The 142,012-nt window shown below is 47.1% G+C and overlaps 1 protein-coding gene and 1 long non-coding RNA gene across 4 annotated transcripts; one reads left to right on the plus strand and one right to left on the minus strand.

The window, feature by feature from the left end:
• Window positions 1-15,424: 15,424 nt before the first annotated feature.
• Window positions 15,425-20,780, minus strand: LOC136359706 (uncharacterized). The gene is made up of 3 exons (XR_010743321.1): window positions 20,586-20,780; window positions 18,766-18,868; window positions 15,425-15,514 (listed from the first exon to the last, which is right to left on the minus strand). It is a non-coding gene; the product is annotated as an uncharacterized lncRNA (long non-coding RNA).
• A 4-nt stretch (window positions 20,781-20,784) lies between these two features.
• On the plus strand, window positions 20,785-92,690 carry BCL11A (BCL11 transcription factor A). 3 transcript variants are annotated; one of them, XM_066316578.1, is made up of 4 exons: window positions 20,785-21,526; window positions 27,165-27,494; window positions 82,379-84,258; window positions 91,674-92,690. In XM_066316578.1, the coding sequence occupies exons 1-4, from the start codon at window positions 21,472-21,474 to the stop codon at window positions 91,773-91,775; spliced, it is 2,367 nt and encodes a 788-aa protein (XP_066172675.1). In that variant the 5' UTR covers window positions 20,785-21,471; the 3' UTR covers window positions 91,776-92,690. The 3 variants fall into 3 exon arrangements, with proteins under 3 accessions (XP_066172675.1, XP_066172674.1, XP_066172673.1); XM_066316577.1 differs by having other exon boundaries at window positions 82,379-84,106; XM_066316576.1 differs by lacking the exon at window positions 91,674-92,690 and having other exon boundaries at window positions 82,379-85,152.
• Window positions 92,691-142,012: the final 49,322 nt, after the last annotated feature.

Below are 142,012 nucleotides of genomic sequence, written 5' to 3' on the forward strand. Positions count from 1 at the left end.
ACTCTGTCAGGCATGTACCGACAAGCAGATGTCGATTGGAGCTGAAAACCAGCAGGTTCTACTACAGTGTAACCTGTAAATCCACATCTTGACAGGCATGTTGTGGTACGCAGAGCTGTAGTCTCTGAGAAATAAGGTAACACAGGAATCAGATAATGAAATCAAATAGAGTGATTATCACTGCGTTTTTTGCTTTGTATAGACAAAGCAAGTAGGTAGTAGTTTGTACTCATTATATTCTGTATGACTGTTTAGATCACACTTGATTTTTTGGAGTTTGTAGCCTTGGAGGTTTAAATGATTTTGAAGACACAGGCCTTTTTTCTTGTCTGTTTCTCCCTTATGTCCATTCCATCCTGTGATTGCCTCTTCCATGGCTGGACAAACACAGATAGGCATATATAACTCCTAGAGGCTCTGTTCCTTGCTCCACACACCTTGTAGGTAACCACAAGGGAACCACATACAAGAGGAAGAAGAACTAAGAGTACTGGGGTCAGAGCTGGAGCAAGACTTCTCAGCAGGGCTGGCAAGGCTGAATTTTGCTGCCTCAGCTGTGAGAGCTTGGGATCAGACTCGGTCACCTTGGAACTGTCAGAGTTTAAAAGGTGGGGAAAGACTGCAGCTGCCAGAAGGGAGCTGCTTTTCCAACCTGGGCTGCAGCAGTAACCCTGGCTTCGGGGGACTTGACAGACCCTGACTGGTTGTTGTTGTAGTCAGCTGCTGCTCCTGTCCCTTGAAACACAGGAATCTTTATTTCTCTGGAATACCCTTAAAATATCAGGCACAATCTGCAGCAGTACGGTCGAGCCCGGTGCTTGTGCTCTGCTGTGTGCTTTTGGCAATGTGAAACTTCAATTTTCAGGGACTTCTAGCATGTTTATAGGCAGAAAATATCAACAGCCCAGCTCTGTGGGCTGCACTGACCTCTGCTTGTCAGATAGATTATTCCTACGTGGTTCTCAGTAGCACCTGTGGACTTGTGAGCCAAAGAAACCCAATTAAAATAACACCACATAGTTTGCATTGCATGCAGCTGTGGCTCTTCCTGTGCCCAGGGCTGGTGCTTGTGACCAACAGTTGTTCCTTTCTGTGGACAGGTTTCACTCAGCACAGGCAGAGCACTCAGGGGTGGGTACTGGCTGCATCGGCACTGTGGGATCTGCAGCATGATGAGTGCCTGCCTTGATCCCAAAGCTCGCTTTTGGGATAAGGAACGAGCTTCTCCAGGAGGTAATAGTGGGCAGTTTGGGATGGAAAGTGCCCTGCTTTATCTGTTTCGAAAATGAACAGTCTAATCTCACAGGGAATAGGTGAAGTATTAATTTTCATTTCAGCATGAAAAAACTGCTCACACCAGTGTATCTGAGGAGCGCTATCGTTGTAACCCACCCTGGAGGATGGTTCTTAAGTGATGCAAATGGAGTTCTGATGATTTGGGCTTTTCTCAGTGTAAGGAATAAAGCTGGGAGCAAGCACCGTCTTACAGCATTTCAGCTGCTTCGGTGCCAAGGATTAGACCAAACTTAACCTTCATCAGCAGTTTAATCTAATGGTGTGGTTGTGCAGCTGATTTAAATCAGCGCTGCACTGGGTTGCTCTTCTCCGCCCTGCAGCTGCGTGCTCTGTTCTGCTGCTGCTGCTCCTCTCCCCTAGCTCGTTCCATGCACTTTGCTAAACCAGCAAAAACCCTCTCGGCAAAAGGGAGCAAATATTTTTGTGTCGGCTTAGAGAGCTGGATGATGAGGTCAGCAAGGTGACAGGACCAGCCCTGGAGTGCTTCCATAAATTGGGTGAGGCACCCTGATAGCTCACTGCTGCTGGGAAGAGTGTTCCTGCACACAAGTGGTGGGGTGCCAATCCTGTGCATGGTCCACCTCACCAGCCTGTGGAGTCTCAGCTTTCCGGGTGAGGATTCCCTGTGACAGGCCCCGGTGACTTGCCCAAATTACAAAGACAGCCGGTGAGAGAGCCAAGATCCCAAACTAACAGCAGAGGAACAAAACCTCGTTCCTTTTGTAGTTTAAATCAGAGTTTTATTTTGGTTAATGGAAGCTAAAAGGGAACTCGATGCACTTTAGAATAATGATGCTTGGAAAGCAACATCCTGGACTGAGATTGTTTTTTTTTTTTCCGAAGCACCTTTTTTTCGGGTTAAGGTACAAGAGAAAACCACAAAACGGAGCCTTTTAGGCAGTGGGAAAGGATGCAGTTCTCCTCAACTTCCACTGGGCTTCTCTGCTGTTACAGTCAACAGAAGCATCAATTAAATGCTTCCTAGTCTGAACCGAGCTGGTTTCCAGTCGAGATTCCAGCCTATGGACTCGGTATTGTTTCTGTCCAGAGGTCTGTATTACCAAAACTGACAGGTGTCACAGAGGTTATTCTGTTCTTAGCACTATTTTGAATATTTAAAAAATCCTGAAATATTAAAAATATCTGAGAAGAAAAGGTGTTTGTAAGATACTGGAAATCCTATTACGTGGCACCGTTCTGTTTTCCAGGCTGTCCAGATGATAGGTTATGGATGATATTGAAGCTCAGAATCATACAATGACTATTGTGTTAGACTTATACAATGAATACAACGCCCCACAGTTGAACCAGGTTTCTTTTCCTATTAAGGTTCATTTTATGTTAAAGTGAAACGAGACCTCTGTTTTGTGTTTTCTCTCTATATAAATATTTCTCTACTTTTTTCAAGTGCTCATGAAAAATGTGACAAGATGTCCACCGAGGTCACAAATGTAAGCATAAATAGCTGCAATTTAACATCAGTAGTTAGCAAACAAGATACCCTCGAGGTAAAGAGGCTGATAAAAAGAGGGCAGCGATGCATTAAAGATGCATTATTTGGGGGGCTATGGATATAATTTAGGCTTCACAACAAGGTCAGACTGATTTAATTCTCTCTGCAAAGGTCAGTCCAAGGCCTGGCTGTACTAACCCCCGTGCTCTCCATCTGTCTGCACTCCAAGCCAGACACTTTCAATAGGTGATTGTGTGCTCATGACTGGATGAGAACACATTGAAATTACCTCCAGGTCCAGGCTTCCAAACGCGTTTACTCGGAGCCACCGCTGACCCTGGAGTAGCTGGTACCTCTGGAACTTTGCACTCGGCTGCAGCTTTGAAGTGTTGAGGAGAACATCTGATATTGGTGTTTTCCTAATGTTGTAAGTGCCCGTGAGTATTGGCCTTCATAAATGCGTTACCGCAGTGTCATAAATGCTTTATGCAGGTTTATTATGTGACCCTTGAAACGTGAGTTCTTTTCAGCACCGGCAAAAGTATAATATTATAAAGTGAAAAGCCCCAAACTATTCCAGTAGTCACTTTCTGAAAAATGAGGAAAAATGAAGAAACTGGTGTTTGTGGACATCTTTATTTAATAGTCCAGGTTTTTAAAAAATCTTCTTCCATAAGCAAGGGATTCTTTAAAAGTAATTGACAGGACAAAATAAATATGCAACGTTCTGGTATCTGTTAGTCATTTTCTTGCTGCTTTTTTCACTTGATGCTAAACGTTTCTGAATTCTCTTTTCATTTTAAGTACGAAACAGGTTTATTAATCTGAATGCAGCAACTAGAGAAAATGAGGCCAGTGAATGATTTGAGTTTTCAATAGATATTTAGCTTACTGAAATAGTCATGCACAGCAAACAGCACTTGCTTTTATGAAAGAAAAAAAGACACAAGATTAGTAGAAGGTATACTTAATTTTAAAAATGTAAGAGACCTTATTTTTACCTGCAAGGATATAAGAATATGAACAGTTATTCCTTTTATTGTCGGCCAAATCATAAAGGTAAAATTATGTAAAATCGCATGAAATAATTCGTGTACTGTGCTAACAACCAAACCAAACCAAAACACCCTTCCACACAGTGCTCTTTCTCAGGTGCTGTAAGTATTCCTTAGGTACAATACTTATGTACATCTGGTTTCAGTGCTTATTTTATATTTGTAAAGTAAACAGTTTCAAAAGGAAAAATATGGGTGAACTTGGTTGGGAACCAACAGAATTAAAATCAAGAATTCAGACCTTAGGATTAAACTCTCCACAAAGTAGCTCCTCCTGTGTTGCTAAAGCCTGCCTACTGTAAAGTCACCTAAAAAGAGAATGCAAGAACAATAATACAGATCATAACAGAGTAAATTAAAGGCAGTTTTTCAGATTTCTGCCTGTCTTCCTTAGGTTAAATAATGTCCCTGGTAAACAAATTCTGATCTTAAATGATAAAGACTTTTTGTTCCAGGTATCTTACGAAATCACCTCTTGCTCTTGTGCACGAGGTGTGCTGATGGATCAGAGATAGTATTTGGCTCTTGAGGCTGTTTCAGTGGCCCTGCTTTTCTAAGTTTGAAGAAGGCAGAGAGAATCTGTGCAGAGATTACAAAGAAAAAAAAAAGTGGTAAACTGTAGAATCCTTTTTTTTTTTTGTTAAACGATCATGTGGTTCTAAAAAAAAGGGTTCTGACCCCATGGCCCCCATGCACATGCTCCCATTTCTGGTGGCCAGCTCACCTTTTCACTTGGTCCAAGGGTTGCTGGAACACCTCTTCTGCTGGAAGGTGTGCAGGTGTGCTTGAATTAGCCACGGGGAATCATTGGAGAGTGAGTGGCAAGAGGAAATCACCCTCCTGTGATACAAACTCACAGCCCCTGTGGGTTCTGTCTCCTGCTCTCTGAAGGAGCTGGGCTGTGAACTGGGGCTCTTTTCACTGAGTGGGTATTTTTATAGTAGTTACTATTTGTGGTATTGTATTAGGAGTATTAAGGTATTCATTACACCAACTGTTTGCTTTCAGATATTTTGTGGGTGAGCTTTTATTGCTCAGGAATGGCGCCAGATGGACAGTCCTGAGGAGCAAAGTCCTCATGCTATCTGCAGATCATGGCACAAGCAGTGGCACATAAAGTTCTTCCTCTTCTGTCTTCCTCCGCCACCAGCCTGACAATTCAGGAGGAAAAGGGCACTCCAGAGCCTGTGGTGCCTCTCCAGAGAAACCAACATCAGGGGTCACCTGTTGAGGTGACAGATTTGTGACACATTTGTTTTAACTCGGTGGGGCTTTTCCCAGAGGCTGCCTGGGATTTGGCTGTTTACAGCCTCTCAAAGCATTCTGCCTGGAAGTTGGGATAATTTTCAAAGCAGTTGCTGTCTGTTGCATGAATCCACACTGAACAGGCTTTACAATATTTCTCTCTCTAGCACCTGGAGCTGTGGTTTACCTTTTTGAATTGGTTTTATCCCGTCGCGTAGGGAAGGGACACAATTTCCAATTGGGCTTGAAGTGGTAATGTCCGTCCTTGTGTCAATAATGAAAGCCATTCACACAGAACAAAATAACCCGTTGTGCCTAGAAGTCCCTATCCTTGGTTTGTGTCTCATTTGGAGCACTGCTTGTCGCTTTCCACCCTAAACGCCTGGCTTCTTGCTTTCCTGAAAAGCTGAGCCCAGGGTGGGCTGAAAAAGCTGCCAGCTCCCTGGAAATGTGTTCATCTACCTGACTGACACTGTTTTCCAGAAGGCCTTTGTGGGATCTGGATCTTGGGCTAGGATGGCTTAGACTAACAGTGGAAACCCTGGCAAACCCTTAACGTGACAGTATTGACAACTTCCACCGTAGGGTAGTTTTGTGCTCTAGCAGCTTCTTTGCTGGGGAAGGACCAGTCAAAGTACAGCACTGCTTCTCGTGCTTTGCTGATGTTCTGCACACTCTAAAAGGAAAGCAAAAAGCAGATCTGGAAGTCTCATAAAAACATACGATTTTCCTCCTTATAGCAGTGAGTGCTGATCTGACCTCACACTGCACTCTCAGGGGCTGCAGGAGTTTAAGGGTTCAGGCTCTCCTGGTCTCCAAGCACACATTTTCCTCTCTGGAACAGGAAAATCCTATACCACGAAAATGGGAGCTGGTTTTTGATTGTGCGCTTGCCGCATTTTTTCACATGTGAGACACGACATGCTCTATCAAGCCACCGTATTCCAACTTCCCTTCATATATTTCATTTTTATTAGCGACAGAGGACAGGTGATTTGAATCTTAATCCTAGGGGGTGATGTGTGTGTGAGGTGTAGAACACCTAGGCGTGCGCTGTGGTGCAGCTATTGCAACCAGCTCACATGCTTTGCATATCAATCTCAAGGCTTTTGCTGTGTCCAGCTTTTCTAGGGGCATTTGGTGGAAATTAAAATATGAGGGGTGCAGGCCACTTTACACCATTGCATTTCCCTTTCCTATTTTTAAGGTTTTGATTCCTCTTTTTCCCTTACTGCGGATTTATACTCCTGCCAAGTTCCAAGGGAGCAGAAAAGCTGCTCCTCGTATTATAATTAAGTGATGCTTTCGACAAGTCAGGCTTTCAGAGAGGAGAAAGCATCAGGCAGGCAGGTGAAGACAATTTCTGCATTGCAGAGTTACTGTCTTACATGTGTTTGTCCTGTGGGATGGAACTTAACAATTCACAGCTCTCTTGTCCTCATGCTCCTTGCGAAACTCACTCCAAGCCAAGATCTTTCAGTTTGCCTCCATTTGGCTTGAATGGCTTCCTGACTCCAGGAACTCTCTCCTCTCCAATCCACAGGTTGTAGGAGTATTTGGGGCAGGACAGCTGAGCTGCTGTTAGACAAGAAACGGGATCAACAGGTTAAAAAAACTCCGCATTCCCAGGTGGATAGAGCTGAAGGAGAGCAAAGAAATCCCCCTGGCGAAGCAGAAAACAAAAATATGTTATTTGGTCCTTTCTGTTGTAGCCTTTGTGCGGAGAAGCAGCCGCCAGCAGGGATGGTTTCCCGAAGTGCTCCCAGGGAGTCCTGCTCCTGGCAGAGACCGGGGCAGGCATTGCCCTTCCTCCTGGGCCAGGCAGAGGCCTCCCGTGCTCTGAGCCGAGTTCACGGCCTTGCCCCCACAGCTCTGGGGAAGGTCACTGTGTTTGCAGGCGCCGCAGGAATGTGCTTTTGGCGCTGGTGAAGCTCAACACCAGGGGAAGCAGTTCCAAGTGCTTCCTCAGGTTTTCCCTGCAAAAAGGGGGCTGGGGGAGGAGAGAGGACAAAGACAGATTTCTCTTGTGATAGACACGAGTGGTGCAAAGCTCTGCATAAAGCTGGGTAAGATAAACCCTTCCCTCTTCCCCTCCCACACAGGGAACCAGAACGAGTTTTGTATGCTGCTTTACCTGTATTTTGATGTCTCAAGGCACGCACAGACCTCAGGCTAGCCCTGTATCAGGGCAGCAACATCAAACTTTTAATCCCTGAAATTAAAAAGGCTATCTTACCTAATAGGGGGGAAAAATACCTTGAGATATTTGCACAGAGTTAAAAGAAACAGCGGGTAACAGTGTGGACGAAGTCCTGACCTGAAGCGCAGTGAACTGCACCAACACCTTTGGTACAGCTACAAGTTTATAGTGTTCTGGAGTGTTGTTTATGTTACTATTAAAAAAGGTGAGAAAATATATTCAGTTACTTTCTGTTTCTCCCCATTGAGCAGATGGCAATTCATAGCTCAAACTGTTTTTTAAGACATTTCACATTTTACTAATAAGTACAATATGCTTTTCAACAACAAGCCATGCTCAGGCACTTCTGCAGAGGTTATGTGGTTGCTCAGGTAGCTCAGAAATCAGAAACTTTAGGAATCCTGTTGCACTGCAGTGGCAAAGATTTTCCAGTTATGTCTCACGTGGTAGAAAACACAAGCTGAAACCGCTCCCACTTCTTGTTTCAAATTATTTCTAATTTTGCAGGCCACAAATAATAGTGCGCTTACCTTAACCACCTCGGTCTGAGATTGTTTCTACCAACTATGTTCTTGGTGGAACAAACCACACTTTTTAAGGAGCTGAATATTCTTTGCATTTTAAGTGCATAATTATAGGTGGAGATGGCCATTGGGAAAAGCGAGAAAACATTGAGCAGTTCTTTTCCAGGAAGTTTTGGTGCTTTAGAATGAAAGCTGTTAATATTGCACACATTGGAAAATTCTCACCATTAGATCCGTGGTTTTCTCAAAACCTGTTAAATTATATGAGTGCAGAAATAAGGAAGAGTGGTTTTTATTATTAATTGACACTTATTTTTAGCTGGCATGTGGTGGCAGGTCCTCCAGACAAACTCAAGGCACAGATTAGAGCTGAAAGTTTTGGAAATGTTCTAAATCTTTGTAGTATTGCAGAGAGGAAGTGTAATATTAAACTGACAAATTGAATATATCTATTTTTTTTCAATGTAATTCACAGTTTCTTCCTATTATTTTTTACTACCCATGGAGATAAAGCAAAACAAATGCCTCAAAACAGAGAGGAATATATTTCCAGATACCTTTTCCTATTAAGTAATATATCTCTCTCATACATATATACTGTCAAATATCTATCCATTCCTTTTCCACACCACGTCTCCAGCCAGAAGTGTTGGCTATGCAAATATTGCAGAACCGACTCTTAACATATGTGCTGTGTGCCTGGTTACAGCTACACGGGAAACTCTAGGTAATAATTAGAGTCTGCATATATTAGCTTGCAATTATAATTTTACATAATCGGTTATGTAATCTCGAGGCTGGTATGCGGTGAGAAACTGTGGTTACGTCAGAATTCTTCGGAAGAAAAATAAAATTATGGATCGTAAGTGCACGTCCTAGCGAGGACGGGGAGCAGCGGGATGGTGCACACGGAGTATGTCGGCGGTGAAAGGCACGCTGGCCCTGGCTAAGGGGGAACTCTCCCCCCAGGAGCCAGCAGGGGCATCCCGGCTGCTCCGGAGGGGGAAACGGGGCAGAAGTAGGAAGGTGACAAAGTGGCGCGGCTGATTTATTGTAGGAGCCCGCGCTCGTTCCCAGCTACTGAAAGGCTCCCGCAGAGGAGCGGGATGCGGAGCTGGGGCAGAGTCCGCTGCCAGCCGCGGAGCGAGCCGAGCCCATCCGCCCCTTCCCTCGGGGGCTGCGGCAGCGGCATCCAACAGCCCCTGTTGTTGGATAAGAAAAATTAAGGGGAAAAACAACGGAGTGATAAATAAACCGCAAAGTGAATCAGATGAAATTGCCAGGCGTTCGCTCCCGATAAACAGCGAGCTTTAGAATATCCAGGTGTTGGGGAAAGCTGTTGTCTTATAGTTTATAAATCCCTGCTGGTGGGAGGGAGGGTGAGAATCTTCGGAGGTGAATGAAATATCAAATCACGAGGCTTTATGTAGATTTATGATTGCATAAGAGGCTCAATCATTTCCATATATTGAAATGTGCTGTCCTTTCCACAACTGCCCAGCCCTTGGAGGGAGAGAGACGCTCGATTCCGCCTTGATCAATGCTGACTATGAAGCAAGGAGGAGGAGAAGGGGGGGACCAGGCTGGCACCAGATGGAGCAGGGTCTAGGGAAAGGTCAAGGTTAGCTCAGGCTGCTATTGAATCGGTTGCAGCCTCACAGATAGATCTCTGCCTCCGAGGCACCCACTGGGGCTTCTCAGAATCAAATCTAATAGAAAAGGCAGTCACAGAATGAAATCGCTTCATCTGAATGCTAAAATTGTTATTAGGCTACATTAGAGAGATACCGGGCACATGATTACCAAAAAAGGAAGCATGCCTAGCAGTTTGTGACTGAAATAAAAGCTGCGAATATGTTGATACCATCGGCAATGTGCAAAGATAATAGATAACAGGCGAGAGGGGCAGGGAGAGACGCGTGTGTGTAACGAACAGATTAACATATTGATGCGGATGTATGTATCCATATGAGATTGTCTGTGCGGGTCGCTGCGGCTGCGCCGGGATGTGTTTGTACGTACGCACAGAGGAACACTTGGATTCCTGCGTCTCCTGCGGTGGCCGTGCTCCTCAGCACTCCCAGGACATTTGTTAATTGATTGGGACTACAGTTATGGACCGAGAAGCAGCAGCCCGCCCGGAGGAGAGGTTTGGTGGTGGCTCCTTGCAGGACCCCACCTGGAGCCACCCTCAGCTCCTGTTGTGGTGGTTGCTGTCACTTTGATTTTTGATTTTAAGTCCTCCTGGAGGCACAGGGCTCAGCATTGTTCCAAGCCGCTTGTTTTCTGGCTCATCTCAGGCAAAACTCCAAAGCAGTGTCATTAGGTCCACACACATGTGCAGCCACTCCACATCCCGGAGCCAGGAGCACGATGTGAGCACGCACATACGTGTTTGGAGCAGCGGTGCTGTCAGCTGGTTTACAGAGATCAAAGTGAGGCTCTTCCTAGTTATCATCTCCTCTACGTTACCAGTTCCGTAACCTGCAGCACAGCTATGTCTTAAAGAAGAATTTAGTCTTATAAAATAAATGCTGGCTACACTAGATTAAACATGATGACTGCACTCTAAGGGTTAATAAATTTAGAATTAACAGATCATCCCAGCTTGATACAGCTACTATAGATGATTTAATATGCAGCCTAAGCAGGTTGACAGTCAGCTCACAGATGCAGATAAGATCAAACAGTGTCTTGATTCAATAGATTGAATGGTTGTACTGAGTGTCTGGAAGGTGAGTGACAGTATGTATATGGCAGGGGTTCTGGTAAAGAAGGGCTGCGATTCCCCACTGCTGTGCACTGCACTGGTTTTCCTTTTCTAGCAGTCAACCTTTTTCAGCAATCAAACCCGGAGTTAACATGAAAAAAATCCATCTCAAATATAGTTCAGGAGAGTTATTTGAAGTTTTCAGTAATGAAAAGCTTCATGCTTTAATGGCAATCACCATTACTATCGCTAGTCTGCACTTCAGATTCCTTTTCCATGGACACGGACATTGCCACCCACTCCCATCCCACAGGGAGTCTCAGCTGTCCACAGGCTCCGTTTGCCTGTCCACACCAGACCCCTTCCCTGGCAGACCTAAATCCACAGGAAGGAGCTATTTTGGAGGCCAGACAAGGACACCTTGCCCCAGACAGCCCCTGGGACGTAGTGAGTGCAGCCTTATCCTAATGTGACTCGCTGTCCAGAGGCTTTGGCTGCGGGGGAAACCTCAATGGATGCAGAGTGACAAAGACAATTCCCCCGGAATGGAGCTTCTTTCTCAGCTCTTTTGCTTTTCTGGCTTAAAAGTTAATGTCTGTAGTAACTCTTCTGTGGTTTATGTTTTCCTTTTTTGCTCTCCTGTCCTATTTAAACGGGAATGTAAAACAGTCCTCGTGGAGGCTGGTGAGCAATGGGATGACAGAATGGTCTCTAACAATTTTATTATTTGATCAAGAGTAAAAGCTCCACCTGAACTATTAGATTTTACAATATGAATATGTTTCCAGGCAATTTTAAAAACGCATATTATGCATTCAATAGAGCGTCACAGGTCTGAATTGTGTCTTATTGTATTATATGGGGCCACCACCATACTGATAGGAATATTTGTGCTAGAGTTACTGCACCTCTGAATGCTTATAAATTAGCTGTATGGTTTACTTTGGTGGGGTTTTAAAAATACTCCCATGGTTTTGACGAATGCCCTGCAGAAGTCTGGTGTGATGAGCAGTGCTGCTTTGAATCTGCCAGCAGAGCAAACCCAGAACACGCCTGAGATCTGTTTCTTTGTGATTTTTAAAAACGGGCTCATGTACTTTTACCTGTGAATTATAGTTTCATTTTAATTTGGAAGCTAGTGGCTCCTTTTCCATCCCTCAAATGCTGACTTAGAAAAGAGAGGGCCTGGATGTGTGCTTTGGATCCAGATCCACATGGGAGTGTCCACAGATTTTCCTGAGCAGGTCTTCGATGCCACCACTCAGGGATGAGCCTTTTTCGTACTCCATGCCTAGGAGCACCTCTCAGGTGAGCTGATGGAGGCAAGAAAATCTTCATCTTCTGTCCTCACGGGGCCAGAGGGACTCGGGTGTCCCCGCGGCGGCGGTGCCGCTTCCCAAGGCGGAACCAGCGAAACCAGTTATCTGGCAGCAATTAGCATATTGATGGTGCCTCCTGCCGTTCTCCCTGATTGCTTTACAGGAAGGAAAGGTAACAGGAAAAGACGGAAACCCCTTCTCAAAAATGGCAAATAGGTTTCTACGTGCGCGGGGGCTCTGATGGAAGAGTAAAGCCCGGTAAAGCCCATGGCAGGGAATTTGTTTGCCAAACTGATTTTTGTCTTAGGATTTGAAAGCAGTTGTGCGTTTCTTTTGTTGCGGTGGTTTTTATTTTTTAATTTTTTTTTTTTAAATTATTTTTATTTTTCAAGTTCTGAGGCTGAAAATGTGAGGTCCCTGCTAGAGGCGAGCACTGATCACTTCAGGGAAAAATAATTAGCCTCGTCATTTTCCCTGAATGTGTAAGTGTATGGAGGAGGCAATCCTCGAAGACTGGGAAAGGCATTTAATAGACACTTAAAAAGTACCGTGTCATGGTACAGGTAGTTTTCAGTCCTCCTCATAAGCAATGTACAGATGTGCAGCGTGGCATTGAATTTAAGAGCTAATAGAGAACAGTTTCACTTTTATCGGCTCTGAGTACAGTGCCTGCCTAAGACACACCTATTGTGAGGCACTTTTGGCTTTCCCCATAGGAATGGCCACGGCTGTGTCCTTGAACATCCCCAAGTGTTCAGATCCCTTCATTGCTGGGCAGCACCAGCTAGGATGCCAGGAGCCTGTAGCTCATCTCACCCTCGTGCTGAGAGGCTGCTCAGCACTCTTAGGAGATGGCAGTGGATCCCATTGCTCCAGCCACATCCAGACCAAACTCCTCCCTGCTGCCTGTGGGGGATAGCACTTCCAGGCTGGCGCTCTGTATGGCCTGGATTTACCCTGTGGATATCTACAGCACCCTGAGATGTGCTATAGATACGTCTGAGGGAGGTGTGTGTCAGCACAGACAGTGCATGGAGCTCTCTCGCCATGTGTTTACATCTATCTCTCTCTCTCTCCAGGCTCTCAGGTGCTGTGAAACTAAATATGATAGGGCAAATTACAGTCCAAATTGTGAATACATTAATTTCAGTATGGTAATATCAAACATTGTACTTATTTCTGATTTCTGTATTTAATTTCCCTTGCTTTTTTAAATGCTGGGGAATAGTTGCTCAGTGAACAATAGCATTAGTACAATAACTCCCCCCCCAACCCCACCATTCATACTTAATGCACATCAGCTCTCTATGTAATGCCATACAATATACTTGCATGTTATTTTAATTGACTGAAATCTTATTCATACTGGTGGGAGAAGGCATTCTTTTCACTCCAGCCAGGATTCATACTGCACTGACAGAATTATGTGTGCTGACAATAACAAATGGTGGCAAAACTATCCATACTGCTCAAAGAAGTGGGCTCTTATCACAGGTTATTCACCACCAGTCCTGCTCCCTCTCAGTGCTGTGTCTTTCTCTGCAGCTTTGGGCTATATAATAATTTATTCTTCCAACTACAGAGAGTTGCATTAAAATATTATTGTAAGCATTTTAACAATTAAGCGGAAATTTTGCGTAGAATAAATATGGCAAAGGAGAAAACCCACAGTAAAGCTGTCCTTATTTTTAAGCACAGAGAAAGGACTCTACTCTCTCAACTATTAATTATTTTTCATCTAGATCCTCGCACAAACTATGTCATGTTCTGCAAAGCAGGCACTTTTCTTCTTGGCTGAAGCTAAAAGCTGAACCTAAATGTCACCTGAAATAGTAATATAAAATGAATATAGAGAATGATGATTGTGTATGTTAAATTTCAGTTCAATGCATTCGAAGTGACTAAAAGTTGAAGCTCTAAAAAGCAATATGAGTTATTTACAGAAGATGTTAAGGTACCTTTCTAACAGCACGCTTGAGTACATGCTTACTTTGAGCATGTAAGTACAGCTGATGTGCCCAAAGATAAATATGTGCTTAAGAATTTTGCAGTACCCAAGGCCAAGTAGATTCCTCTGGCAGGAGTTATATCAAGCAGAGTTGGAGGAGGAAAATTCTTTTTTATTGCACTGTCCTTTCCACTGTCCCTCACACCATGTGTACTAGGAAGGAGAGACTGTGTTCAGTAGCAGATAAGTAAACGACTAAATCTTTCTTCATTTTGTGTAGCAAAACTAATTTCTTAATAGAAGTAACTTCTTTTTGATTGTTGGGTTTCTCAGATTAGTTAGTTATTTTTGTTACTCTCCTTTTTAAAATTGACTTGAGGTATAGCTGGATTTATTTATCAAGACAAAATGTTTGCCTTTCCCTGCCTACGACATCCAGAGTAGAGCTTTCCAGATTTCCTCACTGGGAGAGTTTGATCACCTTGCACAGAAGTGGGCTTACCAGATCAAGTCAGAACAAGAATTTAGGAAGCTGTTTGTGTCAATGATCTGTCTTCCTACTGGTCATAGGCTTGGACACAGTGACCTGCTCAGATGCATGGCTTGGGATCTCAGCAGTGTCTCAAAAGCACCAGCTTGTGCCATCATGGGATCCTGTGAGGCAAGACAGATGGGGGGATTTGGATGTGTGGAACATATTGCTGAGGAGCACCTTGACGCTGTTGTACGCTACAATGACACAAAGACTCCGATTTCAGAAGGTTGAAAACGACTTTTTTATTTTTGGGATGTGTTTCTCTTATATACTATTTTACACAGGCTAATTTGATTGGTGGAACAAAGACAAACTTCTTCAATTACAATGGTCAGACTAGAGGGACATCAAGAAGAAGTCCTTCCTAGAAAAAAAGATGTAAACAGATATGCAGTTACAAAAACATGTCTCTTGTTTACAGAAAATTCCCAGGGAAAGGAATTTCAGAAAATGAAAACATTTCAGGCATGAACCAGGACTACAGCACCTGGCTTCTCATAATGCTTTGTTTTGGAATGGCTCACACAGGACACAGCCCTGCAGTGTGAGAGTCCCAGGCTGCAGCCAGGCTTGGTCAAAACTCTTCCTGAAACAGATGGAGATGCTGCTCTTGAGTTCAAGTGTCCCTGCTCCTGTGTGGGGAGGTGGGCATGGAAACTGTGGAATCCAGCTCTGTGAGTGCAATCCATTCACAGCTCATGGCTCATCTTTCTGGCCCTGGGCTGGGCTTTGTTTGCTGTAGGGTCAAGGCAAATCTCAAGTCTGCATCTAAACTAAACATGCTTTCTTTGTCTTAGTGTGATTTGAGGTGATAAAAACTGACTTTTGGAAGCTTAAAGCTAGAAAAAAATAGGAAGCATTTATCAGCAAAATCCTTTGTAACAGAAACCAATATTTAAACTCAGGCTCAATAGTCAAAGTTGAGTGGCTCATCCCTTTGTAAGTGATGCCAGCACACAAGTAGGACTCATTTCCACACATTTCTGGGGGAAGATAAAGCCGAAGAAGATGAAAAGATTCTGAAAAACTGTTAGCAAAGATATTTATTTATGTTCTCTTTATCTTACACATTTAGGACCCTCTTTGGAGATAACTAAACTGTTCCTGGCCTCTTCTCAGTGTATAGGAACAGGCAGGTGGCAGGTGTGGCCCATGAAATCCTCAGGGTATCTATACATATTCCATTGAGTGTGGAGCTTCAGAAGAGCTAGAAGTACCAAATTCATACCCTAGATGTCAGTAAAAGAAAAAAACATTAAAACCCATTAAAATAATTTTATAAGTCTGTGAATCAAGCAATGGGTGAGCCAGTTATTCATCAGATAATTCCCTGTATGGACTGACAGTTGGAGTCCCAAGTTTCAGTTCAATCAAATTTACACAGCCCAAGTGATAACCTCTTCAAGGTGGGGATTGTAACAGGAGCACTGACAGACCATAACTACTGTGCCTCTTTAGTAACAAAACCTCAGCTACCTCACTCGTGCCGTGGCTGCTGGTGCAGCCAATAATTAAGACTGTATGGATTTGCATTCTAGGTCAGGTTCTGGGAGATTTTAAATGCACATAGTTCAGATCATGTTGGCTTGAAGTGTAGCCTAGAAATGCTCAGGGGCAGGTTACATGTTTACTTATAAAAATACGTATAAATATTAAACTTACAATATGACAACTAAGCAAGTAGTGCAAACGAAACCCAGTTTGGCTGAAATGAACATTTGATTAAAAATGAGATTTTTAGTAATGCCTTCCTCTGCCTGCCCACACACAAGCAAAACTCTTTGTGTGCTTCAAGGGAGGGTTTTGTCTCTTCAAAGTCTGTTCCCTGAGCACTTTGTGCCATTTATTTTATAGTCACCCCCAGAAAGCCCAGTCAAGGTTCAGGGCTCCATCATGATAGGTGCTGTGCAAGCAGAGACAGGCTGAAATCCCAGGCCTTGCTGAAACCCATGGAAAAAAGTCTCCCCAAGTTCAGGGTTTTATTCCAGGTCCTGCCTAGGGCGAGCCGATAACGAAATCTGTCACCTGGTGCTCAGATGTCTGTGATCCTGCACGGACTCGCTGCTGTGTGCGCTGTGCTTGCTAGTAAGAGCTTGCAAAATCTGAGTTTATTTTGAGTCTTTATTAAAAAGGGAAAAAAAAAAAAGAAAAAAAAAAGGAGAAGAAGCAAAGCAGCGCGCCCAAGTTTCTCCTGCGGGAATACTAACTAATGCACATGCTATTTCTAGAACGTGCAAGTCCTCTGCTCATTCACGGGAGTCAGCCTGGTGTGATAAGAGTTCCACCCACGTTGCCTCTGCCTGATTGAGACTATCAAGATGGTGTCGGAAAGCACCCCGTGCGATCTGCCCTTACATAATGCAGCCCAGCTCCGGGGAACTGGCGGAGTTTTGGAATTTGTGTTTGGTCCTAATGTTCTGTACTGCTGGCAAGTGAGATTCCTGCTCTGAGTGAGTGACAATTCGAGCTTTGAAGCAGGAACATTTGCCCACCAGAGTTGCTGAACTCCCCCACTGCCAAGTCTGTCACTAAATTAGCAGATAGGCAGGGACAGCAGTACATGGCATGAACTGTGGCATGCTCCTTTGTACCTTCAGGTCCCAGTCCTGGGTGCCTGCCTGAGATGGGAGGAAGGCCACACTTCTCAGTGTTAGTTTTATGTCCCTTTCTACAGCAACCTCTAAGAATCTCAGGTGCTTGAATGTACGGAGGGCCACGCTGTTTCTCAGGCAGAGCTGAGGTATGAGGAAAGGGACAGATCCATTTTGGCAGATTTAAATCTTAGGCTAATTTTCATGGCATGAATGTTCTCACCTGGGCACGCTGTCCTGCTGCTGCAGTTTAGTGCCATTGCTGTGGGACAAGGATGGGTGCCCACCTCTGCTCTCAGCTGGTGTCTCAGGGTTCTGGTTCTCGTGGGACAGCCTGAGGCAGGATGGGCACTCAGCTAATGAGACAGACCTTTCTCTGAGGTTAGCTTCCCCTTGGAGGCAGCCTGAAACCCACCATGGCTCTGATTTCAGCGTGTACCTCAGAATTTGCTGAGGTGTAGGGCCACATTTCCTCCAGCTGACTGCTCTGGGGCTAGGAGTCCGTAGCCAAAGAGCAGCTGATAACATGGCCAGGGTGACAGCAGCTTCCAATGCTGCAGCACAACTGGGAGCCATCCCCTGCACCTTGGGCTAAGAACGGCTGTGGAGGAGCAGCAGGAGACACAAGTTTGTGTCAATGCACAGAACACGATCGCTGACTGGATCATCTCCTGTGCTGGCCGGGGTTTGTTTTCACCTGCCCTTCCAATCTGCCAGGGTTTTGGGGCGTTAGCCAGTCAGCCTTTGGGCATTTCACGCTGCGTTCGCCTGCCACTCGCCCTGGGTTTGTTAGTACAAGCCAGCCAGGGACAGCAGCGTGCAGGGGACGCTCGGCGCGTCCCGCAGGTGCTGTGAGGTCGGAAGCAGAGATGCAGGAGATGCAGGCTGTGGGGTGCAGCGATGAGGTGCGTCGCCCCCGGGGCGCTCCCAGCCGCAGCTGTGCCCTCTGGCCCCGTGTTTGCCGCCGGTGCCGGGGCCAGGGAGGCGGCTCAGCCCCCTGCCCTCGGACGCGCCGGGCTGACCCTGCCATCAGCCTCTCCGGCAGCGCCGGGGGCCGTCCGACGCCCCTTTCCTGGAGGCTGTCGGAGCCCAGAACGCTGGCGGGGACTCTGGGCACGGAGTGCCGTGTCTCTGGGGGGGCTCAGCCCGCTCCTGCGGCCGGAGGCGGCCCCGCATCGCTCCCCGCATCGCCCGGCGCTGGGCTGAGGCTGGAGCAAACTCCCTCGCAAGAGCTGTTTGTTGACCACATTCACGTTCAGAGCCCTGAAGCTAAAAGCACTTTACACCATAAAATAAAAGCACTGTCTTTTTTTCTAAAAGGTTACGTCTGGAGGCCACGCTTCTCATACTTCATACAGAAAACTACTGAAAAGGCTATGAAATCCTCTATGATTTACACTCCCTCTCAGTGCATTAGGATATAGATCTACTCGACTCTAAAAACACTGTGGAGTTTCTAACCGACGTGAATATATGTGCATTATTTCAGAAAGTCTGTTAGAAAACTTGTCAACACATTATAAAGCATAAACCAGGACTTGGCCATTAAATACAGAGATCAGAGACAAAATGTATACCGCAGGAAGTACCGAGAAAAGTCCTTCCATTCAAAAAAAAGTCTATTAACTAAAAGTTTACACACAATATACACCAAAAGGTTTAGAGCGAGCCCGTGGACCGCAATTACAAGGCATAAATGGAATCAGTAGGGGCTTTACAGTCCCCAGCGCAGTTAACTGGGCTGCCAGAAAATAATTTTAATATTGTCATAATTTATTACCCACCGAAAGCCACATCAAGGATTGTAAATACAGTCACTTTGTGTCCACGACTGCTCGTTAAACAGCCTCGTTCCCTTCCCCTAAAAATACAATGAAATAAAAACCCACCTGCATTATTAATCTGTGGTCATGCCGTGTTAAAAATGTCTTCTCACTCCTTTTCTTTCTTGAGGTTTGTTATCTCCCTCCAATCACATGACAATGCGAAGCGCTGTGGGGTGGGGGGGCTACAGGAACAAGGGGGAGCCAGCACTAGTGCGATCAAATGCTAATATTAATAATTATCCAGCCAGGATGAAATATTATTTTTAAGGCAGTGAGTTTCCATTTAAATCGAAGCATTTTTACGGCGCTGGAATTAAGGGCATGCTGATGGTAAGAACATCCTCGCTGCCATTCATGAAAGCATCTGTAAAATTAGCTCCTGAGTGTAGGTTTTGAGATGCGGTCTGGGAAGTCACCTCTGGAATCTCAAACACGGCACGATAATGAAACAGATTTAGTTGTCACCAAGCGCTTAATTTGCTATGATTTTAAAAAAAGAAAATCAATGAAACTATGCCTGTGATTGGGAATAAGGACAGGTAGGTGTTCTGATGCAGGTTGGCTTTAGAGAGTGTAATGAATTGTAATTCAGAGGACTGTTAACTGCGAACCGCAGAACCTTTCAGGGGTAATAAAGTCATTACTTTTTACATTGCAGCCACCTTCAAAAGCTTTATACGTGCCATTAGATATAAATCAAGCCCCGTGTATATATATATATCTATCTACAATTCCGGCACAGACACACACGCCCGTGTTTCGCGCAGGGACATGTGCACGCCTGGCACAGCCAGCCCTGCGAGCGGCGGTAGCCCAGGAGCCGCCGCTGTTGTCACCTGCGGCTGCGTCCCCCCGCCACGTCCCGCAGCCTGCCCCGGCAGCGGCGGGGCGCATCCCCGCGCCGCCGGATACGGGAGGGGAGCGGGGCCGAGGGAGGGGGCTGAGCGGCGGCGGGCGGAGCCGGAGGGCGGCTGGCGGGAAGCTGAAACCATCCGGCGGCGGAGCGGCTCGGCCCCGGCTGCTGACAGCTCCCGGCTCCGCGCTCGGGCTCGCCCCGCCAACAGGTCCCCGCCGGCCCCTCGCTGCCCCGCCTCCGCCCGGCAGTCTCCCTTACGGCGGCGGGCAGCTCCTCGTCCCCCCGGGCTCTCGCCCGGCGCCCTGCTCCGCCCGTCCGCCGCCGTCCCGGGCACGGCGATCCCCTCGCGCTCCGTTCGCAGCCGCACTTTGCTCCGCACGCCCGTTCGCCTTCGGAGCTTATTTCTGCCGCAACCTGATCCCTCCCGGCGCCGGCGGCGTCCGCCTCGCTCCGGGTGCTTTCGACGAAGTTGCAGCCGCCGCCGCATCCTCCCAACTCCAGCCACTTCTCGGTGCCTCCTGCCGCCTCGCCCGTCCCCCCCCTCCCGCCCTCCTCCGGTGCCAGCCCGCTGCCCGCGCCGCCCCGCCGCCGGCAACTCCGCGTTTCGCTTTCGTTCGGAGCCCGTTGCTGCGGGCAGGGCTCGGGGCGCCGCCGGGGGAGGAAGGGGGGCTCCGGGGCTGGCGGGCTCGAGCACCCGCGGGGAAAGCCCCGAGCTCCCGCCGCCCTCCGCGCCCAGCTCCCGTGGCTTCTCCTCCCGTGCCTGCCGCTTCCTCGCCCGCCAAACTCCGCTCGCTGTTCCCCCGCCCGCCCCGGGGCAAGGGCCGAAGTTTCCCGCGGCCCGGCCCGAGCCCCCGCCGCCCTCCGGCTCCCCGCAGGGCCGCCGCCGCCGTCCCCCGGGGACGGGCCGCAGCTCCCTGGAGGAGGGGACTCGGCGGCTTCGAGGAGGATGGCGGGGTGGGGGGGAGCGAGCGGGGAAGCCGGGAGCCGGATGCCCCCCCCTTGCTTTTTGGGTGGTCTCCGGTCCTACCTGGCTTCCCCCAGCTCCCCCACCTCCTCGGCACAGCCCGCGGCCAGCCTGCCCCGCAGCCCTGTCTGCCCAGCTCTGGCTTCACCGATGCCTTTGCTTTTCCAGCGGGGGTGTGCGTGCGAGAGCTGCCGCTGCCTGCCTGTCTGCTCGCTTTCTCCCGCTCCTTTGCCTCCCTTCTGTCTCCCCGTGTGCGCGTTTAATTTCCCCCCCTCGCCCCTCTCCCGGGTCCCCTCTTGCACCCGCTCCTGCGCGGCCACTCGCGGCTCCGGCCGCCGCCCCCTCCGCCCCCGGCCCCCGGCTCCATTCGGCAGCGTGCGCCGGGCGGCCGGTGCCCCCCCCCCGCCGCGCCCCCTCCCCTCTCCCCCCTGCGATCACTGTCCATTGGCTTGTCCTGCTCTCTTTTTCATGTCCAGCCCCTGATGAGTGTCCATTGGTGTTGCCTTCGCCTTCCCTCCTCCCCTCTCCCCGGCTTGCCCTGCCCATGTTTTGTATGTCTCTGTCCATCCAGGCTCCTGACGTTCAAGTTCGCAGGGACGTCACGTCCGCACTTGAACTTGCAGCTCAGGGGGGCTTTTGCCATTTTTTTCATCTCTCTCTCTCCTTCTCTCTCTCCCTCTCTCTCTCTCCCTCTCTCTCTTTTTTTTTTTTCCCTTGCACAAAAAAAAAAAAAAAAAAAAAAAAAAAAAAAAAAAAAAAAAAGAAAAAAAAGCCATGACTGCTATCCCACAATTCATCTTCCCTGCGCCATCTTTGTATTATTTCTAATTTATTTTGGATGTCAAAAGACATTGATGAAGATATTTTCTCTGGAGTCTCCTTCCTCTCTAACCCGTCTCTCCCGATGTGAACCGAGCGACTCACAAGCCACCGAAGCCACCAACCCACCATGTCGCGCCGCAAGCAAGGCAAACCCCAGCACTTAAGCAAACGGGAATTTTCACGTAAGTAACCCGGAGAGCAATTTATTTGATTTCCCTTTCACGGATTTAATTTTTAATTCGAGCGAGAGTAGGGGGAAAAAAAATTAAAAAGTGAGAGCGAGTGAGCGAGTCGGGGAAAAAATTAACTCAGCGCCGGCTTGGGATTCTCAGCATTCCGGTTCATTTCTCCCTCTCTAATTTAATCACCTTGATGACTTTTCTTCTCTTTCTGCCCGTGTCCCTCGCCCGCCGGCGCGCACTCCGCTGCCCCGCTCCGCGCTCTTCTCTCGCCTCCCGCTCTCCGCGCTCTTTGGCGGCAAGAGCCGCAGCTCTCGCCCGGCACCGGGAGAGGCGCGGGCGAGGTGCGGGGCTGCCGGGGGCACAACCCGCCGAAAGTGGGAAGAAATTCCTGCGGGAGCGGCGGGCCGGCCGCCGGACACCGCGGTAGCCGGGCGGGCGGGATGTGCGGGCGAGCGGAGCGCGGAGAAAGTCCGGCGGCCGGAGCCCCGCGGACTGCCGGCGGGCTCGCCCCCTCGCCCCGCGACGCCCTCCCGGGGGGGGCGGCACAGCCGAGCCGTGCCGAGCCGAGCCGGGCCGCCTCCCTTTTGTTTCCGCCGCGGGGTGCGGGGTGACCGTCCCGCCGCTCCCCGCCGCCCCGGGCCGGCGCCGTGCGGGGCTCCGCCGCCCCGACCTCGCCCCGCGCCCGCCCCGCCGCCGCTCCGGCTGGGGCTGGGGCGGGGGATGCCACCGGGCGGCCGGGGAGCCGAGCCGAGCCGCGGCGCGCCGGCTGGGATTCCCTCTTCGCCTCGCGTTCTCCCGCTCGCTTACTATTTTTTGGAAGATTTTCAAAAAAAAAAAAAAAAAAAAAAGTGGAAGTGGATTTTGATTGGGAAAAATCTCGTGTCTGAATGTTTACAAGCACCGCGTGTGCGGGGAGCCTCCTGCCAACAAACACAGGCGAGAGCGAGCCCGGGCTGAGCACACACGCGCGCACACACACACGCACACACACACTCGCACCCTCACACCCGCGAACGGCCCCTTTCTCGCCGCCGCATTTCAACCCCAAACCAAATCCGCTCTCCCCGGGAGAGAAAAAACAAACCCCGGGCCCCACCACACCGTTCGCAACAAAAACTCTCCGGCTCCCTCCGTCCCTCCCTCCAGCCGCCACCACACACACCAGGGCTAGATGCAAGATAAGCGGGAGCGCTCTTTGCACAACAAAAGGCAACTCGAGCTGGAAAGGTTTGGGGCGAGGGGGGTGGGAAGGAAGGGAGAAAAAAAAAAAAAATCCCTTTTTCCTCGGGGTGAGCCTGGGGGAAGGGGAAATGCCGCATGCTTTTCCTCACTCCTTTTCCACCGTTTTCTTTATTTCTTCCTCTCTCTCCCATTACTCCCGGCGGGTTTTGTTTCCTCCTAGGGATGGCAGAAAACCCAGGGCCATTTCTTCCTGCCAACCATCCCCGGCTCCCTCGGCCCTTCGCAAAAGCCCCAAACTTTCCGCTGCGATTTCTCTTCCCCCACGGCCGCCCAGACACTGCAGCCAGGCTCGCACATGGAGCGAAGGAAGCAGCGATGGCTCTTTGCAGGCGGCCGCGGGCAGGGCCGGCCGGGGGCTCTGAATGCCCAAAGTTTGCCCTAAAACCCGGGGGGTATCGGGGCCTCAGCCCCTCCTCCCGCCCCCAGCCGTTTTTCCGCTCTTTTCCCCGCTACTTTTTAGGGAGCCTTTTTTTTAAAAAAAAATTTTTTTTTATTGCCTAGCTAGGGATGGGGTGCAGCATCACTGGATTACAGGGATGGGGGCCCCCTTGGAAATGGGGTACGGGGGCTGCTCTTCTTGGGAAGCCGTGGAAGTGTGGTGCGAGGAACGGGGATCACGGCGGAATGGGAGGAGGGGCTGGCGGCCTCCGACACGGCCCCCGGCGCAGCGGCGGCGGGCGGGATCCCCGCGGCTGCTGCCCGCCGAGAAAGCCGCGGGCCGGCGGCAGTGCCCGCACGTGCGGGGCGGCCGGGACGGGCCCGGGGGTCCCTGCGGCGACAGCCGCCCCCCGGCCGCGGGGAGAGGGGGGTGTGGGTGGGCCGGGGGCTGGGGGGGGAGAGGGAGGCCGGGCCGGGGGAGCGGCGCGCCGGGGATGCGGCGGCGGGGCCAGGGCCGGGGCGGCGGAGGCGGCGGGCGGGCTCCGTGCCCGCTTCGGTCGCTAGGAGGCACAGCGAGATCAAGCAAGCGGGCAGCCCCGCGAACTTGAACCTGGCCGGCTCCTCGGCTGCCTCCCGGCCGGCGGGAGGGGGAGGGCGCCCAGCTCCCTCCCCTCCACCCCCCCACGCCCCCCCCTCCCTCTTCTTCTTTGTTCTTAATTTTGCGCGGAGTTTGCTTGCTCCGGGAGGCAGCGGGGGATGCTCGCCTTCCCCCTCCGCGGGTTTCCCCTCCCTCCCTGCCTGTAACGTGTCGGCGGCTCCCATTGTACCCCCAAGTCTCCCTTTCCTTGCGCCGCACGAGCCGAAGACACAAACTTGGGATTAAACGACCCTTCTATATCCTTCCCACGCTGCGGTGCGGGGAAATGCCCCGGCAGCGCATCCGCATTGCCCCGCGGGCATTTCTCCTCACCGGACTGTGGTACCCCCCTTCCCTCCCCATCACCCCCGGTACCTCCTTCCTCCCGGCACTCCAAAATCCATCCCGCTTTTGCCGGTGGGGTTGTTTTGGTGGTTGGGAAGAAGGGGGGAGTAGGAGGGCGAAGGGGGAAAGCTGAAAAGACATGTTGGTGGAAGGGCAATTTGCATGAAAAATAGAGACGGATGATTAGGGACCCAGGCAGGGAATTTTGATTGCCCCAGAATTAAAAGATTCATCCTGCAAATCGGAGGCAAGACCAGGTGAATTGTATTCTGCTGTTTTCTTTGTAATCCCGGTATTTTATATTATGTTCTAAAAGTAGCAGTAATAATAAAAAACATGTTTGGTTTTTTTTTTTTTTTTTTTTGCTGGCTCTGCCTCCATGAGGAGCCAAATGTTTTGCAGCGAACATAGCGCCAGCCGTATTTCATACATTAGTATATAATTCTTGTTAATTAGCAATAATTTACGTTAAGAGCATAGAAAATGTTGAGGTTACAGGTTTTATATCTGTACATTTGATCGTCTTGTTATTTTCAAGAACTTTGCCTCCTATAAAATTAATTAGGTGAAATGTGGAGGTGTAATCAGCAACCTCTGAATTACCACTTCATTTCCTGGTTTTGATTGTAAATCAGCCTAGTCCGTACAGACTTTTAGCAAAGTCTATTTTTCGTTCCGTGCCACTTTTAACTGTCTGCTGTCGAAGCAGCGGGTTACCTTCCCCTGCTAAATAATAGTGACAGCGTCAGAAAGGAATCAGGCCGCGGGAAAACATTATAATTGACTAATGATTATGCAGAGCTCCTCGATAAGCCAGTTGTAAGGGGAACACGGGTGGTTTTGTGTCTTTTTTTTGCTGCGGAGAGTCGGTGAGCTCAAAGTTAGATCCACAAAATACCTTTGTCTGTGGCATGCAGCGAGCTACCGGTGGAATTAGTCCTGCAATAATTTTACTCCCTCGGTCCGAAGGCGAGGAACGGCTTGGGGAGAAAATGGCCATGCCCGGCAATCCCGCAGAAACCCTCTGCTCCTCTGCCGCCTTCCCGAGGAGCGGGAGATGCACGGTGTGCCTCCTCTCCTGTCGGTCTGCAAGTTTAGAAGAAAGCCCCAGCGATTAAGACATTGTTTTTATTAATACGAATGTAACCTTCATATTCCTGTGGTTGACCTTACATTAAATTAGAAGTAGTACTAGAGGCAAGAAATGATGGACTGGATCCCTGTGTCCTAGTTGGAGCTGAGGTACGGCGAGGTAGTGTGCTCTTTCAATATTATTTTACGCAGCACAACTGGGAGCTACTCCAGATCTTCCTCCTCAATATTCAGCCTAGGTAGGGTTGAAATAAATTTAACCTGAGTTCACTGGATTTTTGCACTTTATCAAAATCAGTTCCAATATTGTGCAGTCAAATTAAAATCTATTTTTTGATTCTCTGTGGCTTTAAGTTCATTAAATGTGAAATTGGCAGCCAGCTAAAGAAGGTCAGGCTGATTAACTGTTTAGGACTTGTATTCTGTCTCTTTTGCGTTACCTGGCAATGTTTTGAGGTGGGTTGTATTTGTAGTACCTTCTCCTCCTACTCGCTGCTGTTAGTGTTCGTGTTGTGTTGCACAGACAGAGGAACACCAACATTGTGCTGGTATTTATTTTTTTTTCCCCTCGTGAAAGGCAGTGGTGATAGAGACTGCACAGAGATTGCCAAGGTATTTCTTTGCAAATCTAACATAAAAAAAAAAAAAAAAAAAAAAAAAAGGCAACAGAAAAGAGAGCCGAGTCTGCCTCGTTAAAGCATTCACTGATGATTCTGTGAGCAGAAATAGCCTCATAATGAAGCTTTTTGGAGCTCATTCAGAAAATTTGTCAACTTTGACAACATTAAGCAAGGTATTTTGAGTTTAAAGAAGGTGCTTCTCACTGTTGCGAGGAAATGTGGTAGTTGCTTGGCCAGGCTGATTTTTAGATGCTGAAGGCCACCAGTGCTAACATGTTCAAGATAATTTAGGCATTCCCTTATTTCAGGATTAAAAAATGCAAAATGACTGATTGCCTTATTTCCTTAGAGTGCTAAAAAATTTCCCGTCCAGCTAATATCTCTGAATAGACTTGGTGATGAAAAATTTGCTGTTTATTTGGATTCTGAGGAGTAGCTCAAAAGTGAGAGGTGCCTCCCCCTGCCCCACAGGCATTTCTGCTGCACTTGCTTTTTATCATTTTGTTTTTCTGCCTTATTTATTTATTTATTTATTTGCCTCATACTCTCCCCCTTCCCTTCCCCTCCCCGTGTATAACTACTGCCTTTAGGGTTTTTTTTTTTAAATTGGAAGCCACAAACTGGCCGATGGTGGGGACAGTGACACAAATCCATGCGTTTACGTCTGCACGTGCATTCTGAGGGCTGGATGTGCTCTGGGTGTGTGTGCCCATGCAGGCTGGCTCTCCTCTCCTCTTTTACACACATGCACATGTTACCTGCACGGCCTGTACAGGGAATGCACAGTGTCTGTGTGTGTTGAAACACCTTCTATCTACACTGTATTTCTGGATTTTAGAAAGTGGGTCTGGCTGCTGGAAGATACACACCCATGTGTGCGAGAGTGTGTGTGCTGTGGATTTAGCCTTGAATTCATGTACATAAATAATACATTCAGCAATAAAACACCATATTCCCTTCTTGTCGTAGTACCACAAGAGTTTCACAGTGTATTCTTTCAGCCTGTCCATTTAATTTTAGCACCGAATCGTTCAAGGAGTCAGAAATGTGCCCTCGTGTAGGAACACAGAGACAGTTGTGGTGCTCGCCCTCTGAGTTCTGCATGCTACAGCTGCTCCTGCAAAATCTCTTCCCTGTAACTGATGAATCCTGTCTCCTGTGCCGTGCTGACAGCCGTGTTGCATGGGTTTGGTTGGGGGGAGCAGGCGGACTCCAGAACGGGGTGTAATATTTATGCAGAAGGGGCTCGGCGTGTTCCTCCCCCCACGCCTGGTGCCTTTCCCCGAGAGCTCTAACCATTCTCCTTTTGTTTCTCAAACTGCAGCCGAACCTCTTGAAGCCATTCTCACTGATGACGAACCTGAACATGGCACATTGGGAGCTCCGGAAGGGGACCACGACCTCCTCACTTGTGGCCAGTGTCAGATGAACTTTCCGTTGGGGGACATTCTTATTTTTATTGAGCACAAACGGAAACAATGCAATGGCAGTCTCTGCCTAGAGAAGGCTGTGGATAAGCCACCTTCACCCTCACCAAGTGAGCTGAAAAAAGCATCCAATCCTGTGGAGGTTGGCATCCAGGTTACGCCAGAGGATGACGATTGTTTATCAACGTCATCTAGAGGAATTTGCCCTAAACAGGAACATATAGCAGGTAAATTAAAGCAAGGAGAAGTGTGTGTGAGTTTATTTCTGTTTCAGTCGCAACGTAGCATGTTGGCAGTTGTGCACTGCCGTGTCTGTGTGTTCTGCTTGCTGTGACGGCCGGGGTGTCCATGCCCTCCCTGCCTCGGGTTAGCGGTGTTTCCTGGTGCCTGTGCAGCAGCAGGAGCAACAGGCATGTGCCGTGCCAGCCGGTGTTTCTGGCTGTATTGTTTAAAGCCACTCTCGTGATTTGCCTGCATTGTAGTCACCATCTCCTGGTGTCTCGCCTGCCGGAGTGCTGTGGGAGGAGGGTTCCAAGGCTGCCGCGAGAGAAAGCAAGGAGCTTTTGAGTCTTTGGCAAAGTCAGGAGTGAAAGAGTTAACCGAGCATCCGCTAGCCTTGGTTCCATATTGGCTGTCAGCGTATGGACTGTAATTAAACACAGCCCCATGGCAAAGTGACACCACCGACCTTGACTTTAAGATGCCATTTTCGACTGGCCAGGCCAGAGTAGAGAGGGCAGTTGCTGAAGCGCACAGACATGCTTATTCGAAAAGTTTAAGGGCATGTTGGAAATTTCAAAAGGTTGGTTTGACAGGAAAGGCTGCTCTCTGCAGCCTGCCTCCTCAGCCAAATGATAAATGCTTCGCTGTGCTCTCTCTTGTCTCTGATGTGGTTTTGACAGATGTATCTTGATTTTGTTTGCGGTTTACACAACCACATGTCAGCCGTACAAATGTCCAAGGCAGAGTTCTGTTTTGTGCAACAAACAATATGAAATGTAATTTAAAAAAAGAAAAAAGGGTAAATAATTCCATTTCGTAGCATTTTTTTAAAATCAGAAAGTCATTGGCCATGCAGATATTCTCACAAAGGAAGTTAAAAAAATAAAAGCGTACCATGCAAAAGAAAATCCCAGAGCCCTGGGAGTGTAACGAGGTTCAATCTGCTTTTAAAGCCTTATTAGTAAACAAAAGTACTGCCCATTTGCAACAAGCATTTCAGTTCACTTCAAACCACGCCATACTGCCAGTTGAAAAAGGCGACACTGCAGCCTATCAACCCCAACAGATGCCTGAGCCAGTTTCAAACTCCCCCTCCAGTGATGTTGGGGATGTGGCGCTGCTGGTACCTCTCTTTGGGGAGCCTACAGGACCGCTCGGGGTTGTCAGAGACACGTGATGTGCAGGAGCTCGTCTTGGGCTTGCTTTGGCCACAAAGTTAAACCATAATAAGGGCAGCAGGCGCTGGGAGGTTCAGCGGGACCTACCCACAGCTTTCCCTGGCCTCCAAGCCGGCCGCTAAACTGTGCTGGAGAGCTGCAGTTTTGGAGGTTTTGTGGTGGCAGCAGATCAGTATCGGTGCATGGGTGTCTGCCTGCGCACGTGTCTGTGCAGAGCCATGTGCGTGCACACGCAGACATCATGTGAACAAGTATGTGCTGTTTCTGCAGAGTAATCGGTCTTTCCTTGAAACGCAAATATCTCTACATTTCAGAGGAAACACGGGCTCAGCTACTGCTAAGCTACATTTTGAATGAGACTTAAACCCCCCCAAGTAATTCCCCATATTGCACTTCCCAGACATGGATGTTGAAGGTGAGGTTTCTTTCTCAGAGTGATAGAGGGCAGTGCCCATTTCCATGTGCTGTGTGTGATCTGACGGAAAGCAAGCAGGAGTGTAGGGCATGATTAATGAAGCAGGAGCCTGGCGGAAGGGATTTGTAGTCTTCCAAGCTCTGGAGCCATACTAAATCACCAAATATGGAGGAGCTGCGGTATGATGTAACACTGTATTTACGTACTGGCTGCTCCGCTCAAGAGACAAAACACAGTATCTGTCAAGCAAGAACTAAACATGCTGTCGTCCCCGTGGTCCCAGATAGGTCCCTGGGCTGGAGAGATGGCCATGCCGAGGAGTTCTGCACGAGGGGAGCCTCGTCTGCTGAGGGTTTTTGCTCTGGCACTCATTTGGGGCAGGAGGCTCAGCGAGCCAAGTCTTGCTGTCGTGTGGCGCAGGTGACGCGAAGCGAGGAGGATTTGGGCTCGTGCGCCGTCATAGGGTCGTTAACTCAGAAAGGTTTTCACAGACTGTAAATGCTTCGCTGAGCGGAGGCGTTGGCCGAGGACAGAGGCACAGTGGCAGGCCCTGATCCTGCTCGCTTGTACGCATAGGTGGGCTCGACTGGGAGCAGGCTTGGTGCCGTGCACGAGGGTCCACAGAGCAAGCTCTGAGTGTGTCCTGAGTAGAGATGTAGTTGTGATTTTCAGGACTCTGTTGCCCCAGGGTTTCTGCCTGTGGTACCCAGCCGTGCCTATATGGATGGGAGGTCCAAGAATGCAGGTTCTCTGCTCCTCCCTAGCTGGGCTGTAGCCGAGCATCACTGGTGTCTCTTGGTTCTTCCTGTTGGTTGGAAATGCAGCCTGGCTTTGGGAAAGGGAGGAGGTGCACCAGGAGTTATGGGGTCTTGCACTGTTCCTCCCCTTTGTGTTTTCATCTCCCTTTTCTGTTGGAAGAGTTCAGCTCCCTCGTGTCACAAAGAAGTGTGGTGATAGTTGGAGTGACCCGTTACTGGTAGCCTGTAGTTTGAGGAGTCTGGCAGTAAAATTTCCAGTGAAGGTCTTGGAGCCTGAACTGTGAAATTCAGGCTTCAGGAAGGCCCCTGCAAAGAACCTCAAACTATTCCAATTCAGCTATTTATATCTGATTTCTGTGCAAAAATGCAAGATTGGAGTGTGTAATTAAGGGAGAAAAAAAAAAAGATAGAGGCTGCCTTTGGAAAAATACACAGAAGTTGGGGAAGTGATTCTTTCTGCTAAGAGACCAAAAAATTCATATTTTGTAGCAATATAAAAATGTTCTAAATTAATTGTGAGGCCGGAAGAGGTGTTCCAGGTTAGCCCTGGATACAGAGGTGCTGTGGGGGAGCTTCGGGTGCAGTTTTTTCCCTGCCTGCAGTTTTGTAGTCAGTAAGTTCGGGTGTTACAGCAAAAGAGAATCTTAAGTAATAGTTAAAGATCTACAGACAAGGAAGGAAGCATTGACTCATTCAAATGCAGGGAGAAATTATGTCTGTTTTAACTGTCCTTAAGCTGCTCTTTATCTTGACGTTTTCCAGAGACAGGGATGAGGAACAGGAGCTTATATGTTTGTGTGCAACCTGTGCAGCAGATCCATATAGGTGCAGGCATGTGTCCATACCTGCTCTTCCATGTGGGTGTCTGCCTGTGCGCAGCTCTGCCTTGCTGTAAAATTTTGAGTGATGCTGATCCAGCACTAGAGCTGAAATGCCATAAATTTAGCTGAAAATTAATAGGATATGTTGTGTGGGTCCAACGAGGCAGCTTTCATCAATATGTATGTCAAAGGCTCACCACCAGATACCGGCAGCCCGTGATTTGCAGTGAGGGCGACGGCAGGGCTTTAGTTATCCGCTCTCGTATTTTACAATAGGGGGAAATATTAACTGAAGTATCTGGAGATCAGTGAATGTAAAATCGCTGTTCACTTATTGAAAAGGCTGAGGAAATATTTATCGCCTGCCTGTGTCAGGTTTTGGTGGTTTGTTTGTTGCGTGTATAAATCGTAGGGAATTAATGAAAGGTTGGGGTTTGGGTGAAGAAGGATCTGAAGTGTTACTTGGATGCAGTTGGGGGAACACTTAGGAGGGCTACTGCCAGTTCCACTGTATAATGCCAAGTGTGGATCCGCGGATGCTCTATTTACTGTACAAAGAGGGGAGGAGGAGGGGAGGTCATTTTTACTCATCCTATATTCTCAAGCTGCTTGTGACATTCAAATAAAGCACGTGGGAAAATAATGTAAGAAATCCTTCCGTCTGCTGCAGTTGGGGGAAGGTGAACGTCATTTGGTACTAAATTCCAGACCGAGTATATTTGATTATTACAGTTCTCGGGAGGTAATGTCTTTAAACAGAAAATTTCTTGGGCTGTTACTAGTAGTTGCCATTATAATTCTGTAGGTTGTGATTGTCAATTCCTTGTTTCGTTTTGTTCTGGAGACAGAAAAATACTGCTGTCTGCACTGAATAGTTAGTATTGCATCTGGACAATATGATGAAAGCTTAAAGATAGAGGAAGAAATGATATGGGAAGATTTTGAAGTCAAATTCTGTCTGCTTTTCCCATACAAAGAACCAGAGAGAGCAGGCTGGGTAAAATATTGCAGGCGGGAAAAATAGTGAGGGTGCTACCCAAAGGCTCCCGCTGCCGAGGTTTGGAGCGCTGCGTACAAGCTGTATTTGTAAATAAGACAGAGAAAGGTTGTGAACCGGCAGCTTGGCTGTTTTGTCAAAGTACAATGTCAGAGAAACTCTTTCTAAGACAAATTGTAAATAGAAGTGTCACGATGATTGCATGATTGAGCTCTAGAAGTGTCTTGCAATTGTTGGCATTGTCAGAAGACTTTTGAAAGCTTAATTAAAGGCGGTGGCCTGTGCGGCTGTGAAATTTACTTCTTGGGGGGGGAATGTAAAAAATGTAGGGGATCAAAAAGTTGCTGTAATGCTGCTCGTGCAGGGATACAGAGAAGAGTCAATAGTTTCCCTGCTTTCCCTGTTGCCTTTATAAATAACGTTTTTTGAAGAGGCAAGCACGTGACACCAATATCATCCTTTGTACGAGGTAAAGATTGTGTTAGTTTTCCTATTCCCTGCTGTTCCAGACAGTTAATGTAAAAATGGCTTTTTATTGGAAACACAAATACGAGTTCACTTGAAGCACAGATGCAGAGTAGAAAGTTTTCCTCTGCCTCTGCCTTCCAGGGGGGCATCGCAGTGTTCTGGTGCCCTGAATATTTCTGGTGGGTTTTTTTTGTTTCCTGGCAAATCAGCTCTTCTGAAAGGATGAGAAACATAATTTGTGTTCTTTTTCCTATTGCATGGGACACTGAATTGTGGAGCTGTCCACAAGCAGAAGCATCCCTGCATCCAGAATGCTGGTGGTTCAGTTCAAGAGGCAGCATGGCACAACGTAAAGCTCCATATAGATCTTGAAAGGTGCATGTTGGCATAAGGTGTGGAAAGCTTTGAAAATCACGCGCGCGATAAACGCGAGGCTCTGCGTGGAGAGTCTCAGCAACGAATGCTGGGTGACGGAAACTGAGGCAGAGAGTAAATTAAACACCTTCTAATTAGCCCGGTGGGAGAAGTAAAGTCTTCCCTAAACATGCCCATAATTTGGTAATGCCTCTTTTAAAAGAGGAGAAGGCCTATTAGCATCACCCCGTTTTGTATATGCAACCCTCAGCCCACGAGCTCTTTCTTGTTTCATTCAAATAATAAAGACGATTAAAGAGGCTTGTGAGGCACCGTCAGGCAAGGAGAGCAGAGCCTCCAGTTGTTTGCCTGCACCCATCCTCATTACGGAATTTTTTTCGGACAAAATGACAAAATTCCCTTCAAGCCTCGATCTGTTTTTATATCCACTAGTACCAGCTTTGCACAATAAAAGGCATTTAGCATCAAGCTGGACATAGCCTGGCATAGTGCCACTTGTGTTTTGTTGTGTTGGCTTTTTTTTATTTTGTTTTTTTTTTTAGCTAATCGCTGAGGATCTCTTCTTACCTTTCTACTTGTTGTGATTTTGTTCGGGTCATGATGCTGCCAGCGATGTCACGAGTCCAAGGAAGTTGTCTTCTCCCAGTGGCAGGCATTTGAACACAGCTTCCGTCTGGGAACGCTTGGTTTTATGTGTCAGCTACTGGGGTACTGCACAAGTCCATAAAGCACGTAAAGTTCATCTATACATTAGGACATACACACATATATCTGTGTGTGTGCATATATATAAATATATATATGTGTGTGTTCATACTGGTAGCATGGCCCTAAAATTAACCATTGGGTGGATTTTTGTTTTTCCCTTGGGCTAATGAACAAAATTTTGTCTCGCTGTGTACATGGGCAGTAGCTTCAGCCTGACTCCTGGTGACATTGGGTAAAGCAGGTTTGGGCCCATGTAGGTAGACACCAGTCCTTGGATTGCTGTGATTTATGGCAGACTTTTAAGAATAACGGGCATATTAATGGACCCAAAAAACACCCAAGCAGTTGGGATGATCTGATAATGAATTTCCGTGAAATGCAGTTCACTCTGGAGGGCCCCCATTTGGGTGTGCTTTGCTCTGCCAGATGTGGATCAAACTCTTGCAGGAACTGGACCAGGGCTGTGGACCCCTATGGATGAGCAGACCAAGTGCTCACATTATTCAGACCTTCCTGTGTTAATGCCAAACGCATTTTAAAGCCCATAAACAGCCTCCCCTTCTCTCTAATCAGGTTTAGTATGCAACGCATCCCGCACGGGGTTCAGCCGGTTTGTTTTCCAACCTTTATTGGCCAGCTGCACTTGCTGTGCATCTTAAAAATATTTTTCTGAGGCTTTTTTTCCTCTTCTATCACCAAGGCTGGTAACTTGGTGGCTCATTCTTCATTCGGAGGTGGCATTGCCTGGGGTTGGCAAGGGAAAGGTTTGCGGTGTGGGGTGTGGTGAGGTCAGCCCCAATCCCAGCAGGGAATTTGTGTTCTTCATTTGCCTTTACAATCGGAGCACAGCTACTGTACCTTGGAGCAGCTCTCAGGTGTGAGCTCAGATGGGTGCATGTAAATGTCCTGTCAGATGCAACACACAGGAATATTAATGTTTCCTCAGCACCACGCTATAATAAAGCTGTACACAGCCAGCTTAATATGCAGCTGGGCTGGGGAATTGTATAAAACTTCGATAGCCCAGTGTGAATGACAGCGGTGGAAAAAAATATTCAATATGCCACAGTTTGCATTCTTGTTTGCCTTTGATCTAAAGCAAAACGAAAACATCCTCTTCTTTCCCTCCTCGTTCTGAATAGGTGTCCTTCCTCTGCAAAATTGAATAGTAAGTAATAAAAAAAGACAAAGTACGGGGTACGGTGCAGAATTATTTGAAGCACATTAACTTCAGCCTGCTGGGGGATGTAATTTTTTCAAGTATTAGCAAACATGTATTTTTTATACTTGATTTCTTGATTGGGATTGTTGGCATTGCTTTTCATTCTTTTTTTAGCATTTGGGTCTGGTTGGAAAAAGGAAAACAGAGCCACCACAAACAGGGTCTGGAGCCCCTTTTGCCCCCTGGCTTGGGCATGGCCCAGGCTGTACATCCTCCTCGCAGAGGTTTCATTTGCATCTCCTTGTGTGTTCGAATCTTCAGCTCCATCCAAAGGTGTCTGCATTTCAGTGTGGTTGTGTTCGAGGATTTTTAATAATGTGCTCATTTAACTGAATCAACAGCTGTCAGGAGCCATTCTAGTAAATCCACAAAATGCACAAAGAAAAATACATACGTTCCCTGAAACAAAACACTTGAAACAAATTGGCTGCCAAAAAAAGCTGCTGAATTCTGGGTTTGCAGACAGTGCAGCAAAGTGTTTCTTCTCTCTGCTTTCCCCGGAGACCTCTCCCCGCTTGCCTGCTGCAATTCTACTGGAACTTTTTACCTGAACAGGTTGCTGTTAAAAAAAAAATCCCATCACTTCCCCATCTGGTGGGTACAGAGCTCAGCTACCGCTCGGATTTTTGCGTTTTACACTAAATGGCTGAGACACCAAGAGTGGGGCAAGAGGAAAACTCAAATAACTGCGTTGCCGGCAAGGCAAGGGAGGCTCAGTGTCTGTGGGAAATAGCTGTCAGGAGAAGCAGTGCTTCCTCTCTGCCCTTCCAGGTAGGCGTTGGCAGGGTGCTTCAGAGGGTGCAGGATTCCCACTGGAGTGGGTGTGCTGGTGGAGGGAGATGTGGGGAGCTTTGGTCAGTCAGAACCAAGGACTTTCTGCTTCCACCCTCCCCTGTTTTGCCTGAACGCTTAACAATTACACCTACAATTTGATCTTAGCTGCAGATAGAAAAACCTCTGCCTAAATAAACAATGGAATTACTGCTGAACAACCAAGGCTCAAAGAAGAGCCCTGCCTTTAGTGGTGTTATTATTGTTGTTGTGGATAATAATATTATTATTACTATTGTTATTATTACTGCTATTACTACAGCTATTACCTTTTTGAAATTATGCATCACAGTTCCTCATTCCTTTAGGAAGTAAGGAGTTTAATTTTGCATTAATTGCTTGCTTAATTGATTTATCAGGTAGGGAAATATAAAATGCAAAAATAAAAATGTGCTGTGTTGCGTCCCCCCCTCCCCAACATTCACAACAATTGATTTGTCACCCAGCATAACTTTGCTTCAGCATCACAGCTGGGTTTTTTTTTCAGACATTAAATGGATCATCTGGGTTTTGTTGCATTTTACTGAGTTTATTCTTTGTGGAGTAAGAGAATAGATCAGCAAAACTGTCATTCTTCAGCCAGGGCATCGCAAATGTGCGGAGCATTTACTGTGTGAGGGTGGCCAGGGGGTTTTCCCCGTGTTTCTCTCTCACCAATGCTGATTTTCATGTTTAGGGAAGAGTTGTTGTGCAATGAGAAACAGTAGTCCGGGAGCCTTTTTCTCTTTGAGGAGCTAGAACACAGTGGGATGCATTTGGAAAAAGAGATAGAGGCTGTATTATTTTGTAATAAACTATAAACTGTCCTATGTTAAATTTGTGTTACGTTAGAAAAAATCAATAAGGAAAAATTAAATTCTGATAAAGATACTCTTGGATCTTAGAAAATAACTGCTGTCCTTTTAACTAAAACATTTGAGGAGCTTCAAAGAGTATGTATTTCTTCTGATCTTAGAGCTGTGTGACTGGTAGCAGGGAAAAAAAAATCTTATTCTACATACAAGTGGATTGCTTAACAAGTCAGCACAGACACATACTTGTTTGTACCATAGAGATAAAAATTCCTGTATAAAAATAATTCAGTTGCTGACAGCAGGCATTGTGCTGGGGCTGCCTCTTTTGTGTTGGCCGGGGGTCAGGGACCACGGCTCCCACTTTCTGCGGTGGGGGGAGGCTGTCACGATCGCTTGCTGGAGCCTGGAAATAAGTTAATTGCTTTATTTTAGGGAATGCTCAGAGCCCAATAGTGTGGTTTTTATGTTTCTGGAAATAGAGAAAGAAGTGGGGGGGAAGAAAATCTCCTGATACGGGGGACATGACTTGAAGGCGGTTTGGGAGACGTGGCCTTCCAGCAGCTCGGCGGCCGGCAGTAGTTTGCAAACTTTTGTTTTGACTCTAATTCTGATCTGTGCTGTCACATCCCCTACTGCCTTCCCTAGACTCTTGTTGTGTGAAGTACTGTTGGTGTTGGGGGGAATTGTTTAAAATCAGACACTGGTGGCCAATCCAGGTGTTTGCTGTTGCGGTTGTTGCAAGGCACCGGGTCCTATTGTGCCCACGAGATGTTAAAAAAGCGGGGCATTAGTACAGCTCCAGGCATCATCTGTTTTGCTCTGCAGGGGTGCAGGTAGGATGAGCCATGAGATTGGAGGAGGCTGATGAAATGGGAATAGGAATTACTTTAACATTCATCTATCCTCCCAAATCGGGGTGCCAGCGAGGCAGACAGCGCTTTCCCCCCAACCTCTTGCTGGGATCGCTGGCAGAAGTGTCTCCCCTGCTCTGCACCCTCTGGGATGGCTGGATCGGGCCCCAGCGGGGCTGGCCGAGAGCGGAGGGAAGTTTGGGAGCAGGCGGCGGTGCCGAGCGGTGCCCCCGCAAACTCGGCTGGCTCCTGCGGCCGCAGCTCCGCTCTCGGGAGCACAGCGACTTTCTCCAGTGGCACGCTCCGGTGCCGAGATCTTTTCATCCCTCCCTTTTTAAATGCGGCGAGTCCCGAAAATTAATGCTGCTGCACTTTGATGAAAATAATGTTTTTATAATACGTTTGCTGTTTACATGGAAGATGTGACTTGAGGGGAAAAAGGCTTTTTTGGAGGGTGGTGGAAATCTTGTTAATCTGCTCTCGGAGAGCGGCACACAATACTGCCTATGAGCAAGTCTGTGCTGCTTTTGATAAATTACCATGTTTAGAGATAGGTTTGGCTCTTAAGGGCTTAGTTTTCTGAACAAAGTCCATAACAATGTTTTCTGCCTCTGTTTGTCTCCAGCCCCTTTGGCTTGACTCGGAGCCCTGTGTTTAGTTGAAGCTCCGTCTGGAAGATATAACAATTTTGCATTAAAAAAATAAGGAAATCACAGGAAGAAAAACCCTTTTGCTTTTTGGATGAATCTTACTGATAATTTGCTAAAGCTCATTTGAATTTTAAGCACTTCTTTAATCTTCAAAGGCTAAATTGCTTTATGAATATGCATGGTGTGGGCAGACTTTAGTTCATTACCTAGTTGTAAATTCTAATGACCATTAGGTCCTTGCAGTAATTGCGAATTGTTTTGCATTTTTGATTGGCCTATTAACATGTGCATTCGGCACACATCAGGCCAGCCTGTCAGGCTGCTGAAGGAGAAAAAAAAGGTGAAAATTGTTTTATAGCACCAAGATTCTTAGATTTTCAATCTTGGAAAATTGATGATGTAAAAAAATTAAAGCGGTGTTTTTTCTTCTCAAGATTGAAAGTTCACCAAGAGATTTGACATATTTAATTTACATGATGACTTTGCACTCCTTCATTAATGCAATTTGCATATGAAGCTGTTGTTAATCACTTTTGATCATGTTTTGTGTATTAGCTGCCTCAGTGGCTCTTCTCCCTCAGATGCTCCAGTAGAAAGCAGCAAAATGATGCATCTTCTTGCCAAGTTTCCTTTAGTGAATTGAGGAATTAGGAGTCTAACCTTGAGTAATTAAATATGTTCTATCAGTTCTCTTTTAATGTTAAGTACACTTGGTTGGAAGTGTAGAAGGAAATTGTTCCCATTTGGGGGAGACATTCCTTTAAAAAATAATTCTACATGTGTAGATAGAAAAGAATTATTTTCTTTGCTCTGGAGGTGCCAGGGCCAGAGTGAGAGGTGACAGCAGGGCAGGATGTGGCGGTGCCTGGACCCTTCTCTGCATGACCAGTGTTGAAAGCAGGTGCCCCAGGCCCCATCCTGTGCTGCCCCTGGGTGCAGAGCTGCTGCTGGCGTTGGGGTGGTGGCCCTGCCTTAGGGGGACGCTGCACAAAGGGCAGTGAGTGCCCTGTTTGTAGGAACAAGCCGTGCTGGTGGCGCTGCTCCTCTTCCACTCCAGTCTCTCAGTTGCCTCATGGCAAGGAAGGGTCTTTTTCTCCTGCCTGTCCGGGCAAAGGCGTTCATCACCCAGCCCTGGGAGGGGAAACTGGGAGCAGCCTGCCTGGAAGCCTGCCCAGCTCTCTTAACCTGCCCGGGCATCCGCACCTGGCCAGTGCTGGAGGCTGCCTGCCACCCCTCCTGCCTGCCTGGGCCTTGGACTGGTTGCTGTCCCTGTCCCTCACGCTGGCAGCACCACAATTCCTGGCTGTGGGATCAGGCCCTTGCCCGTTGCTTCATCCCGTCGGTTGTCCAGCCTTGGTAATTGATGCTCAGCTTTGGTTGGAGAGTTTTATCACTGGGTGAGAGGATGAATCGGAGGGGTGAAACGGATACCCTGATTAAAGGAGCTCCTTAATGAAGGAAAATAAACGGAGAGGGAAAAGGACTGTTCTGGAAGGAACAGAAGTATAATTTTAACCTTGGAGGAGACCCGCTGCTGCCCTTCCATGACTTCCACCCATACCACGCTAAAAGCGTGGTGCAGTTCAAAGTTGTTAATATTCAGCTGGGAAACAGTATCCAGAACACAAATAAATTATTAAGTGCATGAACTTTTTCAGCAGTAAGATGAACTGATGGGGTCCATCTGCGAGATCCAGGGGCTTTTTATTTGTGTGTGTCGAACGATTCTGCCCTCTCCGACTTCATAGCCTTTGGTCCCTGGCCAAGTGCATGCATAATTGATTCCACACGCGCTATCATTTTCTTGATGTAATTGCTTTAGTAAGATATGTTGAAATCTAATGGATAATTTACTATATGAAAATGGCAAAAAAGTAAACGTTCGTATTTTGCACTGGGCGCGGAGAGGAGAGTGTCCAGGTGACCTGTGTGGTGAGGGGAAACCCACATGGACCATCTCCCACGAGCAAAGATGGAGGTAAATCACTGGAGAAGTTCAGAGCAAATGCTGGAGTTAATTGGAGTTTTACAATACAGGTGAAAGCAAAACAATGGCATTGTTTGGAAACTTTTTTTTTTTTCTGGAGTGATGACTTTACTTGCTTTTCTAATTGCTAGAATGTGAACTGAGAAAAAAGTTCTCTGCAGAAGGCAAGAGGGGGAGTATTTTTAGAAATCAGTGTGTCCTGGACTTGCTGCCCTGTGCTACAGAAGGTCGTGACACTGGTGCCTTGCCTGGTAAAAAGATCTTCTCTTCTGGCTGCTTAAATAATGCACCAAATTAAAATCAATGCATCAGGTTGGGCTGGATGTATTTTTAGAGATTTCAGAAGTGTATAAATATAAAATCCACCTATAATTCTATCCCCATCCAAAGGAAAATATTCCACTTGAAAATTTGACATCACATTGGTCTTTAAGAAATGATTTGTTAATCTCGTTTCCTTTCCCCCTTTTTTACCCAGTCCTGGAATATTTTGTATTCCTTTCCGTAATTTTTTAAAATAGACTTTTGAGGTGGTGTAGACACAAAAACATTTTCTCATTTGCTTTCCCCCCCCTGCCATGATGTTTTCAATGTACTGAAAGAGGAAAAAAATATCCAAGGCAAACCCACATAACTGTAGCAAAACTGTTTCTGAGCAAGTCATAATAATGAACAACACATGATCTGAAATGTGATCAGCAAACATATTCTTATGCCAAGGAATTTTTGCCATTCACATACCAAGGTTCTGTAAATCAGTAAACCGCGGCAGAGGAGCCCCCAGCACGGCAAGGGGAGGAGCAGGAGCAGGATGGGCTGCCCAGCAGAACGGGCTTTTCACAGAGCACAGGATGGGAGCAAGCTTTCTCTCTTTCACCTTCCTCATCTCCCTCTTCATCCCCACACCAGCCTTTAAAGAGGGAAAGTGCAGCCTGAGCTATCCTCAAAAGTAAAAGGCAAATTAGTAGCAAAGGAATGAAATTTCCTAACAACGTGTTTTATGGGATTTTTTTTTTTTTTTTTTTGCCTTCCACTACCTCCCCATCTTACACAGAACCAAAATGTAAATTACTTTCTGGTCCTAATTGGATTTAATTATTTCTTTAGGAGAGGATGGGTGGGAGGGGGTGGGAATGGCACACAGCTGTCCTAACAAAACAAAGGAGCCAGAAAAGCCTCACTTTCCCCCATGTTGACTAATAAACAGTGCAGAGGATCTTAGTGCTGGCAAGCAAATGGAGCGCTCTGTAGACCTGGAGAAAAGGGGTAAGCGCTGTTGGCAGCCAGGAGCATTAGGAAAAGGCCAGGCTAGCTGTTAGGAAGTGCCTTTAAATGGCGATTAGTGGTTGCTATTAATTTCTGTAACGTCCCTGTGTTTTAGAGCACCCAGCATTGCCCTTCCCTTTGCCTAAACCATGAGATGCCTCAGCCCCGTGGTGAGACCCACGCTCAGTGCTGGGCTGTGAATCCCTCCAGCGCCGCTCACCTGGGAAGCACCAGCTCCCTGTGGCAGTGCTGGGAGGGACTGGGAGTGTATTAGGGTGCCCTGCACTTGGTGGGCTGTTCTCTGTGCCCCCCAGCTGGGGTCTGGGGCACTTGGTTGCCAGCAGTGGGCTCCAGGCGAGCTGATGCTGCTCTGTGGGTCGGTGGCACATCGCGCCCGTGGATCTCCAAGAGCTTTACAAGCTTTAATGAATGTGACCACTAACGTGATTTATAGTGCGATTCATTATTGGTATTGGAGGGACTGTATTCTTATTTTGTCATTTGCTGTTAAAATTAATACACTCCATGCTGGCTATAAAAGTGTATTTGCATTTAATTGCAAGTCAGAATGAATTAGTGGATATGATTTAAACCTGAACTCGCTCCTTAAGAAGAAATCTTCAGTGGGGAAGGAAAAAATCAAGCTCTGTGCTGGATTTCTTTGGTGGACATAGAGATGGAGACAGGAACTGGGGAGAGGAGGGGGCAGGCGGGGGCTTGGCTCTTTTTTTTTTTTAATTCTTGAGGCGGCTTTCAGCAAAAAATGCCTTTGCCAGGAGGGGCTTAGGCAAAGTGGTCAAGCACATCTGCTCCTGGGAAGGTAAGGAAGAAAAGAGGTTACTAGTAATAGGGCAGCAGCACAAAGGGAAAATTGTACACTGGAAGCATTAGTCTCCTCGGCGGTGGTGTGGCCAGACTGGTTTAGCAGACAGGATGATAGATTGCTTTGTCAAGGGTCCCAGGGTGTGCCCTGAACTTGAAGCACTTTGTTTATCTTGAATAGAAAGGGAAAAGCACAGACATAATCGATGTCTAGTTTTTTAGGAGGGAGGAAGAGGTAGAGGAGGGAGCGAGGGGGTGGCGGCGGGGGGAGGCCCTGGCTGTGGCTCTCCATTAACAGATGAACTTGGCTCAAGTCCAGAGTTTGATGAGAGAGTGTCACAGCTCCAGAGCCGGCCAGCCTTTTCAATAATTTTTTTTTTTTTTTTTTTAAATACCTGCTGACTGTACATCAAATGCTCCCAGGTCTTTTGGCTAAGGGCAAGAAGGGGGGTGAGGGGGAAAGACACAGCTCCATTTTTTTCCCTCTGAACCAGTTGAGACCAGTCCCTTGGCCACGCACGCAGGTTCTATCATCTTTCCTGGCTCACTGTTGGGAAAAAAAAAAGAGTTGTCGCCGTGCCAGTAACCTGAGGGCCCAGGACAGGAAAAAAAAAAAAAAGGGGGTTGCTCTTCTGAGAGGCAAACTAAACTCAGGTGTGTGGGAGCAGGAGGGTCGTGCTTGTGCCTAGGAGGTTTTAGAGATAGCAGGGGTTAAACTGGGGGGTGAAAAGCATCTGCAAGGCAGTGCCTGCCTGGCTGGAGAGGGCAAAACCTGGGGGCACATGCAGTGCAGGTCCGCAGCTTGTGCACACAACACCTTTTCCTGGTGTGTGCACAAGCTCCCACCCATTCAAATGACTTTATGAGAAACAAAATCAAATCGATCTCCTAGTGCAGACCTGCACTGGGTGTGAAGGTAGCTGCACTTCCAGCCTTTTTGCAGCCCTTAGAACATTGCTGGGCCATGCCCAACGTTGAGGTGCTTAGTGGAGTGGTGAGAATAAAGACAAATTCAGAGATCTTTGCTGGGTTACTGTTGTTTTTACTTAAAGTTCTTTCCTTTTCAAGAGGTGGATGTGGTGGGTGTGTAGTAAATGAGGCTTCAGGGATGCTCTGGGCTGGAGCTTCTCCAGAGTGCCTGGCTGGGGGTGTGGGTGGACCCCGAGTGCCTGTGACTTGGAGACACAGTCTGACAGTGGAGACACAATCTGTGTTCGTGGTGGTTTTGGGTATTTTTATTTTTTTGTTGTTTCCGATTATGCCGTTTCTGACAGTTGTTCAGCTACTTACCAGTCTTGGCAGGCGGCTGAGCCTGTAACATCCTGACATTTTTGCTTTTTAACAGGCCAGTCTCATCGTGCTGGAACAAACAGCAGCTTAACTGTGTTTCACTCTGGCTGATTTGAATAACGTGTACTCTGGTCAAACAAGAAACTCCTCAAAGGAAGAGCTCGACGCCTTGTTTCCCGTCATGCTGATGGACAGTGGATTTCAAAATGCTTAGAAAGGGCATAGCTGGGAAAACACTGGCTCCCCCCACTGCCAAGGGCAGCATTTTTAGAGGTGTGAAGGGTAGATTAGAGTGGGTTGGGTCACCTGCCTGTCCTCTGTCCCTTCAGTGTGTTCCCTGCATCATGCCTTGCTGGAAATTACGAGGTTTGCTTAGCTACTAGAGGCTTTATGTCACGTAGCTTGGAAGGTAGGCACATGTAGGGATGGACTTTGCTAGTTTAAGCTTTGCCTGAGCACCTTGCTCCATGTGGGCATCCAGGTCTGCAAGTCCTAACTTTTGAGGAGGCTGGGAATATCACATGCTGCCATGGTTTGAGAATCCCAGCCTTGTCTCCTCTTGTTCCCCTTCACGTTCTGTGCTAGCAGCTGGTGATGTGCCGTGCGCTGAGCTCTGCTCTGTGGGAGGAAGTACAAGGGCTGGGAAGAGGCTGTGGAATATGACTCCATAAGCTGAGTGCCAGGGCTCTCAGAAATCTCCTTCCTTACACTGGTTCTTCCCTTGCTCCTCATCTTTTGTGTCAGACTGTAGCTGGTTTGATGGCGAGCTTCCTGATAACTTGGTACCCCTGTATTTTGTCCCAGGCGTTTGCCTATGCATGTGTGCAGCTCCCGTGTGTGCAATTCCTGCACAGGACTCCCTGTTACCTGCTGATAGAGGTGTTAACCTCTGCAGCAGCCATTAAGGGAGGACCTGAGTTCCTCAGGGATGTTAATGAACACACTGCCAGGGCGAGAGAGGCGCAGGTGAGGTGGCTCACCCTGGGTAAGGCCCAAGAGCTGCAGCAGAGCAGGAGTGAGAGCACAGCCTCACTGCTCTTCCTCCCTACTGGTGGCTGGCAAAGCTGGGGAGAGAGCAAAGATGTGATTGCATCTCCAAACCAACCTGCTCTTTATCTTGCTAAGGAATCCACCTCGCTTTAGCTCTGATCCCAGGGACATGCAGCACCATGGTCTGGGGGGCACGTCCTTGGCTGTGGCCGTGCCATGCCACGTCCCCTGGGTGAGATTCACCTGTACATCTGTGGGGAGGCAGTGGGCTCTGCAGGGGCTCGCTGTGTTTGGGCAAAAGGCACTGGTAGCAAAGGTGGGTTGTATGTCCAGGAGACAAGGCGGTGACCTTTGGGTCAAGTACCTGTGTCTGGAGAGCCCACGATAAATACTGTACCGTAGGAACAATGGGGCTGTAACAAATGGAGCACCCAAAGAGGCTCCGTCAGAGCAGCCTGCTGGCTGAGAGGCTGCTGGGGGAGCGGTGTAGTATTTCTACTTCAAACTGATTGAAATGTCGACTAAAAATCAATGTTGTTGACTAGGGATAATTTACAGCTTTCTCGGCGCTAAGTAGCCGCGTGCGTAAGGATGTGCTCCGGGATGAGCGCCGAGTGGTCCGGGCACGGTGCTGAATCAGATACATTATAGGTCAGCTCTTTATTTGTTTCATCACGACTTTTACACAGTTGTCATGTAATTTATGGCTGCTTTCACGTTGTCAAACATTTTCATTGTGGCTGCTTCTTAACACACTCCTGACACAACCACGGCTGCTTTAAAGCCACTGTATTGTTTCATAATCTGAGAGGAGGACTGTAAAACATCAAATTACACTATCTTCAGGCTAATCTAAATGCACTACAGATTGAAATCAGAGCTCATTTGTCCCTGATGCAAATTATTAAGTTCTAATTATAAATATCCATTTAATTACCCCATACATTTTTATTCTGCAGACCTTCTCAGCAATTCTGTCTGAGATACAGTAGATGTATAGGAGAAAATCTGCAGTAATTAATGTGCATTTCCTAAATAATAAAGAACAAACATGAGCCACTTTGTTCATGGATGACATATCCGCACACACATTTTTAGCTATCCATGTCACGGCGGCAGACACTGAATGCTAATTTCAAAATAAATGGAAAAGACAAAAATTAAAAGTTTGGGGGTTTATTTTCCTCTTTTCCATGCCTGTTGTGGAAAAAGCTGGGTATTTCAGTGCCTTGTTCCCCCTCTCCATTCCCGGAGAGGAATGAGAGTGGCTCTTGGAATCACAGGATGATATCCCTGGCCCCTGTCTCATGGAGGTGCTGATCCTGAAGCTGCCTTGTACTGGAAGCCCCACAAATCTGGATGCATCTTGCAGTTAAACAAGCTGAGGGAGCAGCCACTCTCCAACTTCTCAGTTTCATGCCCAACAGCAGCTGGGCAGGTTACAAAAGCTCCTCTCGGGGAGCAGTAGGGAATGTTTGTGATCCCTTCCCTGCTTTTGTGCTCATGCAGAACCCAAGGGCAGAGACAGACACAGAGAAAGTGTTTGTGGGGGCAGATCCTGCTCAGAGTTAGCCCAGGCTTAATCCCAAGAGGTTTCCCTGCAGCTAGGAGAATCTCCTGGTAGGCACAGCAGTGTGAAAGAGCTTGGGCACTCAACCCGTTATGGTTATTTATGTTCAGATTAACACAGGGCTTTGTCCACCAGCCAGTGGAGTCAAGGAAAAAAACTTGGAGAAGGTGGCAGAGTTGAGCCTGGATACAAGTGATGCCTGTCAAAAATCACCAGAGGAGCACGTGTGAGTGTGTGTACCCACACACATCTATGGGGTGGAGGTCTGGCAGTTAATGTGAGCATTGCACAGGCTTCATTGCACTCCCTATTTGTACCCCTATTTGCATCTGCTTTCTGGGTGATGGAGTAGGCTTTCTGGAAGGGATACTCGTGTGCTATCAGTAATTACAAACAGAAATTCGCTTTGAATTTTCTCAGACATATATTCCACTAAAGCTCCATTCATTTAATCAGTTAAGAAGATGAGGGGCTGCAGCAGTGTCCTTAATTCCCGAATAACTATGTCCTTATTTATTATAATCGTTTTATCTCAAACTTTGTCCTAGAGTCACAGAGCACTAAGAAGTGTTGGTAGGAGCCTAAGGACCTTTATATAAAGAAACGTAACAAAACCCCAGCCTGATTTCCTAAATAGAAAAATAATTACCTTGGCTTTTCTGGTGACAGTATGTTTTTTGGAAAGATCAGCTTGTCTTTTTTTGTTGTTGTTTTCTATTTTTTTCCCCAGAATGACAATTATTGTGCTGCTTTGAAACATATTTTTATTATGATTCCTCTGCAGCACAGTCACTGTACAAATAATATTGCTTGAGATTTTGCGTGTTGCCATCTCTATTATTCAGAAACTTAAACTGCAGCCTAACCTGGCAGTTTGATGGTGAGTGAGCCACGCTGCAGGCTTGTGAGTCCTTTCATTCCCACATGATCTGCTTTTGCCTGAGCAGCTGAATCTATATCTCTGCTCATGTTGTCTGGAGCAGAAAGTCAACTATGTATCCCACCACCCACACTAGATTTCACAGCTTTATAGCATTTACCTGTAGTTATTATTATTATTATTATTATTATTATTATTATTATTATTATTATATCATCCTCCTGGCTGGGACTCGCTAATGGGGTCACCCATGTCGGGGTGTGCTGTATGGATTATGTTTACTGTGGCATGCTTTTTTTGTGAGTGAGGCTGTGGCAGTGGGGCAGGTGATAAATGAAGATCCTTCATGGGTTTGTGCTCATCCCTGTGGTTCCAAGTCTCCCATACAATAAAGATCCTCTCTTGTGATACCCAGGGATTTATGTGCCTGTAGTGGACTTTAAGCTGAACTTGAAGGTGTGAGAGTCCAGTGCTTTGGGGTATTTTTGGTAAAATTTTGGCTTATCTGTGACCTGGATAAACACTTATTTGTTGTGAAAACCTTGGAGATGCATGAACCATCCAGTTAAATAATTTGCCTGGCTGAAATACTGGTCTGTTCCTCATCTTTGGGCCTCCATGAGAATTTCATGAGCTGGGTGAAATTCATCACCAAAACACAAATGGCCAAAGAGAGTCACAGGATGGTTTGGGTGGGAAGGGACTCATAAGGTTGCAGTTTTTCTGCCACTGGCAGGGTCACTTTCCAGTAGACCAGGTTGCTCAGAGCTTGATTCAGCCTGGCCTTGAACACTTCCAGGGATGGTGAATGTGCATGTGCTCTCAGGGACCTCAGTGATCAATGCCTTCAGAGGCTTCCTTACCTTCCAAGATGCTAGTAAAGCATTCATTCTCTCAGAAGTCAGGTTTGCTGTAGTGCCTTTACAGCTGGGCTGTGGAGATTGGAGTCAGGGCATGGTAAGGATGGCCTTCACGCTCGGGGCAGCTGGCTTGTCACTATGGCAGAGGAATGCTCCAAGCTTCCCACTCTTCTCTCCCATAGGTCTCACTTCCCCTTTTTTCTGCCCTGTGCATCCACTTAAATGGACAACTGTGGTCTGTACGCAGGTTCTTCTTACTTATTTTATCTCCTGAAAGACTCCAACAAGCTTTTACCCACCGAGTCTATAGAGAAAACGGGCAGGCAATTTTTGTTTCAATTTAGGTGTCTCTCCGGAGCGCTAGTTCCAGAGACTGATCAATAGGTTTTATTGTAGACCTCACTGTCTCTAAAAGCACCGTGACCTTATCCTGTCTAAAAATAGCATTTGCTCTTGCTGCCTGCAGAACCTTGACCTGTGACAACCCATTTGGAGCATAACTGACACGTGCAGTCAGCTGTGCATCCAAGACCCTTGCACGCCCCGGGAGAAAGCTCCCCGTGCTCCTTGTAGCCCTTGTTGAGAAGAAGGAGAGAGGGAGGGGTGTGGGGGTGGATGAGGTGTCCTACTCCCTCAGGAATCCCAAAATGGATGAGGGTTGGTCTTTTCCAGGTCCTGAGCAAGCCCTGCTCCAGCCCATGGGCAGTGGGAAGCAAGCACCTCTGAGCATCCATCCTCTTCTTTTGGGAAGAGCCTTGCATGCAAACACAAGTACACATTCACACCTTGTGCCACATCCCTGGGTGAGTTCCTGAGCTTTGCCAAGTGCTGCTCTGGAAAACATACTCTCCTTTGTCACTCAGCTGCTTCTTAATTTGGACAAAAGGAGGTCACCTAAGTTACACCATTTCCTGGTCAATGGGTGTCTTTAGGGCAGTTCTCAAGGGCAGAGTCAGGGGGCAGAGCTCAGCGTGGATTTTGGTGACCTCTTGATGCAGCTCAGGGGCTTGAAGTGGCCTTCAGGTGCTTCTGCCTGTAGCAGTGTCAGGCAGAGAAGAGCCCTGTTGCACACCCTTTACCAGAGAAGGCTTGTTTGGTGTTTTCTGTGCAGATGAAGGGATGTGGGAGAAGATGAGTCTGCAGGGACCCTGACACCCCTCCCTCCTGCTGTGGCTGGCTGCCCAGAAAGGGTTAACCATCCTCCCCGGTGAGCAAGGTCTGGTGCAGAGCCTCTGGGAGATGAAAAGGGAAGCAGCTATGATTGCAGAGCTGTAAAAGGTGGCATTTTGTTCTCCCCGCTAACAAAAGCCAGGACTATTGTTGCCTCCGAGCTTGAAAGAAGGGTCAGCGGTGGTATTAGAGCAGCTAATCACAGGAGAGGCCGGGTGGGCTCGGGGGCTGCTGGTGGGGTTGGGACTGGCCAACACAGGCTGTTCCCAGGCACGGGTTCCTCTTTGGTTACACAAAATGTCTGCTCCTGCTCCCCTCGTGTGCAGGCTATTATTAGCCAGTGTCACTCGGTTATCTGAGAGTGGCGCTTTTAGCTGCCATCTAAGTGCTTGACACTTGGGTTTACAGCAGATTAAATTAATTTTTAGGCTGGTTTGGGTGTAGACAAAGGGAGCAGCTGCCGTGGAAATGTAATCTGGCGCTGGTGAGGGTGGGCAGCCCTTAGCTGGTCTTCCCTTCTGCCTGTGCTTGCAGGTTCTCAATATGCAGGGGACGCTTTTGGTACCTAAAACACCATCCCTTAGAGCATGGGCACCTGCATCCCCAGCTCAGTGCCGGGCCATGTCCCTGTTAGTCAGAGCATGTTGAGATGGAGAGCGTTTGGAGTGACCAGCTGGCAAGCACAGGCACCAAACTGGTGCTTATCTTGTGTCTGTCCAAATGCTGTAGTGCAGAGCTCATGATAAATATTATTTACTTATTGATAGGTCTGTTGGTGCAATCCATTCCTTTTGCTCCTGGCCATGTTTTTGTCTTGCTCATTTTTGGCAAAAAAGCAGCAGGCCTCCAAGAAGATTCTGTACAAGTTTTTCTGCCCTAAAAGCAGTTCAAGTCAAGAAATTAGTCAGAGATGGAACTGACTTAATTGCCAGTTGTTGCTGTAGGTGACTGGCACAAGGGATGGTCATTTCAAGTGGAGGTGGTGAGGGAAGGGAAAGGAATTTAAAACAGGGTCAGTGTCAGAGACTGATTTTTTTTTGAGTCAGCTTTGGATGGAAAAGTCTGGTTGAAGACCTCTCCCCGAGGTCTTCAACTGCTGCTTGAAGGGCATTCTTAGGCATGGGATCTAGTATCACTCTATCTTTAAAGTTAGATTGAGAGGGATCAAAGATGCCTCTCGAGATCAAGACACTGCTGGCCCTGCTCCAAAACTGCTTCCTCAATAACCTTCCTCAAGAAGAGAAGGGTAGCGGCAGGCCAGGAGCTGGCAAGGTTGTTTGTGTCAGGAGATATTTTTCTCTTTAGCTGGCTGATGAGGTTCCAGGATGGCTGGTGCCTTGTGCTCCTGATGTGAGGAATCAGACCAGTCATCACCCCAAAAACCTGAGGGTGTGGGATTTGTGGGGCAGGGGGACAAGCTTAGCCCTTTGGAGTTGGGGTGAGCAGCCACTTCACACAGAAATAGCAGATGTTAAAAAAACGAATGGCTGGATTAAAACTCAGCCTCTTTCTTAAATTCGTTGCTGTCTTTTTCTTTTTTGTGGCTTTAGGGTCAACGACTGGCATAAGCAAGTTCCATGTTCACTGTGGTAGCTCAGCATTGACTGGTGTGCAGCTCTGGCGGGCTGGCCTGCTTTCCCTTGAATCCTCATCACTGTTCTTCCCACTTATTTGCCTGCTGGCATGGGAGAGTCTCTGTGGCTGTGGTTTGTGTGCATTTCAGGGGAGCATGCACAGGTGCTGTATAGGGCGTCTCTAAGGAAGGAGGCGTGAGCTCAGAGGCTCCAGAGCTGAGGTTTTCATGGGTAAGAGGCAAAGCAGAAGCACCTCTGGAGTTTCTCTGCCCAGCCCGGCTTTTGGCTTTGATCCACAGGAGACTGATAATCGCGTTAAATTGGCCACCTTTCAGAACAGAGTCAGGGCAGTGGTGGGAGAAGGTGCAGAGCCATGGTGAGGCTGTTGTGCAAGCCTTGGCGTGGGAGGCTGGTTGCCTGCCCCTTGCAGCCCTTGGCATGTTGGAGACCTCCCTGAGCAGCCTGGAGGCACATACAGTGACTCTGGCCAGGTGGCCAAGGTTTGGTCCTGGCGTTTCCTCTCATTCCCTGGGGAACTTCGGGGGGAAAGTCACAAATTATTCAACTTGGTGTGTTGAAGGGGAGGATTCGGTCTTGATTTCAGCATGTAGAGGTGTGCTCACCTGAAAAATAACCTCTTTTGGGTGGGTAAAATATTTGCTGGAAAGTGTGACTGGGTGAATTTAAGTACTGCTTTGGCTGGCAAATAAAAGGAGAAATAAAAAAAAATTGGAGAACTTTTGGTCATTGAACCAAATCTAAAAGATTTTTATTTTTATTTTCTTTCGTTTCATTTCCATTCTGTTTTTCCCTCTGAATTTTCTGTTTGGAAATCAAATGGAAAATCTGGTTTACGTCCTGCACTAATTAGGAAAATGGAGCTCCTTTGAAAGGGATTAAGTTTAACCTATTAATGACTGCATGACAATTTGACAGCCTCCATTGAAAGACAGTTACTTGCTCATCTTGTCTTTAGAGTTTTGTTCAGTGTTGTGGCAAGGTGGAGGTTTCATACGGATTTCTGGGCACATCTATAGGTACACCTCACCTATGTGCCTTGCCAGTAAAAGTTTTGCAACGAGTGGATAATGTGTTTTAATCATACCAACAGACTGGCCAGCGGTAGCATTGCTTTGAAATGTGTGTTGTTGGGATGAAAAGCCCTCCTTGCCCGTGGTATTTTGGGAGTTAGGAGATGGATTTTACGGAGTGCTGACTGTGCTGCTTTCCATCTTGTTGTCCATCCTGCTGGGTGTTGGCCTGGCCTTGGGGAAGGTGGTGGCTGCTGCTCTTGCTAAGAAGCTCTTGGAAACCTGGTTTTCCATTCCATAACTCCCAAATTTAAATTTGTTGTTGGGGCTGTAGTATGTCAACCCAGTCAAATTCAAATCGTGTTTGCATAATTCACACCTCACGTCTGATGGGAGAAAAAGTGTTTCCTTAAATTAACAAAAGCCTGTAATTATTACCTTCTACATGTTGAACTCTGAGAGAAAGTCATCTCCTTGAATTTTATTCTTTCTAGAATTTGTTTTTGCTGTTGTTTCAGAATAATTTAGTGATGTATTTATTAGGAACTGGCAGCATCTGCTAATTTTCGGAGCCATCACAATGATAGCAACATAAAATCTTGAGGCCAGAAGTGGGGCCAACACCTTATTTGCAAGTAGTCACATTTATTTTGGTGCTAAGGCTGCTCTGTTAGTAGAGGAATATGGTGTTCAGCATAATAAAGAGTATGAAAATTTGGCCCTGAGCAATCACTTCTGCTGCGCTGGGGTCAGATTGTGGAGCCTTTACTCATCATGGCAAGTATTTATTAACCTTCAGAGAACAATGGCTGTAATGAGATTACCTGGGTAAGTGCTTATCCAGTCGGGAAGGAAGTTTTGGAGCCTGGGCCCAATGGTATTTTAAGAGAGATAAGGATAAGGATAAGGAGGGCTCTTAGCTCTGCAGGTTGCTTTCCTACCTGTGCCTGGCAGGGCTGGAGGGCAGCCCAGACTGGCCAGGAGTTAATGCCTTTTGAACTGGTAGTTTCACTCTGTGTTGTCTTTCCCGGATTAGCTGTGCTCAGAGGGAGAAAAAGCAGGAAAAAAGTCAGTGTTTGAGTGACGTGGACAAAGTAATTGACTATCAGTATCAAGAATTACTGCACAGCCATGCAGGGGACAAGTCAGAACATACCTTGACAAAACCCTGCAACAAAGGGCTGCTCAAACACACCCTTTCGGGAGCTGTAAATTGAGCTGAAATTCCAGGCAAATACTTTTAGGTTTTGTGTACGTTTTTGTATCTGCTTGCAGTGCGTCAGTGCCACTCAGGAGGTGACTGAAGTCCCCAAAAAGAAGGAGCAAGCACTGTGCTCAGTCAAGCACCAAGATCAGTTGTTCATGTTGGTTCATGGCAAAGTGGCTGTAGTCTTCACAAATGACATGGGATTTCTCTGATCCCCACCTCATTTTTCCATCTAGCTCTGTGTACTTCTCAAAAAAACTTAAGAGAGGTGAAACAGCTCCTCAGTCATATTTTAGTTGCTGTTTTTCTTACAAGGCAGAAACAAAGAGGGGGACCTTGTACCCTGCTGTGTTAGTGCAATGATTGTTCCATGAGCGATCCACACCCATTTCTTCCTACAGGTTAGAGACACATTTTTGGCACTGGACACGGTAAGAGTTCCAACATGTTTTTAATCTGCGGCTCTCACATCTTTAAAGGTCTGGTGTCGTGGCTCTGGTTGCGTGCACGTATTTCAAGGTACCTGGGTAATACAAAACGTGGGTAAAATACTGTGACATGAATTTAATCTGTTGGTAGGAGTTTGCTCTGTGTTTGTTCTGCCTGTCCTTTGGTTGTGACACTTGCTGTGTCCTCAGCTTTTTGCCTGTGACATTAGATGACTCTTCTGGATTTCCTGGTGTCTGGCAAAAGGCTAGTGACAATACAGTGTTGCTGCTTGCCACATTTATTCCTAAAGGCTGAACCCTGTCAACTGCTTTTGCTGGGCATGCAAAGTGAAAAGACCTGGATTGTTCATTTTCTCCCCAGCGTTTACCCAGGTGTTGAAATACAGTGCCAAAATCAAGGAATTTTGTTGAATTGGGTTTTTGATCAGACTCCAGATTCTGATTTAATTTCTTCCCCCATTTGCCCAAAATGGAGACTGTGCCAGTTGATTTTTCCCCTTCTTCTCTGAATGGCATTGCCACAGTCTGAACGCGACCAGCCTTGTGATTTCTCAGATGCTTTTTCTTAGAGGCAGAGCCGTAGGAGCAAATGTCTGGGGAGGACCTTCCAGGTCACTGGCTACAGTCTGTGGCCTTCGACATCCAGAGGTGCTGAAATGGCTTCATGTGGCCTCGTTTTTTGTTTTACTGAAACATGCTGAGATGAGAACAGTGCCTGGGGTGGAGGTGGCGGGTGAGGAGGAGGGAAGAGGAGATGGATGATCCCTCTCTTGTTGTGGGAAGATTCAGCAGTTGCCCTTGGTCCTTTCACCTCTGCGGGGCCATGTGAGGGTTACAGCATTTGAGACGTTTCCCGAAGTGTCAGTGTTCAGAGCACCATTAGGAAAAGATGAGATGAATGACCAAAATGTAGGGGCAAAACAAATTAGGCAGTTCAAAAGCTGCAAACAAGTCATTTGTGGGGAATAACGAAGGCTTGCGGTTGTGAGGCCGTCCCTTCTCCAGCCCATTGCCACTGCTTTTATAAATTAGGAACAAAACAAGAGCCCTTGTTAGGCCTGGGTGACACTGAGGGTGCATTTAGCTACAGAGTGTAACACTGGCTGCTGGAAAATCAGATGGATGCTTGAGCTATGCTGCAGCTTGCGTGGAGATGACAGCAAGGCTGTGACTTTGGGGCTGGGTCAGACCTTGCTCGAGTATTGCATTTCTTGCACAGCTCCAGAGGTCCAAGCCAGGTTTTTCCCCATTTGAAGCTCTCTAGTTCTGTCTCTTGAGACATTGCTTCAGCCTAATATCCCCTGACCTCTTGCTCCCTCAGGGGCAAGACCTGACACATCCCCTTGAGGCACTGGTGCCTCCTGTCCCCTATAACTCCATCTGTAGAGCCTCTGGATGTGAGGAAAACCTCCTGGTTATCCTTGCCCACCAGAAAACCTAACTGGCTGGTGTAGGTGCTCCTAAGTGAGCAGTATTATATTACCCCACATAAATGTCACATTAATGGAGCATTATAACTAAAAGATGCTCGTAGATCACTCTAAACCATTTTAGGCATCTGTTATGCTTCCGTCATCTGCTCTTCACCCATTTGTTTGTGTTTGGGATGCGAAGGACACTGCCAGGAGAGCCTGGAGAGGACCCTGGGGGAAGTGAGAGTGGGCTGGAATGACGAGCAGCCCACCTTATGTCTGGAAGCTGTGCTGGGGCGAAGCCCAGCTCCACCAGACTGTTGGCCATGCTGGAAGAGGCGTCACAAGCTGTGGCTTGGCTTTGGAAGGGGCGTTGATAGAAAGTGCTGACTTATCTGAGCTGGCTCAACGCCTCCTAAAAGTCCAGTGTAGGCACGGGGGGAGCCCGAGCATCAGTGCAGCTGAAAGCCCACGGTGCCTCGTCTGTGACGGCTTTCTAGATCACACCATGTAACACAGCCCGACAAAGGGCTTTTAAATCCTAGTCAAGAAGACAGACAATAGAAGGTCAGAGTTTAAAAGAGAAAGTGTGCCTCAGACTGATGTAATTCCCCTTCTCCCCCCTTTTCTTAGTGTGAATCCTTTGATATTTGAGCAGGGAAATCCTCTTTATCGGGAAACTCCACCTCCTCTTATCTCATACTCCCTCGAAAATACTATCTGCTCCCCTGCCTTTCAGCCTCCCAACCCAGTTTGTGGTGGAAGCCTCCCGGCGTGGGCAATGCTGCCCTCCCATCCCTCTCGCCAGGTGTGACAGCAAGGCTTGGGGCTTCACACAGGGATTTGCTGTATGTGAACACCCTCTGGCTAATGATTCCTGTGGGGATCCATGCGTGCCTGTCCTGGTCAGGATCCTGGGAGCGTGTGGGATCTGCAGAGGAGGCAACCTCAACCTGTTGTGACACTGGGGTTGCAGCAGTCGGCTGGCAAGGTGGTGAAGCCTGCAAATAAAGGTCTTTCAGCACTGCAAATAAAGGTCTCCCTCGCCTCCTTGTACTGTGGAACAATCTTTTTCATAAAAGATTGAAAACTGGCCGTGTCGAGTCAGGTCAGTAATCCCGTGTCCTCTTTCTGGCCTGTACAGACTGAGGGCCCTTGGAAGCAGCAGACAGGGAATTTATTCCCTGCTGTCCTTTCTTGTCTTTTCTCTCTGGAATTGTGGGTTGGGCTGGAGCATCTGCAACTTTTCCCTCAAGGTTGTGCCATCCCTTCTGGTTACTTGCATGTGCTTTGCCTGAACTGGGGCTTGGGAGGTTGCATTACATTGCTGATTGCATCAGATAAGTCACGTTTCTTAACCTCCTTGCAATGGGCCCCAGTAACTCTTGTTAGGACTCCTAATTTGCTCTGACAAACCATTGCAAAGCTGGGGAAAGGAAGCATCCCTGTATGTGCACTCAAAACCACTGGGGATCTTGGCAGGGCTGCCACAGCTCTGGAGACCAAAGAGCTTCTGTCCTTCTCCTGCCCTGTGGAAAAATCAGATTGTGGCTGTGACCTGAGCTGTTGGTAATCAGAGGACCAGGCTCTTCTTTCACTCAAGCAGATGTTCACCTGCTGTAACTCTGTGGACATCAGTAGGTGTATTCTCCACGTGTGCTCACGTGAGGCAGGCAAAGGTGCCCAGCACATCTTTTTCTGTGGAGGAGACTAGGTACCTGTCCTGATGTCTAGCTGGTGTCAGTGACTGCTGGGGTGATACCTGAGGAGTTTTGTTCTTTCCACATCTGGAAGAGTCAGTGAATCACCTGTAGTCACACCTGGGGCAACCCTTCAGGTGTAAAGCAGATTGGGACTTGCCAGGCCAATTTGCATCAGCAGCTGTTCTAATCCTGAAGACTCATCCCTGAAGTCATACAGGATTGGCCACTTAATTTTTTTCTCCTTAAGACATTAAAAGGGACTTCCAGTACATTGAATTTTGGTAATTCACATTGCTCTTTCCCCTCCCATTTGCCCTAAACCACACAGGGCTGGGGGCAGAATTCACAGGACCTCTCAGCAACATTTTACAATCTTACCAGTCAACTGAGCTCCTGCATTTCCAACTTCTTACAGTCTGGAAAAGAGCTTGGCTGCAAGAAAACTGTGTCCATGAAATGGTGCAGACTGGAAGGAAATGATGTCAGTAACTGTACAGTTGATGTAGATTGTAATTCTTGCAGCCTTCAGTTCCAGCCCAGATTAACACTCCCTTAGCTTAAAATAACAAAAAGGGAACTGTCAAAATCAGAGCAAAAATGTTGGCGTGATGAAACATGTTAACAGGTAGCCATTAGCATTTTATGTCTGCATGAATAGTGGCTGTGTTTTTTTATTGGTAACAAAGCAGGGAGGATGGGCAGAAAATGGTATTTGTTTTCAAACTGGATTGTTGCTTTGATTGCAGATTTTTATTGTCATTATTGTGTGGTCATGGTATGCTCTGGATTGGGGAGGTGGCCTTGGGACACAGCTAGGTTTCAAATTTTTTTGCCAGAGAAGAAAGAAAGGACAGGACTTTTTGTTATTCTTGTTTTGTTCTCACAATGTGTTTGAGATACCCCGCTCTGGAAGAAGACTGAGGGGATAGCTGTGGTGTGGGCTGAAGCAGCAGTGTAACATCCAGGACTGGTTGGTCCAGGTGTGAGATGATCCTGGTGCTGAACCACAGAAAAGTCACCACGCTGAGAGCAGCTCTGGGTTGTGCTGGGGCTTTTGCTGGTTGACATTTGGACTGATCATTCACAGCCATTCCCGGACTTCAGAATCCAGTTGCTTAAGGGAATGGTATACATTTATTGGAAGGACTAAAACAACAACAACAAAAAACCCAAGAAAACAATAGGAAAGAAAAATCAAAGGAGGAGGGTCTGTGTAGATGCCAAAAATATTTGCCCCAGAAATTAAGGTAAATATTTTTGGTTTTTTGATGGTGTTGAGCACGGTGGAGGAGTGGACATTGCCTCCATCCCACAGCAGCAGCATGTGCCAACTCCAATGGCTGGAAGTGACTTTCTTCTGAGCTGGAAGAAGCTGTGCGTTCTTCCTGGCTCACCCTTGAGTCCCATCACAGCCCTGCTTTGTCTCTGTTTCCACCCCCTTTGACCATCCAGTTGGTGTTTCCTCCACTGTGTGGTGCTCTCTGGCATCCAGCTTCTGCCAATGTCCTCGGGGGGCAGGGGTGTGGGGAAAAAAAACCCCAACAAATGTGTGATCCTGCTGTCTCCTATGGACCCTTCCTGTTGCATCCCTTGAGAAGCGTGCCTTGTGAATGTTTTGTTTGTGTCTCAGAAACTGGCAGCCCGTGTTGTTAGTAGAAATGTCAGCCCCTGGCTCACTGCTGACTGTGTCTCACTGCTGTCAAGGAGGTGGCCTGGGGCAAAGCCTCTCTTCCACCCACCTCTCTCTGCCTGCTCTTGGGCCCATGTCCTAATAAATATGCGTTGCTTCCTATTGCTTATTTATACAAGATTTTTGGGGACACGGCCTGACGACAGTGGATGTCTTAGGTTGGTTCTCCATGGATGAGCTTGGTAGTTGCTCAACTGCTTTTGCTGTTGATTTTGGGTTTGTTTGAAGGTTTTGCTCATGGGTGTGTATTTGGGCTTGGGTTCTGCTGTGGGGAGAGACATTGGTGCCCCCTGTGTAGCCTGAAAACCTTGAAAAATCTCAGCCCTGGGTGCAAAATGTGCCATTTGAGTATCAACACTTCCTTCCTTCCTTCCCAGAGAAAACAGAATAGTGCTGGCAGTTGTAGCACTGTGCCTTGTTCTTTTCTTACGGGAGCTCCGGATTAATGGCAAAAACATGGTCTGGATGCTGCTCTACAGCCTTCAAAAAATCTGTTTGTTTGTTTTTCCCCCTCAGCGAGAGCGAGGACACTTCCCACCTTTCTGCCATATGTTCTTGGATTCTTGCAAGACAGTAGCAGGGTTTGCACCTGGACAGCTGAAGGCCATGGGTGGCTCTGTGGGACCCACTCTGCTCTCCCTCCCTCCCACGCAAGCTAAAATGATATTTGCCTCCTGCTGAACCTTACGAGGCTTTCCTCCATATGCACTTCAGTGGGTTTTAACTTTTTTGTCTTGAATCCAAGCAGCTTTAATCAACATAAATGCTTGCGGTGGGTATAGGTTGCCGCATTTAATAAAGGGTGAGCTTCCCCCCACCCCCCTTTCTCTTTCTTCTCTTCTTTCTTTTCATCCGTTATTTTGCATTCTGCCGCGTGCGATGAGCGTTTAATCCCTGCCCTTCTGTCTGTTGAGATATTATGTTTTTTTAATAGTGCTTGTTTATGACTAAGGTCAAAGACAGTATTTCAGAACAAAAATTAGAGTTAGTTCATAATTGAGTACATATGTATGTTACTGTTTATTTTTATAGTTTGCTAATTTATTTTTAAACAGATCGGCTGAGCCAACATGTTTATAGGTCTGTTTATCACATGTCTTGCCAGTCGGAGTGCTAAAAGACACATGCTTTTCAATAGCACAGATCCGAAGTGAAATTAGATAATACCGCCAGGTAGCAATTTAATTACATTAATTGAATGTTTAGGTTGAAATGTAGTTTTGTAAAGGCTATAATGGAATACATTTATAAGTGTCTGCATATAAATCTTGGCATTTAAAATGTTATTCAAGCCTGCTGGCAGGGAAATGAAACTCAGTTGAGTGTTTTTGAGGGAGAAATGGGGTTCACAATACTCATTTCCTATGGGTTCTGTGCCTGCCATCGCTTGGGGTTTGGGCCCTGTCCCAGCTGTTGGGAACCTCTGCGGGTGGCCATTTCCTTGGAGAATTACCTGTTTAGGAGGATGCTTGGCCTGATCCAGAATGATAGGATGAGGAAACCCTTTGAGTCCTGATGGGGAGATAAAGGAGTGAGTCCAAATGGAGAGATAAGGAGTGAGCAGGAGAATCCTGTGTTAGCCAACGTGGCGAATGTGTCCAGCTGAAACCAAGTCCTTGTGGTCATGCACTGAGTAATTTCCCAAGTTTGCCAGCTGCTGTATTGGATTGTACCTGTGGGTTCTGGCCATGGGCTGCCTTCCCTGTCCAGGGAGTTGCTAAACAGCCCGGGAAAAGCAGCTCAGGAAGCTCCACTGAAGAGCAGAAGCAGTGAATGAGCAACGCTCTCCAGCCGGATGAGGATTTAATCCTCAGCATAAACATGTACAAATAACGTATTGTCAGGAGAGGGAAAGGGAAAATTCCTTTGGTTTGACGGTGCCCAAGAATAGCAGGCTTGGTTGGGAGAGGATGGGAGAAACGGCTCTGTCACTCTTTGGTTTTCCTTACACCATTGCCTTTTGTATACAGCTGTTTCCAAGCAAAAAGCTAAAACCATGGCATTTCTATTGGGAGTGGGGCTGGCTTTTTTGCAGAGCTCTTCTAGGCTCCCGAGAGCTGAGCGAGGTTCCAAAAGCAAAAAGTAATACAAATAAAAAGGAGCAGGAGGTCATAGGTGGATTTTTATCAGGGCTCAGGGATAGATAAGGAGTAACCAGAGGAGAGTGACAGCTTGTGCAACATTCTTGTGCCATGATGGGCGATCTCCTTTTGGGTGTCTGCATGATGGGGAGGGATGAAGGAAGAGTAGGGGGATATGCAAGACCCAGGCAGTGGGAAGTGTTTGGAACTACACGAGCAGGCCCCGGGCATTTCTCAGACTTTTGTATTGCAAACAAACCAGGAAAAATGCTTCAGGCTCAGCACAGGGATCTTTCCGTTTGGTTTGTGCACACACTTGTGTGTGGGAACTTGAAGTTTCTCCTCCCTGGTGTTTATCTGGGTTGGGATAGTCAACTGAGGTGTGGGTTTTTGGTCTTGAAGGGTTAACATGTGCTTTCAGCCCCTTGCCCAAAACACAAGTAACATTGAAATGTTGGTTCTCAAGTTGAGGTGCCTCCAGTGAATCTGGCATTTTTGGCAAAAGCTCCAGTTTCTACTCTATTTTTCAGATCAAAGGAGGATACTCTGTGTGTCTTAAAGGACCCTCATGGTGGGGTTTAGCCTTATGGGTCAGGTTCTGCTGGAAAAAAACAGCACAAATTTGGACTGTCTATTGCTGGACAGACTTCGATGCACATACTAAAATATTTACCTGTGTTAATAGCAATTGCTTTTTTTCCCCTCTTACTTTCCCCACCAGTCTATAAAGGGATGATTCTTTAAGGGCCTGATATGCATTTGAACATAAGGTGTCTATTTGCCCCCTCCTTTGGTAGCTTGTGACTGTCTTTAAAAGCTCCTTATCAGTGGAGTTTTCTCATCTCCTCTCCTTTTACCTGAAAATAAGTGACTGATTTTTTTTGGTTTTACAAAGGCTCACCTCTGGCTTAAGACCAACTAGGGAGAGTTTGTGCTGGGGGGTAAAAAAAAATCAAAATTAGAGGACTTTCAATGAAAGTCACAGCATCAAACTGAAGTTAGAGTGGTCTCCACCAGGTGATTACTGTAATGCCGAGTGCTTATTGCTGGCCTCAAGGTTTCTAAATGCTTGGGAATGATTCCAGCTTGTTTGGGCTTGGGAACAAAACCTCTCAGTGATGCTGCAGCCAGGGTGGAAGGGATCCAGGGAGCGTTGGGAAGCTACACAACACCATCCCCGTGCTGAAGGCTTGTTTTAATGACTAAAGCTAACAGAGCATCCCATGGCATTGCAGTAGGAGTGTTTGCAGGCTCAGATCAAAATGCTTATTTAAAAATTATCAGTCATGGCCTAAAAGCTGCCTTATTTTAGGAAGGAGACTGAGATGTCGGACTGCTGTATTAAGGATGCTGAAGTGGTGCCTGTTTTAGGATCAGATTGCATTCTTTTGGGGTTGGAGGGTATGTTCTTCAGCCTCAATTCTGCTGCTATCCTTGCAAACAAAACCCAAGTTGGCTTTGTCTCAGGTTTTGTTTCAGGTGGCAGAGTTGATGTGGTAGAGACCAGCTGCAAACACTCTTTTTTTGGAGTTATGAGGCCTAGGCCTTGAGAGTTGAGTGCAGGAGTCCATAAACAAGCTCTGCTGATGGTCTTCTGTTACATTTGCAGTGGGATCTGTGTTTTTTAATAGCTTTTTTCCCCCAAGTCTTTGAGGGTAGGCCACTTAAAGGACTCGCAGAGCTGTATTTTCTTTACAGTAATGAGGCATCATGACATATCAGTTGTGAGAAATCTGATAGACTTGGGAGACCCTAGGAGGGTAGAAAATTACTTCATTTACTTTGTGTGCAATAGTCTTAATTTTCAACTATTTGAACAACTGATTGCTGGGGCAATCATCAGATCTTCAGAGTTAAGATATTTCCTGCTGGAACTGAGCATTAGCTAAATCAGTGATGGCAAAACGGAGCAGTTGCACGCCTCCATCTGACAGTAAAGAGGAGAAATTAAATCCCTGAATGTGAGCTCGAACACTTTCTTCTTTTGTGGGAAGGGTGTGAGGCAGGTGAGGCTCACCTGGTCTGGTGGTTAGTTACCCAGGTGGGGAGCTGGGACTGTGTGGCTTTGGCGGCGGCTCCGGCAGGAAGGAGCTGGTTCTGGTTTCCTTCTGAGCTCTCTGCTCAGTGATTCCCTTGGTGTTTGCTCATTGTGAGGAAGAGTGATAAAATCTAGTGGTGGAATTACATTATGTCTTGGGCGCTTTCTTTCCAAGTTAGTAGTAATCCTACGTCTTTGACCCATTTCATTGAGACAGAGGGCGGGATTCTGCTGCCTGTTTTCCGTGAGCAGCTGGCTGAAGCAAATAGACCTTGAGTAAAGGCATTAGAAACCAGCCCTTAGCTTGGGTGAGGTGTTGCAATCCTTGTGCTGTGGAGAGTCCTTTCCTGAACGAGTTTTCCCCACAAGCCTTGCAGAGGTACCTGCTCATAAAGAGGCAGGTGGTTTAGCTCACGGAGATGGAAATAGCAGCAGCGGAAGCGCAGAGCGAGGCACCCACAGTGATGGGACCCATTTTATTCACCAAGATTGAGCTTACACTGGAGCAAAAAGGACAGAGGACTTCTCATTTTGAAAACTCTGCGCCTCTGAGAAAAAGTATTTGAAATCGTTCAGAAAGGCAAATGGGCATGGATGTTCAGAGACCTTCTTCTGCCTTTCTGTGCCAGCAGAAAATGAACAATTTAGTGTGAAAGTATTTTCTAATTAAAAGAACCCTGAACTGGACTATAAAATGCAATACTAATTTCTGAAGGCTGAGAGCTGGATGAGTGAGAATACTTAATTTCAGTGGCAAAGTACAAACATTTCCTAGCGAGCATTCACTGTATTAATAATAATTAATTAATTCTTTGGCTAAAACATATATCCCGCTCCTGTTCTTTTTTAGTGGGCTGGGAATCTGATCCCACTTCTTTACTTTGCTGCAAACTGCCCAGCAAAGAGGGAGGATAGAGGCTGGAGACTATTTACATAAACAGAGGCTTTATGTTTCGCTGTGGGGATGGTGATGCTGGAGTTGCACAGTTTTGGTTTCGCAGAGGAGGCGAGGACTTTAAGCCGATCAGCTGATGCAGGGGGCCCGAGTATCTGACTGCTCCAGCGATAAGTGTCTGTACAAATATTTATACAATCCCGATAGTCTTTTGAATTGCATTATTACAGCACAAAAAGCTGTCAGATTTCCAGGCTTTCTGAGGCGTGCTTCTTACGAGGCTCGTGCTCGTTTTGCCAGCAGACACGGGTGAGCTCCGCTCCCGCTCAGAGCTGGCTGGACCCACGCCACCAGGGTAGGTGCTGAGCCCCTGCAGCACCCAGCCCCAGCTGATAAGCCCCGTGAGAGCCTGTTAGTTCAGGCTTAAACACTGAATTCCTGCAGTTCTGTGGCACAGGGCTGACTCAGAGCAGCCGTGGAGTGAGACTCTGGGCTGAAGAAGCTCAGAGCAAAAGGTGATGGAGGGGCAAGTCCTGCATTTGAGGGACATATTTCTGTGCCAGGCTTGCAAACTCTCACCTTATCCTGGAATGCTGCTCCTCCCCAGGGTCACTCGCAGTCTGATCCCAAGTCTGCTACTGATGGTTGGAGGCTTCCTATCAACACAAGCGTCACATCAGGCCCCAGACAGGGAAATGACAGTTGTCATCCAGAAGGAGAGGTTAAGAGGTTTTAGTAACTAATGTGCAGATGCAGATGGATTTGAATAGGTGTAGAGGAAAACTCACCTTTTGGCCTTTTCTGCTGGAAGTTAGTCCAGGTATCCACATAGGCAGAGATCCAGACATTGCTGATGGTTTGATGGTGATTCACACTAGATTTGTGTTTTTTGTCTTAAAGCTCTCTTGGAGCCATGGGATTACAGGATCCTACTGGCGCTCGGGAATAGAATTTGACAACAGGACTTTAATTCCACTTCAGATCGGATATACGCAGGCAGGGTTCACACTGCTCGCTGCCATGAGGCCAAAGGGATTATTCCAGATCTACAAAACCAACAAGAGTTTGAGACAGTCGTAGGGAAAGCTGGAGGCTTCACCAGAGTGACGGCAATAAATCGAGGGCTGTCAGTGGAAAGCAGTGGCTGTCTTGGGGCAGGGTGGAATACATCAGTAGCTGCCCCAGCCCTGGCAGAGAAAGACCTGTTTTCACATGCTGATAGTGATTGTCTGTTCTGTTCCACTTATTTGTAAGATTAGGAGTTTGGAAAACATTTGCAAGGTTGTGAAACCACAGTCTGGGGTTGCTGAGGGCCTCGTGGTGTCCTTCAACATCACAGTTTGGGATAGCCTTGGGTTTTAGGGATCTTGTAACAGCTTTAAGTGTCTCTCTAGAGGTTTCAAAGGAGTGGGCTCTTTACTTCCAGTGCCACATTTGTTTGGTTTTAGGGCATGTTTTTCCCCAAAGAAAGAAGAGTAGCAATCCCATGATCAAAGAAACAAAGGAAATTGCTGTGGAATTTCTGCTTTCTGTATTTGAATACAAAAAAAAAAAAAAAGTAGTATATAATTTTAGTATATAATTTATAAATGAGTCATCTGTGTCTCAGCTGTGGCCTCCTGGAGCAGTGTCAGAGCAGTGTCAGGTTCAGCAGCCGGGGTAGCAGGGAGCAGCCTGTGTCAGCCCATCACCTGGGATGTGGTGCTGTACAGGGAGGGCAGAGCCATGAGGCTGCTCCCTCCACATCCCTGGCTATGGTGAGCCCCTCTGCTGCTGTAATTCTTTGGGCTTGGACAGGTGACCTGCATGCAGGGGAAGGATCCAGTGACTTGGGAGGGGGAAAAGTCACCTCCTGATGTTTGTGGTAAGGAATAAAGCCAGGTTTTTCATGGTGGCTGGTTAATTTGCTGGGACCTCGGTGTGTCTGCTCCTACAGCTCCCAGTGCTGCAGCATCCATGCTTGGCCAGTATCACTGGACAGACTATGCCCATCAGAGCAATGTGGTTAGCCAGATAACAGGGGCATTAACCCTGTTTTTCTGCCTGTGTTCTAACATAGCCCCATTCCTGAAATTGTACCTGCAAACCTTATGTTCTAAGTCATCTCATTTGGCTGCTGCATTGCTGCCGAGCCCGGCTGCAGTGGGTGCCATGGAGTAGACCCCTCCCTCCATGCAGTTGTTTGAGCTTTTGTGGGGCAGTGCTGTGCTCAGAGAGGCTTTACCAGGGCAGGAACAATTAGGGCTGGTTTAATGAAAGTAGTTGGGTTGTGCTTAAAGGTGCCTGTTGGGCTTGGAAGGGCTGCATGTGTTTCCCTGGCAGCCTCTCTAGTTTCCAGCAGGGATGTGCTCTGCCACTGCAGCATCCCAACTTCAGAGGAGGCAGATGGAAGCAGTAAGTGCTCAGGGCAACTTCAGGGGCAGCATTATTAATGTCACAACCCCTAAAGGGAGTCTGTGTAGTGTATTGCTTGATGTATAGTGTAGCTGGCCATTTTGTTTGGTGTCTCACAGGCAGCATAGCTGGAGGGGGCAGGTTTTGTAGTGGTCACCTGTCCCTCTTGCTCTTTCCTGTAGTGCCAGTAGCTCTCTGGATGGACACAGTGGCATGGGACATCCTCACCATGAGTCCAGAATGGTGCCTGTAGCAACACACTGCTTTGGAGAGCTTTAAAAAAGCACTCAGCTGTAGATGAGATGGGAAAGTAAGTGCAGAATTGCTTCAAACAGCTTAAAAATGTGGGATGTGTGGTGGAAGGCGTATGCACTGCTGCTGTTTGTGACCTGATCCTGATCACTCATGTGTCCTACTGAAGGGGGCAAGGAGCTGCAGGTGCTGTGGGAGCTGCATCAAGGGGACAGATGGCTTCCATGGCTCCCATTCTGGTGTCATCCAAGGCTGTGGAAGCTCAGAGGTGGCAGGATCTCTGTAAAGCTGAGAGCTCAAACAGCAGCAAAACTGGAAGGTAGATAGGGTCCAGAGGTGCACATCCTACTCCAAAAGCAAGACCCCAGCAGTTTCCCTCAGGATTAGGTCTGTAACTTGGGCACTCTATAAACAGTACCAAAGTCAGCCATTCAGTTTTGTCCCTGCAGACTATCCCATAGGTAGCATCCTAGAGCACCTGCACTTCTGTGGGCAGAAATCACAGCTGTGTGTACCTCCTTGCAAACATCCAGGTACTGACTAAACACTGTGAGTGGCCTTGGCACTGAAATGGCAAATCTGCTTTAGAAAATGGCCTTTAATCACAGCAAAAGCTTTTCTTCTGTGTAGGTGACCGGAGTGCAGGTGCAGGGGAAGGACTGGATCTGTATCAGTTGGTTTCTCTGCCTGGTGCAGGAGGTGTGCTCTGGGGACAGCTGGGTGACAAGCGCTCTGGGATGTGCCATTCAAGGGCTGATTTATTACGACTTTGTGACGATTTTTAATGTATCTCTCTTTACTCCAAGCATCTTCTAGCAGTGGCACGTGCCCGAGTGGGCAGACGGACAGGTGGTGGGATGCTGCCCCACAAAAGCCAACGGGGAGCCCGCAGCAAACCCCGCTGGCTGCACACCCAGCTGCTGCCCCACGCGTTGCCTCAGCGGGCAGATGCCTGCGTTGCTCAACGCCAGCAGGACCCGAGTGCCTGTTTATTAACGGATAAGATGGCCAGGCCAGCACACGGCTCTCGAGCCAGCCTCTGCAACTCCTGTGGTTTCCAACCGTACTTATCAAGGGAGGGGGTAGCCTGCCCAGCCAGGGTGTTTCCTCTAATCAGTATTTTCACATGCCAATGGCAGGCAGATGTGCAGGGGGCAAAGGCTCGGCCATCTCTCAACAGCTGCTGAGGGGAAGGAGTCACCTAAGGCGAGGCTGGGGAGGTGGGAAGAGACATGTTGCTCAGGGCAAATAAATATTCCCCAGTACTGGGTAACACGGGGGGAATTCAAACCACATCCTTGGCCGTGAATTTTCAGCATCCCATCTAGAAGGAACCAGCTCCTTGCAGTATTGCCTAGCAATAAGTTCAGTTCCAGAAACCCTTCTCCAAGTCTCCTTAGAGGCTTCTGTTATTGTCTGCCCTGTGTCCCCGAGCCGCCGGGGGCAGCGCGCGAGTGTCGCGGGCTCAATTTAACGGCATCTCCCCTGCTTATCAGACTATATAATAAACATGGCTTTTAGGGGGGACTTTTTGGGGAGGGGTGTGAGGCAGGCAGTGAATGGAGAGGCCAGACACCATTGTCTGGCAAGAATGTGAGTCGCCCTGGGCTCGCCTTCCAAATTGTCCCAGCATCAATCCCCCCTCCTTTGCGGGATTTCCTTCTCCAGCCGGGGTTTTGTTTCGGAACAAGCGTTGGTCAAACAAGCTTTTGTTTGCGGTCAGTTGGTTGGCACACATACACCACTTCTGGTGGGGGACAATGAGGAAGCTGTTTCAGGGGCAGCTGCGGTGGGACTGAAAAGGAATGCTGATGGAAAAAAGGGCGCGGGGAGGAAATAGCTGGGTGGAAATTAATTGGGAGGATCTTATAGAGTCTGGGTGCTCTGCAGCAGGGTTGGGAGAGTGACAGGGAGTCCTTCGATCTTGCTGCCTTATCCCTCTCGCCGCATCCTGCTGGTTTATTGGACTTCTTCCCCCCAGGATACCCCACCCCAGAGCAGAAAGTTGGACAAAATATTTGTGACTGTGCATCTAAAAAGCTTTCTTTCGGGAAGAAGTAAACTTATTTGCAGCAATAATAGAGTTTAAAGGAATTGTATAAGTGAGACCGACTTCTTTGTCAGCAAAAATTGCAGCAAAACTGTTCATAGATGACATTACCTAAATGACATTATGTACGTATGTCCTTTCTTTCACATTTCCTGTAATCCTGTTATGGCGTTGTCCCATTACCTCAGGCACTGTCATCTTTAAATGCTGTCAGATCTTAACTGGATGGCCAAGGACATCAGAAAAGGATCGAGGTGAAGCTGATGGCAATTTCAGACCTGTTGTGTATGTGGCCATCTCCCAGCCTGCCCCCTGGATGGGGTGTTTTCTGATAACATGTTCAGGTAAAGTGATGACTCAAGGACTTGTGCATCTCTTATGGAACTGCTGCCCATCCCCACCACATCCAGCACCTTTTTTTGGGAAGTGCAGGGTGTCAGGCACAGACAGAATATTGTAGGTGCTGGAGGTGGCAAATATGAGCTGTGTGCTTGTTGGAAAGTGCTCCCATCCCCAGGAAAATGAGGACCCAGAGGTCAGTGGATGGAATGAGCAACTCTTCCCCCTGTACAGTCTTCCAGGTGTTAATGACCATTGCGAATCACATAGAGTTCCTTGGACTTAAATGCAACATCTTGGTGTTAATACTTTTAATATTCTTGCTCTTACTGTGTTACTGCTAAAAAACTACATGATGCCCATTTCTTTTACTCCAGCCACAAATGGGCCTCTGTGGCTTTTAAAAAGTGCTCCTAGACATGACAGCAAATGGGAGGATTGCTACTTCTGCCGCTCACCTGCTGGAATATTCAGCCCTCTTAAGCCCGAGGAGTGGGGAGTGTTGGGGTGGAGGCAATGCCTGTTTAAACTGGCAGCCCCTCTCAGCAGGTTATAATAGTGATGGTGATAGCTGCCAGCTCCAGGGGCAAGAACTGTCATTTTGTTATCTCTGGGTGCAGTGCTGTGCTCTGATGGGTTCTGGTGGTGCTGGACCTGGCTGCAGTGCAAACAGCAGCAGCCCTGAACCTGAAGTGCTTGCTGCAGGCAAAAGTCTGTGGTCAGGCATGCACAGATGGATCTGGTTGTCCATCTTCGGTCCTGTGGGCTGTTTTCCCAAAAAGCAGAGCTGCTTTGTGTGCTGGCAGCAAGGGAAGTGATGCTCCCAGATGGGTGTCGATGTAGAGGTGCTGCTGGCAGGTCACAGTGTGCCCTGTGTCCTCCTGTGCGCTTGAATGTCCAGCAGCATGTGTGGGCTGCCTGTGGTGGCATCAGCAGATGGGTGATGGAGAGCCCACCCTCCTTGTGAAGAGTCAGGAGAGGAAGACTCATGGATGAAGAGCGAGAGAGTGGCTCATTCAGCCACATCCATTTGGCCCAGCACAAGGGTTAGATAGCACCAAGGCTTTGTTTAGTCCCAGGGAGGCTAAAGGACATGGCCTGGGTCCACAAATTTTTCTGCTGAAAAATAACAGTGGAAGAGCCCCTGGAGTAAGGAAGGATATTATGATATGACCATGTAGCCTGCACAGGAGGTTGTTTGCTTGATTAGGTGAGGGTGTAGGATTTTTTTAAAGGCTATTACTTGTGTCTAAGTGCTGGCAGTTAGAACATTTAATTGCATTTTCCTGTAAGAAAATGCTTATATTGCTGAAAACTGGTGTTTTTTACAATCTGTTTTGTATGCTTAAAAACTCTGGTTTTATTTAGTTCTTTACCGTCAATGCTGTCTCAATGCAGCCTCCAAGGCCAGTCCTCAGGTCTCATTCTCTGCTAGTCTGAGGCTGTGCATGGGCAGAAATGTCTGTGCCAGGACTTCCCTCATGAGTGCCACAGCTCTGCCCCTTTCTCCTGCAGGATATGCTGGAGCCATCTCATCTCTCCATGCCTCCCACGGCCCCGAGAAGGCTCTCCCTGGAAAGGTCTCAGTCCAGTGCTTCTTAACTGGACACAGTTTGTGAATTGTTGCCCATCTGGCAACTAAACTGAGGCTTTCTTGATGCTGGAGGACAATTTTCCTCTCCTTTCCAAATCTCTTAGTAATTGAAGATTCGGGTGTAAAAGCACTAACTGCATACAGTTCACTGGGGGTTTTTTCAGTCATAGCTTGGATTTTTTTTTCCCCCTATGGGCACAGGAACCATTTATAGCAGAGGTGGGCAGAGTTTGCAACTTATTAATCTCTCCCTCGCATGTGGGTTGAAAAGAGACACCATGCCTTTATCAAAAGCCAGGCTAGCACAAAAGCCTATGCAAAATCATCATCAAATCCTATTAGAGGTGGAAAATATCTCTTAGATCATCTCATTCATTTCCCTGCCAATGCTAGACAGTTCCTGAGAGTTAATTTTCTGGTGTCTGCTGCCAACTTCCTGTGTGACTGCAGGTCTGTCATCTTCCCTTTGGATTGTCACTGTAACTTCCACACATTTCCATGCATTTCCAAACAAACCTTGTTTTGTTCAGTCGTTGCCTGTGTTGCTATTTGCTCTGCATTAGGTGTTATCAGTAGTTCCCACTCTGGAGAGCATCACCAGACCTAGCTTGTGGCTGGGAAAGGCGTCCCGATGGAATGAGGCATGCTGGGTGCTAAGGGAAGCTCAGCAAGTGCATTCCCCTGGCCAGGGGCTCCATCCTCTGCAGCCACAGGCATTGGAGAAATGAAATCTCAAAAGGAGGTTCCTCTCCTGCAGTTGTGGACGTGACTTCAGTGCAAGGAGATTGTCCCCCATAAAGCAATTCCCTTCTTCCAAACCCTGCTGGTGCCACCTTTGATAAACTCCCACCCTGAAGTTCTGGACTGGCTGTGACATCCACTCAGCAGGGAGGAAAAAATAACAATAATTCAACACTGAAGCTATTTATAGCATTAAGCAGATGCAGATTTCATCAGGGTTCGTTTCAGAGAAGGAAATGACACCTAGGAGCAGGGTAACCTTAGGTGTAACTTCCCGGCAGCGCTGGCGGCCGTGATTGAATTCCGCGGCATGGCGAGGGTCTGGGCAGCCCTGCCAGCGCCGGAAAGGTCAGTCCAGCAACTGTCACCTGCAAAGCATCAAAAGCAGGAGCTGTCGATAGCGACCTGCATTTGCAGAAAATCTGAGGGCTTTCTAATTAACTGAGGATCTCTAAATTAGAGCGAAGCCACTCGACAAGCCCCCTCGTACGCCTTAAGTGTCAGGGCTCAGCTGATCGCCGCATCTAACAAGCGGCTGATTTTTAACAGTAGCTCTGAGACTCAATCAGCTCCTAATGGCTCCGTTTCAAAACGTTTCAGTGCATTTTTCATCTCTTACTCTGGAATTTATGCTCTTTGTTCCCTGCTCAAATATTCTGGCGCTCTTCCTTAATTTCAGGCTTCTGCCTTGCGACAGCTTCTCTGCCCTAACTAGGCAGCTCATTGCCTGCCTTTCCCCGCATGCAATTCTCTGCTGTGGCCGCTCGCTCTGCTTTCTAATCAGTAAGTTTCAGAAATTCCCCCTCTCTCTCTCCCCTGATGTATAGGTAGTGCTGCAGGGTCTGGAATTTCATAATTAGAAGGAAACCCATGTTTAAGCAGGCCCGGTGTAACAGCAGCTGAAAAGTGGTTTTATTTCAGCGTTAGGATAGGGAGCCGGTTTGGAAATGCATCTGGTTTTGACTTTCCTCTTGCTTTTGTTCTTTGGTGCCACAGATTTGGGTGGTGGTGCTCCTGATTTACACCATGCAGCATGAATGAGATTGAACCCTCCTTTCAGTTGCACTCACAGCAGAGTTAGATTATACACATTTAAACTGAGAGCTTCGAGCTGCTGGGAAAACGAGTGGGGGATCTTTTCTGACACGTAACTCCTACCGCTGGTAATGAGACCCATGTATGCATCCTTGGGCAGGCAGCAGGATAAACTCCCACATAAACAGTGATTGGGAACAGATAAATTCCACTCAGGCAGGTAGAGAGTTAATCAGCAACTCTTAGAGACTCCTCTGCGTATGTTTATGTTCCAACGGCGTATCCGTATCTTGGCAATTATTCACATGAAATAGAATATAAATCCCACAGCCTAATTTTTCTTTGAAAAAATTTCCCCAGGTAATCAAATCCTGAAGTGCATCTTCTATTCCGGTGGTTTTATCAGTAAATCAAATTTTTATCATTTATCAGCAAAAGTTAGATTTAAGCATCTTCACTGTAATGTTTGAAAGATGAACATTTGTTTCAGCGGGTACTGTGCCAATCAATAATCTTCCAGCTTGACTCAGCTATCAATTATTGCTGCAATTATTTGTCGAGTTGGATATTTAAAATGTCATCAGAAAGAGATGATTACATATTCCAGAAAGCAAGGCACTGTATAATCAGATGAACTGAATTCAGTTAAATGTAGTGTGGTACTAACCTGTCCTTCAAAGCTGAATTCTGCAGCCACGACTGAAACAACAGCTTTCTGCATTATTGTAAGGAAACGGATCTTAACCTTGGAACGGCGTGTGTTATTGGGGTCGGGTAATACTTGGCGAGAAGAGACCTTGCAAGCCTGGAAATTGAATCAGCCATACTGACATAAAAGAGAGGGAGGCGGGGGGTTTTTTTGTGGGGTTTTTTTTGGGTTTTGCAGGGGCTTTTTGGAGGGGGAAAGCCTAGTTTTTTTGGATTTCATCTGCAAATCTATAAATAAGGAAATCCACTCTTTATCTGCCTTTCTGGGAGTTTCAGCTCCTGAGCTCAGGGCGCCAAATTTCCGCATGCCCTTTTTGCATTCCTTGACTTGATGTATGTGTGGTAAATACTCTCTGTGCCCCGAGAATGCAATAAAGCTCTAGCAATTCTTGCAAGTCTTACATCCTTCCAAACTCCAGATATTCGGAGTATTATATCATTTTCAACTTCAAGGATATCTCAACGATGGAGAGGAGACAGGATAAGCCAGAGAAGACTGGACAACTTTACGACACCTTTTGGTCCTATTTGCAAAGCAGAGAGGGGAAAAAATATATATAATTTATTGATTCTACTAATGCTTGTGCAAGTTATGAAACTAAACGTTGCAGGATCTGGTTCAGCACTTGCTGTGCTTGCAACTCCATGGTGACATTGAACTTGCTCAGGGACAAAATAAACCTTTGCCTTCCTGGCCGATGATTTGCAGGCAGAGGTGTCGTTTGGGGGGACCTGCAGTTCCCCTGACCCACTTTGTCAGGATGGTTTGCTGCTGGCTAAATATCATTCATTTGAAAGTGAGAGGAAAGCGAGCCAAAGGAGAAGGCGGGGAAAGAGGACAGTCTGAAGAGGATCTGTTTTGGGAAGGAGAGGGTGGAATAAGGCTTCCAAGGAGTTCCTCGGCCACTGACTTGGCTGAGGGCTGGAGATTTTCGGCTCCACAGACACCCTTCCTGAAGCATGGGTGCGAGATGGGTGCTGTGGGCTGGGGAAGGGGACATTGGTTGTGTCTGGCTGATGAAAAGGGCCAGGACAGGCTCTAGGGACCACCGTATCTCTTCAAGGTGATGGTTTAAAAACATACACATAGCTTTATAGAGCCAGGTGCTTCAATTAGAGACACCAAGATGGGAAAAATTGGCAAAAATAAAGCAAGGCTATTCGTGATGAGGGGATTTGGTGGCCCAGCCATGCTCTGGCAGCAGTGTCCTTGCTGGTGAGCAGCAGTGGGAAGCTGCCAGCCCCGCTTTATCCCTGGGATGGGGCTCAGGCGTTTGGAAGCACACATCACCTCTCCAGCAGTGCCCCGTGCAGCAGAGCCACCTCAGCCTCTCTAGCAAGGTCCTGCAGCACTGATCAGGTCAGCAGGCATTAGCATGCTTCCCGGGAAAGCAGTGTCCTGACGTTGGTCTGGGAATTTCTGTAAGAGATCCTGAGTGCACGATGTGCATTGCAGAGCAGCATCCACCACTCACCCTTGCTTCTGCCGGCTGCATGACTGAGCGATGCCAAAACTGCAGGACAACAGGGAGAAACGTCCCCTGCCCCACACCAATAGTGGTGGCCCGAGATGCCATGCTAGAGCATCTCCTTCCTCTCCTTTGCAAGAAACTTTCTGAAGTGTGCTCTGCCTTTCCTTCGGATGCCTCCAGCCAGGGAGAAAATGGTAGAAAGGGGAAACAATTCATCATGTAGGTGTATGAGTGAGTGAAATTATTTGGAAGCTCTTTGTAGCTGTATAATTACAACACTGCTTTAAAAAGTGAATTATTGACTTGATTGTCACCAGCAGCCACTGGGTAAATGCATAATTATGGACTATTGGAACCAGGTTTGCTGGATAATCAGGTGAGGCTGAGGAAAAGCTTTGATGCTATTTTTGTGGTAGGACTTAGACGAGGCTTAGTCCTTGGTGGGTCCAGGAGGACCTTCCAGCAGGGGCCACACCTGGTGCCAGAGGAGATGATTTAGCAGTGATGCCACTCCTGTTTAAATCTTCTTCAATCCCCATGCCTGTGCTTGGAAGAGGCAGCCAGGGACAGGCATGTGGAGAAGACTGTGCATCACAGAAAGACAGTGGTTTGAGTTGAAGGGACCTTTAAGACTATCCAGTTCCAACCCCTCTGCCATGGGCAGAATCACTTTCCACTAGACCAGGTTTGCTCAATGCCCATCTAACCAGGCCTTGAACACTGCCAGGAATGGCATCTGGGATGTTGGTTACTTCACTAAGGATGATTTTAGAGATGTGTGATGGTGTTAGTGGGGAGTTCCTCCTGCAGGGCTGGAAACACTGCATGGTTCACCCTTTAGGTCCCAGCACTGGTGTTTGTAGTTTCTGGAGCTGCTTGCCACGTGGTGCTGAGGGCTGCATGGCCTCTCTTTCTCCACCCCATAGCATTAATGTATAGGGTGCATGTGTGCACATGAGCAGGTCATCTTTGCTTGATGGCTTCCATCTAAAACTCACTCAGAGCTGAATTGCAAGCACAGCATTGTTTTCCCATGACAGGTTTCTTCTGTTCCTCGCTAATCAAGGCGCGACAGATTTCCACCCCCCTTAGGTTTTAAAAAAGCACAAAATCAGTCACAGGCTGATACCTTACTTGCCAAGTTGGAGCTCAAAGCAGGTTTTCTTGGTGGCCAAATCATCATTGCCTTGGAAATGGTGACAGACGCTGAGGTCAGGCCATGGGACCCCAGCACCCCATCGAGGCTCCGACAAGCCGTGTGTTTTGTTGCTAACGAAGTGTTTTTTGGGGATGGGAATTGTAAGTGTGTGGACTTGGTTTCTGGTTAGAAGAATGAGTAATGTTGAGGCTACAACCGAGTTGGTTACCCATGAAATACCCATTTCTTCTCCAGGCAGGAACTCGTCTCCATGGTTCCATCCCTTCCCACCCACTCTTTCCTCAGGCCCAAAAAACTTCTGCTTTGTGGAAACTTGATCAGTGCTGTAAAATCATAGGAAAATTTGGCTTTCAGAGAAAATGAGGAATTCTTGGAGTTCCTAACTCCAGTCTAAATCTTTGACTGGCAAAGTAATGCCAGCTGCTGTTACATTATTGCTGGGGCTTGGGTTTCTTTTTGAAGTTTCAGGAGTCATGGCATCAATGTTTTGGCCTGGTTCTTCCTTAAAGAGGGTTTTTAAAAGAAGGTGTAATGAAAAAATGGTGTTACTCACACTTGGTTGGGAAAGTGTTTTCCCAGTTTTAATCATGTGATTTCAGGAAGTCTGAACTTAAAGGCAGAACAATTATTTTCAGGAATATAAATATCGATATTGATATACCAATCTCAGTATTGAATATCAGTTTCAGGAATGCCTTTTATCAATGGGTTACAGTAAAGAAAATCAGATAAAGATGGTGGATGGGGCATTGAGAGTCCTGCAGGGCAAAATTTCTTCTAGATTTTTTGACATTTTCATGACCAAGCTGGTCCCAAGACTCTCCACCAGGCCTTTGCATGAACAGCGTGGACTTGGTTTGCAGAATTTTATTTTCAAAGGCAGAACAGCCTTTTTCCTGTTGTACAAGCAATACTACTTCACTTCCTTCAGATTTTTGGTGATATTTTCTTTTTCAGTGTTTCTGAATCTAGTTCCTCTCATGATAAAGAGAAAAAGTTAGAGAAGAAGTACCCTGTTGTACAAAAATGCAGCTACTGCTGTTATTTAGTATTATTCCAGTTATTATGATAGCAGCAGTGACAGTGCTGATGCTCCCAGTGCCAATAGCTACTTAAGACCAGTTAAAGATGGAGCAGGTTAATCATGTGCCTTTGCCAATCCAGAGGATCAGGGGGAGGAATTAGTGCAAGAAGGAAAAAATACGTTTGGACAGTTAGAGTTTCCCTTGTGAACTGATGCTACCAGGAAGAGGTGAGTCACGCCAGAGCAGCTCTTCCTTACTAAGGGAGAAGTGGCTGCTGCAGGAATGGAGCAGGACCTGCTTGTCTCCTGGCCCTCTGACACTTCCTGTGTCCCAACTGTTTCACTTCTCCAGTTTGCAGTTAAAAGGAATCTCAACAGTATGGATTTCCAAAGGAGAGAGAGAGAGAGAGAGAGAGAGAGAGGAGGGAAAAAAAAAAAAAAAAAAAAAAAAAAAAAAAAGAGGATATTTGACAAGCCAGATGGAGAACTGAATCAAGTACAAGTGATAACAATTAACTCAATTTTTTTCCTTCCCCCCTTTAAATACCATAACAACTCTGAATTTATCAGTCCAAAAATCAAGCAGTCAGTTGACATTAAAGCTGAATAAAGAAGTTCCTGGGTTTGGCTCAGGCTGTTCCTCCCACGATTGTGTGGTGGTGAGCAGAAGAGAGGGGGGTGCTTTAACTTCTGTCCTTGCTGTTTGCTAGAGGAAGGTGGTTATGTGCCCTGTTGGTGCAGGTAGCCTGGTAAAGACTCCTTGGTTTTGCCTACACGTGCAGGTGTCTTGGAAGGGTGAGGGAGAACACAGGGGCAAAGCCACCAAGGCCTGTGGTGGTGGTTTGTGGAGGGATGCTGCCGAGAACAGGGGTGGGGCTGTCCAGGCAGAAAAGCCACATCCAGGTCTGCTCAGAGATTTCTCTAGAATTTCTCTCTCTCTCTGAGGGAGTAAATCTGCAGCTGTGAATGAAATCCTTGCGCACACCATTGGCACATGCACAGCCACTGCTTACCCTGCCGTTTTGTTTGGGAAAACACTGGGAAAACTGGGGGGCCTCTAATGCTCCGTGTTTGTGTGCAGCTCGTGCAGTGCCCTGGGGTAAAACACACCTTGTGTTAAATATTCTGCTCCTTAAGTAGGGGCTCCTTCCCCAAACAGCATCCTGTGCTGTGGGCCTGGTTAGGGACACCCAGAGGATGCTGCATGTGCTATGTCCAGTGAGCAGCTTTCCTGGATCCAGCACTGACTTTTGAGAAACTAAGGAAGCTCTTCCAAAGCACATTGGCACAAGCATGCAGCTTATTCCATTACTCACTTGGCAATGCCTTAACTTGCATGCCTAGCTCCAGAAAGGCTTTTTAAATTATTTTTTTTTTTTTTTTCCCTCCCAGCAGTGGCATCTAGCTGACAGCTTCTCCTCCCAGCTGGTCTTCTCCCCAGCATCTTGTCTGGCTTTGCTGCTGGTGGCTGTGGAGACGGCTGTGGTTCTTGCTCAGAGCCAGCTCTATTGTGCCTGGAGGTGTTGGCTTGCTCCAGCTCGGACTCAGAGCGCACCGTGTATCTGTGAGCACAGTGCAGAAGCGCCAGCTTTTCCTTAATATAAAAAAAGCCACTTAATGCTGAAAGCAGCCATCTCTTAATATTTTACTGAGTAATTCTGCCAACCGCCCTTAAAGGCACTCAAATGCCAATATCCATCCCGCTCATTTGTTAACATTTTGCGGATCAGAAGCTAAATCTGTCACTCGTGTGTCACTGGTTAAGTCACTTCTTCTGGGGGCATGGCAGGCAAGAGCTGTTCTGCTCCTTTTTTTTTTTTTTTTTTTTTTTTAAAGCAGGAGCCAATTACTTCTCAATTACTTGAGAAGAACTGGACATTCGTGCTGCAGTGAAATGCTGTGCCTCATCACTGGTCTTTAGCCATCCAGGATGTAGAGAAGGAATAAAAATGTGATGGTGGTTGATGCTTCACTGAGTGAGGCCAGTCAGGTGTCATCTTGGCCCCAGGTTTGTATTTGGGTCATGGTATCCCCATGTAATTCTCCTACAGGGGTAATTTCCAAAGTAGGAGGAAAATGAGCAGTAAAATTGACTGGGAGGAAAAATGTACACACAAAAACATGAATGGTAATTGGAAGCTATTTGTAAAGAGTTGATGAGCTGTCCAGGAAGGAGAGGGCAACTTTGGCCCCAGTCCAAAACCCACTTCACTCGCTTCAGTGGTGAGATGAGAACAGCAATTAGATATTAAAAAAATCAATATATAACAATTAAAAAAATGGAAAATGGATAGCAATCAATCGCAGCGAGAAACCATGGCGGGCAGAGATCGCGTCAGGAGAGCTGGAGATGCCGAGGAAAGCTTGTGCCTGGCACCAATGGGGAGGGAAGGAGAAAGAGACCTTCTCAGGGTTTTGGAGAAGAAGAAAGGGATAAATGGAAGAAGTAATAAGGTAGAAATTTTTGATAAATATTTCTGCTGTAGACCTGGAGAGCAGCCGTGCTCTGTATCATTGGTGGGTGATGATGTTTTTTCCTAGCTCATTGGTAGCCACGGAGGGTTTTATGTGAGCAGATAGAAGAAATATTTCTCCTTCAATGAAGAGAAATATTTTAAAATAAAAAGGCCCTGAAAAGTTGAGCCCAAGGAACCTTGAAGAGTTGACATGTGATGCTTTAAAAAAGCTTATGAACTGGGAAAATGCTGTCAAGAGCTGGTCAGGGTAACGTGGGAGAGTTGGCAACACTTTGCTTATCTCTTCTGGGACATAATAACAGAAGAACCAACATAAGATTCAACTGATAAATAATTAAAGGATAGAAATATAATTTGTGCCACTCAGCCTAGATTTATGGAATATGGATCTTGTCAAATAAACCTGATTTCATTTTTCTGGATGACAGCTTTGGTTGATAAATGTAGATGGAATAGACTGCATGGTGTTGTGACATTGCATATGGGAAGACTGAGCATTGGGTGGTACTGCTAGCACAGGTGATGCAGAGCTGGCCAGCAGATTTGGGGATGTGGGGGTTTAGCTGGAGAGCTCAGCAGATGCTCGTGGGGGCCTCGGTGGTGCTTAGTGCTTTGTTGGTGATTTAGAAATTATCACACAATTGATAATTGGTTGATTGGCATTGTGGGTAAAGCAAAGGCAGGCGCAGAGCAAGAGAGGCAAGTTAATGGAGTGATCTGGAAAGACTGTCAGGAAGGATGTGTTGAGAAGACATCGGTCCAGCCTCAGTGGTCCTTGGCTGGAAGGGTGGAATTGGGGCTGTGCTTACAGAGCTGGGTGCAGTACCCTGGAAGGCATCAGCTCTGCGGGAAGCTGAGAGGAAAATCAAGTCTTTCCCAGCATGATGACAAGGGCTGGGCTGGTCCTTGAGTTAGTGGAGGAGTGGCCTCAGTATGGAAAAATAACTGGATTTTGAAGTGTACCTCAATTTCATGAAGAAGACCTTAGTGAGTGTGAGGAGCCCATTGTGTATCAAGAGCTTTTCAGTATTGAAACACCACAGAAAACCTCAAAATATAAAGAGAACGGGTAGGGGCTAGAGCTAGAGAAGTTCAGGTGAATCCCAGTACCTGTCTGTGAGTGCGGTTGGCAGTGGGAACTGACTGTGGTGGCAAGCAGTGGGTGCTCTCCTTGTCTGCTGAGCTGGTTTGAGTAGATTTCACTGGGATTTTGTGATCTGCCCTACGTTTTGCAAGGCTGGAGGGGGTTGTGCCTTACTGAAAGACACTGTGTTGGTCAGTGACATGTACTGCAGGGCACATCAGAGGGTGAGAGCTGAGGGGTCCTTTTCAGCCTCAGTTTCCTGAACTGAGGAGTAGCTAAGGATGTGAGCTCCAGCCCCAGACTGTGAGCTCCAGCCCTGCTGCTGGTGGCCAAGGAGGGCAGGTTCAGTGGTGACTCCTGATTCATGGAAATCAGCTGAAAGCCCCAGTGGCATCACAACGGATGGCATATCCCATCACATTGTCCTGGTGGATGGTGAGGCACGAAGAGCCCTATGGGATCTTCTCCAGCTCTGTCCTTGGCCAGCACCAGCTTTTCCCTGCTGCGAGACCCACCTTGCTTGCCTGTGGTCATGCCTAGATGCATTATCTGGGAATGTTGTGTGGACACAGGGGCTGGCCCACGCAGTAAGGAGACATCGGTGGATAGTTGTGGCCTTTGGGTCTGACTCTTGAGGAAACCCAAATGCTGTCCCAAAAAACCCCATGGTGGTGGTAGAATTGGGAGAAAAGGAGGGGGGCGAGTGCCTTCCAATCCCAGGGATTGCTGCAGCGGTCTAAGGACCCATCTTGTTACTGTGCATTAGTGCCATAATTTTTGCAGTTTGGCAAGGCTGCATCAGACTGGAACGTATCTCTAGGTGGTGATATGGTCAGTCAATAGCCTTCATAATTAATCAAGCACTAATAGACAAATTAGAAATCATGTCTCTTCAGAGCAGGAGGTGGAGACAAATGGCTGGTGGATTTTAACTATTTCGCTCCTTTGTTTTATTGCCTGGTTTTACGCTGCTCTCTTGAAAATAGTGGGTTGTTTAGGAAGTTTTGTACATAAACATGATTTAAAATGTAAATTATTATCTTGATTACCAAACATGGACAGTGAATTGGAAACTTGTTTTTCAGGAAGCACATGAAGAATAATCTTATATTTTACACTTCACTAAGTCAATGTAGCCCTAATTTTGCCACACAGGAAATCAATTCCAGTCTTTATAACAGTCAAAGATGTTATGAACAAAGTAATTTTGCAAATTATGGCAAGTAACACATTTATTGATGACTGTAGCTTAGGAATTTAGAATTTGTGAGCACTGTAATATAATAAGGCTGCACTGGCAGGAACTGAGTGAAATACAGATTATACGGTGAAACTGTAATGCATCATTTGCTATTAGTGGACTGGTAATAATTACCAGTTTCAAAGCAGCTTTTTCCATGTAATCTTTAGTCTCAGTCGTAACAGCCCTTCTCATTGACATTATGATTACACGAGCTGCCCTTATGATCTAGAATATCTAGTTGATGGGAATACTAAAATGTGGTAGCAAACGCTCGATGTTGTATCCTCATTATAAGATAAAATGCTATTTTCTCTGACCTGATCTATAAGGTAGAGAGGCGAGGTAGTATTTCGTTGTTAGCTCCTACCGTGGTGTTAAAAACTTCCACTTCATTATGATGAAGCAGGATAATTTTTTGCCTCCCCCCCCCCCAAGCTTACAAATGAGCATAGGAATGTGAAAGTCCAATTGAATTTTCCTCTAATTTCAGCAGATTTAGGTATTTATCTGTGCTTACGTGCCTGGCACGTACTAAACACAACAGTGCATTTTATTCCAATGCAGGCTTCAGGATGAAACATTAAATATTATTCCAAGGGCTTTTAAAGTGATTAAAGTGTTAAATGCCTGCTGTAGATGATTGAGGCTCTTTGCTTGCCTGATTCAGCTTCTCAGGCCAAACGTAGAATAGCGGCAGAGCCGGGAGGCAGGGAGGGAAGCTGGGATGGAGCAGTACAGCCAGAGCTGGATCTCATAGGATCATGGAATGGTTTGTGTTGAAAGGGACCTTAAAGATGCCTGGTTCTGTCCTGTATCCTCAGATCTTCAAGGAGGAAAATGCCCACATGATGCTTTTCCTCCTCTGCTATGAGATGGGAAGTAAGATGGGTGCAGATAAAACCATGTCCCCTTTCCTAATTCCCCTTATTTGTTTTCTTTTAATTTTCCTTTGTATTAGGCAAATAGGGGAAACCTAATGAGGGCAACTCTCAGTGCAGCCTGTTTGTCCAAGAGGGATGTCTAAGGAGCAGATTCCTTGGGATGTAAGTGTTGGGTCAAGGCAGGAATATGTGCTAAAGGCCAGTATCACCCTACGAGCTGATGCCCTTGGAGCTGATGCTCCTGGTTTATATCTATGGTTTAGCAAACCTCAACGTTATTTTTATTTGTTAAAATATCACTAAACAACAGCTCAGTGAGAACTGCTGAACAAGGCTGGAAATGAATTTATATCCTTCTCTTAGCTCCACCTTTGGTTTACCAGCATTTAGCAAAAAGCATCCATATGAGGGTGGAAGTGAATTATTCGCAAAATCCCAGTAATCAATAAAGGCACCCTCACCTTCACCATATCTCACGCCACTCTTCCCTCACGGGCAGCCCTTAAAAAGTTATTCATCCCCCTTGTTTTGCCATATATTAGAAGGGGCTGCTTTCTGCTGTCATTATTAGCCGGCTTTTTGTTTAGTTATTTATTAGTTGGTTGCTCTTTTATAATGTCCGTGTTATCTCCAAAAATAAATTATCATGAAATAGAGTTAGCTCACTACTTGCCAAAGTGGCATTTACCATCCTCAGCTTCTTTTCAGCACGAGAGAAATAACGCGGCTCCGGCAGGGCGCTCGGCCAGGCCTCCTGGCCACCCTCCAGCTCTCTCCCTGGCGGAGCTGCCGCTCTCTCTGTCTTCTCCTTTCCCTGTCCCATGCTAGATGTTTTTACACCCCGCTCCTTTCCCTTTTTATTTTTATTTCTTTATTTCTTTCCTTGCCCCGGAGGTGAATCTCTGCTAAGGAGCAGAAATTGATTCTTAATTGTGTACACATTGTTAGTCTCAAAATAAGGAAGAGACTGAAAACGTGTTGATGCCCAGCTTGCTGGCAGTTGTGATGTTTGAACTGATCTGTGTGGAGTGCTTTTCAGAAGGGGATTTCTTTATTTTGTATTTATTTATCTATCTATTTATATATTTATTTACCAACACTCTAAATGCCTGCAGCCTCTTGCAGCATAAAGTCTGCTGAGTTGGAGCAGGCTTTGATTGACTTTAACATCTCTTGCTTTCCTTAGCTCATTTTATTCTGTGGTTACCCAGCATGGTTCAGTGTTGAGCCCAGAGCTGGGCATGGTGGGAGGAGGTGGATGTGCTTGGCGTGGGTTTGGATTTCCCCACTGTGTCCCTCACCTTTTCCCCATTCATGTCCCCTTCCTGTCCCTCAGCTGGGATGTTCCTTCCCCAGCTCCCAGCCGAGTGTCCCAGAGGAGGAGAGGAGGTTAGGCGGGGAGGTGAGCCCTCGACGGCCGGAGATTGACGCTGCTTGTTGTGTTATTTTGCAGGTAAAGATGAGCCCAGCAGCTACACGTGTACGACTTGTAAACAGCCTTTCAACAGCGCCTGGTTCCTCTTGCAGCACGCACAGAACACGCACGGCTTACGGATCTACCTAGAAAGCGAGCACGGCAGCCCCCTGACGCCACGGGTTGGTATCCCAACAGGACTAGGTGCAGAGTGCCCTTCCCAGCCACCTCTCCACGGGATTCACATTGCAGACAATAACCCTTTTAACCTGCTCAGAATACCCGGCTCGGTCTCGAGGGAGGCGTCGGGGCTGGGAGAAGGGCGTTTCCCACCCACGCCGCCCCTCTTTAGCCCTCCCCCGAGGCACCATTTGGATCCGCATCGCATTGAGCGCCTGGGTGCGGAAGAAATGGCTCTGGCCACCCATCACCCTAGTGCCTTTGACAGGGTGCTGCGACTGAACCCCATGGCGATGGAGCCCCCCGCTATGGATTTCTCACGGAGGCTGCGGGAGCTGGCCGGCAACACCTCCAGCCCACCCTTGTCCCCGAGCCGGCCCAGCCCTATGCAAAGGTTGCTGCAGCCCTTCCAGCCCAGCAGCAAGCCCCCGTTCCTGGCCACACCGCCCCTTCCTCCTCTGCAGTCTGCTCCTCCTCCCTCCCAGCCCCCCATGAAGTCCAAGTCCTGCGAGTTCTGCGGGAAGACCTTCAAGTTTCAGAGCAACCTGGTGGTCCACCGCCGGAGCCACACAGGGGAGAAGCCCTACAAGTGCAACCTCTGCGACCACGCCTGCACGCAGGCCAGCAAGCTTAAGCGCCACATGAAGACCCACATGCACAAGTCCTCCCCCATGACAGTGAAGTCAGACGACGGGCTCTCCACCGCCAGCTCCCCCGAGCCAGGCACGAGCGACCTGGTGGGCAGCGCCAGCAGCGCCCTCAAGTCCGTGGTGGCTAAGTTCAAGAGCGAGAATGACCCCAACATGATCCCCGAGAATGGGGATGAGGAAGAGGAGGAGGAGGAGGAGGAAGAGGAGGAGGAGGAGGAGGAAGAGGAGGAGGACTTGAATGAGAGCGACAGGCCGGACTATGGCTTTGGGATGAGCCTGGAGGCGGCCCGTCATCACGAGAACAATTCGCGGGCTGGCGAGGAGGGCCGGGCGATGCCGGACGTCATGCAGGGCATGGTCTTGAGCTCCATGCAGCACTTCAGCGAGGCCTTCCACCAGGTCCTGGGGGAGAAACACAAGCGGGGCCACCTCCCCGAGCCCGAGGTGCACAGGGACACTTGTGACGAAGACTCAGTGGCCGGCGAGTCCGACCGCATTGACGAGGGGGCCGTCAACGGCCGGGGCTGCTCCCCGGGGGAGTCTGCCTCGGGAGGCCTGTCCAAAAAGCTGCTGCTGGGTAGCCCCAGCTCCCTGAGCCCCTTCTCCAAACGCATCAAGCTGGAGAAGGAGTTCGACCTGCCGGCCGCCGCCATGCCCAACACCGAGAACGTTTACTCCCAGTGGCTGGCGGGCTACGCCGCCTCCCGGCAGCTGAAGGACCCCTTCCTCAGCTTCGGCGACTCCCGACAATCGCCCTTCGCCTCCTCCTCCGAGCACTCCTCGGAGAACGGCAGCCTGCGCTTCTCCACGCCGCCGGGCGAGCTGGACGGAGGGATCTCAGGCCGCAGCGGCACAGGAAGCGGAGGGAGCACCCCCCATATTAGTGGCCCGGGCCCTGGCAGGCCCAGCTCAAAAGAGGGCAGACGCAGCGACACTTGTGAGTACTGTGGGAAGGTCTTCAAGAACTGTAGTAATCTCACCGTCCACAGACGGAGCCACACGGGCGAGAGGCCGTATAAGTGTGAGCTTTGCAACTACGCCTGCGCCCAGAGTAGCAAGCTCACCCGGCACATGAAAACACACGGGCAGGTGGGAAAGGACGTTTACAAATGCGAGATTTGTAAGATGCCTTTTAGCGTGTACAGTACCCTGGAGAAACACATGAAAAAATGGCACAGTGATCGAGTCTTGAATAACGAGATAAAAACTGAATAGAGGTATATTCGTACCCCCCTTTCCCCCCCATCCACCCCCGTCCCTAACCCATCCCGCATCCCTGTAGAGGTTTTCTAGTCCCTTGTGATGGAAGTCATGGAAGCTAAGGATATTTGAAAAGTGCTTGTCACCAGCACACCCTGTTTATTTTCTTTTTGTTCTCACCGTTTGAATGCATGATCTGTATCGGGGCAATACTATTGCATTTTACGCAAACTTTGAGCCTTTCTCTTGTGCAATAATTTACATGTTGTGTATGTTGGGGTTTTTTTTGTTTTGTTTTGGGTTGTTTTTTTTTTTTATTTTGGTTGGTTGGTTTTATTTTTTTTATTTTTTTTTTTTAATTTTTGGATTAGACAGCATGTATGGTATGTTATGGCTGTTTTTAAATTGTCCCTGATTAGTTGCTGAGCAAACACGTCGCTGTTTCCAATTCCGTTCGGGAAAAAAAAACAAAAAAAAAAAACAAAAAAGGAAAAGAAAAAAAAAAAAGAGGAAAAAAGAGGAGAGGAGGAGGAGGAGGGAAAAAAAAAAAGAAAAAAAGTGAAACAAAACCAAACCCGAGAGCAAACAAAACCCACCATGCTGCATACATCCTGTAATACATATCATGTACAGTTTTGTTTTGTGACGTGCAAAGGAAAACTCGCTGTGGGTGACCCTCTGCGGACAGGACCGATAGCACCGAAGAAGCATTGTGTTAGCCTAGATTGCTGTCTTAAACCAATAAATCCACAATTGGAGACAAGAGTTCCCCTTGGGAACATTTTTAAAAAAGGCCTTTAATTGGGAATAACCGACCGCCACCAGTCAGGAAGAGGTAGATTTCTCTTAGCATTTGATTTCAGACACGCCCACCCACCCACACACACCCACACACACACTGATAATAATAATAATAAAAAAAATAATCCGAGTGCCTTGGATCTGTCGCGGCCGATGCCGATGGCTCCTTTCTGCTCGTCCTCCAACGCCGGCCACCTAGGAACGAAGAGGGAAGAGGAAACTAAGGAAGAGAAAGAAATGACCCGCTCAGTCCTAGTTAATCATCATTCTCCTCTGCCTTTTATTACTATCATTAATTATTATTATTATTATTATTATTACTATTTTTTTTTTAAAAACTGATCATACCAGTCTAAAAACCTGCTTGGCTCATGGAGAGAGCTTAAAGCGTGAGGTAGAACCTTCCCCCTGCCCGCCCTGCCCCAAACTTTTATTCGCCCTCCCCATCAATGATGAACTAAAATGTGAAACGCACAGAAGCCCTTCAACACCATTAAACACACAATAAAGGAAATCCGTTTTATGAAGATATTTACTTTTAATAATATCTCTTATTGATTTTGGCACCAAAACAAATAAATCCAGAGCCACTTGGTTGTCAAGCTGACAATCAAATTATAAACTTTAAGACCTCGTGTATACCGTATAAAAAATAAAATAAAGACTGGCAATAATATTTTACCGAGTGTAACAGATAGAGGAGCAAAAAATAAATAAATTGTGATTTATTAGCACAATGTGGTACTGTTTGCCATTTAAAACTAGAACAGGTGTATAAGCTAATATCAACAAAGTGGTGATTAACTATGAACTCTTAAGACTTGCCTTTAATGTGACGCTTTGGAAGAAGTAACAGAAATTAAAAAAAAAAAAAAAAAAAAAAGGAAAAAAAAAGCAAAAGAGTAGCAGTATCCGTCTGTGCTGCCTAAAAGTTGTCCTTCATTTTTTTTTTTTTCCCATCCTCTGTGTGCTATTTGTGTTGACGTGGAAGAGGATTCCTTGTTTTATTCCTAAGCTAGCGCCTGCCCCGGTTGGTGTTCAAATAGCACTTGACTCTGCCTGTGATGTCTGTATCTTTTTCTTTAATCAAAGGTACAGAGGTTGAGTATAAAATAAGACTGCTCAGATAGGACAATTAAGTGCACTGTACAATTTTCCCAGTTTACAGGTCTATACTTTAAGGGAAAAGTTGCAAGAATGCTGAAAAGAAAATAAAAAAAATAAAAATTCAACACACATTGAGCATAAAAACAAACAAAAACAAACCCACAAAAACCCCACAAACTTTGCCAGCCATTTACTTGACTAATGAGCTTATCTTCTCGGACGCGACATTACAGCGCTGTGAATGGAAACAGACTCTACACTCACGTAAAATGAATGATTGCTTTCACTCCTACAGTGCAAGGATTTTTTTTTTTTATTTTGTACAAAAAAAAAGGATTAAAAAAAAAAAACCACCACAAAACCTTTTTTTAAATATAAATGTTAAGAAAAATTTTTTAAGGAAGAAAAAGGAAAAAAAAAGAAAAAAACCACAACACTTCATTATGTTTAGGGGGAAACTGTATTTTAGGGTTCATTGTCTTGGTGGTGTACAAGACTTGTTACTCATTTTCAAATGGTAGTGGAAATTCTATGCCTTGGATATACACAGCTCTTCAGGTTGTATAAAAACATGCATTGGGGAAAGGTTTTAAGATTATATAGTACTTAAATATAGGAAAATGCACACTCATGTTGATTCCTATGCTAAAACACATTTATGGTCTCTTTTTTCTGTATTTCTAGAATGGTATTTGAATTAAATGTTCATCTAGTGTAGGCACTATAGTATTTATATTGAAGCTTGTATTTTTAACTGTTGCTTGTTCTCTCAAAAGGTATCGATGTACCTTTTTTGGTAGTGGAAAAACAAAAAAAAACCACAGGCTGCCACAGTATATTTTTTTAATTTGGCAGGATAATATAGTGCAAATTATTTGTATGTTTCAAAAAAAAGAAAAAAGACAAAAAGACAAAAAAAGGTGTGACATTGCACAGGTCCGAGGCCATATAATGGCCCTTTGGGGGGAAACCTGTTCTGATGTCACGCTGCTGGCCGTCACAGAGGGGTGTACATATCTTTTTTCGTTCTTTTTTCCTGCTGCCATACTGTATGCAGTACTGCAAGCTAATAACGTTGGTTTGTTATGTAGTGTGCTTTATGTCCCTTTCCTTCTATCACCCGACATTCCAGCATCTTAACTTCATATGCAGTAAAAGAAAGAAAAGAAAAGAAAGAAAAGAAAGAAAGAAAAAAAAAAAAAAAGCTTAAAAAAAAGAAAAAAAAAAAAAAAGAAAAAACCGTTTTGCAGTTTTTTTCATTGCCAAAAACTAAATGGTGCTTTATATTTAGATTGGAAAGAATTTCATATGCAAAGCATATTAAAGAGAAAGCCCGCTTGAGTCAATACTTTTTTGTAAATGGCAATGCAGAATATTTTGTTATTGGCCTTTTCTATTCCTGTAATGAAAGCTGTTTGTCGTAACTTGAAATTTTATCTTTTACTATGGGAGTCACTATTTATTATTGCTTATGTGCTCTGTTCAAAACAGAGGCACTTAATTTGATCTTTTATTTTTCTTTGGGGTTTTTTGGGGGGGGACTTTTTTTAAATTTTTTTTTTAATTTTTTTTTTTTTTTTTTTTTATTATTTGGATGACCAAAGGTCATTACAACCTGGCTTTTTATTGTATTTGTTTCTGGTCTTTGTTAAGTTCTATTGGAAAAACCACTGTCTGTGTTTTTTTGGCAGTTGTCTGCATTATCCTGTTCATACACCCATTTTGTCCCTTTATTGAAAAAATAAAAAAAAAACCTTAAAGTACACAGTGTCAGCTTCTGGTGTCCTCATTTGACACACGCTGTAGGTGGCTTCCAGCAGCAGGCTGTAGGGGAAGGCCCTGCACAGGGGCGTTTTGGGGGGCCCGCTCCAGTCCCCAGGGAGCGCCTGCCACCCAGCTTGGCCTTAAATCAGCCCCCTCTGCCCAGGAAGAGGATTTTTGGGCTAAGGAGTTCCCTTTCCGGCCAGTGGAAGGTGTTTGCAGTCTGGACCTGTAGCTTTGGGATTTTTCCCCCCCTCTAGATCAGGAGTGAGCTGTGAGCCCCTCACCGCGATAGCCTGCGGCACCCTTCACTTCACTCAGTCTGCAGCAGGGACTTCCCTCCCCGTTTGGCAAATCTGTGGCAGAAGAGGTGAGCAAACCCACAGCTCTGCAGCCCCTCAGGGCACCCTCATCCCCGGCTGCTTTTGGGGACGGGGGTGAAATCAGCCACTGGCACATGCGGGCGCGTGGGCAGCAGCTGATTTCTCTCAGGGGGCTGAGATCTCCAACTGTGGCTCTGGGATCACACTGACCCCAGCCCAAAGCTCCCAGCCCTGCTCCTGACTGGAGCTGGGAGCTCCCTTCTTTTCTCCCCGGGCTTTGATTTTTTATTTATTTTTAATTTTTAAAATTTTTTTTAAATTTTTTTTTTGGTGGGAATTGCAGGTTTCTGTGCGTTGTCTCTAAAATCTGGAGTTCAGGTCCTCCCTGCCCTCCCCCCCCCACCTTAGGGGTCTGTATATGTTGTCAGTTTGACAAATACTGCATGTTGCAGCATCTCTTTACTTTATTAAAGCACATTCCGCTGTGATATTGTCTCTTGCTGTTCCTAGTGTAATGGATTTAATACTTTTTTTTTTCTTTTTCTTTTTTTTTTGATCTCTGTAAAACCTTCCAGTTGTTCTGTTGTCTTCTTGTGATGGCATCGTTTGTTGCCTGTATTTTGCCCGGCGCCTTCTGAAGGGGAGGTTTGGAACTGAAAAAAAAAAAAAAAAAAAACCTATCTAAAGAAAAAAAAATATTCCTTTTCTAAAAGAGATTTGACAAGAATGTAGTAAAGCTCCATTTTAATTCTGGAAGAGGAGGGATGGAGATTCTGTTGTCTGGGCTAGTGGGATGAGATTGTGGCGAGGCTGGAAAGGTGCCGGCAGTGCCCCTGAGCGGAGCTCCCCTTCAGCAGGCTGGTCCCCACTGCCTGGAGCTGGAGTTGTGCCAGAGGGATCCCTAGCACAGCCTGGGGGAGGCAGAGGTAGCAGGCATGGACACTGGCTGTTCCCTGGAGGGCCGGTGTCCACAGGAATGTGCTTTGCATCTGCCTTGATGACACATCTTTTGATCCCATGCCATGAAATACCTGTACAGAGTCCGGTCTCTCCCTCCCTGTCACTATTTTTATTGCTGGTTGTTGGGACCACGGTGCAAGATGTTTTCTGGAGGACTGGGGCTAAGCTGTGCCCGGAGTCAAGTGTAGCCTGGCTGTCTTTCAGAGAGGGTGCTGTTCCCTGGGTCCATCCTACTGTGCTCATCATCCCACTGCCTTCCCTTATACTGTGTTTTACTTCTGAAATAATCATATATAAAAGCACACGGCCAGGCACCGGCATACACAGGCATCACTAGGTAGACCTGTGCTGCTGCAAGATTTAACCAGTGGAAAGCAAACGATTGCCTTCTTTATTAAGCGGCACAGCGATGCGTGTGATTCACAGGTTTCCCAGAGCTGAATTTTCCACGTTTCCCAGAGCTGGATGAGCCCAGCGTGGCACACAGGGCAGGGGTGGTGGTTTGGAGGAAGGAGAAGCGGCTCTGCTGTAGGAGGAGTTGTCTGAACACCGGCTGGCGAGGGCGTAGCTTGCGAGTGGCAACGTGCTGTCACCCTGACACCAGAGCAGATGCTCATGAACGTGGTGTTTTTCCACCAGGGGCAATAAGTTAATGGTGTGATGAATCCACTGAAGTTTGTTGGGTTGGGGCATGGATGTCCCAGGCCCCACCATGTGCTCTCGAGCTACTTTGGCACGCGTGACCTGTGCTCCCCAGAAATTTCCCTGTTTCTGTGCAAAAAGATCTCTCTAGGAATAAGTGGTACTTGGGTAACAGCATCTCTGTTGTTAAAATCTCAAGCCCCGTCAACTTTTGAGGAGGAACATGTGTTTATGGCATAGACCCTTTAGTATCTAATCTCCTCCAAATTGAATGATTAATGTAATAATGAAGGCGCTGAAACAGTATCCAGAATTTAGACTACAGATGTTTCATATTTATTATGTTTCCAAGGGCTGAGATAATACAGAAATAAGCGATACCATGTCTTTGCTTGACATTCAGGAGGCTGTGGCGTATCTGATGAGATACAGTTTTGGGGTTTATCTTAGTGCAGAGTTTGTGCCCAACAGAAAAGCGATACCAGCTGCTCTTTTAGATCCCTCCTTCTCTTTTTTCCTCCAATAAAAACTGAAACCCACTTTTGGCGAATGCACGGACAAATTGTAGTATTGACTAGGAGAGAGTGATACTGCCCGGAGGGCTCTTTGCCAGAGCTGCTGAAGAGATGCTGCTCCTCGAGCCCAGATGCTTGGCTGCTGCTTTCCAACGAGCCACAGGCATGCAGGAGGGACAGGAGGTGTGGGGGAACCCCAAGGTGTTGTGCCCCTCAGCAGGACTTAAACTTTGCAGTGGTGGTGTGCTAGTGGCCGGGATGGCTGTGCTGCTCTTGGCAGCCTCGGAAGTCTCAGCCAGCTTTAACATTAGCCTGCAAACTGTTGGGCTGGGACAGCGGCAGCAGCAGCAAGCCCTCCCTGGAGGGAAATCAGGCACGGTGCTCTTGACTTCAGAGGAGACTCTCCGGTTAACACCCACTGAAGATCTGGCCTAGGAAGGAGCTGGTTACCAAGTCCTGATGGCGGCTCACCTGTAGTAGCCCTTTAACCACTCTTTTAAGTGTTAATGAAGTAAATTCAACAGAAACCAGCTCCCCGTTGGGCTGCCAGGGTGGATTTTGAAGAGCGTGTTGATGATGTGCCAGCCTTGTGCTCCCAGCTTGCTTGTAGCCTTTAGCCTGGTGTGGGTATTGCGGAGCTGGGTGATCAGCCTGGAGCAGGGGCTGGGAGCCAGGAATGGTTGCTTTCCAGTGCCCCATCCCATGCTGCTGCAGTCAGTGGCTTTGCTGGGCATGGGCTGGGGCTGTGCAGCCTGAGCTTTGCTGCTGCATCGTGTTTTTCCATGCCATGTGGGATCCATCGTGCCGGGAGTTGGGAAAAGCCCTCTGTGAACCACCTGCCGTGTGCCGTGCTAACAGTTCCAGTGGCTTTAGGAAGGCCTTCAGCACCTGGGGGAAGCCCATGAGGGTTTGGGAAGGACTAGGAGGAGGTTTGCAAGACAGGTTGGCTTGGTCCTCGCCCAGTAAAGTCCAGAGGTTTTTCTTCCTAAATGGTCCCTGTGGTTCCTGCGTGGTGCCGAGGATGCTGGATGCGGGAGTGTGGCCTGAGAGAGGAAGGGCTCCATCCCGCCATATCGCTTTGTGGCAGTTGGGTGTCCTAGTCGTTAGAGACAAAAAGAAAAGTAGGATAAGGGAATGACTCACACCGTGGGCCATGTCACACCTGTTCTCTCCTCTGTCCCCATGCTCTCTGTAGGTTCGGCGTACCCCCCCAGCTGGCGCAGCGCCCAGGGAGCCCCGGATGTCTGGCAGTTTTCGGATGGAAGTTCAAGAGCACTTAAATTCTGAAAGGAGGTGAAGCTGGGGCGAGCAGCCGGCGGCGTCTCGGCGTCTGGAGGTGGCCTGTGTCCTGCTGGCTCGCCGCATCCCCGGGAGAGCCTGAGGAGTCACCCGCCGACGGCAGCGCTCCCCGGGTTCCTCCTGCCTGCAAGACTATCGTATTTATATTTTGTAATAGAGTACAACACTTCTTTGGGGTTGGTTTTTTGGGGTTGTTTTTTTTTTTTTTTTTGTTCATTGGTTTCTTTTTTTTTCATTTTCTAAAAACAAACAAATGAAAAAAAAAAAAAACCCACCCACCAAGGTCAAGGGCTTAATGATGGCTTCGACTGGCTCCTTTCCCCATGGAAAAGACTGTCTTGCTCTCGTGGACAACCCAGCCTGTTGGTTATCCCCGCAAAGTGCCATTCCTCGGGAGGCACATCTGATGTGATGAATTAAAAATAAAGCAAAACACAGTGTAGGTCTGTGGGTGGGTGGGAAATTGCCATAATAAATGTTGGAGCTTTAGGTTTTGTTTGCTCTGTCTTTAATTTTTAATGCTAACAAGGGCCAGACGGCTGGTGTGACTTTGTGTTCCCATACCAGCTGCAGAAAAGAAAGTGCTGAGTTTTTACTAGGGCTGGTGTTGGCACGAGGGGCTGCCTGGCCCCGGTGGACAGACCCTTTCTGGCAGAGCTAGGCCAGGAGATGGGCTTAGGGCCGGGAACCCTGAGCAGTGCTGAGCCCCCTCTGGTCTTTGGTGATGCTGAAAGAGGGGGGGGATGTCTCCCGGCTCTCCTGCATCGTCCTCGATGAATGCCAGCTGTTGTGTTGCATTTCTGCTGTTCAGCTATGTCCTTTTGGGGCTGCTGGGATCCGTGACGTCCGCTCGTGTCCGTGCAAGAAGTGAGGCCAGTGCAGGTTTTGGGAGGGGCAGTCATGCTCTGGAAACGCTGTCAGGCCAGGGGATGCAGAGCCCTGCCCTGAGCTGGGGGAGCTGCTGTCAGGTTGTTATCCTGGTGTTTCCCAGACTTTGCACCAGGGTCTTGCCAGCGACGCCCATCCCTTGGTCAGCACTGAGCATCCCCCCAAGGAGTCTCCTGGTGTGGGGCCCAGGTGCTTTGCCGAATGGAAGATGGGTTATGTGTGAGCTTTGTGCCTTCTCTGGTGGGATTTATAGGCTGTAGCTGCTCACGCCTGTGCTGAGGAGTGGGAATGGGCCTTATTTGGTGAAAGAAGCCAGCTGGGCAGCGAGGGGAGTGGCTGGCTGGCCACATCAGGCTGCCGGGATCAGTGGGATGGAGCCAAGTCATGGGGAAAGGGCCAGTGGATTTATTGGCTTTGTGTATTAACTTCAATCTCACTTCTGTTTTATTCATCTTCTTGCTTACCATCTGAGCAAGACTCTCACTTGGGGTGGCTCTCTCCTGGTGAAACAGCTGTAGGGAAAATGATGTTGCCTTTTTTGTGAGCCGTGGTTGCTCTCTTGTTGTTTAAAACCTTGGCTGTGGTTTTCTCGTGGTGGCCTGGGCACAGCACAAGCACAGACGCTTTGGTACCTTAAAATTTGGCTGGGGTGGGCAGCAGAAGCATCTCCAAAGGGTGCCACACTGGGAGCCTGGAGGACTTGGTGCACTGGGACACAAAGGGAGCTACTGCAGCTTCTTCTGAGCTGAACTGGTCTTTGAGGGCAAACTACCCAAAAGTCTATGCACAGCCTCAGTCTTTTTTTTTTTAATCATTGGGGAATGCTTTTAAAGGTTCTTCCTAACCCAGCCTGTGCCACCACCTCTGTGTCTGCTTCAAAGGGTTTTTTTAGTCTTGGAAGGGTGAGTCCTGTTGGATTAAGCACCTGGTTGATTGTGAGTGCACCAGTAGTGGAGAGTTAGACACCTGCTCCTGCCCTGGGGATGTCTGCTCCAGGCAGCCGTGTCACATCGGGGCTAATGGAGCTATTTACTACAAAGGGGCTGCTCTGCTCATTTCTCTAGACTGCAAGGCAGGACTCACCTGGCCTGTGTCTACAGCAGGCCTGGCCCAGTGCACCTGGGAAGTCACAGTTCCAGTGTGCTGGCTCCTTCTGGGAGTGTCTGACCCTTGCTTTGTGTGAGCACAGGCCAAATTCAGTTCATGGATGTCTTCTGGGGTTATGCTTTTGCTGCTCTGCCTGGTGGAACAAGTGTGATGGGATCTGCTTTCTCTGCGGCTTTGTCTCCCCTTCAGTAGGCAGCAGAGGGCAAGGGTTTCTCCCAGGAAAAGGAGGAAATGGCAAAGTGGGGATGGCTGAATGTGTTCTGCCAAGCACAGAAACGATACCTGAAGTGTTGAGGATGATGTCAAATAGTCTTTAAAACGTCTAATTTTTAATACAACTGTTAAACTCTCCCCCAACTCTTAGGACTTTGAAACATCTTCAAAATTTGTGTTGCCTTAAAGTTCTAAAAAGGTGCAATGTCTGTGCTGAGAGGCCCTTGTAAGCCATGGGTGCCAGCCCTGCTCCTGCTCCAGACTCTGCTGTGGCTCTTGCAGTGCACCAGGACAGCCTCAGCAGGAGTGTGGTGGAGATTCCAAAGGCTTTCCACTGCCCTGGGTGACCTGAGGGGGCCGTGGGCTTTAGTGAAGGGTGTCATTAGGGTCCTCTTTTTGTCTGACCAGAACTCGGCTGAGCCCCCTTTCTGTGTCTGTGCTTGGGATCAAGAGCAGCTTAATGAGTTTCTGCCAATTAACAGGAGTCCAAGGCTTCCTGTGAGGGGAGGGCTGGGAACATGTTAGTCTCAAAGCTGGAGGCTGCTGGTGCAAGAGGAGCAACATTCCCAGGGGTTTTGTATTTTAGCATATTCTCCAGGAATTGGTCTGCACATCCAAATTGGAAATAACGTATGGTTGGTCTTTATTAAAAAAAAAAAAAAAAAAGCTCCTAAAAGTTTGGGGTCCTTAATAAAGAAAAGATAAATTTTCTGCCCAGTCCTGGGGGTTGAGCTGAACAAGATTCCTGGGAATCACCTGGCTTAACTTTGAGATTTTGGGGTTTAAAAAGCGGCTTTCAGACTTGGAGATGATCTGACTATGCTGTGCTTGATTTCTAAGCACACTTTTCCTGGCACTAAAATGCAGCAAAGGTCAAGCCTTTTGTGAAGTCTAGCTTAAATTTTGCTTTCAAAATAATGTATATTTTGGATTTGTGATTTATCTGGGCTGGACTTTTATGAGATGTAAGACCTCTCCCCAGAAGGGATCTGAAAACAGATTTTGTGAGTATGTTTCCAAGCAAAACTGCTAAACTCCTTGTGGTTTTTTTCAACCCCAGCTTTGTGCTGGGTCCCACTAAGTGACTGTGAGACAAGCAACATCATGGTGTTGGTGGGTGACAACACAACTGTGGGCTCTGGGAGAAGGTGGAGGGAAGCTCCACCCTCCTTTGGCTGCTGGGGATTATTTTACCATCTTTAGCCTTTACTTTGGGTTTGCATCTCCTCTCTTGTGTGTGTTTGGGCTGTCTGGGTGCTGGCGAGGCCTGGGGTGAGCCTTTACCTGTGGATTTTTGGCAGCAAAGAGGGGGAGGACCTGCTAAGCATCACTGCTGTTCCTGGGCTCCCTGCTCTGCTCTGGCATTTTACCTGACCTCCCTGAAAAGTCTTGTTGAGGAGTGAGCTGAACCCCAAAACCCCTCAAAAATGAGAGTGGTGCCTCATTTCCTTCTTTTCTTACTCCCTGCTTCTCCTCCCACCCAGTTTTCCCATTTCATCATTCAATTGTGTGTAGTATCTGCTACGAGTCAAACACTGTTGCCCCTCCATCCCAATTCTCTCTCCTCAAAAATCATCCTCTTAAGCATTCATCTTCTGCAGGGGTCCAAATAATCAACTGCCTTCCCAAGGCAAGATGGAGTTGCAGGGGGGCAGAACAACAACAAAACAACCCCCCTAAACCCCAAATACGGCCCTTACTCCTTAATCTCACTGGATAGAGTTACACATCTGCTGGAGGCTCGTTCGTCGTTGCCATTCCTTTTATTGCGTCTTTAGCGCTGATGAAGTTCAGATGGCAGAAGCAGCGGGCCCCAATTTAATTTAGCCCGGCCTCCCGTAATGAGCGCGACGTGATCCCTGGGAATGCCGCTCTGCTGTGGCTCTCTGGCCGTGGCAAATCCCCACGCTGAGGGCGGGAGGAGGGGGAAGACCTGGGCTTGAGGGTGATGATAACGGGTGGGTGGAGGTGCCTGTGCTGCGTGAGCATCACATTCTGCAGCGAGGGGGATGGATGGGCGGGGGGTTTCTCCTGGCAAAACCCACGGGAGGTGGATTCCCACCTCTCTTTTGGTGGCCCGGGGTGTGTGTGCGTGCCACGACGCTTTCTGAGGTTGGTCTAGCCCTGATGGCTCTTCCCTGGCAATTTCCATGACCCTCCGGGTTTCCAGTGGTGATGTACAGAAGCTCCCACCTCTCCCTCAGTGTCTGCATGTGTCTAAGGGCTATACAGGACTCATTTACGGGCCTCCCGTCGGTGGGATATGTGCATGCAAAATGAAGGTTGTATTTGGCTTCTCATATTCGGATCTATATTCCATATTGTGTTGACCAAGAAAAACACCTCAGCCCCTGTGCTGAAGAATGTGATGGACTGATGACTTTCAGAAACGTACTGTAAATCAAGGAGGCTAATAAATACTTGCTATTAATAAAACAGGGCTACTGCCTTTCAAGTTATTTTGACATTTTACAACATCTTAATTTAAATGGCATGAAGAAGGTGGTACCTTTGGACCTCTCCTCCTCCCCCAGCAAAGTGTGGCTCAGCTTAAACCCTCCCTTAATTCCTTGGGGAGGAGTTTTTCCTCATTGAGGAGGTTTAGATGGAGCAGCCCAACCCCACAGAGCTGATGAGGGGTTGACCCCAGTGGCAGGGTGCCCTTGGCAGAGGGTGGCCTCTGGCTGGGACAGCCCTGGGTGCACCCTGGGGTCTGGCAGATGATCCCTAGAGCTCACCAAGCCCAGTGCATCAAAGAGCCCGCAGCCAAAAGCTCCAGCACCTGCACCAGCTCATGCTAAACCTTTAATGGTTCCCAGTTGTGAGCGCAGCCGCTCCAGGTGGTGAGTGCACAGGCACAGCATCCACAGGCTGCTTAACCCTTTCCCTCAGGCTTCTCTGGATCTGTGCATGAGAGGTTGGTGAAGATGGTGGTGGCCAGGGGCCTACTGTGCTCGACCCTGGTAGGCAGCAGAAAAGGGAGCTTTGAATTTGCTTCCTGAGTCTCTGTATCAGTGCTCATAGTGCTCACAGGGGTGCCAGATCACTCTTTATATAGCCCTGCCCTTGGAAACCCGGGACACTCTGGGCAGGGAAGGAGCAGGGGATGGAGCCCTAAATAAACCTTTTTTTCTTTTGAGTGTCTGTCCTTTCCCTGACCTCCTCCTGCAGCTCTACATCAGTGAGCAGAGTCCAGTGGCTGTGACACTTCCGTCCCCTTTCCCTGCAGGTGGAGGGTGTCCTCTGGCAGCCCTTGCTCCATGGCTTGTGTCCATGAAACTCCCCACTGGTGGGCCTGCACTGCCATCCCCAAAACCCCTCTGCACCCCTAATTCCATTATGGGTAACACTTCTTATGTTCTCCTTCTGACAGACCTTTTCCCTGCTCCCTGCCTGGCATGCTCCCCTGGGCTTTGGCTTTTCCACTTGGAGGCTTTGGGGAGGAGCAGCCCTTTGGGAGCTACTCTGCACCTGGCTGCTCCAGTTGGCTTCTTTTTTTTTTTTTTCTTTCTTTCCTTTTTTTTTTTTCTTTCTTTCTTTCTTTTTTTTTCTTTCTGTTGTCTAAAATCCCCCTTTAGCTGTTTTTCTTACATTTTTTTTCCCTCTTCTCTCTTTCCCCTGCTGAAGAGACAGCACCTTCTGCAGCTGTAGTGATTAAAGGGGAGGGGAAAAAGAAAGAAAAAGCTTATTTAAAGCAGAGGCTGGCAATATAAAATAAGGTGTGGAGGTGATGAATGATCCTGGGGTACATTAAAGCAGGGGCTGGCATTTTCGACATCGCTCCTGCTCGCGGCGTGTTTGAGCACTTTTGGAGCCTGGCTCTTTGGAAACGCCGAGCATCCGCCCCTGGGCCCTGATTCGGGCAAGTTTAAAAACGTCCTCTGGGATTTAGGCAAGTTGTTGCTGTTTTTCCTCTCCTGAAGACCCGGGTGCTGCTGTTCAGAAGCGGGGCTGGAAGGCCACAGGAGGACAGATCCCACCCTGGCCCTGCTCTGCCTCCCGAGGGCGAGGGCAGCAGAGGCACTCCTGGAAGGTGCAGAGATGGACGAGGCCTCCCTGGCCTTTAAAGGCTTTTTAGAAGCTCTTGGAAGGGTATTCCCAGCACTGCTGTGGGAGGCAGTCAGGAGAGAAGGAGGAAAAGAACAGAGCTCATTGCATTCAAGGAGCAGGGCAGGTGCAGGGAAATTATGCATTTTTCCAGACCGGCTTATTCCCTTCTGTGTATTAAACATTATTTTAATATTCGAGTGACAATGTTTTATAATTAAGCCAAATGTAAGAGCTGGAGCACACTGGAGAGCTGGGCTCGGTGTGAGGAGGTGAGGAAGGTAGCCACCCTCTGCCCAGGATTAACCCCAGGCTGCAGCATCCTCTCTGGAAAGGACAGAACCTGGCTCTGGAATCCCAACAAACCCCACGCTCGGGCAAGGAAAACCTTTAACTCATAAAGGTTGTAATGTTAATACAGAAGAAAAGCCTTTAAAAAAATTACATTAGTTCACAGACATCTCTTGAACTCATGAGGGGAAATCTAGCCCCTGAGAGATAGAAACTAAAGAGCTGAGCCATAAACCAGTATGATAACATCCTTATTATAAGATGCAAATTAAGGGGCCCAATTCACTTTAAAAAAGCATTATGAGTATTTAATTTTTCTAGTGGGAATCTCTGAAGCTGGCCTGTGTGTGGTTTTTTGTGCTGTGTACTTAAAATAAAAAAAGAAGAAAGTAAGTCAGGCCATGAAGGAGCTGCTGAAGGCAGAGTTGAGGGTGCTGAGCAGTGGTTTGGGTGTGGGAGGAAGCAGCTGGTGCTGATGGGGGGCAGGAAAAGATGTGTTCACACTGAATTTGGATGGGGAGCTCTTGGTTAATGCCAGCAGCATTGCAGTGGGGTTTCAGTGGTGTAAAACAGGGTCAGGACCTGCTCTGGGTGTGTTTTAAGTGTTTCATCTCCAGAGCAGCTGGCAAGCACTAGGTTGGTGCCCCATCTGTGGTGTGTTTTGGATTTTCTGGACAGCCTTCTCCCTGCCCTTGGTGTTGCACCTCCTTCTCTGCTGCCATGATGCTGCCACCTGCATTGTTGGTTATAGAAAACATTCAGTGGCAAAGGGACCACGAGACTTTTGGGCACTTTGCTTGTGGCAAAGCATTGCTTCTTCACAACGGGAGTGATTTGAGGCTTAACCATATCTGCTTAGTTTGGTTTTCCTGGCCATTTCTTGTTTCCTGGAGCTTTTAAAAGTTATTTTATTTTTTTTTTTCCTCCCCTCTGAAGTTGGAAGATGGTGTAATTGCTGCCCTTGGCTCTGTCCTTGCTGTTATTCACTTGCTGGAGGTTAAACTCTCGAGCCAGGAGAAGGACTTGACAAGCAAGGCGGGGACAGCTGGGACAAATAAAAAAGAGAGCCTCCAAATACCAGGCCCACTCTCCATCCAGCTTTAGAGTTGAGAGGTCAGGACTTGTTCAAAAAAGCACAGAACATGTGGTACCCTCTCTTCACATCCTTAAAGACAAAAGGGCTGGTTCAGCCTCCTGCAAACCGGAGCCATCCGGAGCCCGGAGTTGTCTTTTCAAATGTAGAAAATAAAACAAAAAGCCCTACCCTGGAAAATTGCTTTTCAGAGGGGCATTATACTGCTCTCCTATATAATGTGCAGAGGTCACAGGCTGAGCAAAATAGCAAGACCAGGTAAATACATTCATTTGAAAACCTGGGGATTTTATTTATTTTGTGGCACTGTAGAGCATCTCTCCAATTCTGGGCATGAAACTAGAATGGGATGGAGGCTCTGCAGCTTGACTTTGGGGTCAGACTCTGTTCCCCCAGCTCAGCTGCTGCCTGGGGTTCAGGGCATGAAATAACTGGGTTTTTAATGTGCAGGGGAAAACCCTGGTTTCCAGCTGGTCCCCAACAGCTGGGCTTGGACAGGGTCTCTGCCACGCTTTGAAACTTGTTTCTCATCCCAAGGCTGCCTCCTTATCCTCATTCTGACAATCAAATACTTCTTTCCAAACCACTGTTTGCAAGGAATAGTGCTGCTTTTTAAAGCAGCACTGCCAGCAAAGACCATAAAATAGTGGTGGGTGATGCTTGTGTCAGGCACTGCACTGGCTGGGCCCTGAGTAAAAGACTCCTTGCTTTGAGGGAATTTTTTTTTTTAAAGAAGAAAATAAATTCTGTGTACCTTTTTATTTTGTTTGAGAACCATAAATTCAGTAGCTAACAGGGCTAGTGGTCCATCTGGGCCACAGGTTAGTCAACATGGGAATATTTATGGGGCTTTCTGGCCAGGCACACTGAGGGGGCTCAGCACTTGTTGCACGGAGTACTAAACACCCATTAAAACCCCTCCAAAAAAAACAATAGGCCAACCTTTTCTGATAGAGCAGGGCATACCATGATCCACAGACCTACAAAAAGAGATTTTGGTAGTGTTTTCTCTTCATTTTCTCCTGAATCTGCACAGGAGCACCTGGAACATCGTGTGGCCTGGCTTTGGAGTGATGGGACTGAAACTTGTATTTCCAAAGTGAACTTTGTGGGAAGTTGAAGGATAAACATCACAACAACCACAAAGCCTGTGGACAAACCCCGGTGATAACTCTCCACACCATTTCCAGCTTGCCTAGCACCCCCCTAAAACCTCCCCTTCCCGTCGATTTAGGAGCAGGAGCCTCATAAATCCTTCGGACCCGGCTGCTTTATCAGGTCTCGCAGGTTGTTCCCACAAAACCACGGGGTGGGAGGTGGGGATGAACATCTGCACGGGGGAAATCCTCCTGTTCCCGTGGCTCCCGCCGGCCGCTATCGCCGCCGGGAAGGCAGTTGTGGTTGTGCAGCCCCGGAGCTGTGAAATGGGGAAGGATGTCCCTCCTTGTGGTTGGCAATTACACAGTGGAGAGGAACTGTTTCTGCATCCTGGAGTCGCTCTCCAGCAGCTGAGCGCAGATAAGGGGCGATGTGCTGGAAAACAGAGCTGGGGTGTGAGTTGGGAAAGTGATTGTAAAACCTCCCCGGGAGATTAAATGCAGGTCTGTGCCCGTGCGTGGCTCCAGCAGCCCTTGGGAAGAGCCTTTCGTATCACACAGCACCTTGCTTTGTTAAAAAAATAAAAACAACCCCAGAGTCCCTTTGTGCTTGTGTTTTGTCCCTGGAAAGCCTTTAGCTTTTGGGAGCAGATGATGTGTTTGTGTCTCACAACCCTTGCACAATGATGTTTGCACCACCAGAAAGGCCCAGGGATTAGCACCAGCGGAGAGTTGGCCTCTCCCAGGAGCTGGGCTTCTCTGTCAGTGGGAATGCTCTGGAGAGCCTGCAGGGAGGGTTTATCCAGGGTGGAGTGATGCCCAATATCTGACTCACCATCCCTCCAGAGATGGCTCCTGGTGTGGCTGGACTGGAGCTCCTTGGGATGTGCCATGGGGCTGGCTGCTGCTGGAACATACTCGCTGTGTGTGTTGAGGTGTCTGGGGATAAAGAATTGGGAAGTAGGGAATTGCTGATCTGCAGCAGCACGAGCGGCTGCCCCATACCCGGTTACAGGTGCTCCCTCCCATCCCTGTGCTGCCTGCGGTGGATCAGCTGGCTGAGGGCTCCTGGATACATCCAGCTGCAGCCATAATCTTTCCAGGTATGTTTTTTGTTTGGTTTGCTGGTTTGGGGTTTTTTTTTTTGAAGACTGTGGCAGAGGTCTTGCTTGGTGCCAGATGTGTGTCCAGAGGTGCTTCTCTTCACACCTCCCTTACACCTTACCATGAGCACGACGTAAGGACTGACCTTTCAGCTGCTCCAGCAGCCCCCAGTCCTGGGGCCAGAACAGCAGAGCTGTCTGCAGACCAGGGCCAGCTCAGCTCTCCTTCCATGCACCCCAATACTCTTCTGCTTTAAAGGAAGAAAACGAACCCCTCTCTGAGTTGTGCTGAGGTGGATTCAAGGAGGAAACCTCGAAATCAGTGAGCAACCTCAAAAATCAGTGGGAATCCTGGAAATACTTGCTATTACTGTTTTTTTTTTTTAATTGTAACGCTGCTTCCCGCACTGCAGTGAGAAGGTGAGTCCTCCTCGGCCAGGGAGGTGCAGTCAGGAAGGGGATGATCCTTGCTGCTGGCTCCAGCTGGGATGTGCTGCTCCTCCCAGGCAGAGCCCCCGTGGCCGGGGCCCTTCTCCCCGCACTGCTCGGCAGGTTTCGGCATGATCGCTGGAGCCAGGGACAAGGTGCGGTGTTTTCTTCAAGGTCAGGATTTAGGTGGATTGGCAAAGGGCTGTGGGAATGCTTTTAAGGTGTCGTGTTGCATGTTTGGAGTTTTTATCTGTTTTGTTTTGCTGCAAGCAGTGTCAAGCTCTCCTGCCCTGCCTTTACCCGACGGGTGAGCAAAGAAGAGTTCGGGCTGCTGGAGATGAATGTTTTTCCATCGTCTGCATCCCACCCTGGTCCTCTCCTCAGCATTTTTCCTCTTCTTCTCCTCACCCACTCCCCAAAACCGTTCTCCAAGGAGGTCGATGGGCCCCCAAAGCACCCCATGTACTCCCTCCTCATGGGGGACAAATGGGATGGGAACCAACTCACACTTTTACACACTTGTTGCCACACTTGGAATATAAAAAACACCTGAATGAGAGCATCTTTGTAACACACCGAGAAATCTTTCAAGAATTGGGATGCAGGATTTGTGGAGAGATCAACAATAAGCAGTAATTAAAGATGCACACACCTTATCTCCTGGAATGACAGGCATTTTTGCAATGGATGATCAAGGTGCTCACTGCAGGAGTTTGGGGTGGCTGTGAGGGTGTGCAGCCATAAATAACAATAAATATTGTTATTTAATGTGCTTTAATTGCCTCAGCTCTGGCCGGTCAATGCTGGGCTCACACCTGGCCACTGCCCCTCCTGGTACCCCCCTGCTGCAGATTAAAGACCTCATGCCACCAAACAGGATTTGGACTACTGGCTCCCAGCAGGATTATTTATCTCCATGGGATAGGCCCGAGGGCAAACCATCCTGGCACACCATCCTGGCACTCCAGCAGTGCTTTCCTACGCGTGCTTCTGGGAATTGGGGGGACAACCACACACGTGGCCTGTTCTTCTGGCCTCTCCTCCACCACACTGCAGCCTCAGGTGCATTTTTAACTCCTCTGAAATATTTTGGGGGTGATTTTTTTTCAAGCTAATGCCTTTTTTTTTTTTTTTTTTATGCCTCTTTCCTTTCCTCTGGCATGTCCGAATAATCTCATCCCTTCCTTAATATTGACATAAAAATGCAGCTGAGAAAACACTGAAACTGTTTCAACAACTGCTGTGCTAAGAAGTAAAGTAAACCAGAAAGTGGTTACTACACTGAGAGCTTCCTCCTGAAATCAGCTTGGGGGGGAAGAAGTGAGAGCTCTTGGTAATTAGATTCTCTCCCTCATCCTAATTGCATTAACAATAAGTCAGCTCCAAAGATCTGGTTCTTTTTAAGTTTTTTTGAATTTGGCCTTTTTCTGAGAATCGTGGAACAACAGAGCTGCAGTGAATATGATTAACCTGTAGTTAATGACTGGGGTATTTTGGCTGTGCCCTGTGGATGCTCAGCCATCCTGCTGTGGTGAACCATCAGGCTCTTGAAAAGCCAAATCCAGGGAGTGGAGCAGCCAGCGTGGTGAGCTGCTCCCTCCTCACCAATGTTGTTTAAGGCTTTATCTTCAGAGATAATTTGGCAGTTTGGTGGAAAAAACTACCTTTTCCTCAGCGTGGCTTTTTTCCCCCCTCCATCTCTTCCCAGGGTTGCTAAAAGGCCATGGAGTTTTCGTTTGGCAACGCCTCTTTTAATACCTTTTATAATTTCAGAGTGCCAAATTTGTTTAAACTCTGATTAAAGCAGATTTATATTGTGTATTTTCTTTCTTAGAAGAAGAGAGGATGTTTAGTTAATATATAATTAGGTGCTGGGACCATGAGCTGTACAGAGGCACGGAGAGAAACCCATGGGCAGGGGGGATGAAGAAAAAAGCCTCCCATACCAACGTGGGATGTCCCCTTTCCCTTAACCGAGGTCAGGACAGGTCTTGTTCAATTAGCGGTGAGCACTGAGGGCTTCTTGGTGACCTTCCACCGAAATTTTGTGCTGTTGAAAGCTGGTGGATGCACAAGAGGTGATGCTCAGTGTGCAGTGCTGCACTTCAGGACTCCTGGGAGCTCCTGACACGTCACAGCTCCCCACTTATTAAGAAAACACAGTGCTGATAGTTCAAAAAACCGAATTGTTCGGGATCTCTGTAAACTCTGGATTGAAGGAGTCTGTCGTCCCTACTGCTTAACTCAAGTTTGTGCTCTGCAAAGCTTTTCTGCAAGAATTTCTACTGGGTATGAAGACAAGGACTGGTGTGCTGATAATGCAGTGACCTTCAGCAGGAAAAGAGAGCTCATGTCCCCAAAACAAAACTACTCCTGGATGATATTAACTGGGAAACTCGTGGAGAAGGGGCACTGCAGCATGCTGTCTCCATCAGGAAAATACCAGTGAGACTAAAGCTGCTCCGTGATGGGGGATGAGCCAAGGCTGATCCCAGCACTTGGTGGGATTTCACTGTCCCATGGGGGCTGACCTGTGAGGCAGAGCTGGCTGCAGGCCACAGGCTCCTCTGACAACTCCTGGGATGAGCCAGGAGTCACCCAAGGAGTGTGTGGGAGCAGCTAAGAAATGGAGAGGGGGACAGAGAGGATGGGAGAGACAAGGCCTTTGCCTTTAGTGTCCAGACACCTGTCCCATTAATCCTCCCTCATAAAGGCACAGCTATAACAGCAACTTTGGGCTTTGTTTTGGTGCTGTCTGAAAGTCCTTGGGGTCCCTGCAGTGGGAGAGCTGCATCACCCCCATCTGCCCTGCCCTGCTGGCACCTCAGCTGCCTTTGCCTCTTGGACTGGGCCTGAGAGGTGCTGCCTGTGGTCTTTGCAATTTGTCTGCCTCAGAAAAGGACATTTCTGGGCTCAAATTCTCCCTGGGGTTGTGCAAAGTTGGTGCTTGGAAGTGGCAGCTTACCGTGAGTATCCAGCAAGCTCTGGATATGGGGGAGAAAAGCTCTAAAGCTTTTTCTACAGCTTTCTGTGCTGCTTTGGGAGAAGAGAGAGGATGTGCTTACAGAGGATAGAGAGTTCTGTGAGGTGCTTCCAGTTGAATCTTCCTCGTGCACCATGCTGAGAGTCAGGGGCCACCTCAATCTTTGTGCCCACCATGGATTTTTCTGATGGAAGGACAGGCTGTTCACCAGGGAGCTGCTCTCCATAGGGCAGGTGAATGGTTCCTGTACCTGCTGCTCTTTAAAGCACTCCTGTCTCTAAGATTCCAGGTCTTTGCACATGGCTGTTATCTCTGGAGGATCTCCCCGTGCCCACGGAGTGGCACCTGCAATAGCTGTTTTCTCATAGTTCTTCTCCCACCTTTGCCAGAGGGGAGAGCTCCGTGTGGGCTGTGCATTAGGTTTTTGGAAAGCCTCTCAGCTCACTGGCACTGAGGGCTCAGCTGAGCGCTTCACCTGGGCAGGAGAAACACTTTGGGTGTTCTGAGTGTGCAGGGTTGTGCAGTGCTGTTCTGAAGGCAGCTCTAGAGCTGCAGGAATGATCTGTGCTGGACTATTCATTGTGAGAAGAGGTGTTGCTCTTTTTTTCTGGGCAGAAATATGGGGGTTTTCTTAATTTATTTCTTGTATCTGAAATTCTTGGTTTTGGGAAAGGCTGTACTTCAATGCTGCAATGGGCAGAACATTGTACAGTTTTTAAAGTTTGAAACTCATTGGTCATTGCTAAGTGTTAATAAACTAAAAAAACCATCACCAAACCGTATTGCTTGGAGACATTAATGTCTCTTGTAAGTGCTGAGAGCAGGGGGATGCTCAGCCTCTCTGATGTGCAGCTTTGTGCCATGCCTGGTGTTTCCCTCGCTGGTGAGTCAGGGATGATACCAAGGGTTAATTCCTCTTTGCCCTGGGGAAGTTGCAGAAGCAAATGTGGTGACTGAAGACCAGACTGTGTTAAATTATCTGCACTCTGCTGTAGAAATGGCCTCCCTGCACACTTCTGCAAGTGGCAGGAGGATTTGGAGCTGGCGATGCCCACAGGTAGTGCTGCCTGTGACTGTGGTGGATAAAAGAAAATGCAGATGTTGGTCCTGTTATTCCCTTCACAAACCCCTCTGCCCCCTGGACTGATCTTGGCTCCAGTGAGGACATTCTTTTAATCGGTTTTCCTCCTCACAGAAGTACTGAGGAAGCTTATACAGGGGCATATCTGGGGTCTGCATGGTGCAGAGCTCAACCCAGGTCTCTCAGGACACAAGGATCTGTCTCCAGGCTTCTCCCTGCGGTTTGGTAGGATTGTATCACCACGCACCTGAGGACACCACAGTCCTCTTCTATCTCCTTCACAAACCACCCTCCTCCCCTCTGAATATCCCAGCAAAGGTCAGCTTTATGCATTTCTTGGCAAGCCCACAGCACAACTGGCTGGACTGGTTTGAGAATGCCTGGTGGCAGCCGTGGCCTCGTGCGAGCGTGTTTGAGGACAGCCTGTCCCAGGGGATGGGTGAGTCACTGCCCAGGCCAGCGTGGCCGTGCACTGTCAGCTGTCCGTCCTGCTGTGGCCACTGGCGCCTCTGGGTGAAGCTGGTGGTGTTACCTTGGAGGAATTTGAGGGAGCCTAGCAATTATTTTGGCTACTCTTTCCTCTGCCCTTCCATCTGTGGCACAGGGGACCAGCTTTAGCTTCTGAGTCACACCAGCAGCCAGGATGGCAAGATAAAGGCTTACCCATTAAAAAAACATCATCCTTGACTCCTGCGGACCCGGAGCTGCACTCATCAGTCCTTGTTTGAACGATTAAGGATTGTGCCATTAGTCTGCTGCTTAATGAATATTGAGATGCTGCCTGGAAATGAAAAGGCATCTCTTTTTCTGCGGCACAAACAAAGCAGGGATGTTTTCCACTTAGAGGGATGGTCCCTAAGTGTTGGGTGTCACCCCTCTGGAGCTGCAGCAACGCCTCGTCTTTGAGCTGAAGGGAGAAGTGGGAATCTGGTGGCTGGTAATAGCCAGGCCATTATTTTAAGGATACAAATGTTTAATGTACAATAACGAGTCACATAATGAATGTCCAAATGAGTGATGTTTTCTTCAGTTTTACATTCCCAGAGGCACAGAAAGTATTGGTCACTTTGACACGGGAAGCAGTCAGGCAATTACATCGGTGTGCTCTGGAAAGAAGGGGTTTTATTTCATAACAATTTCGTAACAAAAAACTTGAGGAAAGGCCCAGAACACCCTGTGCTTCCTGGTCACTGCTTTGAATTTAATTTGCTTCTGCTGCAGGTTAAAAAGGGATGTGGGTTTTGGGGCTATCCAGCTAGTCCTGGGTGTTTGGAAGTGAGCAGCAGGGAAGGAAAGCAGGAAGGCATCTCGAAATGGTTTCTTCTTTCTCTAGAAAGACAAATGAGAATTAATGAGGCCTGGTCACCCTTTGTAGTGAGGGATGGTGGTGGGTGCCAGCAGCCAGGAGCAAAGCTGGGCTTGCTCTGGGTGGGACGTGTGCTCTGGCCTGTCGTGTGCTTGTGGATGTGCAGGGTTGGGTGCTGGTCTGCTCTGACCCCATTGCCACGTTACCAAAACTCTCTGTGGCTTCAAGGGGTTTGCCCAGAAGCTTTCAGTACCCTCTTTTTTCTCTCTTTTTTTTTTTTTTTCCTATTTTTTTTAAAAAAAGCTTTTTCATAAGCGAGTTAATGAGAGAAGTTTTACAAAATATTTTGAGACTTAAGACTCATTTACTTCCCTGACTGAAATTTTGGGGAAAGCAGTACCCTCGTCATTTTAGCTGGGCAGCACCACCTAAATATTCGTCATGGTTCAGAAAACAATGAAACCTGGGTAATTTCAGTGATGCCAGAAAATCAGTCTCATGCATGCCATGTGCAGGGGAGGTCTCAAATGCTGCCGTAGGAAGCAAAGTTGTAGTGTTCAGGGGAAAAAAAACCAAAAAACCAAGCCTCCAGGTTTTATCTATTTTACTGAAGGCTAAAATGAACTCTTATGTATATTTTATAAGAATATTTGTTTTGTGTTTAGCCCAGAATTACAGATACTTTTCTTCTTAATAAGCTCACGCCGGAGCTCCCGTCACCGTCGCCTGAAGGACGCGTTCTGTGCAGATGAAAAATGAACATATTATTTACCTATCAATAGCAGGCCAGGCTGATCAATGCTGGCCAGCACTGCCCCACGGTGCTGGCAGGAGGGCTGCCCTGTCGGAGCAGTGCTGGGACTTTCTCTCTAATATGGAGCTTTCAACCACCGGGCCGACAAAATGCCTCTCTGACAGCCAAGCCATTAATTACCATCATCTGAGCCTAATTCATTCATCCCTTTCCCTCTCATGCAGAGGGACAGGGAGGGCTGAGGGCACTTGGGGAAACATAGGCATGATTCCATATTCGTTATGCGGCGAGCGCTGCCTGCGACTTTGTTGGTTGCAGTGGCTTTAATTGAATTGGCTTGCCAATAAAGCTGTTGTCATTCAGTAAGTGAATTTGTTGTACTACTCGCACCACAGCTGCTGCATACAACCAGGCATTTCCTGAAGGCAAGCCAACCTTGTGCTACCCTGGCTGGAGGGGTTTTTTTATTTTTTGCCTTCCCCCAAAACTCATCCCGTAGCATGCTGTAAAATATCCTTTAGGTGCTGATTCCCACCTGGGAGCAATGGAGCATCACCTGCCTGAGCCCCTCTTGCAGGGCCATGTCCCAACCCTAAAAAAGGGTGGCTGTGAGTGAGGTGCTGGTTATTCATCAGGGTCTGGGACTGGCTGGTTAGACCATGTGCTTTTCCAATTAACAGGCTCTGACCTCTGTTACCCTGGGCTGGTGCTGAGAGAGCATCATTGTTCCTTGCAGGAAAAGTAAATACAGAATATGACAGACAATATATTTTGTTAGTCAGGAGCTTAGAGTCCCATTAAGAAGTCTGGCAATATTGATAAAATAAAGCAACATTAGGAGAGGCATTTATTATGGGGTATGCAGGATGTTGGGCCAAAAAATACTCCAACTTTCTGCAGTTTATAAAACATTAGAGAAGGAGAGGGGGAGTACTGCTTGATTTATGGCGGCTGTAAGTGATACTGAGATGAAGTAAAACATCCAGAGGTCTGAGAAAGTGTTACTTTTGTGTTTTAATGCTTGGTGTGAGTGTGCACACAGAGGTCCATGAGGCAGCTCAGGGGTGGTTGAGGACCAGCACTCCCTGCAAAAGCACCTCATCCTTCTCATGGGGACTGAGGTGCAACCCTGAATCTGAGCTATCCCTGCCCCTCCTTTCTGCTGGGTCACAGCAAAACCCTGTAGTTTTTCATGTCCTGAGAAGAGGGGAACAGATCTGGATCTGTTTCAAGGTGTTGTGGATGGGTCCTAACCCCAGCTGGGATAAACTACTTTTTCTTGGTGCTGAGCTGGGGGAATTACCCCAAGAGAGAAGTTTTCTTCAGGGATATTTTTTTTCTTTTTTTTTTTTTTAATAACGATCTCATAAAACTTCACATTGAAATCTGAATCAATTCCATCAGATTTATGCTTATCGTAGATTATTTTAACGCATCCAAAATATGGGTAGATCAGGTGTTTCAAGCCCTCTGCTCAAACTGGTTCACACTCACCTACAGGCAGGAGCTGAAATAGTATTTTGAGTGTTGATCTCACTTGAGGTAAATCCTAAATTTGAAGAGAGAAGCTGGATGTTAGATGGTGAAACTTACTACAGCAATGCATGTTTCCAGACAACCAATAAGAACCCTAAATTTTGCCCCATGTAGGCCCATGTTATTTGAGTTGTAACTCATGAAGAGAAGCCTAAAAATTGCTTGATAAGAGTAAAACTCTGACTTCAGTACCAGTGGGGCCTTCAGTTGCCTTCAGTGCTGGGAGCCTGCTTGTACAAATCCATGGAAATGGTTTTGGCAAAGGCTGTGGTGCCTATTTCTAGCCCAGAAAAAGTCACTTTTCCTGGTGCATTGGGAATAAAAATATATCAAGGCTAAAGCTTGAGGACCTTCAAGTAGTTGGCCTGCCTCTTCTTTGTGGGGCACCAGCTCTAGGAGTAGAAATATGCTGGGAAATGTCCCACTGAGGCCTACAAGATCATCATTTTCTTCCCCCTCACTGCTTCTTAGGGCTTTTCCTAGAAATCAAGATGCTGACCTACAACTCCAGGAGATCTCAGTGGTCAACAGAGAACCATCAGCCATAATGTCTCATACCAGGCAGCAGATCTGGGGTTATGGGGCGGTGAGGGTGTATCAGCGCATAAAGCCTGGGGGTTTAGGGCCAGAATCCACAGCAGCCACCCCTCCTGATGATTTAGGGTGGTGCTGGGTTCCAGCAGGTCTGTCTGGCAAATTTTCCTGAAGCACCAAACCTTGTGAATTCAAATGTTTGTGGCACGGGGCAGCCCTTGGGTTGGAGCAGCAGTCTGCTGGAGCTGCAGGTCACTGGGGGCCAAGAGGGTGGGGAAATCTTACTGGTGAACCTAAATCTGTGGTTTGGGTTACTCGAAGTCACCAGATTTTCTGTGCACACTCCCCTCGGAGCAGTAGTGCTCCCTAGGTGGCTGTGTCAGTCAATTACAGACTTAGGGTGGCCAGCAACTTCTCCTATCATCTCTTCCCACCACTCCCCAAGCCTCTGCCAGAGAGGACAAGCCCAGTGGCAGCAAGCACACATCAACCTCAGGATGTCATGGCAAGGAGCCAAGACAAAAGTTCTGGATAACTTCGTCTTGTCTTTTCCTTTCCTTAGGTATAATATTAATGTATGTGGACTGCGACTGCACTGCTATTAAAAAAAAAAAAAAAAAAGGCCAAGCTGATAAGGGTTTTTGTATGTCTGTATCCTCCATGCTATTAGAAATAAGTTTTCATTAGTAAGAGCCATGCAGTTCTCAATTAGTAGCTAATCAAGGAGGCTCTTCTTTATTTAGAAGGTTTGTATTTTTCTTAATTCTTCTGTGCTCACCACATTCGCAGCATAAGAAAATTGTGCAGGCATGCTGACCTTCCTTTAGAATGAGATTTCTGTACAGAAAACACAAAGCCCAATTTTTCAGAGACTGAGTTAATGATTGGGAGAGCAATGACTTGGAGAAGGAGGACTTGAGTGAAAGGGAACTGCTCGCTGAAACCAGACCCTAGAAGTGCCATAAATTTAGGCTTGTAGCAGGCCAATGCTTATTTTTCTTTCTCTATGCCAGGCACTGCTTTTGACTTTAAACCTAGTAGGGTTGAGAAGTAAAAAAAAAATTCCATCTGGAAGGATCATGAGAAGGGAAGAGGAATTTCCTTTGGTGAAAGGAACATGGTGAATGTTCAGGCCACAAAACTTGGTTATAACTATCTGAAGGGTTCTCACTGAAGTAACTTTCACAGAATTGTGGAATGGTTTGCCTTGGAAAGGACCTTCATTTAGTTCCAACCCCCCTGACATTCAGCTCTTTGACAACACAGTCTTGAATGCATCTGAGCCAAGTTTGCTTCAAAGTAACCTATGCAAAAAAAAAGCACAATCTGTGTGTGTGAGAGAGCTTTGCAGCAGGGGTAAAAACAACCCAGGGAATTCCTTTAAGGCTCACGAACACCCAGTCTGTAAAAATTAACCGGTGATGCAGGGCGCTGGTGGGACGTGCCAGCCGGTCTTCGTGTCTCTGCGAGCCACAGGAGGGCCTGGATCCTCTACACCCAGCCCTTCGCTGGCTGTCGAAGGTGTAATTAACTGCGTGGGTGGCAAAATGGCCCAGGGCTCCCCGGGTTTGCATTTTGTGCAACTGAAACGTACCCTCCTTGTTGGGGTAAGGTGGCGAAGAGAACCCGAGCAGGGCAGCGCCGGGTGTTGGTGAGGAGTTTCGTAATAGCATGAGAATGGGTTTTATGACAGTGTATCACTTGCTGAGGCTGCAGGACTGGCACAAATCGTGCGTTAGGAGAAGGCTTTTGTGCAGCTCCATGGCGTTTTTGGGGAGGTTTATGGCCCGCGGAGCGATGGTTTGCTCTGCGAAAGTCGGCAGGTGTGAGGCTTCGCTGCCGAGTGTCGCAATGCACGCGGAGCTGGAGTTATGGAGCAAGATCCCAGCTCTGCCTGCACGGCCTGGGCTCCCCCAGGGCTGCTCCCTGACCCTGCCCCGAGTTTTCTTTGCCTGTGTGCTCTCCATCTCCTGCAGCCGGGCTTGGGCTCTCACACCAGCGCCGAGTCAGACCTGTGCGCCCTTGCCGTGCGCTGAATCGCACCACCTCTGTGTCCAGGATGAGCTCCTGAGCCTTTTTTTCTTACCTTGGGGTGCTGCTGTCAGAAAGTTTGGCTTTGTCAGGGGGTCTTGAGTGTTGCAACTCTTGCTTGTGTGGCAAGGGAGAGCCGAGGGGCTCCCTGCTGCGCTCCCAAGGAGCTGGGATTAGCCCTTCCTTGAGCTGGCTGTGTGAGCCAAAGTGCAGCCTGAACTTTAGCGGTCCAAAGCTTTGGCTCTGAAGGGTGAAGCTGAAAGCCAGGTACAGGTGGGAGGGGATCAGTCGACTCTGAGGCCCTGCTCCCCGACAGGTTCGTGTCCTTTTGCAGCATCTCCGTGGATTTGGTGAATTCAAGGCTCTCTGTGTGTAAATTTTATCTGCTTTCCATGGATTGTCTCTGCTTTTGGGTACTTTTTGAATGAGAGCTCTGGCACAATTTAGATATTTCGGCATTTTAGAAGTGCTTTACCCCTCAAGGGCAACTTCCCTTTTTCCTGCTCAGTGCAAGGAGCCTCTCCTTGTTTGTCAGCAGGCAGAAATTATCAGAGATTGCTTTGTGCATGGTAGAAGACCTTGTTTGAGTTCCACAGCAGAGACCTGGGAGGACATCTGGCATTCACCCCAGTGGTAATCTGAGCTTGGGACAAGCCCTTTTGGAGTGGGTGTTTGCCTTTCTCGAAGAGGTCTTTTTGGATGGACTGGAAGGTCTGATGGGAGCCTTCTCATAGTGCCTTTTGACAGTAGCTCTCTGTTTCTATTTGTATAAAGATTGTACGCTGAGGTAAAAAACTCCAGGATGCTGAGGAAAATCTTTCTGTTGGTTTTATTGGGTGTTGCTCCACCTCTGCAATGACATCAGAAGTCAGAACCTGCAAATATGTGCAGGTGAGATGCAAAAAGTCTTAAATTAGCTCTGAACAAAAAAGGAGGGGAGAAAATAACAGCCCCAGACCCAAGAAAATGTGACAGTGGTGCCATTCTGAAACTTTCTCTTCAGTTTATTTTGAAGCACTGTTTAAATGGTGTTTCAGTATTACTGGACTTTACACAGAGACAACGCTTGATCTGAACAATTAATTTCCAGGTGAGCCACTTTAATTTGCTTGTGCTCACCAGGAAAGGAGCATATCCACTTTAAAGCAGCTGGCCTGAGAGAAATTCTCAATGATGAGAAGTGCTCTGGAGCTGAGAGTAAGACAGATCACTATGCTTTACTGCAAACCTGTGCGTGAGCTGGATGTTGCCTTTCCTAGTCCAGCTCTTCCCTGCAGCTGGAATTCCTAATGCACAATTTCTTGGCTGGGGCTAGATTGTTGTGCAGTGGAAATTACTGACATTGAGAGAGATGTTCTGGATTTATTGTGAAATAACCCAAATCCAGCCACAGACCTGAGAACATTCTTCAAGACACAGAAATTGTTGGTAAACTGGTAAGCAGTTTTCTCCACTGCTGCTGTGGAGGTAAGCAGAGCACGAGAGGGGAGGAATGAGAATTGCTCCATGGTCCTCCCTGGAATCTGAACATCCCAAATCTGATAGAGCTCCACTCGCACTCGCCCGACTCCCTCGCATCCCTGCTGGGCTGAGCAAGTGTGGACAAACCCTGCCCGGAGCCACTGCCAAGCTTCTCCAGCTCTTTCCACCGGTTTGCCCAAGTGCTCAGGTGATAAGATTCATCCTGCCCTGTTTTTGCAAAGGGATTTGGTGATTGCAAAACGTTGTCACATTATTGACTGGAAGTTGTTACCATCTGTTTCGATGGTCTGGTACTAATGAGTGGGTAATCTCAGTCGAGTTTCTAGGGGACAGCTGTCCCCTCTCACTCACTTTCTTCCTCACAGTCACAGTCATCATCACTGCACTGGACACTAATTGGAATTCTTAGTTACAAGTGCTTCTTGTGGAAGTGCTTTCCATAAGGAATGGGGTAATAGGAGGAAAAGTGCCTTTCCAGCAGCTGCATTGTTTTTGTATGTGCAGAAAGGATCTGGGGTTCTCAGTGATTCTGTACAAGCCTTAAACACTCTCTAAAGAGGGAATCAAAGGACATGAGCTATAGCAGATGAAGTAAGAGGAAAAAAAACCCCACACTGCTATCCCTTTGGCTTATTTCCTAACCCTCCTGCCAGCCAATAGGTGCCTGCTCCAAAGTGCCCTGTCTTGTAAATGCATGCCCAGAAAATGCAGCTAAAAAACAACAACAACAACAAAAAGCTAGTGCATATTCAGAATTGGGATCAGGTGGAAGCGTTCATGGTTCTCACTGGTTAGATGATGTTTGAAATGTTATTCAAAATCATGCAAAGTTGGGTTCTGCTCTTGGAGCCGTGGAGGTGGGGAGATTGGTGCTGCAGGGGATGTTCCCATGGAAGGCAGAGGGCTAGAAATTATGTGGGATAGTAAATGCAGCTCAGATATAGCTTGAGAAGTGTCATGGTCTTCTGCCTCAGAAGAGACCTTTCACTGCTGCTTTAATACTCCTTGTTCTGCTTTTCCTCTCTGCTGCCTGTCTGTCTGTTCATGGGGTCATCACAACCCCAGGCAAGCCCTCAGTTTTGGTGGAGGTGTCTCCTACTCACATGGAGCTCTCTTTTACCCCCATGGAGGCGTACAAAGGACACATTTTTGGAAAGCCAAGGCACGCTCTGAGTGCAGAGGTTACTAAAGCTTGTTTGAAGTGGAGCACTTGCTGTGCCATGGTGGAGTAGAGCATCCCTGGGGACCTCAGCTGCTAAGGGCTGGTTTGGGGTCAGCTCCTTTTGTATCATGTCTCCTGTCTGAGGCCTTGAGTAGTCTGGCTTGGACTTCCTCACTGGCGAGTCATTCGTGATTGCAGGTGGTTATTCACTCATCTGTGTGTGGTTCCTCCTATCTCCCTCCTTATCTCAGCTATCTGCACTGACTTCAGGCTGCTCTGAAATCTGTGAAGAGCTGTGGTGGTGATGTGGTGTGAGCTCGGTTTGAGCTCAAGTCAGCAAGGAGCAATGTCTCAGCCTGCTGGAAGCTACTCAAGGTAGCTGGATATGGGGGTGTGCAATGGGCTTTCATTACTTAACTCCAAACCACAACTTTAAATGCAGTAATACCTGTTTAAAGACTTGCTGGAGGGGGAAAAAAAATTGAAAGCATTCTTTTGTTCAGTCATGGAGCAGGTTGGGGAGTTCTGAGGCCGAAGAGGAAGGTAGGCTTCATGCTCATGATGGACCACATGCTTTGTTGGCATGCTGGCCCGATCCATCAGGAGCCCTGCAGAAGCACCTGCCTTGGCCACAGATGTGAGCGTGGAGCAGCAGCACTGAATCACCTGTCATCCCACACGGCTGGGGTGAAAGGGGAAGATATTTACATAAATTATTGGAGAGCGGTAAATATTATTTCACGATATCACATCAAGATTAACTTAATCAAACCTGATATTAAGAGGAAGGATGATTTGCTTTTAGCCGAAGACACAATTAAAGAAGGTGCTTGAGGGTAAAGGAGAGTGCCTACTTAGGGAGATGTTTATCACACAATGGGTGATAATGGGTTGGGAAGCTTATAACCGAGATCTTAACTCCTTTGTGGATTTTGTAGCTACAACTCTCCTAATTTTAGCAGCTGTTGCAGTCTCAGGAAGGAGAGCGTGAATGAAATGTAGTTGTGGGGTTTTCTTGTGGGCTTTGGCTGGAAGGGAGAGAGATCTTAATATTTTAAATGCCTATTTCTCATTTCAAAGGTTTCTGGAAGATTGTCTTGGCAAATATCATCCAAAGTAAGGGTAAAACATTTAACTCTTCCTAGCTGGACTGGAAATCTGCCTGGCCTCAGCTATGCCGTGGGTCAAGGCTGTGCTTTTTGTTGCCTGGAGTCTGTAGAGGGTTAAAGACATTGCAACCTCCCCTTCTCACTGCTGCTTTTCTCTTGGAGAACAGATCCACGTCTGCTGAATAAAGCAATGGAATTACAGAACATCCTGAGTTGGAATTTGTTTCCTAGGAGTGTGTTCATCTTCTAGAACCGTGGAAGCCAATGCCTTGAGTTTCCCCAAGTATCCACAGCACATGAATCATGTGGTTCCAATGGTTCAAGTGGAAGCTCAGTGCTGTATTAGTTGTCTGAGAGAACAGATCCCATGTGAGTTTATTGCCTCCAGAGCAGGCTGCAAGGGGATCACTCTCACACAACTTCTTGAAAAATTTTTTGCGTATTTTTTACAGAAAAGCCAAAGCTGACCCATTTGGGCAGTTCCTATGTGAACCCCTGCTCCTTTTCTTTTTGAGGAAGGCTGAGGTTTTCCTCACTCTCATATTTTCTAATCAAAACCCAAATTATTGGTTGAGGGAGGTGGGAGCTTAAAATGGAAAATCTTGGACAAGCCTGAACCACATCTCCTCTTTGTGTAAAGTGCATCGTCCTCGATTCCAGACAGTGCCAACACCAGCTGGAGGAGCTGGGAAAGCTTCAAGATGTGCTCAGCACATTCCAGGATTAGACCCATTGTTTAAGTAATAACAGTCAATCTCACAAGCCCGTCTTCATTTTTATTTTCCATCCAGTCTTTCCACATGAAAGGTGTAAGGGCTCTATTTTTCCTTAGCTCTTTCTCTGTCCTTGTATTCCTGGTGTTCTCATAACCCACTGTGCAGGGTTATGTGGTGCCTCTCCCTGAGGTCTCTGGTGACAGAGAGCAGAATTTGGCCCAGGGTAGTAGTAAACTACTAAAAAACCCTCCAAAACCCTGCATCTTAATTATTTCATGTTTATTTGGTTCAAGCCATGCATAGCACTGGTTCTTCAGCAGCCACCTGTGGGATGCTCAGGCTTTGTCAATGCATCTATCCCTGCTTCCAGTGCCTGAGTAATACAAGCATCTGCTGCCACTCCACAAGTGATGCTCTAGTGACCATTTCTAACAGCTCCCACCTGTTCACGTTTGCAAAAGCAAGTTTGAAATGCCTGGCCATGGGAAGAACAGCCCCAGCACTGCTTTGTAGCCACAGCTTTTCCCTCCCTGGCTTCTTTAGCAAGTTATGGATCACTGATTCCAGAGAATGGCAGAATGGTTTGGGTTGGATGGGGCTTTAAAGATCTGGTTCAATCCCCCTGTTCACTGTGGACAACACCTTCTTTTAAAGGGCTGGTCACCTCTTAGATTTACACATCTCAGCGTAATATCTGACTTTGCCAGACCTAAATGCTGCAGGATTTAATTTTTAAAAATAACAATAGGCACTCGTGTCCTTCTCCCAGTCTTCAGTGTGAGGGTGTTTGTAGGTAGAGATGTTAAATCTTCCTGTAATGATATTCAAGCTGCAATGCAGCTCTGAGAACGAGGAGATGGTGGTGAAACTAAGGCTTGCTGTGCCCCTCCCAGGTCAGGGGCTGGGCTGCTCTTTCCCCTGAGGACAGGTCTGGAGCTTTCAGAGGGGCTGGACCCTTGTTTTGGGGAGGTCCTTCTCTGCCAAACCCCGTGCACCTGCTGTGGTGGTTGGACGTCCCTGCTCTGTTGGGCAAGCTATTCAAGCTTGTCCACTGGTGCTTTAATGCTACATTAACACTGGTTTTATATTTCTGGATCACCCTTTACTCCCATAATTTTCTGATTTGGTGCTGTATGTCCTCTGTTCCCAGCAATTAAACCTGTTGCAGAAAGGAAGTTTTCCATGTGTTGTTGTTTCTTTCCTGCTGTCAGAGACCTTTTCTGTCTCTATGTGAATTCTGCCCAAAACCGAAGCCCCTTTCTGCCAGGTGGCTGAAAGGCAAGTGGGCAGACAGACACATTTTCCTTACCAAGCTGAATTTTGTTCTCTCCAGCATTTGGTTGTACTTGCTTTGCTGGGACAACTTCTGCCCGTGGCAGGAGAGATGGGATTTGGGCTCAGCCTGTGCTGAAGGAGAAACCGGTCAACTAAGTGGCTTGATCACAGCATTGGAGATCGAATTAATTGTTATAAACCCTGCTAGTCTTGTTTAGATTATACTCTCTTTTCATCAGGAATAGCCGTAGCAGTAGCTTTAGGCGTGGTCAAAACCTGATTTGTCATGGAAGCAAAAAATGGGGCAGTCACTTTTATCCTTTGCATCTCAGTGCTTTTGGGCCCAGGAGCATCTGAGTAACTATTTTAAGGAAAAAGTTTTTGGTGAAACACAGGTAAGACCTTAGAGACTTTAACTGCTCCTGTGGGAAGTCAGCCCAGGTTAACTAAAACCCGGGGCTGTGGGTGCAGAGCCCTTGGGAGCCAGGGAGGGAACCCCTCCTCTGGGGATGGCTGGAAGCAGATAGGGGAGTGAAATCAAATGGGTGCTGCTGGTGCAGTATTACTGCTTTGGAATCACAGTGAGAAGGATTTTGTGGAGACTTCAGCCAGTGAGATAAACGTGGGCATGGCAAGGTCTCACCTGGGGAAAAGTCAAGAGGTGCAGACTGAAGCACCTTGTCTTTGGCTCAGCTCAGCCCACCTTACCTGTGGGTAAGGCTTTTGTTGAAGACTTGGGCTTAATTCTTGGCTCTAGTTGAGGCTTTGTGACATCTGGAAGTTTTAATCTGGAGTTTTAACCCAGAGATATAGCTCGATCCATGAGAGGATTGTGCAGATAAACTCATTAATGTTTGCGGAATACTTGGGAGCCACTTAAGCATATCAATAAGTTTAGAGTGTTATTATTACTGCATGGACTTTGATTAAATCCCATCGTGTCAGATCTCCTCCTAAACACTGTCATCAAAAGCCTGTGCTTTTTAAATTTTTATTTATTTTTTTTTAAATTTGTTTTGTTTGTTTAATGTTGATTCCACAAACTTGGATTTTATATCTGAGGCAATCCTGAAGCTGCTTAAAAATGTTCAAAGCTTTTCCAGGCTTATTTCTGTAGTTGGTAATATAGTAGTGAATTGTAAGCTTGAAAGAGTAGTTGTAAGCGTGTAGAGAGTTTTAGGAAATCTTAATTCTGCCTGTCACAGCTCCATAGGTCTCTGCACGTGCAGCCCTGGTGGGGTCAGATCCAGCCTCCTCCCTACCGGAATGTGGGAATGATGTGATGGGGCTTTTCAAGGCAAGAGTTGGGCAAACCCACATGGAAACGCCTCTGCTCCTTTGGCTGTGACTAGGGCGAAACTGGGAAGTGCTTTGCCCGATGCTCAGGACAGATGAACGTTGAGAATTTGATGTAATCCTAGACCTCAGGCATGAAACTCAGCTTGACCTTTCCTGTCGGGTGCTTTTGTGCAATTCTACTGGACATTTAGCAACGAGAAAGGAAGCGGAGGAAGGATATCGCTCCAACCATATGTCAGTGCTGGGACGTGAAGTGACAGGGAGAGGAAGGGCTGAGACGTGTGTGGAGGCACTGGTTAAACTAAGAGCCTTGATGGAGGGGAACTGAGGGGCTCAGGGGACTGTTGCACTTTTGGAGGTCACCAGTTCAAACCCAGCTTGTGGAAGTAGTGACCAAAAATTATAATTAATGAATGAAGTTCTTTCTGTACCCACCGAGTGTCCCTCTCCTGTGGTCTTCCCCAGCCTCATCACGGGTCATAAAACTTTTTGCCACAAGTGGTCCCTTTTGGCAGATTAATGAAGGGTTTAATGGCTGTGCTGGGGGTGGTGAGAGGTTTGTCTTGTCCCTAAAAGCCGGCTCTTCGGGAAGGTTATTCTGCCTTCCGAAAATGTGGATTTTGAGGTCCAAACTGGGGTTTGTACTGACAGATCACAGGTAACAGAGCAAAGCCAGGGCTGGGATGAAGATGGCATTGTCCCCGATGCAGTTACAGGCAGTTCTCACCCTCTTTCTCATAGATGCAGTTTTCTCCCTGGGTTTTCTCCGAAAAAGCCAAGGCACAGAGCTGCTGCTGGTCTGAATCCCAGGGACTGAGCTGGATCACAGCAGCCTGTCCCAGCATCTTCTGGCCGGGGACGTGGACGTTAGGATTTGAACAGATTTGCAGATTTATTTGTTTTCCTGCCAGAAACCAGCACCTCTGGCTCTGGGCTCATTTACTTCAGACTTGCATTAACTTTAGAGTTTGATGGCTCTGGCACTGAGCTCGCAAAATGCACCAACAGCGTGGCATTAATTCTCTTTCAGCAGCATAAGAAGCGTGTCTGAAAATAGATGCCAATTTAAAAATAATATTTCAGGGCTTGCTCAGTGCCAAATCAGACCTTTGGCCATTTATAGTATCTGTCTTTCTGGCAGAGATTGGCTTTGGATGCTTCACATCAAGATCTGGTGTTCAGTCAAGTAGGGCATAAGGAAATGTATTGCTGAAAAGGACGCAAAAGAGGAAGACAAACCCCCTCAAAGCTGCCCCAGACAACACTTCTCCCCTGTCCTGCAAAGCAAGAGAGTATTTGAGATGGTCTTGCAGATCTTTGCCTGTGAATAGCTGCTGCCTCTTTAAAGGGAACTGCTTTTATTGACTGAAGCTAACACAAAAGTGTGAATGCTTCTAAGTTTGTATGTGGGAATTTGTGAACCAGGAGCAGCTTGATCTGCAAGGAAAACCTTAAGTTTCAGTAATTGATAACAGGACTTGCTTATAACTTCAAGCCAATTTAGTAGCTGCCTGTAATGTTTTTTGGGAGGCCGGCTGCAGAGTGAGACCCCACAACAGCTTTATTTCTGGTTTTTGGGTGGCTTTTTTTATTTGCAAGAGTTGCAGCTCCACCTGGCATTTCTCTGGCCCAAGAAATGAGCTGGATGCATTGACCTCCTCTCTGTGCACTCATTTTTAGGCAGGTGGACAGTTCCACTTGCATGAATCACCCAGTGCAAGCAGATCCCAGAATGCTTGGGGTCTCCAAAGGGACATCACTTTCTTAGCACTTGAAAAGATGTCCTTGAGTATTTTGTTTCAAAAAGCACTTTTTAAAAAAGAATTTAATTTAGAGCAGCACATGATGCTTTATATTATTGTTGTGCCAGACAATAACAACAGCATGAAACAGTTTGAAAGGTTTCAAGCAGCATCTCTGGACAAAAGGGTGGATTAGGATAAAAGACAACTTTCAGTTGTTAATTTTTGTTATTGTGAGGGTGAGGAGCTGTTACCAGCCCTGCTGGGGAGAAGGGAAACTGAGGAACAGAGCAATGAAGTGACAAATCCAAAATCTTGAGTTGCTGTCAAAAAGTGAAACTGAGGTTTGTTTTTTTTTTTGGTAACCGGCCTCAGTCCGGGAAACCAACCTGCATAGGAACTACACATGAATACCAACCTCTGCAAGCAAAACCTGCATTTCTGTGAAATTACATCAGGCTGGCTGGTGGCTGGGGCGTTGATGTGCATGAAGCCCTAAGCAAAGCATCCCTTTCCCAGCTTGGGAAGCCCCTCAAAGCAGCTACAGGGTGGGCTGCAGCCTGGGAAGGCGCCTGGGGCTGTGGTCAGCCCTGGTGTGGGACGGGAGCAGAAGAGAGCAGGACTCAGCAGTTCCTTTTTCTTAGCACGGGGCCACAACTGAGACAAGGCAGGCACTCTCCCTTCCCAAATTTTCTTTCTAAATTCAGGTCGGGGGAGTCACGTGGGAATTTTTTTAATTATTATTTTATTTTTTTGAACTGGCAGCAGAAGTAGGGGATAAAGTGTAAATAATAGCGATTTATGGATTTCCTTGGAGTAGTTTGCCCAAGAAAGGGAAAGCTGGATCATGTGGGTCATTGGTCTGGGTGCTAGGAGCTGGTTTGTTGTTAAAAGCAGTATTGATCTGTGAAGAGGGGACTTTCAGGTGGTGTCTGTCCAAGACAGTTTCATTCTGAATCAAATTCTACTGAAACTGTGAAGTTCTGAGCTCGCAACCGTGGGAACTTGTGAGCCTCTTATTCCAGGTGATTCCCACTCAGGCATGCTGACTGAAGTTTGGGGATTTTAAGGAAAAAAAAAAACAACCTTTTAACCTGATGCTCCTTGTGTAATTTGTGCAGAGGTGGCTTCTTCCAATAAAACAGCCAGGAGGAATGCTTTGGGATCTGGCTGCATCCTCCCTCCTTCCCCTGCAAGCCAGCGTAGGCAAATTTTAGCCGGGGAGGAGATGGGGAACAAACGTGGTGATGTGGGGGTTTGTTTGTCAGGAAGCATCTTTAGTGTTCCAAATATCTCCACTCCGCTGTTTCTGGCGTTTTGGCTGGCGCTGGACATGGATGTGTCCATAGGAGCTCCCCGGTGTTGGATTTGGTTTGGGACAATCCTTGTCTGAGGCCACTAGCTGAGGAAGCTGTGACCAAAGAGGTGCTAAAAGGTCTCCTTAGCAGGAGAACAGCATTCTTATGGACCATTTTTGTGCTTGGAAACATCCTAGGAATTAGGAAGAGGCTTTTCAGGAGGTGGAATAATGCCCTAAGTCTTGTGGCAAACCAAGTGTACCTAAATTAAAAAACCAAACCAAAAACACAACCCACAAAACCCCCTCAAACAAAACCAAACAAAACAACTTAAAACAGCCTACCAAAAAATCTTCTCTACCTCGCTGGCAGAAAGGTCCTCATTGTTCTTTCTCTCACCTGCAATTTTTTGAGGGGTCCATTTTGAAGCTAAAAGGCCAGTTTTGGGGATGCTGCCACAAAGCTCCCCAAAAATATATAGACCAAAAAAAAAAAAAAAAAAAAAGCCCCTATTAACTCTTTTAAAAAACACCTATTTATAAGATGACCAAACCCTGTGTGTTTAGTGACCTTTGAAAATAACTTTTTTTTTTTTCTTCTTTTTTTGGTTGAAACCCGGCCCCTGGGTTCATCTGTCTCAGAGTTTCACTTCTACCTCCTCTCTCTCATTTCCCCTTTACCTCCCCACTTGGTACTTTTCCTGGCCACCCCAGTTGGGGTCTGTCTGGATTAATGCCAGCCTGATGGACAGATTGGAAGTGGTCACTTCTGAGGGCACCTTTTACATCCCTCCCCCTGGCAAGGAGAAACCCAACAGACAAAGGGATCAAATATTTATACAAATATCGGTGCTAGCCATGCAAAATAATGTGAATTTACATACTGTGCTTGGAAAAAAAAATTCATTGTTTGTTTTGGGGTGTTGCAAGAAGCCTGGGATGTTTTCATGGTTGCACATTTATGTTTCACAAACTTTTTCACAGAAAAAAAAAATTATTGTGCTTTTGATAGGATGAAAATATGTTGTTATGGAACAAAATGGAAATCCAAAAAAACTGTATGCTTTGCTTCCTAAGTGAAATTCACTGGGTGGGTTTTTTCTTTATTTTTCCAGTTCTTGTAGAAATTAACTTGGCATCTTCATTAAAACCAGCTCACCTATTAACACAGAGTTTCAAAAGCGGTTTTTTTATGAGTAAAAATACATCTCGTGGGGGGTTGTATGTGAAAAATAGGAATTATTATTTTACTTTTAACGCATTTGCATAAGGAAATATAATGCAGAGATGTCTGGGAGAAAAAAAAAAAGCTTTCTGGTTTTAATCACCGTGTGTCTCATTGTGATATATGACTGTAGAAATTGGTAAAAATAAACCAACAAAAACTGTTTAATAGTACCTTTTTGCATTTCTTCTCTAGTGTAAATGGTACGTTTGTAGTAATATATTGCACAGAGATGTGTTAAAAACAAAAAGCTCACATCAGCAGCCCAAATCCTCCGAGCAACGCATCCAAACAAAATTAGAGGGGAAAAAACCCCACATGGGAAGGTAAACCCTATAGCAGGGAGGAAAAACAAAAGTGATTAGTTAAAGTCCTGCCTGCCCACTGTTTGCCTTGCAAAGAGGGAGGCTGATTTAGAGGAGGAGGGGCGGGAGGGGGGGGGAAAGGGTGGATTAATGTGAACTTTAATACTGAAGCAGTGTGTGTTTACTGCTGGTGACCACAAGACATAAATCTTGCAAGCACAATGTACAATGCGAGGCAGCCCCCAGGTTTTTTTTTTTTAATTTTATTTTTTTTTTCTCTTCTCCCTCCTTTTTTTTTTTTTTTTTTTTTTCTTCCAGCCTCAATTTGTGTGCAAGTGTGTGTTAAGTGCCGTTGAAAAATAGTGACCTTTAATAAAGGATCGTATCCTGAGACTATTTTCCCAGACACACAGTGACCTTTCAAACCAGACTGGGGTGAGGGGGTGTGGGGTTTGGACTTTGAACCGGCCAGTTCCCGCTGCGTGCCTCTGTTTGCCAGGCTACTTTTTATTGTGTGGCCGGGGAGCGCTGGCTATGCAAAGCAGCCTGAGCTGCCAGCCTCAACCTTTGCAAATCAATTTGTCTGCACCCGAGTGAAAGATGCTGCGACGGGGACAGACTGCGGCGCTTTGTGCCACCGGCGCTTGTGGCACTCCTGGGAGAGGCCACCCCCTCACCCCAAAACATCACGTGCCTCTGTTTTTATTTCTTAAAGCATTATTTTATTTTTTTATTTTTTATTTATTATTTTTGTTTTTTTTTTTTAAACTTATTTTGTCTCCCTGCAATCCTGGAGGGGTTGCCATAGGGAAAAAAGTGGGTTCTTCTCCCTGGACAGCCCTCGAAACACAGGGATGGCATTAGAAGACCTCTCCAACTTTCCAGAGGGGATAAACCCCAGCCCATCACGCGTGCAACATCCTCTACATAAATGCAAACACTTCCTAAGGGTTAACTTTATTGATTTCCCTGGGCTCTGCATTAATCAGTACCTAAAAAATGCCAGGAAAAGACAGAGAAACACAATTACTTCAGGTCCTCTGAATTTCAGCTTCTCCAGGTGGCCCCTCCCAAAGAAATGGCAATCCCTGGCTTTTTGTAAAGCTGGATCGATTCCTGCACGAGCAATTAATCACTCCACAGTCCTCAGGATCTGGGGAGCAAAGGACAGGCGTCCGTCCACAGGGAGCCCCCAGGACCCCACTGGGATGTCACTGGGGCTCTCCTCCCTTCTGTCCTCGTCTCATTGAGCCGACCTGTGAAACGGATACTTGGGCTCCTTTGGCATTCCTCGTGGGGACTATTGGTCAGCAAATTCATTTTGTGCTTTGTTTCTGTGTGTGTTTTGTGAGTTTTGGAGCAGCCTCAAGGAGTCAGATGTGCTCCCCAAAGTTTCATCCTCTTGAGCTCCACGTTTTAGTCCTCCCCAGATGCTTTTTGGTCATGGTTTGCCTTGTACCTCTGGAGTTGCACACAGCCAGGCTGTCAAGGGTCATCCTGGCTCAGTCTGGGTTTTGACATCAGGCTTTGGTTGGTTTATTGATTTAGAATATTTTACTCTAATTTTATTTTCATTCTTATATCCCTTAGCATTTGGTTAACAACTCCTCCAGCTGGTGCTAGCAGCAAAAGGTCCAGGGCCATGAGCATGTGGGACAGGTCAGGGTAAGAGGAATGGAGCACATCATCATCCCCCACAACTCCAGCTCATATAGGAGCTCTTATTCCCTGGGGAAGATGGGGCAGCTCCGTCCTTATCCAGAGGGGAGAAGCCATCTCATGCAGTGGGGTCAAGGTGAGGATGGGCTCTGTCAGGGGACCAGAGGTGGTGACAGGTGGATTTATGGGCATGGGAGACAGGAGGGAAAGAAAGCTGGAGTGTCAAGGATGGCTCCAAGGTTCCTGGCCTTATAAGAAGGTTGGAGTCAAGGAGAAGACCCAATGGGACATTTTATATTTCTTTTCAGGAATTATCAACAACACAGGTGGAGGGAAAGACCATTTTGTTGTAACACTGAAGTGGAGGGAGTTCACAAGAAGTGAGAGGCAGTGTATTGGGCTGTGGAGAACTGGGTGGGTCCCAAGAGGGATTACTGAGATGTACAGAGTTTGATATTTCATCTAGGCCGGGCTTCCTATCAAGTTTTTGGTAGGTGAGCTGGAGATGGGAGGCAGTCACCATCAACACCTGGTGTGTGTTTGCTGGGCAGGACGATCCCTGCTCCTGGGCTGCCCTTGGCAGGAGGGCCCCCAAGCTGTGGCTGATGCACTGCTGGGCCACTCTTGTTGTCCCTTTATCCCTGTCTGCATTGGAAGGCTTCGGGGTGGCACTGGGGTTTTGAGCACTTACTCCAAGACCTTATTCATAGAGAGAATTCATACTTTATTCATACCGAGTTTATTCATAGCCCTCTGTCTCGTTAGCCCTCTGATTCAAGGCATACACAAGGCTGTGAAAGGGGGGTTAGCAAGTGGGTGTGTGCTCCGAATGCTAATGGCATCTGCTTTATTTTGGTGTCCTTCCCAACAAGGATATGGTGGATCAGTGTGCCCAGGTCTCGTGTGGGAGTGGGCCACGGATGAATGGCAGCTTTGATTCAGGCCAGCCTAAGGAAGCCACCAGAAACTCTGGCTGTGGGTAGAAAGTGTCTTGCTAGAGTTGGGATAAGTTTGTTTTTTTTTTTTTTCTCCCTGCAGTGAAAAACATTTCCGTGAGCGAGGGAAGAAATCAATTTGTTAAAATTATACATGTAAACCACTGGCTTTTGGGGTTACAAGAAAAACCTGGGAGCAAAGCTGAGCAACTGTTTTGTCTTCAACTTTCCCTTCTCTCTCTTCTGTGAGGGACTTGCTTCTCCTGTGAAACACCTTAATTCTCTTCACCTGTGCGAATAACAGGAGTCACTCTTGGTGGAACATCCAAGCACATCTGTAAACCTCTCAAGCCTCACCTTATGTGCAAACACTTTAATTCTTGTTTAAAACTTGGTGTCTACCTGAGGATTTACCTGGCCATTGAAGAGCAGCTTCTGTCCCCTCATCCTCAGGCCTGGCAGAAATCTGGATGGAAGTGGCTGGGTTGGTGCCATGAGATGCCCTCACTACAGCCACCGTAGCTGGAAATCTGCTGTTCCCATGTTCTCCGCATCTGGTGCCTTGTGTGCTCTTAGCCAGGGATGATTTTGGTGTAATCACAGTCTTTTTCTAGCCTTAGTTAATGAAGCCTTATTTGGATAAGTGGAATAAAATGGTTTTCTGGCAAAAAGGGTTTGGAGGAGCTGAAAAAGCTTTTGAGGCAGGCAAGAGTCTCTGGTCTGGCTGCTGAACCGTGCTGGGACAGGTGTCCAGGGGAAGAATTAGTTTAATATATATATAGGGTCTAATTTCTCTGGCCGAGCTGAATGTATTCACTCAGGGGAAGCTGGTGGGAAAGTGGTGATGAGAACACTTGATTGTGAAAAAGAAGAAATTCGTGCCCTTTTCTTTTGAGAACTCACTCAAGAGCATCTCAGCCCTGTGAATATTTGGGTATAACCTTTGATGCCACTGAGGTCCCTTAAATACTTCGCCTTGTTCTTAGGGTGGGACACTTTAAAAAAAGATTTCAAGCTAGTCTTTATCATTACCATTCTTTTAATATGTTCACCTGGACATCTTTCTTTTTCTTCATCCTTTCACTTGTCTTGAACTGGTTTCTTGGCTTCCTGGCATTTCTGGAAAGCCTCCCCTCTGTGTATGTGTGGAAAAACACAAAAGTTCTTGGATCTATCAATTTACTTGGTTCACCAGAAGCCACACAGTATTTTTCCAGAGTCTGCGTTTTTTTCCCTTTTTAATTTAGATTAAGTCAGCTGCCGATGGGTGGGGAGGCTACATGTCTATCTAAATAATTACAGTTCCTTTTTATAAGCATCAAAAATCATTAGAACTAAACTTCTAGGATAATTTTGAAAACCCTTAAAAAGAGGATTTAAAAAAAATAAAAATCTAGGAGGATTTGAAGCAACCCTGCTTAGATGAAGGTGTCCCTGCCCATGGCAGGGGAAGTGGAACTAGAAGAGCTTTAAGATGCTTTTTAACCAAACCCATGGTAGGATTCTCGGGTTTGGTACTTAAGGGTATCTATCTCAGAATCAGGTGAATTAACCCCCTCCCAGGAAGAGGGGTTTTTAATCATCACGTTAGTCATGAGTGCTGAGGATGGAAACTCTCTCAGTTTTCACCCGTTACCACCTGGCTGGAGATGCGATTTCTGAGCACCTCACGCTTTCTACTCGGGGCGTTTGAGTGTCTCACCAGGGCGATGGCTCAAAGTCTTGGTGGTGGGGTGGTGGTGAGAAGCCAGCAGTGTTTTCACCCTTAAACTTCCCCCTGTCCACACTTGGCTGCCTCTGCAGGTGTGTCCTCCAGCTGTGAGATGGCCTTGAACGTTCCGCGCGCTGTGAAAGGTGCTGGGCTGGAGCAGTGGGGCACAGCCAAGGACCCTGCCCTTTCCTCCCCGTGTCCCCTCAGCGACCTCTCCCCCTTCCTCCTCCTCCTCCTCCTCCTCTTTGCCATGGCAGCAGATCATTTTTTGCAAGCCCAGTCAGGTCTCCTGGCTCTTCTCAGCCCGGCGAAATCGGCGTTTCCTAAGTGCGTTTAAATGTATTTCCACCGCTCCCAGCCCAAAGCCAGGAGGGAAGGTTGGGTAGAGGTTTGACACCTCACTTCAAACTCTGGGTAAATCTATTAAATATGTGTTATGTGAAGCTCAGTCTGCTTTTTTTTGCTGCCCACCTCCTTTTTTTTTTTTTTTTTTAAAGAAAAAAAGCAAAAGAAGAAAAAAGTTGCTTAAATGCCCCTTTTCTTCCCAGCTCAGTTGTCGGGGAATAGAAGGAGTTAACGCTGGTATTTATAGCAACAAGCCAAGCTAATAACCACTGCGGAGCTGCGAGGGTGCTTGGGAGGTTATCAGCAAACATGGGACTGAAAAAAAACCCACCAAAGTTGGGTTTTGGAGAATGAAAGAGCTCTGGTCCCACTCCCTTCCCAGCCCAAAGTGTGGGACCACTGCGGTTGTGGGTACAGAAATGAAAGGTGTTACAGGAGAGTCATTGTGTTACCGGGGCTGGGGAAATGTGTCTGTCTCTCCTTTTTTTTTTATTTCTCTCTCTCTCTCTCTCTCTCTTTCTTAAACTTCCTGGTCGGTCGGGCCGGGGCTGACAAAGGGGAACCAGTCGTGTCCAGACACATTGCAGACTTCTGGCAAAATAGCCCAAGCTCACGAAAATTTACACATTTCCTGGCGCCCGGCCAGGCGGTACTTGTAGGACTTGGCACGGCTTTTCCTTCAGTTAAAAAAATAGCCTTTTTTTTTTTTTCCCTCCTATTTTTTTTTTTTTTTTTTTCTTTTTTTTTTTTTTCTCCCCCACCCCCCTAACCCTTTCTTCAGCAGGTCAGGAGATGGAAAGGTCCTGTGTGCTGGGTCAGGACAGTGGAAAAGCCTGTTATAAATGACTATTATAAAGTTGGCTTTTCGCAAGGTGTGTGCTATATGATTAATAACTTTGTGGTAAGAATATAAGTTTTTATTTCTGCTGTTAATAAAGAAAATTAGGCATAGTGGTAGTAGTGATATAGTAATTGCTTAAAGTGTCTGTTTGGCTGGGATAACATCCACAGAACATGTAAAGAAGACTCTGCTGTTGATACACCAACTATCAGCATCTCCCATCTAAAAAAAGCATAAACCAAGGCCCGATCTGGAGGTGATAATAAAGACACAACCCAAAAACATGCAGCTCTAAAAAGGCGGACCCGAGGAGGGGCCATGCAAAACAATCCCTAAAATATGAAAACTAGTTTATGGAAAAATATGAATATTCAACAAACTGATACAACAGAAAGGGTATTTAAAGAAAGCCTGTGAAATAGCAATTTGTGGACTTGGCTAAATGCCAAGTCACCCGACCAACCGTACTTTGCTTTTTTTCCTTATCTCCCAATTGTCTTGTCTTTTTATTAAAACCTATTTCTTAAAATCTACCAAAAAGTGAATCTCGTTTTTCACAAGTCGAAGTTTAGGCACAGGGAGCAGTTCTCTGATTTAGCAGCGTGCGGAGCTTTGCTCATCCTTGATCCCCGTGGGCACAACCTGCCTGATTCCCACCCTCTTGTGGCAGGAGCATCCTTTGGCCAAAATAATGCCAGTGCTCAACACCTTTTTTAGGTGGCCTCAAGTGTTCAGATGTGCATGGGTGGTATTTCAGCCTAAAAATAAGAAATGTGGGGGGAAAAAAAAAATAAATGGGTCGGTTCTTGGAGCTGAAATTCCCTTGCCTGGCTGTGGGCTTCTGGCTCTGACACCTCGTCTCAGTTTCTCTGAGGGGGGATTGAAAGCAAGGCCTGTGTCACTTCCTTCCCTCCACCAGCCTCACTCTTTCCACAGAGCAGACTTTCAAATGAATATTTTCGGTTCATGAAAGGTAGTTTTGGAAAGGTTTTTAGTTCTGTGAAAAGAAAAAAAAGCCGAGCAAACAAGCAAGCAGCTAAGTGGGAGCTCATCTGGACCCTGTGGTGCAGGCTGAAAAATGAGGGATAGGAGAAGCCCTTTCCATCTGGGGAGAAGATTTTTGTTTCAATACTCCCATCCCTTTTCATCAGTTCTCCTCGGTGCCTCTCACAGCTACACCTCTTCGTCTCAGGATGGTTCATCCTCCTTGCACACTCCCTCAGGGCACGTTCTCCTCTCAGCCATGGGGAGCAGGGAGGTCACAGTAGTGTGTGAGCATGTGAGGTACCCACCCAAAGCAGGAAAAAGAGGGAAGGCTGTGCACCCTGGGATTATTGTGGGATTGCGGTGCCTGGGGTCTGGTAACTCATTGTACTCAGAACAGAAAGGGGAACCTCGGATTTGGGTTCAAAATTTCAAAGCAAAGAAGTGGTCCTGGCTCTTGGGTTTTGAATATACATCCTTTTTCACCTCCCCCCGAAGCTTTTTGGGTTTTGGTATTGCAGAGGACTTCTCTGCTATTCCTTATTGTAGATCTCGGACATTTTTGGGCAACATCTGAGCCGATTTGCATTTTAATCCGCAGTGCTCGTATCCCAAAGGATCTTGCCCAACCTGTGTCTGTGCAATCCCCTGCCCTGCCAGATCTGGGACTTGGAGTCTGCTGGAGTGGTAGAGGGCGATTGCAAAGCTCAGGTTTGGCTCCCCTGCAGCAGTAGGGTGAAGGAAAGGGATTCGGGATTCCAGGTGGAGAGCCAAAACTGACTGTCCTGGCTGGAAGCAGAGGGTGGTACCTGCAGTCAGGACAGCAGAGGACAGCATGTGGGTGGCAATTAATCACCCTGGAATCCAGGCAGAATTGAGACCATGTCTCTTATGAAACAGAGCCCAGGATCTTTCATGTGCGCTCTAACTCTACCAACTGGGGCTGGAGATTTCCACTTTCTAAGAGCACCTGGGGCATGGACCTGTTGTTGATGTCAAGGGCAGAGTGCTGCTTGTTTCCATCTCCTGTGCCCTCAGAAGTCAGTTTTCCGAGGAATGGATTGTGGGCTTTGACCACTTTAATCTGACCTAAAGATCAGAAAGTGATTTTTATGGGGGCAGGGGTTTCAGGATGGTAAAGCTTATTGAATGCGTGTGTTTGACTTTGATTCACCTGCTCTTCACGGCAGGGCAGAGAGATACTGCTCTGCTGCTGATTTTCTCCGTGTAATTGCCTGAGTGATAAGTTCTGTGGCTAAATCCTAATTTCTTCCAGGCAAGAGTGCTGTTGTACAAAGCCACTTGCAGCAGTGAGCACGGTGACTCTGCAGCTGTATCGCAGATAGTTTTGCTGCTCAGTTCTGTTTGCTCAGAGCTGCTCTCACTCTGCAGTGCCTCACTCGCTAAGAGCACACAGGGTTATTCACACGGCCAGTTGAGTCCTGCACTCGTGGGAGCGTTTGGGTGCAGCTGAGCCAGCTACCTGTGCAAATAAGGATCCAGAAAGCAAAAGCTTCCTTGGATTTTATCCTCAGGGGCAGGGGAGCACAAACCTTTTGGACTTTGGGTGGTGATGGTGGTGCTCTTTAGCTTCCCCTCTGCCTCGTGAGGGAGCGGCAATGAGTGATGCTGGGTGCCAACCAGGTGCCCCCTGCACTTCCTCAATACACCCTCAGGCAGCAAACAAACAGCTGGGAAGGAAAACCCACAGAGGGAGCTGCTCTCTCAGATTTGGGTGGACAAAGGAGGGGAAGTTAAAACAGAACAAGATGAGACTATTTTAAGAGTTTGGTTTTTTTTTTCAGCTCACAACCTTGCTTTTTTTTTTCTACATATGTGTGCAGGGACCCATGAGGATACAAATGCAGGGACCTGTGAGGATACAAATGCAGGCTTCTCCCTCCTCTTGTCCTGAGGGATATTGGGTGTTCACACAGTGATGGCCAGAGCAGGTAGATCACAGCAGGAAGCTCAGGGCATAGCTATGCTCTGGAGCAGTTGTGTGTCCTGGTGAGGCTCCCACAGTGCCTCTCTGTTGCCAATAGTGGGAAAAATTTCTTCACTGAAAGAGTGCTCAGGTGTTGGAATAGGTTGCCCAGGGAACATGGAAGTGTTCGAAAGGGGGGTGTGTGTGGCACCTGAGGACATGGCAGTGCTGAGTTAATGGTTGGGCTTGATCATCTTTTTCAGCCTTAATGACTTCATGACCTGCTTCTCCACAGGAAGGACTCCATGGTTTGCCATAAACCTCTCCTAGCAGAGGGATGCGTGGTGCTACCTGCTGGCTTCAGGTTCGAGTGAGCCCTCGGGCAGTTGATCTTTCTGCAGACTTTGAATCCTTGTTGGCAACAGACAGGTCAGAGTTGCAGAGTGTAAGAGGACCTGCCAAGCCTCTGATGGCACTGGAGACTTGAGGCTGGCAGAGGTAACCAGTAGCAGTCCCTTGGGCTTTCTGTGTCCATCTCAACCTGAAACGAGGAGGGAAACTTCTATTTTAAGGAGAAAGCATAAGTGGAGAGGAAAGGATGGGAGAAGTGCAGCCAGTGTTGAGCCCAAGGTCCGTGTTTGTAGGAGCATCCTGTGCAGGAATAATTGTTGGATAAGCAGCTGGTGGTGGGTTTCTACTCTGTGGCAGTGTGGGAACCACCCTGTACTCTGCCCCCAAACTGGGGCAGCTGTTAAAGGACCAGCTCTGCTCATTGTTTTCTAATTTGGTGTCCTGAGCTCCATGATTTTCTGTGTTGTTGGAGATCAGTCGGGCAAAACACAGCAAAGCAACTTTATTTGGTGAGTTGGAATTCTCTCAGGGCAGGAATGGGGTTGGAGGTGCGTGTTGTGGGGGCTGAATTGAAACGCTGGAAAAAATGACATGATGTTTGGACAGGCCTGTGTGCTGTTTGTGATGCCTTCTCCTTCCAAGGCTCTCTGAGCATGTGCTGAGTGAGGCTGAGCTCTGAATTTTACGAGGAAGGTGTTTGTCCCCCAAGTACAAATGTCTAATTAGACCTGACACAGCGGAGGCATTTCCCTGACATTTATGTCACCGTCTTTCAAATCCTCAGGAGCACACAGCCTGGTGGGAGGCACCACAAACAATGTCAGAAACTGCATAAAATTCTCCATTAGCCACGACCCCCAGAAAAGAAAAAACAACAAACCAACACCCAACCCTCGCACTACTTTTATTAGGCACACTAAAAGTGAAAGCAGAAGGGTGGGGCTGGGTTTGTTGATCTCCGCTTGTAGAAAGACATAAAATGGCTCATTTAAATTCTTAAGAACTGCATAGGAGGCAGGAGGCACAATGAGGATCTCGGAGACGAAAGGCCATCAGCTGAACAAACTAATTGTGTGGTAATCAAAGGGGAGTTCTGCAGCGCCCACTGGGAAGTGCTTCAGATGGGGAGGTTCCAGCTCAGCTTAGCCAGTGCCCCATCAACCGAAATCCTTAATCAATTATAAATTAAAAAAAAAAAAAAAAAAAAAAAAAAAAGGGCAGGAAAGGGATATGTAGCAAAAGGAAAAAGATGGGTCTAAGACATGCTCCATGTGTGTGTGTCCTGGTGGCTGTGAGGATATCTCCCAAGTCCTGCTGTGCCTGGAGCAGCTCCCACAAGTTTTGCTCCGGAGGTTCAGTTCTCCAAGAAAGAGGATGCGGCAGGAGCGTGCTGGGGATGAGGAACCAACCTGCAGGAAACGGGGTCAGGCCCTTGGTGCTGTCGATATCTGCCATGAAAACATGAGCTGTCAGGTGCTGCCAAGCACTGCTCTGAGCAATAATGGTCCAACGTAGCTTAAAGATAGAAAAATCAAAAATCCCCCAGTAAACCCTGAGTGATGGTGGGGTGTGTCATCTTCAAAGCGCTGCACAAGAAGTAATTGAGCTTCAAAACGTTGCTACGTGGTAGGGCAGCAGTGTTGTCATTTTTACAGGTAAACACTCTTCTACAGGTAAACATGTTTTTACAGGTAAATTAATCAGGGTTTTTTTTATTATTATTGTTGCAAAATTGGAATTGAACATAATTTCTGATAAATACAAAACTGAGCTTGAAAAATGGAGGGGAACAAAATCTGCAGAGTCAAAACCAAGTAGTGCTAACCCACAGAATAGGGAACAGGAGGTAGCAAAAAGAAAAAAACCAAAACAACTTAGAAGCAGAAATATCTCAAGCTTAAGAAGTGAATTTGCTTTTAGCCAAAATTAAACCATATCGAATTTCTCCTTGGTTGATTCAAGTGGCTTTGGTTACACTATGGAGAAATTTGACTTTAATGAAAATTTCTTCCCAAGAGAAGTGGTGGTGGGACAGTTTAAGGAGATTAGACTCAAGCTCAGAAGTATCTGCTGATGGAGATTGATGCTAGGAACCAAGGCTGGGCTGGACAGGGCTTGGAGCAGCCTGTGGAAAGTGTCCCTGCCCATGACGAGGAGTTTGGAACAAGATGATCCTTAAGGTCCCTTCCAACCCAACCCATTCTATGATCCTCTGAAATTCTTGTTGGGAGGGCAGGAATACTGCCCAGCCGAGGTGCTAAGCTTCAGGTCAGTCAAGCACCAAAGGATTTTTGCTTTGTGACTGTAAGTTTTAAATCAACCATTGGTCTCATTCCCCGCAAGAAAAGCTTTAGAATTAAAATCCTACCAGGTTGGAGCACTTACTGTTGGAAAAGTGTTTGACCTAATGCAAACTCAGCTTGCTTCAATTTCTGGTGTTGCTTTTTCAGATCTCCTCCAAATAAATTAATAAAAGCTTGAAATCAGTGTCAGTTTTAGAAGTGTGAGCACAGCCTTACCTGTGAGCAGGGGGCAAATGTGGAATGACAGCAATTTTTTGGTGGTTTAATTTTAAATCCTTTGGAATCAAACTGCTGGGAGGATCCTGATGGAAAGTATGACAGAGACTTAAATGAAGAGTAACAGCACAAATTCAATATGGTTATAATGGCCATTTTCCCTCATTACAGATTCTGGCTGTGACCTATTGCCTTTGCTTTCACTTTCTTCTTCAGCTCCCTGAGTTTTGTTACCTTTCTCATCAAACTGGGATGTTCAGGAGGAAGAGAACCTGTGATGTTCTTAAAACAAAACCAATCCCAAACATTTTAAAACAATACTATTATTATTTGTGAATGAATGGTTAAGGGGATTGCAATGTATGCCTGCTCCATATCACCTTCTGCAGGGAATGGCTGTAAGATCCCAGTGCTTCTGGTGCCTGAAAACTCCACACTCAGTTCCTTGCTTTGTTTGAGTATGCAGCAAGATTTGTCAAAAATCAGAAAATACTTTGCTGTTTCAAAAAACCCCAAATTGCTCAAAGTTAAGTGCAAGTGCATCATCAATAAAATTAAATTTTGCTTAGTTCTCAAACTGAATTCGAATCATCAAACTGAATACTTGAAAACTTGCTTTGACTTGAAAGTATAAACTCTTGCAATGCCAGCGATTTAATGTAACTTGTTTCGTCTGTTTCTCAGAAGCTTTTGGAAAACCTCCTTCCCTTTTCACATGAAATTTATTTTTTTATGACTTCCTGAGAGTGTTCAGGTGACACAAAGTCTAAAAATTATGAGCAAACCTCTCCTGAAGCTCCTTCCTCCCTTTTGCCTTCCTATTTTGTGTTTTTGGTGGTTTTTTTTTGTAAATAAGCGTCGCTAAGGCTCCTGAGAAACAGATACACAAATATTGCTTCAGCCAATAGCACTGAATTGGTGCTTTACATTACCCTTGTTCCTTCCAGACTCAGTTTTAATCACAGTGAGAGAAGCTTTGTCCTATAAATGGCAAATAATTGTCCATCTAGGAGAGCCCTGTATTATTTCCAGGGTGCTTCATGTGGGGAAGCCACAGAGTTGTCACCTTCGTGTGTGTCTGGAAGCTCAACATTGAAATATAGGGGAAGGATGGGGCTGAAGACTTGAGTTTTTATTTTTAAGTATTTCTTCTCCAAGGTTTTGCCGTTGGTGGTGTTTTGTTTTGTTTCGTTCTAGTCAAGGAAAAATTTGCAATATCTCAAGTAAAGATTGCACTTTTGAGGCTGTGGTTCTGTGCCCTCGCCCACAGTGAATGGGACTCATCTGCAGCATCTCACGTTTGGGTGTGTGAACCCAACTTGGCCCGTGAATAATGAGGATGTAAAAAGCCAGAGATCAGGAAAAAAATAGATCTGGAAGACAGGGAGTTTTATTCTTGGGCCATTCTGGGTTGAACGCTGAGCCAGGTGATCAATCCTGTTTTCTCTAGTGGGCCTTATTGGGTGAGTGTTGAAGTCAGTTCCATTAAAAATCCGTGGGCTTTTCACTGTTTTAAGTACTTGTTCCCTCTCCTTTATTGTCTCATTTCTACCTTATCTACCTGGCCTAATTTTGCTCCAAATGTCTCCATTCACTTTAATTAAGCTGTTTCCTGGCAGCGTCTTTAAGCAAAGAGGCTTTGAGGAAGAAGAGCATCTCTGTGCAATAAATGAGAGCAGGGCTGAGGAGGTGGGCTTAGAAATGGTTTTGTCAGGAGCTTCCATTTTAAAAAAAGGACAAAAGACTGACATTCCCTTGGTGGCAGCACAGATTTGGGTGTTTACAGCAGTGTGTTCTGTCCTTCTGGACCGGGACAGCAAAAATCCCCTGCTGACACCCACCCGTGAGTCATTTACCAGAAGTAATTAGTTTTCCGTGGTGCTGTTTAGTTGTAGCTTGAGCAGCAAGCGTGATAAAACTGGTGTGAGAAGAAAAAGTCCGTCTGGGAAGACAGCCCAGGGAAACCTGTGGAATTTAGGCACAGTTTTGTCTGAACCTTGAGCCCTTTTTCTGCCTGTGCAGGTTCTGAACAGTATGAGCTCTGAGGTGGCAGACTCAGTTTCGCTGCCAGTCGTAAAGATGCAATTATCACCCCTTGTTTGACCGAAGACTGTAAAAGGAGACTCAATGTGAGTGTTTACTGTATTTTTCTCCCCCCTCTATTAAAAGGATGGCCAAGTTTGAATTATGGTAATGGCGGCACTCAGGGTTTAGGACTCGCCTCCCTGAAATTTTCAGGACCACTAATTTGTGGTTACTCCAGTGCTGGAATGGACTCGGTGGTGGTGGCCTTTAGACCAGCAATGCAGTAAAAGTTTAAAGCTGCAACTGCTTCAGAGCCAAAGAAAGAGAGAAGATTGAAACCTAAAGGTTAGCGTGAAATGCACTTTACTGTTATCTATGAGAACAAATGAGTTAAAAAAATTTCAAATACCAGAATACCCTACAGGGAGGAGATATAACTATTAAAGGGCTGTTATAGCTGCAATAAATGTAGGAACAATAAAAATAAATTGATGAAGTAAATGTCAGCGCTGTTCCCCTGAGCTGCCCCCACACCTTTGTCCAAAAGTAGAACATCTCCAATTACAGAGGGTGGAATCAGCCTTCAATGACAATATGACAAGGACAGAACATAGAGCAGTGGCACAGGGAACACAATTATGCACAGCCTTGAAAAATTGTATCATAGCACAATGTATGGAAGAAATCAATTAATGATGCAGGGCCTCCACTTCTGTCTAATAATCCTGTGAGAGAAGGATGAACGTCCCCCCCTCACCTTGGGGAAGGAGAAGGGGACAACAGCGGTGAAGAAGGATGACCCATGAGTGAAAGTCTGTATAATACCATGGGTCAGCATTTTCATGCTCTGTGGTGTGTGGAAATATCTCTTTACCCGATATTATTTTTAAAAAAATCCCCACTTTTGGGAAAATATTTAACAGAAACCCCTGTTGGTGGCCAAAAAAAAAAAAAAAATGAAGGAAAAGAGATTTCTTTGGTGAAAAGGCCAAAGATGAGAAAAGCCAACTGCTCAAATCCAAAGCCAGGAGCTGAAAGGAAAATGAAAATTTTTAGGAGTAAACAGTGTAGATGGTAGAAGACAATTTATCTTGTGCAATTTACAACAGGTGCTAAACATTACGAAAACCAGAGCTATTAAGCAATCAAATTAAGCTATAATTAACAGAAGAAAACTGTGCAGGAATTCTAATTAATACATATCTGAGCACATCCGTGATCCCCTTCTCAGCTCAGCTTTCTAAAGCCCTACCATTACCCAAGAATAACCCAAGGGTCAGTGCTCGGAGAGTGCGTGGGACACTCTGGATATCACCAGAGGTGTTCCCCAACAGCTGCAGTCCTGGATGCTGGCTTGGAGAGTGATGCTTTAATTCGGAATATGTTGTTCCAAGCCTCTAGAAAGACTCATCTTTTGTTTGAAGATTTGGCTGAGAGAAGCCCATAAGGAGCTGGCTTCATCCTTCTGTTTGTGTTTGCCCTCTGTGGTCACTGTCCCTTCCTGTGAGGTGTATTTCTGAGCCAGCCCTGTTTTGTTTCCCAAGGTGCTGTTGAAAAAGGATTGCTGACAGCGGTTTTCCTGCATGGAAAATCTAAAGTGGGATGGCCACAATTCTTCCAGAGATGTTAATTCTCGCTTTACCAAGGACCCGAAACACTCTGGAACTGGCACTGGATCAAGTGTGTGTCATGGGTACTCCAGGTGATTAATGTCCCTGAGATGACTGGGACAAGTTTGCCCAGCTTTGGTTGAAAGCAGAGCTCAACTCCCTTATCTATATGCTTCCCAAAGAGAGATAACAGTGCTTCCCTACCTTACAGAAGTGTTGGGAGGATCAGGTGGTTTAATGCCTGTGTGCCACTTTCAAGTGCTATCATTACAGTACCACGGTCCCTCTCAGGGAGGATTTGTTATTTTTACAAAATTAATTGTAAATCCAATAGAAAATAATTCAGCCTCTGAAATTCTGGTGAGATAATTATTGTGAAGGCAGTATTAGTGTAGTTCCTTTCAAATTATTCTCTACTTTAATTATTACTTTCTAATTCTATGCAAATATCATTTAAAGCCTCTGTAACCTTCTCATGTGTTGGTTGAATTTACCCCCTCAAATATGGTGCTGACTCCTTCAATTCCCCTGTCACATTCCTCAGGTGGATTGTTGTGGTTGGCAGCAGTTTTCCCTGGAAAACAGCATATTTTACTGGTGATTCTGCAGGTTTTCTTGCCCAGGGTCCCGCTGCTTGTTGTTGGTTGACTGTGTCTTGCGTGATTTGATAATTTTTCACTTTTTATGTCAGTCTGGGCGTTATCAGTTGCAAAAAACACCTTCTCCAAGATTGGGTCACCTCATCCACGCCCACCTGGTTGGCTGGAAATTGCTGGGAAAAATGTGAAGCCTAAGCCTAAAGCCACTGCCAGGTGGATTTGAGTCAAGGTGAGGTGACTTAACCTGATGATCTCACACTCTCCCCTCCAAACCAGGAGAGTGAGGGAGGAGTTTTCCTCTGCTGTTTTCCATGCAGCAAATGTCTCTGCCTGCAAGGATGGGTTTTAATTGTGCTCTGAATAATTTTGAGACCTGCTTGCTCTTCCTGGCTCCCTGCCAAGCTGGTGTATCAACAGCCCCCTGTCCTACCCTTGGGAGCATCCCTCTCTGGGCATCACTGCTGCCTCTTCCCAAAGCCCGAGGAGCTGGAGACGGGGTCAGGCCTGGGCTGGTGGGATTCAGCTGGCTGAGCACCCAAAATTCTCCAGGGATGGGGATGCTCCTGCCCAAAGTGCTGAAATGAAATATTTTTTGTTTGGCATTGTGCTTGTGCCTTCACAAATCCTGCTCTCCTCCAGGGTGTCCCTCTGCCATGGCGTGCTGCACGTGGACTGGGAATTTGTGTGTGTTTAAAATGCTCTCTGGCTCTGGGAGCATCACTCCTGCAAGTGATTGCCAGTGCCTCACCCTCATGTGCATGGATGTCCTAAATCCAAGTGTGTGCGTGCCTGTCTGTGAGATCAGGACCTCGGTTATTAATAACAATTAACAATTAATTAATTATTCCCATCAGGTAGATGTGCAAACCTCTGCCTTATTCCTGGACATCTAGCATGGCAAATTAAAAAGCACAGTGTGAATTTTTAAAGGGAATATCCTTCCTTTTCCTTGGGTGGGGTTTCACGTGTCAGAGTTGACTTTTGTGATTTTGTGGCGAACTCCCTCTTTTTCACTCGTCTTTCCTTTATTCAAATTTTTGTTGGCTGGATTGTGGGGATTTTGGTGCCTGTTGGGGCGAGTGATTAATGGCACGGAGGAGAGATGGGAAAGGCAAGGAAGCTCTGGGAGGAAAAGCTGTGTAGATGGGCTGGTGCTGGTGGCAGGGGAGAGATCCCAGCCCCGGGCAGGGTGACACCAGGTCAGGGGACAACTCCACCCCCGTGTCCAAAAGCAGTGCCTGGAGGAGATGCACAAATCCCACCACAGAGGGGGAAAAAGGACACCCAGCACAGGCAGGAATTCAAGCAATTAATCCTTTACTTAAAGAATAATAAGCAGCCACATTTTTACATACCAAAAGTGGGAACAAGGTAAAAGGGGTTAAAAACTAAAAAGCAAGGACAGCAGACACCAATTAACACAATGCTAATTGACAATTTCCCCAAGCCTCCATGAAACATGCCAGACCTATTTCCCCAATTACTAATTAAATCAAACCACACACACAATACTAATTTTCCCAACTTTGGGAGCTCGGTAGACAAATAAAATGTGAAACTAACTTAAACATGTTGTCAGAGTGTGGGGAGATTAGGGAACTTTAAGAGAAAAGGGATAAAGCTTTGCTCTGGGTTTAGTCTTTATATTTCTGGCCATTTTGGGGAGTTAGATGAGGGATGTTAATTGAGGCAGGTACGTGGTGAGGTCCTGCTTGATGTGATTAACACCCTGAGAGAAAGTGAGGACACAGAGCTGCTCTGGTTTGCTGCTTAACGAGAGGCTTCCAGAAAAACAGCCTAAAAAGGGGATGCTTGGGCATCCTGGGAGGATTTGCAGGTTTTAAGACGAGCAGTTGTCATTTGGAGGAACTTTCTTCTGGGGCTGGGGGAGAGGTGGTAGCAGCAGCTCCTGCCAGGCTGTGCTGTGATGGGAACAGGTGTACTGCCCCATCCCTGGAATTTGGGCAACCTGGTCCAGTGAAAAATCTCCCCTGCCCGTGACAGGAGGGTTGGAATGAGATGATCTTCCAGCACCTTTCCCAAGCCAAGCTGTTACGTGATTCCATGCTGCTCTCCCTGTGGAAAGGTTCTGAGAGATGCTGGAGGTGCATTTGTGGCTGGGGTGTCCTTGCCCTGCTAGGCTGGGCAGGAGGAGCAGAAGGACAGCTCAAAGTCCTCCAGCTGGTTGTGCTTTATCAAACGGCCACCCCCTCCCCCAGCACGGAATGAGGATGAAATAGTGATGGGATAGGTTAATGCCGATAATTAAAGAGAGTTTAAAACTAAGCAGGAGACTGAACTGCGTGTGTGGGTGGCTGGAATGGTTGTTTGATGTGAAAGTCAATGACTGAATTAGTCAGAGAGGGTGATTTCCAAATGATAATTTTACATTTCCCATAACTGATTTTGATTTATTCCAGCAGCAACTGATAGCCCAGCAGGAGTTGGGAGAGGTTCTTGGCTCTGCCACTGCTTTTCCCTCTCCTTGGAGCACAGAAAGGTGCTCGGAGCTGAAATCCACCCCTGCTTGGCAGCTGACCTTTGTGCACCCATCACTGGCAGGGCTTGGATTTTCTCAAAGGAGAAAGGCAAGGAAAGCATTTGTTTCAAAGAAATTCACCAGT

Source organism: Sylvia atricapilla, chromosome 3 (assembly GCF_009819655.1).
Source record: "Sylvia atricapilla isolate bSylAtr1 chromosome 3, bSylAtr1.pri, whole genome shotgun sequence".
Taxonomy (NCBI): Eukaryota; Metazoa; Chordata; class Aves; order Passeriformes; family Sylviidae; genus Sylvia; species Sylvia atricapilla.

Bases quoted from the DNA above. Each gene is read 5' to 3' on its own strand.
- BCL11A (XM_066316576.1), top strand. From the start codon at position 21,472: ATGTCGCGCCGCAAGCAAGGCAAACCCCAGCACTTAAGCAAACGGGAA. The intron at 21,527-27,164 runs GTAAGTAACCCG...CTCAAACTGCAG, and splicing joins AAGCAAACGGGAATTTTCAC to CCGAACCTCTTGAAGCCATT. The intron at 27,495-82,378 runs GTAAATTAAAGC...GTTATTTTGCAG, and splicing joins TAAACAGGAACATATAGCAG to GTAAAGATGAGCCCAGCAGC.